This window comes from Spea bombifrons, chromosome 9 (assembly GCF_027358695.1).
Source record: "Spea bombifrons isolate aSpeBom1 chromosome 9, aSpeBom1.2.pri, whole genome shotgun sequence".
Classification (NCBI taxonomy): Eukaryota; Metazoa; Chordata; class Amphibia; order Anura; family Pelobatidae; genus Spea; species Spea bombifrons.
This window is the reverse complement of record NC_071095.1, coordinates 39,765,076-39,909,254: the sequence shown is the minus strand read 5'-3', so window position 1 is coordinate 39,909,254 and position 144,179 is coordinate 39,765,076. Positions and strand designations below refer to the sequence as shown.

Genomic DNA, 144,179 nt, shown 5'->3' with positions numbered 1-144,179 from the left:
CACCACATTACAACTGCTGCAGATAGAAGGCTCAGAGATGACCATGTAACCATTAGGGCATTGCGAGTGAACCAATTCACACCGCAGTGAATTATTGAACATGCATGAACTACAGAGCTGACCCTGAGCTCCTATTGTAAACTACACACTTTAAGCTCGTTTGAGCAGGGGCCTTATCACCTTTTGTTTATTTTAATACACATTGTTATGAGATGCGTTACATGTTACTTTGCAATTAATGTATTGTACAATGTATGTGATGTAACTTTTTTTGGATGTAGAAATGAAACATTTTGTAATGTCAACATATTTACAGCAACTACATCTGGATGATCCACATGGGTACATGCCTATGGTAGATAGAAAAGTGTTGTCTCAAGGACAGGTAAACAACTTGGAGATAACATACATTGTAAAGAACATGCTTTCCTGGCTGTAAATCTAATTTGACATCCGTGACCAAAGAGTTTTCTCAATTTTTTTTTATCTGTTTTAAGAATGGGAAGATTCCTTTGTATAACCCCTTAATTTTATTAAATTCCGTATAATATACAAAACCACATGGTTAGGATGACAACTAGAATATAAATACCATTACCTTGTGACGATCTCCTTACTAACATTGTGTAATAACAAAAGAACCAAAATAGAGATTTGGTCTCTTAAATGATTCACTGTGAATTTAATTATTAGTGTTTAAATATTCTACATAATATTCTACAACCTGACCAAATGAACAGCAGGTCCTCTATATAGCAGCCATCCCATACAATAAACTGCCTGTATGGGTTCTCATCTCCAAAAATGTGGGGCTGCTACCACCATCCCAAAAAGAGATTAACATAGTAAGGGGCAAAACATGTCCCCATCGGGGTCCCACACTTTTGAAGATAATAAACTCCTTCACAAAGAGAAAAAAATATATGTGTAAGCAAAAACATATAGATTGTACCAAAAATCAATAAGATCAATAGAGTATCCACTAAAGTGTAATTGAAAGAATTCTGTAGCAGCTACACCATTAGAATGTGGAATAGACAAATAAAGAGAAATAACATCCATGTGTGGCCCGCATGTAATGAGGCTCTCAAACTTCAGTAAACCAAGTAGATGTTTAGTAGATGTTACGTATGTAACCTTTCAAATGTTTCACAAATGGCTGTAAGTGGTAATCAAGGAATTTAGAAAGACCCTCCTCTATAGAGTCATTGCCAGCAATGATGGGCCGCCCAGGTGGCTTAGTCAAGTTTTTATGAACTTTAGGTAAATAGTGAAATACAGGCACTATATGGCTGTTTTAAAACATAAAATTACATTCTTTTACAGTAATGATAGATTTATCTAAAGCATCATCTAAAACGCCAAATAATAAAGGATTGAAAGGTATGGTAGGATTAGATAGTAATTGTTAATAACTATCAACATCCAACTGATTAAGTGGTTCTGCACAACAATCCTCTTCATTCAGAATCACAAAAATTGCCCGGGACCCCCTGACTTCACAAGCAACATGTCCCACAGTTGATCAGTGCCACCTTGGCCCCCATACAGCTTACCAGTGCTATCTCTTATACCCCAAACAGCCTGCCTTTATCTGCATTGTGAATTACAATATTTGTATCAATTTTAAAATCCTTATAGGCCTGCAGTTCCACCCAACTTAAATTGTTATGACTATTAGATTTAAACCAAAACTTCCTCTCTAGATCAAGTTCTTTCTCCACTGCATTTATATTGTACCGGATAGAAATTCGATTTGGCTTTGAAGGTATCATTAGACTTATAACATTTAAGAAAATCTAGTCTGTCCGAATCCATGGCCAAAGATTGTGATTATACATTGATCTAAACATTCTCCACGCTCAGCATTTGAAGGGTTAATAGCTGACAACCATGTGCTTGAACCTTCTTTAGTTGTCAATTCAACACGAGGATTAACCAAAGTCTCATCAATTGTGTTACACATCAAGTCTTCAATGGCATTCCAATCCACACAAACACTGAGGTTTAAATTATCATCAACATTATAATAAGAACCACAAGAGAACTGCTCTGCGTCAACCAATTCCATTTTAGACGGAGTGTCGTGCGTTATATGCCTTCTCCTGTGAAAAAAAAACTTTTTAACGGTTAACTTTCTCATAAATGTGTTTACATCCCGATCCCTCTAAGTCAAAAGGCTTAGAGGGACACAATGATAAACCTTTAGTTAACAAGGATATTTGGCTGTCAGACAGTGTAGCATTAGATAAAATAATCACACTTTTGGTAGTGTGGTCAGTATTTTAAGTTCTGTAGGATAAAGTTACGGTCCTTCTGCAAAGCTTGTAACTTCCTCCTCCCTCACCTTGATTTTCTAAATGTCTGATGTAATTCATGATTTTACTCCTAAGCATCTAGTCTCAGCTGATGGCTCTTGGGAAGAAGACGGTAGTGTGGTCGAGAAAAAGTGAAAGGTTCCGCAGTCAGAGTAGTGGAGGAAGCCGACTTTGGCAGATTTACTCATTCGGGGTACTCAGATCCATTACAAGCACAGCATCATTAAACCTACGTGCAGCTTCAGATAGAGCTAAATTTGGGGATCTCCACTACCTTGTTCTATTATATTCTGGTGGTTTGTTTAGGAGGGGATTTCCAGCCAGCCTTGCTCCTTACTCCCCCATCGATAGCAGCCTGCTCAGTCAGCCCTAGAAAGGACACCAGGAGGTATCATTTTATGGTGACAAAGATGGTTGCTTAGGGTGAAAGCAATGTGGTGAATCAGTTCATGGTGAACAAGTATTGGGAACGTCCAAGGATCCATTACATTTAGTTGTTTGCTTATTGGGGAACCCAGCAGCTCCCTGTTTATGTCTATCAGGGTAGGCAAGGTCATAGAGCCAAGCCAAACAATATATCAGCTTTCCATTAAATATTGACATTGAAATGACTGTTCCTTTAAGAGTTTCCATTTTACAATAATCATAGGGTAGGCATATGTCAGTGTTTTCCACAACCAAATGTTTTATTCAAGAAATTGGTACAACTTTAACCTCTCAGCACAAGCTTTCAAGCGGACAGCAGATCACGCGGCTTGTTGTTACCTTCAAACTATGTTTTTTAATGATGTTCTGGAAGGTGAGAAATGAAAACAGGAGTAATCCTGCTGTGAATACCAACTGTCCTTTTACAGGGATTTTCTGTATAGAACAATCTGTAACTCTTTTTACGTTGGAATAGCACTATGTTCAATAAACTGTACGGTTTAATTGATCTGATTTATTTGGTAGATACCCAAGATTAGCAAAGGCATGGGATACACAAAGATAAATTGAGTTTTCATAGACAATGGGGCTTTTCACTGTCATAGTTCAGGTGGTATTCCCCAGGGGCGGGCTTGGGGGTAGGGGGACAGTTATCCCTTGGGCCAAGCCAAAACCATCAGAAAAGGGCAGGTCCAGCTTAGACCCTCCCACTCTGGAACATGGCATGGTCATATGAGCACGTGTTAAAGGATGGTTGTTCGCACACACTGTTAGAGAGAGAAGCCTCTGGGAAGATTAGAGTTTGAGGAGAAGGGGGATTTAGAGTATGTATCCATGCATGTATGTTACACCGGTGCATAACTAGAAACCACAGGGCCCATTGTGAAAATGTCCCACAGTTGATCAGTGCCACCTTTGCCCCCATACAGCTTACCAGTGCCACCTCTTGTACCCAAAACAGCCTGACTGTGCCCCAAACAGCCTGACTGTGTCATCTTTGCCCCACAAACACATCCATGCTAACACAAAAACACCTTTATAAGTACACATCCACATTCATGCTTACATTTATTCACGCATTCATGTTAACACACATTTAGACATAAATTCTCATTCTAAAATGCATTCATTCACTATGAATGAATGAATGCATTCTAAAATGCATTCATTCATTCATAGTCCTTTCAGCACCCCCTTACCTCAGCCTCATTTTTACCACAAGGCCACGTAATATGACCCCACTGTGATCCTGCTTCCCTTCAGCTGATCCAATTGCCTGGCTATTGATCAATCAGACTGATCAATGATCATGCCTGGGAACTCTCCGGTTCTCCAGGTCAAGACCCGAATCCTCCGGGTCACGGGAGCGGGGTCCTTGACACGCCCCACTCCCCGCCCATTTTCCCGCTGGGGGTGTTTCCCGCTGCCGTAAGTGGGAACGCCCCCAACATCAGTGGGACCGCCTCCGACGATATTGACGTCAGCAGGAATCCCACTGACCTCAGTGGGCGGTCATGGCCACGTTCTGCAAGGACAGTCTCCGGGTAGCCGGACACCAGAAGTTCCCAAGTATGTCAATGATCAATGTCTTAAGGGTCAATAATCAGTGGCCACATAAAATTTTATTAGGTTAAAAATGTTAAAAAATTAAATATATATTGTAAATTTTAATACAAATGTAAACTGACAGGTTTAGGCCACTGACATTAATAGAGTGTCACTAATAAGTAATCAGGTTGCAATAGTTATGTACTGGAAAAAAATGTTTGGGGTATTTATTCATAATTTGTGTGTTTTATTTTCCTTTACCTTGGATGATCCCTCTCTTTGTGACAGCAGTCACTTATAAAAGAGAGACATCAAGTGGCTATTATAACCCACTCCTGACTGGCTTAAAATGCTGCAGAGTTTAACTGAAAGCAATTGACCTAGAAGCACATTTGACTTCCAGGTCATTGCTGCTGAAGGCTTTTTTTTTTTACTCTTTCAATGCTTTTTTTTTCTTTTACTCTTTTGCGCCATAGAACCACAGCATGGACTATGATTTTGTGCCCTGAAGACACAGTGGCACATATATAATATGTATATAAGGACTTGCAGCAGCATCCAGATTGCACCCACAGGACTTACTGCCCTGTGCCCAGATTGCACCCAAAGTGGCCTCCTCTCAGAGTCTCTACTCAGTCGGGGCTCTTCTCAGTCCAGCTCAGGCATATCCTTCATTCTATTCAGCCACATCGTTATAACCACCTGCCTAATATTGTGTAGGCCCCCTTTTGCTGCCAAAACATCCCTGACCTGTTGAGGCATGGACTCCACTGAACCTCTGAAGGTGTGCTATGGTATCTTTCACCAAGACGTTACCAGCAGATCAGGGCTGGACTGGCCCACCGGGATACCGGGAAATTTCCTGGTGGGCCGGCAGATCCGTGAAAACAGCTGCTGAGCCGCTGCGAGCGGGATAGGAAGTCTCCTCTGGTGCCAGGGGCGGGCTGGGCAGGGGGACAATTGCCCCCCAGGCCGCCCGAAATCTAATCTAAACGGCCGATGTGTGCTGATGCCGCCGGCCGGAGCTACTTTAATACTTGTATTAAAGCAGCGCCGGCCGGTGGCATCAGCACGCAGCGGGGCCGTGTGCGATGGCCGCCTAGGGATGGGAGCAGCGTGAGGGCCTTTCACCCCTCACGCTGCTCCCATCACTATGCGGCCATCAGATTGCTGGAAATCTAATCTAAACGGCCGGTGCAGCCAGCCGGAGCTACTTTAATACTTTTCTTTATTTATTTTTTTTTTACTTAATATGGCAACCCGATCCGGCATAGTAAATTTAAAAAAAAAAGTATTAAAGTAGCTCTGGCATCAGCACGCATCGGCCGTTTAGATTAGATTTCCAGCAATCTGATGGCCGCATAGCAGTGGCGACTCTAGAAACAATATATAGGGGGGGGCACGCAAGATACCACAGTCAAACTGGGGGGGGCATTAATAATTTCCACCATTAAATCATACCACTGAAAAAACACACACACACATATATATATATATATATATATATATATATATATATATATATATATATTGCCAAAAGTAATGTGCTAAATGTGCTATGGAATGATACTTTTGTTATTGGACAATACAATACTTGATCATTCAACATGGGAAGCCTGAAGCCACAATTTAGTACGACTAATCCTTGAAATCCTTTAAACAACACAATACCTCAACTTTTCCACTAAATGATTTCAGGGCCTATTAGTCCCTGCTGCCGATATATATATAAATATATATATAAATATTAGACCCTGCTGCCGATAGCAGGTATAGATTAACACATTAACACACAAACCCAGCTTTGCATGTATAGATCAATTGAAATTCACTTGTGATCTCAGCACTGAAGGTATATATCAAATAAACAGAATCAGACATACAAATCCTGTATTTGCAGGTATACAATAATAATATATGAAATGTAGCATTGCAGGTATAGATCAAATCAATACATGGAAACAGCATTGCAGGTATTAATCAACTGAACAAGACATACAAACCCTGTATTTGCAGGTATACATAAATAATGTATGGAAACATAGCATAGCAGATATGGATCTACAGAATAACACAGAAACCCAGCTTTGCAGGTATAGATCAATTGGAATTCACATAAAAACACGGCATTAAAGGTATATTTAAAACCCCCTAAATTACAGGGATAGATCACAGGTTGCACACCCCAACCACACTGCCCACATAGAACCTGGCCAGCACCCAGATAACACACATACGATTTGCCATCTTTGTCCCATATACACCCTGCCTGTGCCATCTTGGTCCCCAAGGCTCAAACATCCTGCTAGTGCCATCTTTGCCCTTCCACAATTATACATCTATGATACACACAATCACATTAACTCATGCTCTCCGTCATTCAGACAAATCATCCACATATTAACTCATGCTCTCCCTCATTCAGACAATTCATCCATTTTAAGAAACTACACCCCTTGGAGCTTCAAATGAGGGGCTACATGTATTTCTAGGACAAAAGTTGAGTGCACAAAAAATGATGGAATACGTTGCTTTGGCTTGAAAATATGTTTTTTCTAACCACAATGACATGTTCATTTGTGTCTTGCGCACTCCAGGTTTGTACTAGAAACACATGCAGCCCCTCATTTGATGCGCCAAGGGGTGTAGTTTTTGTGCCATAATTTAACTTCTAACGTGAGCAGTAATGCCATGTCAAGGCTTCAACCCTAATTACTGATCATTCACACGCCTTTCATATCTCCATTCACTCACAGAAGCACACGCCATTCTTTCCATACATTTACTCACAGTAGCACAACACCATTCTTTCCCCTTACAATCCCAAAGAAATGATGGTAAAGGGAGAAAAAAAAATCGCTTTTACAGCAAAAATAAGTTTTGCAGTAAAAATGCAAGGCGCTCCAGGGATGATATGGTTACTCACGTACCGCACAGGCTAAATGGCTGATTTTAATAATATTTGCAGTTCATCAGGATTTCAAAAATTGCCCTCCTCTACCGTTGGCTAAATTTAACCCCATGATCAAAGGGATCATAGGATTAAAAATTAGTATCGCCCATTTTTAAAAAGGGAATGTGACTTTTTAAAGCTATATGATCGCTGTGGTAACATTGGCTATCACAGTGATCATTTAGCTAGAATACTTAAACTTTTTTTTTTTTTAAAGTTAAACTACTTTATGTTTAAATAATTTATTTTGGGGGTCTCTAGGCAATTTTGATCTTTTTTTATCTGCCTTTAGAGACCCCCAAATAATTTTTTTTACATTTTTATTTTTTTTAACTTAATATTTTTTATTCTTTTTTTTACAATGTATATACCGTTGGAAAGGTGGGGCGATTACCTTTCCAATGGTATATGTTGGGGGTATGTAGCTCCTTAGATGCCTGAGATTCAGGCATCTAAGCAGCATGCCCCCATACCTCTTTAACTGACAATTGTCAGTTGTTAATAAAGTTGCGCGGTGACGTCATCGCGTCATTGCGCGAGACGTCACCGGGCAGATCGGATGGCCCCGGTGATGCCCTTCAGTGTGAGGGGCAGATCGCCGGGGTAGGTGGTGATGGAGGTCCACAGACCTCCATCAAGGTAAGATAGTGCTAGTGACGGCATGGTGCCGTCGTTAGCACCTGACTGGGACTGCTAGCGACGGCACCACGCCGTCGTTAGCAGTCAAGGACTGTCCTGGGTGGTTACAAATTCGGCGGGGGGGCAACAGGGGGGGCAAGGAATAACCTAGGGGTTATTGCACCCCTGTAGCGACGCCACTGCCGCATAGTGATGGGAGCAGCGTGAGGGGCGAAAGCTCCACCCCCTCGCACTCAGACTGCTGAAGCACCGGATGTCAGGTCAGTGACTTCCTGTTAGCATAGAAAACGGCGTCCTGCTGCTACCAGAGGACGGAGGACAAGATGAAAAATCCCCAAAGTGGAAGAAGTAGAAGGTCAGTAAACTAATTTATTTTTTTTAACAAGCTGTATAATATTTTTTTATGTAAAAGCCTTACGCCCCCCTATATGCCACTCTGCCTCCCTGATATGCCTTATACCCTAAGGCATTTCTGGAGGCAGAGTGGCATATAAGGGCTACAAGGCATTTCTGGAGGCAGAGTGGCTTTTAGGGGGTTAAAATGCAGAGTGGCATAAAGGGGGGCATAAGGCTTTTCTGGAGGTAGAGTGCCCCATTATATGCCTTTTAACCCCCTTTATGTGGGTATAAGAGCTCGACCGCAAGATAAACTATATGGGGCTGGTCTCCAAATGTTTCCAGGGCTGCTTTTCAGTCCCAGTCCGGCCCTGCAGCAGATATTTTAAATCACGTAATCCGATTGCCTTTTGGAAGGAATCCCCCACCCCGATGGCAGAATTTGAAGTAACATAAATAGGGTTTTTTGCCTTCTTTTGGATCAAGAGTAGGAAGGTTAGGTAGAAGGGTTGAACTTAGGTCTTTTTTCAACCTTATGTACTATGTAAGTTGTATGTACTACCTGTTTGGTAGGCCTCGTATTACATATTTGTATTATTTGAGCCTGTGACTAGCTTAGCGCACCAACATTTTTTTTCTCTTTTCCCTGTTTGCACATATTTGAGGTTGTTGGCTCCTCATCAGTCTGGTTGCAGCTTGCTGTCCAGGGGTTAATTGGGAGGCGGTTTAATTGCACCTCCCCCAACACATTAATAAGGTTTTGGTAGCAGTATAAACTGCTTTGTGTGCCCACTATGTAGGAGGTGAGAGTAGGTTCTCATCCTATTGAGAGTGTGCCTTGACGTGGCGGGTGAGCTTAATTATGCTTTGGCCAATTCATATAACCAAAACCTCTCATTTATATTATGTTTATATATTTGTTGCCAACTTTATTAGGGTAAGAAGCGCAGACAGTTTTTGTTTCTTGTATACATTGTGCAGCCAATACACTGTTTCTTGCAGCATGCTCACACTGTTTGGTAGGCCTCGTATTACATATTTGTATTATTTGAGCCTGTGACTAGCTTAGCGCACCGACATTTTTTTTCTCTTTTCCCTGTTTGTACTATGTAAGTTGCAAGGTGGGGCCTCCTGACTGGTCTGGTCTAAGCAGCCCCATACGCAGTAAAATGCAATGCACTGTGTGTTCTTACACCTTTCTATTAGAACCAGCCTTAACGTTTTCAGCAATTTGAGCTACAGTGGTTCATCTGTTGGATTTGACCACACAGGTCAGCCCTCGTCGCCCACATGCATCAATAAGCCTTGGCTGCCCATGACCCTTTCACTGGTTCATCACTTTTCCTTCCTTGGACCACTTTTGATAAGTACTGACCAATGCAGATCGGGAACACCCTGCAAAAGCTGCCATTTTAGAGATGCTCTTACCCAGTCATCTAGCCATCACAATGTGGTCCTTGTTGAAGTTGCTCAGATCCTTATGTTGGCCCATATTTCATGCTTCTAACACATCAACTTTGAGGACAAAATATTCACTTGCTGCTTAATATACCCCCCACACACACACCGACAGGTGCCATGATAACAAGATAATCAGTGTTATTCACTTCACCTGTTGGTGGTCACAATGTTATAGCTGATCAGTGTATACTCTACTCTTACAAATGCATGCCCATAAACCCATATGGTCAGGTATCTCCAAGGTGTTCAATGGGGCTGAGGTCAGGGCACCTTGTGCGAACCAGTCAAGTTCTTCCACACCAAGCTCATCCATGATTTTATGGACCTTGCGCTGGGGCACAGTCATGCTGGAATAGAAAAGGGCCTTCCCCAAATTGTTCCCAGAAAGTTAAAGGCATAGCATTGTCAAAAAAATCTTGGTATGTCCCTGTCTCCTCCTATTCACTTTATCTGTCCCCTTTTCTCCCGACTTCTCATTATCTCTCCCCCTTCTCATTATCTGCCGCCCTTCTCCTCCATCTCTCATTAGCTATCTCTTCCACTTTATCTCAATCTCTCTTCTTTCTCTTTATCTCTCCTATCTCATTATAGCTCTCATTTCTCCCTGTCTCTCCTCTTATTATATTTGGCATCCCCATCTTCCACTTGTCTCTCCCCCAGTAACTTACATATGAACTGGCACAATTTTTTACGCACACTCTCAAATTTGCAGACTTACACACGCATGCCAACATCCATGCACACATTCACTCACACAACATGCACTAACACATACATATCTATGCTCCTGCACCCTTACACATACGCATCTATGCTCACACATCCACAAGCTTGCACATACATATCTATGTTCACACACACATCTATACATCAATGCTCAGACACATACACACCCATGTTCCTCAAACAGACCATAGTCCTGAATGTAGACTCTGGGCTAAAAAAATTTTTAGCTTTATCCCCCTTAAGCATACTTTAGCCCCAGATTCTATGTATCTATGAAGGTGAGATTTGTGGCTTCAACTCCAGTAGCCTCCTAGTGACACCACTGAGTATATATGTGTAAGTGTATATGTATTAGCATGTGTGTTACAGTGTGTGTGTGTATGGATGTTTAGGTGTGTGTGTTTGTGTGTATGTGTCTGTTAGTGTAAATGTGTTTGTGTAAGTGTGTTAGTGTACATGTGGAAATGTATAGTCTAGGTATGTTTGTAACGTGAGTGTGTATATGTGTGTTAGTGTGAGTTATAGGGTAATTTGGCTTTGAAAATCACATATCCAAAATATTATTGCTTTTGTCAGCAAGTAAATTGGGGTTATATATGAGAACTTGCCAATTGAGGAAATATTCTTGCCAATTGGGTCATTCCACTGGTTACTGTGTTCATAAGACCACATTTTAAACATCGCATTAGAATCCATGTTGTATACATAACCAAGATACATTTACCCATTGGCCGTAAAATGAGTAAGTCTTGGTATGTAAACCAAACATTAGTAAAAGTGCAGCAACAATCTGTTGTTCATGTACTCTATTTTGTGGGCATAAGGCATCATCTCTTTCATAATGGTCTAAAATTCCATTATTTATAATTTCTCTTTCCTAACTGTTGTCAATTTAAAACATATTGCATGGAACTCTCTTTCTAACAGGGTGAGCCCTATGGTCTTTAGCACCCTAGCGCTGCATGCACTTGGTAACACAAGAAGAAACACCTCCTACCCAGCTCAGTGCCCTAGACAACTGCCTATTTTGCCAAATGGTAAGTTAAGAGCTGCCTTATAAACTATTTTAAAAAATCTCTCTTCCACCATGAGCACACAAAACATGTGTTCTATTGCCATCTTCAGGCACCCATTTGAAGTTACAACAAAACCAGCATCGTGATATTTTATTTTTGGTAGTTTTGATTGAGCCACAGAAACCAGTCCAGCTCCTGTTACTGTTGATGGTATATTTATGTTGCTTATGCCTTTTGTTCATCCCATGTATGTTTAAATCCCCTCATTGTGTTAGCCTTTACTTTCTCATGGGAAGTTGTTCCATTTATCTACCACATTGTCAGTAAAGTAAAACCTCTAACATTACATCTAAACTTATGATACACTAATTTTAGATGATGACATCTTGTTGTATTTTAAATATCATTTGAATTAAACTCCCATCCTGTGCTTTGTTAAAACTCCTTAAGTATTTAAATGTTTCAATCACATCTCCCCCCTCTCTTCTTTCCTCCAAGCTACACATAAGGAGATTCCTTAGTCTTTCCTGATCATTTTATTCTGCAAACCATTTACCATTTTAGTAGCCCTCCTCTGAACTCTGCCCAATATGTCAATATCCTTCTAAAGGTGGGGTCTCCAGAACTGTACCCAATACAGAAAACTATAAGGTGACCACCGCTCTCCTTCCATTGTCACTGTGATCAATGACACAAGTGAATTATTTTACATTTATCAAAATTAAACTGCAACTGCCACACTCTCAACTATTCTTCTAAATTAACCATTTGGCTAATTCCACCTGGAATGTCTATTCTGTTGCAGACCTTTGTATTATCTGCAGAAACATTAAGACCTTAAGTAATCCAGGTAACAAACATATTGAAAAGTATGAGTGCATTACATCTTAATGCTGCTTGGAAAACAGTCATGACATCACAGATTTTGAGTGCTTGCCTCAGTAGGATTTTCAACCCGGAGGGGCATCACACAGATCTACAGGGTCCTGTTGGCCAGTTGCTATGCTGCCTTCACAGAGAAATGGGACAAAATACTGTATAAATCATTTTCAGATCAGTGGGATCAGTAGGAGGAAAAGATCAACATTTTGACCCATAAGTGCTCTGTTGCATCTGAGAGCCAAGGGAATGCATATAAAATATTATCCCTTTGGAACAGGACGTCAAGTTACCTGAGGTAGACCTGAGTTGTAGGATGAGTTAGGGTCATTTATTTAAATTTACTGGGGTATTGCCTAATTCAACCCTGCATCGGATAATTGAGGGGGTGATGTCCCGCATGTGATGCTATATTGTCTCACTTTTATAAACATAAACTCTTACATCATCTTATAAACATTATTTAACCAAGAATTTGCTTGATGGGGCTCAGTGTTTAATTCCCATCTATTGGCCAAAAATATAAAACTCCTTCTTATTGGGAATGGGTTCATAAGGTTTGGGAGGTAAAATAAATTGATCCACAATGCTACAGATCACATGCGTACATATATTGAGATGTGATTTACTTGACAAACTGCTGTTTGGGGGCACTGACAACCTGGTGGGGGACAAAGGTGGCACTGTTGGACATGTTACTTGGTGAAGTCAGGGGACCCAAGACAATGTTCACCTGGGTTCTTGTGGTTTTTAGTTATGCCCCTGTATAGGGGCTGGAGGAACCTTCAGAGTTGTTGGTTTTCTCCTGCAACACCGCCACGAAGTTTGCACCACGCTGGGACAATGCTGCAAATAAGGTAAGATAAGCGGAATTCTATAAAAAGAAATACAGCTTCTCTGTAACATCTTTGTCCCTAAACAGTTTATCAGTGACATGTTTCCCTCAAAAAGCTTGCCAGTGCCATCTTTGCAACCAAACAGCTTGCCTGCATAATCTTAGTCACCCAAAAATATACCGTATTGGCTCGAATATAGGCCGCACTTTTTTCCCCCACTTTAAGTCTTTAAAGTGGGGGTGCGGCCTATAATCGGGGTCTGCTTCAGGCAGCAGGGTTAGGATACAGATCCCCGGGAGCGGTGCAGGGGACCTGCATCCTACTCTCCGAAACGCTCAGACAGCCTCCCCTGCTGGCACTTTCCATGGGGGGAGTGCCGGCACGGGAGGTTGTCTAAGCGCATCGCGCAGACGTTCACCGGCAGCGGCGACGTGTGTAAACAGCCCCCGCTGCCGGCACATCTGCACGATGTGCTTTAACAATCTCCCTTGCCGGGAATTCCCACGGGGGGAGTCCCGGCAAGGGAGATTGTTAAAGCACATCGTGCAGACGTGCCAGCAGCGATAGGTTGTTTACACACGTCGCCGCTGCCACAGTAAATACAAGTGTCTATAGCGACAATGTTCCAGGGTTCTCCAAAACGCTTAGCTGTATGCAATGTTAGGCCACCGGTCCACAGAAGGATATAGAATACTCTTTTGTCATTTAAGACAGATTTAATAAACATTGCAAAGTAAACCTTTGTTTTATTAGATTTTAATTTCAATTATTTTTACATTAACAAAGAAAATTACTAGGCAGAAAATACATTTTTATAGGAAGTTTGTTTCCATCAACATGTGGGTATGTAAAGTTTTAAGACATATACAGAAAAATATGCATGTTATGGTGATGTTTGACATATAACAGGCTTGGAAACTATTCTTGATGGATATAACACTATAACACAGAGGCAACTCTGGGCCTGAACATCTAAGAACAGGCCAAACATAAGGAATCTACTGCCTTTGCACTGTTTGGAGAGATAACAATATTATGTTTCTCAAATTGGACATAAGTGTAAAGATTATCAGAAAGTATTTAAAATGACAGTCACAATCAGTTCCATATGAAAATGAGCTATTCTGAATTACTGAAGTTCAGTATGAGCCACAAAGGAATATTTGTAAGGATCTTTAGGATTGTTACACACTGGAGTTTAAGGTAATTGACTTTGAAAGGTATACTGTTACTTGTTCAACATGATCTGCAAAGGCTATGTTTAAGTGTCAAAGTGCTCCAGTATTAAATACTGGTGGTCCAGTATTAAATTGCTTATTTTGGTTTCTGCTGCGGCTCTATCACCATCTTCAGGTATTTCAGTCTAATAGGTGGTAGCTGGTCATACAGTTCAAAGCCAACCTCGCTGTCACTAGATGTCTGTTTATAGTACAGGAGATGCTTCTTCAGTTCCTAGAAAATTAAAGACAGGGAGGTGTTATGGACAGTAAACTTTAACTACTACTACATCAACCCTACTTTCATTTTTTTTCATGTACTTCTGTACACCAGGTTTTAGCCATATTAGTGCATAAGCTTTTACTGCCAACCTGTTAGTGAAATATTTACATTTACATAATACAATAAAAAAATTAATTTGTAAACAGTTATATTTGCGACAAATGGCCACAGCAATACAGATGGGCCAGCTTTGGACAAAGATAAGCAGTACTCAAAATGTTAAAAATAGTTTTTCAAGTGGACTGACATACCTCATCAACAAGCAAATAAGCCTTTCTGAGCATGCTTTTACGTGCAGCGTCTACATCCTGCATAGAAAAAGAAAAACACGAAAATTGCTTAGATTTAACCTACAAACCAAGTTTTCACAAGATGCTCTGCATGCTTAAAGCTTTTCACAGTAATGCTGTGTTCTTTGTTATGGCTGCTTAAATGGAGGAATGCAGATTATGGCTCATATAAGTTTTTTTTCCCTAACTACCCCTACCCTAGCCACTAATGTTATCTTTTTTTAATAAGAAATCTATCTGCTGAGGAGAACATGTTCCATGAAGCTAATGGGTAGCATTGTCTTTTGGCTAATGGAGTTACAGGATTGTCAATCCGTGCATCTATAGTGTTCTATAAGAATTAAAAGATCATGACATTTTTCATGATTAGAGTATTATTTCTGTGAAATACCTGGGCATTCAACAGTACTAAATGAACAGGAATAATGTTCGTAACTCCACATTTAGTTATAGATGTCTTACATCCACCAGTGTTGATGGACCAGCATCTTAGGCAGTACTGTAAGGCTGCTGAATATCGGACAATAGCATGGAACAGCATGTAAGAGGAGTACTACATCGGAAGAAATCTAGAGCGCTCCAAATTTCTTCATAGCAACCCGCAGTCCTCAGTCCAGCTTAGAAGACATTTCCATACTGTTACACTTCATTTTTCTTACAAGTTTCAATACTAAGCCAGTAGCTGCCATAAGGTCGGTGCCTCACTACAGGCCCCCTATAATCTGTTATCCAAAGAGATCATGATGGGGTTGGTATGCTAGCAACATCTGGGAGTGTGTTGCCAAGCCATGTATTAATAGGACACAATGTTCTACATCCTATGCCACAATAAAAAGTGATGTTTTTCTTCTTCAGTCATAGATCACTAGCAATGATTTACTACTTCCTGATTTTTATGATTATCTCTTGTATTGGTATGCATTTTTATTTTGTTGCTTTTGCACAATTTCAAACCTGAGTCACGTGGTCTTGCGAAAAGATGAAGCTATTGACGTGAGCGATGGCAACTGCATAGAGAATGGGGCACCGGCCTTGGCACAAAGCTCCTGTCACCAAGGTCCTGAAGTAGAGTCGCAAAAGATCCAAGTTATCTTCAGGAGGAGAAGTGTACAGGGCCAGAGGAATTGGAAACTAAAGGCAAAAGACATCTGCACATTATCAAGTGACCGGTGCACAATTTTTGTATTGAGAAATCCTACTGAGAAATGCACCAGAGTTGCCCTTTTTTCATGCAAAGATAACTCAGTAAGAAAAAAAATAAATTTCACTTTAAACCATACTTTAGTAAATATAGAAAATATATCATAGCCATATAGAAAATGTATCAATTAGTAGGCATTATTAAGTAGTTCACTCTATAATAAAGGCAAACTCTAAATCGAAGTAATAATTTAACCACACATCATACAAGGGCAACTCTTCCTGCAGTAGAAGATAATTTAAGTTCTTCCTTCATAATGCATAAGTCAGGGAGCTGAAACTACAACTATTCTGCAAGTTCCCACTTTAGTGGATAAACCCACAAATTAGGTTTTAGGGGTAGGTGGAAAGGACCCTTTTCCTTCTTCTTGTTTGGCTAAATATACAAGTATAATCTGAACTCCACACCGTGTCACGTTAAGAGAAGCAATGGGCTAAAATATTCACACTCCTGAATGGTGTGATGCTCTTCCAGTACAATCAATATGGCCTTACACAGTAAGATCATTCAGAAACACTTGCTTCTGACAACGTGCACGCCAGTCTACCTGATGTCCCTATGTACATTAGGTAGACTATGGCGTGTACGTTTCACTGAACGATGAAGAAATTTGAAACCGGAGGTTACAATAATATACCACTCAGTGAGACAATTAATAGTCACAAGGACATTACCTCTTTTAAGGACACAGAGAGAGACCGCAAACTGCTTACACGCTCCCCGAAAACAGCCTGCTTCATTTTTACATCAAAGCGTCTCAGCAGAGGAAGAAGCACAAATGTTCCAAACAAGGAGTCACCAAATGAAACCCCCTCGAACTGGTCCAACAGGTCCATGTAGAAATCATAAAATGAAGCCAGACCAGGCAGAGGAACGTCAAGTACTAGCGATTCCAGACCCTTTGGTTGACAGTAATGAACCAGTAAGGCCGCGGTGTATGAATGGACAGGGGCCTCTAAGAAGAGGTCACCTCCTGTAAGGAAGACGCAGGCAAGACGGACCAACTTAGCAGCCGTAGGGATGTTCTGCAATATTCCAGGTCTCCACGTCTCTAAAAGAAGTATCCACTGCAAATTTCTGGTGACTGTATTCACCAGATCCGGTGGAAGGGTATTCACTATGTTCCCCTTTGTCTCTGCATTAGTCACTTTGTTGTAGAGGTTGATTAAAGGGAGGAATGGCCAGTCAGAAGGTAATATGGGACCCCTGGCTTCAGCTAGCATAGCAGATTGGATAAAACACGTCCTCTCTTGATAGATAAACTGAGAGTTACAGAGGGCTTGATTCATATAGGAAAAGTGAGCCAGATAGCAAGCTCTGATAGAAGGCAGGCATCTGAAAGCATCTTCAAGGAGCACACCTCGGCTGGGAGTAGCAGAAATCACAGCGGCAGACACAGGGGCTGTTGGTTTTGTTTCAGCGGTGATATGTAAGATGTCAGATAAGTCAGCTGCTTCTGGCCCTCCTTCCTTCCCTTCTCTGTGAAACATTAATGTGGCATGTTACAAGAATGAGAATAACTGACCAATGGCCTTAAGTAAAAATCTCAATTTAGGATTGTGCACTCCACACACTACGCGTTTCACCTTTCAGTTGGGTGAAATACCTGAAGAATCCCAGTTAAAGGGTTAAACGTGGAGGATCAGAGCCGATTTAGAGAGATTTTTTTTTTGTTTTATTTCTATAATTTTTTTTTGGTAAATTTTATTTTTTAGTCGTCATATAAGAATTTGCAGCCCTAACAATGGGAGCACTTCTTCGTTCAATGTGAGAACAATATTTTATATATTTTAAATAAATATACTTGTTATTTATTAACTCTTTTCCTGCCCGCCATTGAATATACATCCGTCCTGAAGAATTGGATCCGTAAAGGAAAGAGCACAGTTACCATAAGGGTTTTAAACTCACGTGGGTTTTATAAGCAGTGGCCATTAGCCACATTTAATTAAAGTTCATTCTTGTGTTAAATTTATTACACTATATTTTGTTTTATATTTTTTTATGTACATATGTGGAGTTTGCAAGGTGTCAATTTTGTATGAAGCGCACTATCCCAAATTAACTTGAATTATTCTATTTCTGGTTGAGACGACTAGAGGGAAGGTGCAGCTGTGTACACAATACCATTTCATTGTTATAAAATAAGAATCTAACATGGCCAAACCAGTCAGGCAATACATCCAGCTCCAGGGAGCTTTACATCAGTATATTGCAAATACTTACGGAATAAAGGCAGAGTTGAAAGCAAACACAGAAAGGAGTTTATGAGCCAAATTTTCGCTGCCCGGTAATAGACTGCCCAGCAGGGCCAGAGAGACGGAGTGACAGAGTGAGGCATGCTGGGAAAGACCAGGACATACTGCATTCTACAAATAAACAAATAAGGCATCACATAGTGGAAGATGCTTTTTGTTCTTCACTAGCTTATCTCTACTAGACATTATAATAAGATAAAGAAAAATTCTGAGTCTACTAAGTAGACGTTCAATCAGAGGCACTGGTGTCATCATATACCCTCGTAGCTTAGATCCTCTGCTTCTAGAATTCTTAGCCTTGGCCCCAAACATTATTCTCCCTCTTTACATGATCGTTTTAGCTCAGATACATACAAAAAATCCAAACCAATGACATCACTGCTTTTGAACCTCAATGTTAGCTGGACAAGAGCTCCAGCAGAAAGTCAAGAACAGATAATAGTAGGCATTACATAATTTGGTAACATGAGAAAGGGTATATTCCATTAAGAATGTTGTTACATGATTGTGAAAAGGTTACTTACCACTTTATACAGCAAAGATAACACAAAATATTGTAGGTGATATTCATGACGAAGAAGCCAACTGGAAGCAGGAGTCACGTGTGGAGTTGGAGCATTAGAAATAGTTTGCAGATAATCCTGCAGCCCTTTGTGATCCAGAACAAAGCAGAACTGTGTGCCAAAAACGTAAAAAGAATGAATATGTATACTATGAAATAATAACAAAAATCACTAACAATGGAGTAAACAAATACAGCATCCAAAACTTAATATCTGAGATTGGCAGAAGAAATAACCAAATAAGTGGGAAAATGCTCATTCTTAAAGGACATTATTATTATTATGTATTTATTATTTTATATAGCGCCATCAAATTAGGACATAGCTACATTTGTTTTCACTGTAAGTGAAACACAGTCCTATCTTAAGGAGTTATGTTATCCAAATTTAACTTTTGAACTTTTGAGTTCTTGTAATTGTTATTGATCCATTTTTTCTTGTTTAATTGTGTTGTCCATTAAATCACATAGTTAAAAAATTTACAAAAATAAAAGCTAGCAAGTTCACCTTGTTAACCAGCCCTTTATGGATTTTGGTGATTCTGCAGATAAGGTTCAAGACAGAGGTCAAGATGGAGAACGGGGATTTCTTCCCAGCAAGGCTTAAAGGGGGTTTATCACCTGTGCAACTCAATGTCACAATGCTGGGGACAGACTCAGGCAGAGGTGAACAGGAAAGAGGGTTACAGACCACAGAGCAAGATCTGTATTAAAAAAAAAAAAAAAAAAAAAAAAAGGAAAAAAGACTGAGAAATGCAGAAACTGGGCAAGAGAGAAATTACAGGTTTCATACAAATAAAATAAAAAATCACCTTACAGTAAAAACCCTTAACAATTATTTTATGAAGATTGTGGCAGACTTTGGATTTATTCCAAGGATTTTACAACACAGTACTTGAGCTAATATTTATCATCATGTATCTATAAAATAATCAATAAGCTGTAATTTCCCCTGGCACACAAAAAGATCTCCTCAAATACCAAGTTGTCCCGATTCATAAACGTGAGTTCATGTTGAGCTTTAGGGGATGAACTATCTGCTTAGGGTGGGATCCCAATGCACATAAAAGAGGTAAGCTCACCAGAGCCTATAAACTCAAAAGATTTCAAACCGTTGCGCCAACACCAATACAAATCCAAAACTTAGTCTATTCAAAGATTTGTAAGTTATAGACCTCAAAGAGTTTGGCCAGATCCCAGATTCTCAATTTATAAGCCACGAATGGAACTTGGTCCAGAAGCTATTTTATAGAAGGATTTGACTTGCTTTGGATAAATAACTTATACACCAACATGTTCATGTATAATAGTATATCTGCGAAAGCAGCAAACAAAATGAACTTGGGAACATAACAGCTTTCACCTGAGAAGGTCCCACATTGACTGTGTCGTTGGATGATGCAGGAATGGAAGAAAAATATCAGCAGCCAATCTTTCTATTTCTTCATTACATGTAACAGTATTCAGGGAAGGCTGTGATAGACATAAACATAGATCAGTTTTAGAGTTAATATGACTTACTGTCTGTTTTGTAATCATTTCAAGAAATATTGATAAAATTAACAGTGTAATGGTTTAGAATCATCAGACTATTATTTAAAGCTCCACTGTGTTAGCAAAAGTAGTTTTATTCTGGGGATTATGGTAAAAATGTGGCTAAGCAATCAAATACTCCTTTTGACCCACCTGCCGACTGGCAGCCTGGTAGAAGGATGCTACAAAGTTGATGGATGCCGTAGTGAGAGGTTGCAGAGCATCCCAGGAACTTGGGTTGGAAATCTCTTGTAGAACCCTCCTTAGGCTTTCTTCCACCAAAGGTAGGAGTCCGGTCACATGAGCCCATGATACAGGTGGAGGAGGGATTTGTTGGCCCGAGTCTTCTGGAGCACTAGCAAGTACAAGTAGCAGATATGTTTTCCTGTTTAACTGGATACAATTCTACTGTGGTGCCATATGTGGGTTCCTAAATCCAAGCTGTAATAGGTGCCACCCTCCAACTGATGCTGTCGGTTTTTGCTAATTATTACAATTTGTTTCATGTCAGGACTGAACAGCAGACATGATTTAGACACATTTTCATAAAAAGACAGGTAATGTTGTGTTTTAAAACAGACAGCAAGACATTATAATTCTTACCCATTAAACTTTCACTGTCCGCCCCCTCACCTGACAAGTGAGGTCTTTGTAGAATGGTTCGCAGAGGCCTATAGTTTCTCTGTTACCAGACATCTTAACCAATGATTTCTGAAATAGCTCTTTTTATTGAATTCCATGTGATTTTTAAAAGTGATTTATAACTTCAATTACTGTACAAAATGATTGTTACAGAAAGGCTGCACTGTCACATCTCCCAGAGTTTGCAGATCCTATAAAGTCCCTTTAAATGTTTTTCCCAATACCCATATTTCTGTTATCTGAGAATTTTATTGACTACACAAGGAGTACACGGGGATAAGGCCGCACGTGCGTTATTAACTGACTGTCAGCTACTGTACCTGTGAAGCTGGGCTTCCAGTTCCGCCGTACAACCTGCTGTTTGAGTCACATGGGTGAGCAAGACAACAACAGCCGCGGCCCGCTGAACTGAGAGCCGGGGTAAGGAGTCCTTTGTCCTCGAGGAGGCGATAAGGTGGGGCAGGGCCTGTAGGATCCTCACAAGGACCGGATACAGCTCCCTGACATTAAACACAGACATAGGAGAGAGATATAAGCAAAAGGAGTGCTTTATTACTTCACTCCATAAAGCAAAAAAAAATACATATATATATCATCAGCCATTATCAGCCTAACAGGAATTACTTTTTCTTTGACATTGTGCCAGGCTTGGAAATTAAAATGTAGTCGTCTCTCCCCCCCCCCCCCCACTAAACTTACAGCCCTACTTTTTTTTTAATGTTGAGAGTTGTAGCAAACCCTTAGAGATCATGGTCAGCTTTCGTATCTGGCTCTTCCTTCCGGAAATGGAAGGAATAAAATGTAAGCAAGCGGCCACTCACTGACACACCCAGAGGCACCCATCTGAATGCGCACACAGTCTGAAACCGTATTGGTGCTTTAGTATCTAACAGAGTAATCATATTGTAAGCAGTTCTATCATTACTGGATCTCAGCCCACCTGTACAGGTCACAGGCCTGACCGTAGCCTGCAGCCACAGCCCACAGCCGAAAGGTCTCCGTGTTCAGCCTCTCAGCTTCCTCTCTCGGCAGAGGAAGGTCTTGGGGTTCCTGGGCCACAAATCGGCAAAGGCGGCTCTTCAAGTCAAATGTGTTTAGCTGCAAGTCAATAATTCTGGTTAGCGGTGCACACCAGGAGGTTTTTTCCCCTCACAGACAGAGGTGAGATGCTTGGGTTTGTGACAGGGATCCAGGTGATCTAAGGGATCTTAGCAAACTGTGTTTAGAGCTGTGTCACTTTCCAAATGTTCTAAGCTGATGTATCTGTTAGCTACATATCATACACAAGATTTGAAGATATTTGTCACATGCTATTGCACTTAAAACAATCGAATATGTTTACAGAAAGCACATAAAGGTACAGGTGTGTGTCTATATTTCAAAATGCAATAACCCCAAAAATGGCTGATTTAGTTTCAGCTTCTGTATTCTTACAAGTCTTGCTGCGGCATGACGGCCAGAAGACGCCACCACCCTCAGGAACTTCATGGCAGCAGAACAAGGAACGTCATGCAGGCTAGGAGGTTGAGGGTCACCTGTTTCCATTTGCGCACTCCATTGTATAGGCAGAAACTCTTTTACTATGGTCTCTATCAGCCGTGGACAATCCAGAAGCTGTGGAAAGGAGAGAAGAAATAGTACATATTTGCATAATAATTGTACACATTAACCCATAGGATTATAGGAAGGACCAAGACTGGTGCAGGGATGTAACGCTAATAATTAAACTAGAGAGCAATAACAAAAACAATGAGTAGATTCTGGAGGAACTAACAGCAGTTCTTGATACATGCACTTTAGCATTTATACCAGGCAATTATGTTGACTAGAAAATAATAAGCAAAAGTTGTAAGCAGGCTTGATTAGATACAATACAAAACACTAAGCAGAAGTTTATATGACACAGTCATTATAACTTAGTCATTTTCATTGTTACCTGACTGCAAGCTGCGGCAGAGTGTCTGGCCACACGGGTAAGAATAGCCAAAATATCCAGAACTACAGAAGGATCTGGACGCACAACTTCCAATATGTACCTGAGGCGGTGAAGCAGCTTTGTCTTCAGAAGACCCTGAGAATCAGCAGAATAATGTTCATCAACATGTTTATATTTCTCCCCCACTGTCACTATTACGATCTTACTGTCTTAATTATGGGAAGTGAACTATTACATTTCATAGATAATGTGGCTCTGAAACGCAGCCTGAGATGGCAGCTACGGCCTTAGTTTTCAAGCAATGGAAAAGAGGTGTTGCTATTTCATTAGAATGAGATTGGAGGTCAGCTCTGTCTTACCTTTATAGCATCATAACGGGCAATGTCAGCATCCGACTTCTTTTCTTCTTTAGACTGTTTGAGGTGTTCTTTTCCAGTTCTTTTACCTTCCGCTACTTCATCTTCATCGTCATCATAGTCATCCTCTTCTTCTTGATTTGGTAGGAAAGGGAAGGTTTTAGTTCCTTGATACCATGAAAAGGTCATGTCTAGGTATTCCTGTTTGACAGAAGGATAATCAAACAAGTGTCTATAAATAAAAATATGTATGAATATAAATACATATAATAGATTGATATATGAATTTCAAAAAATGATCAGAATTGGAAAATTAGATGTAAACAAATAAAAATATAAAGGTCGAACAGCACCATCATATACCTTTAGGAAGGACTTTACTAGGGCTGCAACAACTAATCGATAAAATCGATAATAATCGATAATGAAATTCGTTGCCAATGAATTTCATTATCGATTAGTTGAATCGATTATTATCGATTATAAAATGAGGGTTTTTTCCAGAGCAAACACTCTGAAAAATACCCCTCATTATATAATCCGTTTAGTCTGACTCACAGCAGCAGTTTACCAGTCCCTCCCTGTAATCACTTTGACAACTGGCCCCGCCCCTTCCTTCTCCCAGAAGGCCAGAACCACATGGCTGTGACACTCATCTAACTGTAAGTATAAAATTAATATTTGGGCTACTGAAAGTTAGGGGAGGTGGGGGTTAATTTAGGGGCAGTTATGGTTAATGGGGTGTTTAGGGTTAATTTAGGGACAGTTATGGTTAATGGGGTGTTTAGGGGCAGCTATGGTTAATAGGGTGTTTAGGGTTAATTTAGGGGCTGTTGTGGTTAATGGTGTGTTTAGGGTTAATTTAGGGGATGCTGTGGTTAATGGGGTGTTTAGGGTTAATTTAGGGACAGTTATGGTTAATGGGGTGTTTAGGGTTAATTTAGGGACAGTTATGGTTAATGGGGTGTTTAGGGTTAATTTAGGGGATGCTGTGGTTGATGGGGTGTTTAGGGTTAATTTAATAATGAGGACTGAGGGTTAATTTGATTAATTTAATAAAGTTAACTTAAGGCGCAGTTAGAGGTAAAGGGGGGCAGACTAAGGGGAATCTAAATCCTGGGGGCCGTGAAGATATTTATTTATAAAAGTATGGTGTCAGTGTGATGCGAACGGGTCTGTGACTCTATGAGGGGACTATGAGATATCGGGGGGGGGTATAAGGCATATCTGGGGAGGACAGAGTGACATATCTGGGGGTATAAGGCATATACATTATATCAGGCATATGTGGGGAGGGCAGCGTGGCATGTCTGGGGAGGACGGAGTGGTGTATCAGGGTGTATACGGCATATCTGGGGTAGAGTGGAGTGGCATATGTGGGGAGGGCAGCGTGGCATGTCTGGGGAGGATGGAGTGGTGTATCAGGGGGTATAAGGCGTATCAGGCACAGTGGCATATGTGGGGGTGGAGTGGTATATGTGGGAGGCAGCGTGGAGTGGTATATGTTGGAGGCAGCGTGGCATATGCAGGAGGCAGCGTGGAGTGGCATGTGGGAGGCAGCGTGGCAAGCCTGGGCTCAAATGTGCATAAATTGGGGGGGCTGGTTGGGAAATAAAGACAAGAAATGCATTTTATCAAAGTTTTTTTTTATTCTGCTGTTTGTATTTAACATCATTTGTTTATTAAATTATTTTAAATAAATGAAAAATTTACATTCATTTTTTTATCCGATTAATCGATTAATCGACAAAATAATCGGCCAACTAATCGATTATGAAAATTTTATTATTATCCTTTATTTATATAGCACAGTTTACGCAGCGCTTAATACAATACATAAATTCAAGGGATATGACAAGACAAGAATTGACAGACTAAGACAAACCGATACATTTGGTGGAGAGAGCCACCAAATGTATGAAAATATGAAAATAATCGTTAGTTGCAGCCCTAGACTTTACCTTTGGATGTGTATGATTTAAGCTCGTTTGAGCTCCTCACCTGTTTCTGTACCCATTGTACAGCGCTAAGGAATATGATTACGCATATAAAACAATAAATAATAATTTATATAAAAAGTCTGTGATAAAAATGCACCTAGATTTTTTTGGTCTGGCATTTTAGTGTTCCAAATGTGTTATTAACCATTAAACAAAATATTTCTTCTACTCATGCTCCAAAGTGGATTTTTTTATGCAGCCAAAAAGTAATGTTTTCATAGTTTGTCTTAAAAAATGGCTACAGAAGAAAGTTTTAGCCACTGTGGAAGAAATACTGAACTGGTGGACTCTGGGTTTAGTGACTAGCACTAGTGGATCCATGTTTGCCCCTTTTACTAACCTTGTACATGGAGAGGACCAATAATGTATTTTGTCCTGAATTGTGTCACTTTTCACTTTATGCCAAATTGTGTAGAAAACATGTGTTATCTTATTTAGAATATATTGTATCCATCCTGAAATAGGGGCTGTCATTTCACACTTGCTGATTCTTCCTGTGCACTCAATAAAATACTCAATACCAAGAACCTCCAAGTCTCTCCTTGCTGTGTGTCCAGAGAAGGCTGGACCTCATAGTCTTCTTTGCTGTGTGTAAGGAGAAGTCTGCAATGACACCAGGGCTCGACAAATCCCAGGCGCCAGGTCGCCATGGCGACAGAGAATTTTGTCCTGGCGCCTAGATTTTGTCAGCCTCTTACATCCAGAAAAAATTGTGGATGTAAGAGGCTGAGTCACCACACGGGGGCGCTGCTGCTGTCTGCCCAGGAGTCTGGGCAGACAGCACAGCCACTCCGAGCCCGCCCCCGAGCCTGAGATCACTCCCACGGAGTGAGCCTGTAGGCTGAAAACGCGGTTGCTGCAAAACCAGCAATCGTGTTTTCAGCTGCCACAGGCAGCTTCAGGGGAGGGGGTTGTGTGTTGATTGGGCCCCCACACAAGTGTGGGGACTTGACCCAACACCCCCCAGCTGCCTGATTGCTCCATGAGAGCGACAGTGCAGCGTTAACCCCTTCAATGCCGCGATCGCGGCATTTAGGGGTTAATCCCCGTTTTGTACGGGGCTCTGCTGCTGGTGGTCTGCCTAGAAGCCCAGGCAGGCCAGCAACAGCAAAACGAGCCCCCACAAACCCTGTGATGACTCCTGTAGGCATGGAAGCCTACAGCAGTCATCAAAGACTCCCCCCTTGCAATAGCTGGTCAATAGACCAGCAATTGAGCCCCAGCTGCCAGAGGCAGCTTCAGGGACATGGGAGAGGGTTCTTCGGTCTCCACATGACGGTGGACACCAGCCCCAACCCTCCCCTGCTGCCTGATCGCTCCCAGAGAGCGACAGTGCAGCGTTAACCCCTTCAATGCCACAATTGTGTATGACACATTCGTGGCATTGCAGGGGTTAACATTTGTCCCCACAACCCCGTGGGGACTAAATATCAGTCAATGCTGTGCTCCAATGGAACATCAGCATTGAAAGGGTTAAAAAAAAAAATTAAAAAAAAAAAAACAGCACTGACCCGAAAGTCCAGGGTGCTTCCAGGTCAAATGCTGTGAGTTTAGTAAGGGGCTGATGATGATCAGATCACTCCTGACCAACTGTTAGTTTAAAAAAATCCTGGCTCCTAACTTTTTTACCTGGCGCCTAGATTCACAACAAATTTGTCAAGCCCTGAATGACACCACTAAACTACACCAGCAAGGTTGGGTAGTGAAATTGAACTCAATTATTTAATTTGGTTAATTGGTTGATTTAGTAATGAAGGGGGCAATTACCTTTTCACCATTAGGGATGAAAAACTTTTTTTCCTTCTATCCTTGAAATCACCATTTAAAAACTGCATTTTGAGTTAATGCATTTCTCACCTCATCTTCCGGGGACACCAAAAGAAAATGTAAAGTGCGAACCGAGGCGGCAATGACGTTCTCTGTAGCATCGTCGATGGAAAAACGCAGCAAGAACAGGAAGCCGGCGTCCAGCAGTAATCGCAGAACGCTCCCCTCCAGGGTGGAGGCGAAATCTCCCTGTTTAGCCTACCACAAAGTACACAAAATCAGTCAGAAACGTGGGGATTTAATAAGGCACAGGTGGTGCTAAGCTTTGAGTTTTTACAAATGTCCACCTTAGAGAAACAGCCACAGCAAATTACGTGTAGCATTTATGTGACGTGTATTCAGGTATAAAACACGATTTGTGCCAGAATGCTGAGTTTACACATAAAAAGTAATTCTGATAAAAAGCTTGAAATGAGGGTCTTTTCCCTGCAATCAAAGGAACTGACTACCAAGAATCACTTTTATACTTAACCCCTTATGTGTCAATGTTCTTAATATGGGCACCCACCTCCAAATGGCTAGATATAGACCTACACTCCCAGCTGGTCACAAGCATTCATCTATACCGCCAAGCGAATGCAGGTTATCATTCGGCTATAACGCTATAGCCGATCATATCACAATTGTACTAATAAAATATTTCTTATACACGTGCAAATTCCACTCAAATGTTTCACCTAATTGTAAACTTTCTAGACATATTGAAGTAGTTCAATAACATAATCTTAGTCTCTTCTGGGGGCTATACTACCAATTATGTATGGGTCACATCAAAGCAATCCAGACGGCTCATGTCGGCAGTATTTCACCTTATTTACCAATTAGCCAAATGAAGTCCATACATTGGTTAAAAGAAATGGGAAAAAAAAAAGTTTGATATGTTTTAGGAACCCTCTTAGGAGAGCCGATATTTTGCTTTGATATAGTTCTTTATGATATATGCTTTCTGGTCTGCAATTCTGTTCATTAGGCACAACCACATTTATTATTGCCACATAAATGACGCATATCAAGGCTGGACAAATCTCAGAAACAAGATAACATCTAACCTTTTGTGCAATCCGATACTGAACTCTTCGGGTACGTTCTTTCATGGGTCCTACAGCCATCAAGCTGCCTCCTAACATTTTGTCTAGCTCCAAAATTTTCCTTGCAATTGACCTCCACTGACGTATGTTCCAGTTACACCTGATCATTCTAACAATATCTACATTATTTGCCTCTTGATGCCTGGACAGCAATCTGTTATGTTGCTAAGCTTTGAACTTCTTTCACTTATAAAAAAATATATATAAAATAACATAGAAAACAGAACAAAAAAATAAACAAGTTCCTTTCTTACTTTGTGAACAATGCGTCCCAAGACCTGCAGAGACAGCGTCCTTTGCTGGATGAACTGACTGCGGGTGAGATGAAAGAGCTCCTGCAGGGAGTAGCCGGCTCTCTGTAAAAAGGAGAGAATCAGGAGGGGAACTCAGACATGTACAACCCAACTCATACAAATGCCACAATTAAGGATGGTGAGCCATCGCAAGTCTCCTGCTAATGCTGAGCCATAAGCCCTGTAAACTTCTCATGGCCCATTGAACCAGAATCTATGTATTTTCTCAGACTTGGTGGGACCATAAAATCTGGAAAGAGGTTACTGAGACAGAAGTGATAAATAAAACAACTATTACAATGCAAAAATACCTAACAAAACATTGACACCAATGTATTCATCTCTGAAGAGCCCCAGACCCAATATGCATCCTGGAGCTAAGAGAATATTAGTCTGGTTCTATTCTGTTTTGCAACTTAGTAAAAGGCAAGCCACTGATCACACAGATTAGAATCATTTTGATACATGAAAGCCAGTCTGAACTTCTACTGCCAACACTTTGAAACGGGACAATTTAATAGATTACTTTCTTTTCCTCCACCTGGCAGCAAAATAGGACATTGTCATATTCTAACACAATGATTTATTTCCTGTAGGCTTGTGTAACCCAGCATGCCGTGACCACGTAACATGAAAACAGAACATCGCCAATCTATCTGGGCACCAGAGGCAATCCACAACTGAACATAAACTGCATTCAAAGCAATGTTCTCGCAAACTGAATACGAGGACATGGGGTTTTTGTTTTGTTTTTTTTTTAATGCTGTTTGCTTAGTTGCGGTGTGGAAATATGGAGGGATTCAAACTGGACAAATCAAGTCTAACGTAGGAAATCAATTGAAAACAATACACACTAATCCCTTCTCTACTAAACCACATGCAAACATTGTACGCTGATAGCAGCACAATAATATCCAGTGGATGGCTGTAATGAGCCATGGGTTGGGTTTTCCGAAACAACTCAATGAACAAAACAACTCAATTTAACCTTTGCTGGGGAATTAGCTAAGGCAGCAACAAAAATATACATGATTTTCAGGTGAGACAGAAAAGAACCAATTGGCCCATCTAGTATGTCCTTTTTGAATCACTTTTTACTCATTAGTGTTATACACAGCACACTTTTTTTTACTGTTTTCCTGTAGTAGTCAGGAATTCTCTTCCAGGTATCTACTACCCTTCCTGTAAAATAGAATTTTCTCACCCATCGGTTTTTCATCCTCTAACTTTAAATCCTGCCTTCTTAGTTTCAGCACTCCTACTTTTATTGGTATGGGAGATTTGGCTAAACTAGGAGGCTGGAACTTGTTCTGGATTGACCAGTCCTGTAATAGCACCACATAAAATGTAGTATTTTTTCGGTGGCAATCAACCACCCCATTAAACCGTATACACATCATTTTGTCTCTACAAGACAGGTATTGACATTCCTTGAGCCACACATTAAGACAGTAGCAAGGATTTAGTAAAGTCTTTGAAGGTGCTATACACAAACAAATGTAAAAAAAAACAAAAAAAAAACAAGATTAGATCTCCTGTATAAATGTTTTCCATATGCCCACAGAAATGTCATGCATATGAATGAAAAGTGCTGCAAGCATATATTTAAGCATCACGCTTGAATGCTTTACCCAAATAAAAGTGGATCTGAATGGCAAAAAACTATTAAATATGTTTCATGAATATGACAGTATTCTCCACATGCTCCTCCACTTGGCATCCCATATACTGTATTGTGATAGCACGTTGGGTGTTGAGGATACAGAGATAACAATAACCAATGTTTTACCTCGGCTTCTTCTCCATGGTGGTGTAGGCCCATGTGAGTGGGAATTTCAGAGTTTGGAGGGATCAGTTCTCCCTTTAAACTGAACCTTGCTTGCATTCCCTGAAACAGAATACAAACATTAATTAGACAAGGCATTGGCCCCAACCTATCTGCTTGGTATGGGATATCGGCTTTCCATGGAACCATGTTACATGTATCAAGTCAGAAATCGAGCAGTTCTGGGGTAAAGTTATAAAGTGGAGCATTCAACATGGATACAAGTGTAATGTTCTGGTCACCTGCTCCACATGTAGCCCTGCAATTGTTAGATATTTAACCCCTTAAGGACAATGGGTGGTTCCTAAACCCATTGAAAACAATGCATTTTGAGCCATACATGTACGGGCTGTCATTAAGGGGTTAAATATGACATTTTTTAAATGTGATTATTAGTTCAAATAATCAAGGCTGAAAAAATTCAAAGAGCTGGGTAACTCATAAGTTTGGGCTATCTTCTATTGGCTTCATTTCATGGTTCCTAAAAGTAATGAATGAGCTAGCTAGACTTTAAAGTCTATGTTTTTTCAGGCCTGCAAATAACAAATCTGGTTTCAGCACTAGCTCTAAAACGAGACCCCCCCAAAAAAGTGCTGATTTCAAGATACCCTGAAAATGCAGGGGCTGCTCTTTTAAAGCACTTGTAGATCAATGAGCCATTGGAACAGTCGGTACTAAGGACAAACTATTTGGGGCCCTCAGGACTGGAGCTGGGAATCTATACAACTAATAGAAATACACCTTTTCTGTTTTCTTCTGCCTCAGTTGGGGAAGATCCTTCATCCACTCCAGCTTCTCAAACTCCACAACACCCATATTAACCCATTGCTTCTGAGGCTTGACTGGGAGATCATCCACTAAAAAATAAGCATAATAGCAAGATATTGCAAACAAAGGCTATACTGCAATGGAAATTACTTATATTATATATATTATATCAGGGCTTGACAAATTTTTTGTGAATCTAGGCGCCAGGTAAAAAAGTTAGGAGCCAGGATTTTTTTAAACTAACAGTTGGTCAGGAGTGATCTGATCATCATCAGCCCAGTTACTAAACTCACAGCATTTGACCTGGAAGCACCCTGGACTTTCGGGTCAGTGCTGTTTTTTTTTTATTTTTTTTTTTTTTTTTAACCCTTTCAATGCTGATGTTCCATTGGAGCACAGCATTGACTGATATTTAGTCCCCACGGGGTTGTGGGGACAAATGTTAACCCCTGCAATGCCACGAATGTGTCATACACAATTGTGGCATTGAAGGGGTTAACGCTGCACTGTCGCTCTCTGGGAGCGATCAGGCAGCAGGGGAGGGTTGGGGCTGGTGTCCACCCTCATGTGGAGACCGAAGAACCCTCTCCCATGTCCCTGAAGCTGCCTCTGGCAGCTGGGACTCAATTGCTGGTCTATTGACCAGCCATTGCAAGGGGGGAGTCTTTGATGACTGCTGTAGGCTTCCATGCCTACAGGAGTCATCACAGGGTTTGTGGGGGCTCGTTTTGCTGTTGCTGGCCTGCCTGGGCTTCTAGGCAGACCACCAGCAGCAGAGCCCCGTACAAAACGGGAATTAACCCCTAAATGCCACGATCGCGGCATTGAAGGGGTTAACGCTGCACTGTCGCTCTCATGGAGCGATCGGGCAGCTGGGGGGTGTTGGGTCAGGTCCCCACACTTGTGTGGGGGCCCAATCAACACACAACCCCCTTCCCTGAAGCTGCCTGTGGCAGCTGAAGACACGATTGCTGGTTTTGCAGCAACCGCGTTTTCAGCCTACAGGCTCACTCCGTGGGAGTGATCTCAGGCTCGGGGGCGGGCTCGGAGTGGCTGTGCTGTCTGCCCAGACTCCTGGGCAGACAGCAGCAGCAGCGCCCCCGTGTGGTGACTCAGCCTCTTACATCCACAATTTTTTCTGGATGTAAGAGGCTGACAAAATCTAGGCGCCAGGACAAAATTCTCTGTCGCCATGGCGACCTGGCGCCTGGGATTTGTCGAGCCCTGTATTATATCTTGTATAAAAGATTGTATTAAGAAATGTAATTATGCTGTGTAATACAGATGGAACCAGTGGAATAGCTAGAGTGGACCTTAAGCAGATAATTGATTCTCAGGATTACACAATCTGCAGTGGATTCCTTATCACTCTACTGTAGTTTGGGGTAGCCGTATTAGTCCAGTGTATACGAATGCAAAAAACAGAATGTTGCAGAATCTTGTAATACCTTTTTTATTGGCAAGGCATCATCCATAGCCAAGCCACCAGGTACCACCGCATCTGCTCCAACACTGATGACAGAGACATGCATCTAAAAACACTGTCTGAGACACTCAAACAAAAGGGATACAAACCCAGGATCATCAATAAGAAAATTAACTCTGCGCTACAAACACCACGCCAACACCTATTGCAATACAGAGACAAACAAACATCCTCACGCATACCTTTGGTAGCCACATACAATCCTGCCCTAGAAGAAATCCGAAAAATCATCAAGGATCTGCAGCCAATACTAGCAGAGGATAAGGTGTTAAAAGAAATGTTCCCTGAACCCCCCATCTTGGCCTTCAGACAACCAGCTAATCTCAATCACATCGGTGAAACCTGGCAGCAACTTAATAAAAGGATGAATCTGCACAGATACTCCATCAAACATCATGATGAAGAAAACCTTTGCATTCCAGTCGGGCACCACTTCACCCAAACCGGTCACTCCATACATGACCTTAAAATCAAAACACAGAGAGGTCATTTCCAAAACACCCAAGAAAGAAAGACATTTGAAGCCAAAATGATACATTTTTATGATTGTAAAAACAGAGGACTTAATGTGGATTTGAGCTTCTTAGCACACTATCAAAACTTCCTATAACCTGTGGTTTTTTTTTTTTGGTTTTTTTTCTTCTCTCTCTCCTACACGCTTACCCCTGCTCCCCCCCCTTGCCTTATCTGTGCAGTATATGCCACTATTTACTATTTACGACCCTCTTAGTTTTTTGTCTGCAAATTGTTTTAACCCCTTTTTTAACCCTGTATCAGAACATGTACTGGTCAGTTTTAAACTGTGTTTTTCACTTGCTTGGTCAGAAATGCTTTTGACTTGATAAAGGGAGGACTCCCGAAAGCTCGTCTATTTTTTTTAATACTGTTAGTCCAATAAAAAAGGTATTACAAGATTCTGCAACATTCTGTTTTTTGCATTCGTTATCACTCTACCAAAGTTTAATGGTATCTCTGCATCCCAAACAGAGCCTTTTTTACTGGAATATTACATCTGAAATCTTTGATTAAATAATGATGACATATGTAAGGAATGCTAATCGATGCCACCGCTGCATCACATTATCATGGCGGCAGGCTATTAAAGGAGTTCGTATGTAAATGGTTTCAGTGTAAGCTAATTCAGAAAGCTCTCAGATATGGTTATTATTGGTATATTAATATGGAAGAGTATGTTATATCTAATAATTTTCAGGTTCATAACAATTTCTGTTGTCTCTCTTCCTCTGTCTACTTTTGGGGTTAAAATGCTCTGTCTTTGTGGCTCTGTACTCCTCACTTTATCAACTCATTCTTGATGTACATATCCACAAAACTTAATATGCATTTAAACATTTTTTAGATGATTATATATGATAAAACAGATCCATATACACACACACAGAAGCCAGGGACTCAGTGCAGTGCATCGTTCAGCTGCTTTCCAAAGACCTGAACATAAAATGTCTTCTTCGAATGATGCGTCATGTCAGCAAGGTATTGATATAAGGCATTAGGCATTTGTGTGGGAATTGTGTCACTACAAATGCTTGCCCTACATTGGATAGAGTAATTCAGATTATTATTGAGAAGAGAATTATCTGTGGTGTTTGGTATTCACAGCCTCTCTCTCTGAACCAGAACTCAACCCCTAGTATTTCAGCGCTATTGATCCTCTCTGCAGAGGTCCTGTCACAGTAGCAATAGATTACCTGACACCGGGCTTTGTTTTTCTGCATCCGTTCTTGGAGCCAGGCCAGATGCAGCAGATGAAGGTTGTGGTCTCTCTGGCTGGACAGCGCGGGGCTTCACATGTACACCATGAAGGGATTTTCTGTCCTGCGTGGCTTTACCTTCCTTCTTGGACTTCAAAAAAGCAATCAACTTGGGGTCTTTATAAAACAAGCAGAAACAAAGCAGAAAAGCAGCTGAGAAATGTACAAATGCACATTTAATGGTGTATACCAAACAAATAGTATAACATATTTCTCTGGAAAAATCAGATAAAGTTACAAATACTGAGAAGCTGAGAAGTCACAGGTGAGAGTTTGTGGGTGTGCTAGATGGTTAAATGTTTAATTTCCCTGAAAACACGATGCATTATGAAGTATTAACACAGCCCTTGTTGCAAGAGAAAGTCACAATACATAACGTAAGTCGGGGAGTTAAACATCTCACCCTCTTACAAACTCCTCGGTTACAGAACGCACCCTAAAGACAACTCTTAAAATATCAAAATCAACATGTCAAATGGAAACAGAGGCGAAGATGGGGCTCGACAAACCCCGCAGGGAAGAGGTTTCTAGTCACCATGGCAACATGGTGCCCAAGCTTTTGCGGGACACGGGGGTAAAAATTGGCCAAGGCTACCTTGTGAATCAGGTACCATATGCTTTCCTCTGGCGGTGAAGTGAAGAGGGTGCTGTGAGGTGCCCAGCATGGACATATAATCTGCATTACATGACCCGTTGGGCCCTGCACGGCACCTGCTTCACCGCGCCTCCACAGGAAAGCATAGGGTGCTGGATTTAAAAAGGCAGAAGATAGGTAGCAGCAATGTGGGGTGGAGTAGTGTGTATACGAGTGTATGCTGTAGTGTAAGTCAGTGTGTATATGTATGGTGCTGGAGTCAGTCTGTGAGTGAGTGAGTGTGTATACTGTAGTATCAGTGTGTATGTGTGATATATGTATACTGCTAGAATCAGTGTGTGTGTAAATGTATAGTGCCATAGTCAGTATGTCTACTGCACTGTAGTGTCAGATTGAGTGTGAAGTGTTAAAGTGTGTGTATGTTGTTGGATAGTGTTCGCATGTGTATAAGAGTGTAGCATGAGTGTGTATGGTGTTGTGTATGTCACAGTATGGCATTAGCATGAGTGTGTATGTCAGCATGCATGTACAATGTTAGCGTGTGTGTGTTACTGTAAGGTGTTAGTGTGTGTATATGTAAAAATAATGGTTAAACATACAAGCTTAAGTCCTTGTGGAGTAAAAATACGAAGGGGTTAACTGCAGTACCATACAAAGTGGTGGATCGCTAGAGAAAGGTGTGTTTTATGTTGTATTGCCTTAATAAACATCATTTAACTCCAGACCAGGGGGTAATATATGAAAATAAAAACATGATTGGGGAACAAAAAAAAATGGCTCCTAATTGTAATTGTCTGGCTCCTAGATCCAAATCAAATGTTTCGACCCCTGGGCTAAGGCTTTATATGCGATTGTTTATAAGGAAGCATGAAAATGTATGCGCCTACCAAGCTGTGAAAGCAGCCTCCCTTGTTCCTGTATTACATCCTGCTGAGACAAGGCCTTCAGCTTTTCTAAATTTTCTTGATGTATCCTCTGGGCTTCTTCATGTCCAGAAGAACTTTGGAGACCCTCACCTGTGATGAGGCGGGGCTTGTCTATGTTCAATTCGCCTGAAACATGATAAAGAAGGGGTTAGGCACTAAACCAAGACCTTTTGATGTATTGCTATGAGTAGAAACAATTGAAGTTGTTTCACTAAATCTGTGACCACACACAGTTCTGTATAATGTATATAATAATGCAATATGCATGACCCTTCTTGTAGAAGACAAAATATGTTCATTAATGTCAAAGCCAGGATCATCAAAATTGTATAGACAATAAACCTGCCAACATGACTAAACAATGTAACAAAACACAACATACTTTGTTCATAATACAGATTCTTCAATAAGATATTTAAGAATGTTCTTAAAGAGAGCTCAATAGACGGAGGAAATATAGGAGCTACTGGAACACATACATGAGATTTCCTTTGAATAGCCACCCACCATATAGTATATTATATATATATATATATATATATATATATATATATATATATATATATATATCAATCTAGGAAGCTGTGAGAAGATATGTCTCATTCACCTTATCACTTGCCTTACCAGTGGGTTTGGATGGGCTGACTTCATCATCCAGCTGGGGATTTCTAACACTGGATAAAGGAAATCTTTGGGGATCTGTTGTGGGGACAGAAGTTGGTTTTGCTGCTTCTGCTGCCTTCTTCGCAGCCATTTTCTGTGCAAATATACTTATTTTCCCAGGACTCTGCATATCCTGAAATTAAAACATTTTTTTTTTTAAATCACACTTAATATTATTTATATTATAAAAATAAAGTAACCAAGCAAGTCAGCAACAAAAACAAAATCAAGGTAACATTGCATTAACCTGGGGCAGTGTCCTTTCCCAGAGAGGTTATGCCTTGAGGGACACCAGAAGAATGATGGAGATGTGAGGCAGTTATACACACGACAGTAATGAATCAGGGACAGGGTATGGAAAATCATAACATGAGGCTGGGCTTGTACAGAGCATCAGGGGTTGCAGATTAAATCGGGGGAAACCCAAGAAAGAAAGTCTTCTTACGTGATCATGAACACTGAGATCTGACTGCTCTTAGTATGGTCAGTAACTTGACCTCAGTTATGCTGGATTTCTGTTTTACCTTAAAATATGATTGCAGCCAAGCCTTATCCAGTATCGACTGCAACTGAGTCAGGACGTACGGGGACCTTCAAGGAGGTGAGTGCTGGAGCATAGGGGAGCTGCAGGAGCAGCCACCTCAAGGGTGCGCAGGTGTGTGGGACAACAATATGCGTATGTAGAAATAGGTGAACATATTATTTAAGGGGAGAATGGATGCTAATGTTGAGGTTGTTTTAGCTGGATGGAGAATAATATTTAGGGATTGGCTGCTATGAGATGGATAACCAGATGTTTTAAACCAACTATTTTACTATTGCTTTGCTGATAATTGGAGTCATGGATTGTTCCCACATGGGCTACCAGTAATCTTCCGTGATGGATCATGGGAATTGATGGGAATGTTGTATTAAAAATGCCTAGTTTATTCCTTCAATGGATATCACAGCTGGAAAACATGAACCTAAATCCCAGAAGTTCGAACAAATAATAAATAAAACAAATAATAAAACTGGAAGTTCATATGCTGTGATCCCTGCTATGAGGCATTTAACCCATATACACTTCACTGCTTCGTTAATTTATAATTGAGATTAATAGGTTTTAAAGACCATTCTTGCTTTGATTACCATGGAAGAAGAAACACCAAAGATACCAAAGATCTTAAAGCTATAGATACTGCATTTAACATCTTTTGTTCCAAACACCCAAACCATAATCTGTCAGATTTTTTGCTTGAAAAAAAAAATCAATATTTACCAAAGAATACACTACAAAGGCACAATGAGCAGAACAGTTGAAAACTCCAGCAGCAAAACGAAAACCATGTGGTTCTGCGCGAAAAGGGGTTCTAAGGTGTAACTTATAACTAGAGGGTTATTTTGTGCTACAATGATGTTTATAACCAATGGGTCGTTAGATGAAATTAACAATGTCTGCCGCAGCCTCTCCTCTGATTGCTTCCTTGGTAATGAGCTGTCTTTTCCAAGCAAGCAAAGAAATCCATCATGTTTTCTAGTTTCCAAGGAAACAGGAGTTCATTGTACAGCATAGTGGATTTCAAGGTTTTGCCACTGACATAAGGAAAATGGTTTTATCAAAATACACGGTGACGTAGATTTAGTGGATTTTTTTTTTAAGAACAGGTTAAAGGCAAATGTCACAAGTTAGGACAGGTCTATCTACATTGTTTATATTAATTGTTCCTGTTCAAACTACAGCAACACACATGCCAACACAGTACACTAATACACACAATCTAAGACTATATGCTGACAGACAGTCATGCTAATGCCATACTGTTGCTTAAACAACAGCATACACGCTAGCACCACACTCGTATACACCTGAACATGCAAACTGAATCGAGCCATCAAAGTAGACATGTCTACATACCGTAGACATATTGACTCTGGCACTACACATTTACACAGACACTAACTCTAGCACTTTACATTTAGCACACATACACACTTATAATATAGTATACACATACTCACAACACAATACACACACTGACTACAGCGCAATACACATACACACATGCACACTGACTCTGACACTATAGTATACACACACACCCACATACACCCTTTCCACGCCGCTGCCCTTCTGGCATTGCGCATCCAACACACTATGCTTTCCTGCTGTAGTAAGGTAAAGCAAGTGACTTGAGGCGCCAATTCGGGTCACGTAGTGTGCATTATGTAACCGGCTGGGCGCCTCCAGGCACACACTACACCAAATTCGTGATGGCAGCCCTGCAAAACCCTGTGCGCCACCAAGTGGTTTCTAGTCGCCATGGCAACTGAGGTATGTGGAGTCCTGTAATACACAGAGCTGAAGGTTCTGTGGACAAAAGGCAGTAACAAGTTCTTTGATATGGCTTCGAACCCAGCCCATTCCGTCTATGTTTCTATCTCTCCAGTAAATTGCCATTTTAGAGAATAATGCCTGTATAACTAATGCATTACATTCTATCTAATAAATAAACTTAGCCCAAAAGGGACAAACACAGGCAGCTACCAATTTGTGGTGGACAATAAATGTTCCATAGGCAATGACTTCCACAAGCTCTATGATGGCCTCACCTACCTCACTGGGGATCACAGATCGGTGAAAAACCTGAGGAAAGGCCTCTCCAGTAGGCATTGGAGCCGTGATAACGGCACTACTGGTGTCTCGTTCCTGGAACAAAAAAGACAGAACTTTAGCAGCATCTCTCAAACCTTGTAAAGTGATTTAGAAATTGGAAGTGCTCCAATGACAGCTACAAAAAAAACACATAACATGTAAACAAAAACATGATTTTGTACATGAGGGCTGGAGTTCTGCACCCCTGTTCTATACAAAGAGAGAAAAACTGCAGTCAAGGATACTTACAATGATTTTTGTGAAAACTGCCGTGATGTGATCATCATGCTGGTCCAATAAGTCCTCTGGGTCTTCATCTGCAAAATGGACTCTCTGGCCTGCAAACTTAGATTTCTTGGTTGGTCCCGGGGTCAAAATAGGAGGCAAATCAGGGAATTCTGCAACACAACAAAAAAATATTTAAAAGGAGTATTACTATGAAAAAAGGGTTTTGTTTATGCATGAAAATAGCCCAGAGGGGCTACTAGGAGCTACTTTCTGTTTTATTTTTCTTCTTTTCTGCTTGCCAGTGAACTACCAACTCAATTATGAAATGTCTTCTTATAGCTTTGGCTTTGTAGGAGTTTTACACAGAATGAAAGTCGAGGATACTCAAACATACACTTAACGTAAGGGATTCCGCTGTAAAGACATAAGCTTCCTACTTTCCAAGGTAATCTAGACATTAACCCCGTGTATGGCTTTAACTGGGGTGAAACTAGTCTGAACAACATTCAATATATATTGAGATGAAAATATTATTACATTAATTAAAGCTGTGATAAAAAGTAGGTTTGACTCCTGTAAAACCCACGCTTTGCTAAAGGAAGGGTTAGGTGGTATATACACAGTGTTTAATTCCATTATATATACGAAAATAGAAATCACAGACCCTTAAAACTTAAAAAATAATTTGTTTCCCAAGAGGGACATAGATCAGTAAGAAAACTGTGACAGCTTACCCGGTAGTGTTACAACATCTCTTCCTTGGTCTGCCTCTTGGCCTGGGGTGACCGTATGCTCTGTGGTTCCCTTCCTCTTATCAGCTTTTCTGACAACCTTGGCTGCTGCAGAAGCGCCTGCAGCTAGAAACTGGCTCTGGAAGTTCAAGAGATCCTCCTCGGACTCTCCAGGTTTAGGACGGGACAGCATCTCGATACTTCTTAGTACATCTAACAGAACACAATTATTTCACTACTAAAAGATCATTTTGTCACACGGATTGTTTCAGAACATTTCATTCAGTTGCGTGATACAGGTCACAAGTTACAAAGGGCACACGTTACCCCCAAATTCCCTGTAATATGGGATAAGCACAAAGCTCCGGAGTTATTCATGTACAATATCCAGGAGGTACATGGTACAAACCTCAAGACGATTATGACACCAGTTTAATATGATAAGACTTTATAGTGGATCAGTTACATTTTTTAATTCTTCAGTATTTCTTCATTAATTTCTGCAGTAATTCTTCCTTAAACAATTCTATGCAATACTGTTTGTGTCTCATCTACTCAGCAACAACCAAAACTTTATCAAACTATATGGTAAATTCCTTCAGACTGCATGCTGTCACGCAGACCATTTTACTTATTTCTGATTCACTTTTTTCTTAATGTGCAGCCTGTTTTATCGTTAGTTTAATTAGAAAAGCGTCCGTCCAGGTAACAGTTGGGGTAGTGATGTGTGTAAAGGAAAGACGAAATAAATCAACACAACAGGAGGACTGGCGCTCAAGGTAATCACGTGCCGAAGCATCAATGGAGGAGAAGCAGGACACATTAACTATCCTGTCATATCTAACTATACACGTTCCACTTCAGTGAGCTTATTTAATATATTCCAATAAATTCCAAGGGGGCAACAGCATCCGAAATATTATATACAATAACGTGCTACACTTCATACTGAGCTCCAGCGGAAACACCACCCGAGTCTTCTCAAACTCACCCGCATCGCTTCCTTACGAACTATAATCCACATGGGGTACACTTCCGCCATGCCCACTATGAATACGTCACTTCCGCCATTTGGAACGCAGATTCAGGTTTCATTGTGATGTAGGTGAGGGTTGCTCTAGTTTATATGATAACGTACATGTTTAGAGGTGGTGAATTTGCGCCTTATTTTGTAATTTGTCCCCCCGATAATTACATCATGATAAGTGTGAGTTATGGTTAATGTGCGAGCTGCATTTTACCGTTGCAGTTTATTATTTTAAAATGCTGCATACTGAGGGATGGAGAATGAGATAGAATATAAAATGTAATTGTAATATAGTGCAATGAAGCTATATGCAAATATATATCTGTTGGTGTACAGCTTGTACAAAGTTAGAAAAACAATTCTTATATATATATATATATATATATATATATATATATATATATATATATATATATATAAGTAGTAGAAGCATTATTAAACACTCTACAGACACCAGACAAGCCAGAAGGCTTGTTTTTCCTCAGAAATCTCATGGTGCTTCCACAACCACAGGGGATTCTGGGTAGGTGCATGCAAATAAGGTCAACAATATATGTATATACCGTATATACTACAAACAGGACACATGCATGCATAGAATGCATTGCTGCAAGACCTGGGAGTTGGATCAGTGCTTTAAGAAGGAATTTTTTTCCCAATACAGTAGTACTGTAGATACCTTTGTAGCAGAAGTTCAGTACAGTGAGGTGCACTTTTTACATACTATCACTTCCTAATTTGTAATGGATATATATATATATATATATATATATATATATATATATATATATGCCCCTGATGTCCACATCTTCAAGAAGCTTAGGATGAAAATAATGTATATGTAAACGTTATTAATGTGTTAATAAGTGAAGTGTATGTATTCATAAAATTGAAACATATAAGTCTGCTTAGCAGTTTGCGACTGGGTCCCACACGGGCCACGGGAACCCTTTTCTTTACTCAGGTTATTTTGTACGGTTTTTTATTAGCATTTCTCTTTTTTAATTTTGTGTGCACCCACACGCATTATATAATGCTTTTTTCAAGGACGTATAGAGCTTTCTTTTAGATGCATAGTGAAACATTTCAAGTAACGAAAATAGTTTTTGACTATTTTCCTATATAATTATCCCCAAACCAGTTCAGTTGACTAAAATACCTCAAATGTAAGTATTTTGAATTTGAAAATTGTTTTTTGTGAAGTTATGGGGCAGAAAATTGAACATACCTATGTCTTATTTAGGGCTGTTTAGCATCCCACCAGCTCAAAATACCCCTACAAAAGTATATTTATGGAGCGAAGACAAGTTGGGATATTTCACTAGGAGCATTTAGACACTTAGCATGCAACCATTTGGTCTCCAATCTCCCACAAAGGGAGCCGTAACATTAATTTTCTTTGATTTTTTTTCACCAAACGTTCCATGTTTTTTTAACACATATTATATACAACTGCAGAGAATCCCACAAAATGTATATTTAATCCGAGATGTTCTGCTTGAACCATGGCTTCAGTCTACGACATGAAGTACCTTGACTCACTACCTCACACACTCCTATGTGCTAGTTACCCTTATTACAGAACACAAAACTAAATAGATTATTGCATAGGAAGCAGAACAGTAGATTGTAGAGTGCTTTGAATATGATAGTTGTAAATATGATCAACAATACAGCAATCAGCCATCCTTCTAGAGGTAGTTGGACTGGTCTGTTAGACATACTATTTTATCTATTTCTATCTTGTGTAGCCCTTTGTCACCTTCCCTTACAAATTTGCTGCAACACCTTATATGAAGATCACCCATCTTATGGTCAAAGATTGTTTGACTGGGGTGGGATGCATTGTGCACTCATTTTGTTCTTACCCACCCCCATCATCCAGTCTGCATGGGAATTTTACATTCCATATGCTTTTGTCAGTAAAGGAGTAACACATTTATTAAAGCTATTTCCTATGATCCTGCAGTGAAGAATATGCTGGAATCCTGCTGTCAGCCCAGGCAGGAAGTTCTAACATTCTTCTTGTGTTCTCAATAGCAGACTGCTCTTGCGCGTGTAGCACTACAGATTGTGTAACAATGAAGTTGCTCTGTAAAGCTATTATATCAAATACATTGTTGGGCAACAATATATACAGAAAACATTAAGACATTTAATAACAGCCAAAATATTTATATGAAAAGCATGATAAATATGTTGATACATGTGTTTTGTAAATAAATCTCAGATTTGTAAATATGCACAAAAGTTACTTATGTAAATATCTTCTTTAAACAAATAACACCACTGGTCTTAACACAAGGTTAGATAATGTAACAATCCCATTGAAATGTTTTACTCCAATGGTTTAAATACTGACATCTGATTTCAATGTTAAGTTTACATCTGATTTTAAGGCAATCTATACCTACAAGGCTGGGTTTTTATATTATTATTTATTTTATTACATTATTATTGTTATTTGGTTATGACTATTGAATCTACACAACTATTCAGCTATCTTAACATCATGGGAATTGTAGTTACAGACAACTATAGCACAGGCTAGCTGTTTGCGGCAAGAATGGCACAGGCAGGCCATTTGGGGCAAAGATAGCACCGGCGGGATGTTTGGGGCAAAGATGGCACAGAGAAGCTGTTTGGGGGCAAAGATGGCAAGTATGCATCCAATCTAGGTGCTAGGCAGGTCCTGTGTGTACAATCTGGGTGCCAGGGTTGCTCTTTGGGTTGTGTGACCTGTAATGTACCTCTGCAATTTAGGGTTTCCATGCACTATTTATTTAATCTATACATTCAATGCTGACATTACATGATTGTAAGTTTATTTATACCTGCAAGGCTGGATGCGGATGAGTTGGTTGAGTTAGGATAATCTGTAGAGATTGTTGTCATTAAGATGGCTTGATTAGGACGCTGGCTGAGAGGGTTAGGGTGTACGCTTCTCGTAAAAGTGGGTTTTCATAGAGCTTTTAAAATTTGTGTATGAGGAAGAAAGTCTGATTGCGTGTGGAAGGGAATTCCAGAGAAGGGGTACAGCATGAGCGAAATGAGAAGAGGTAATAATGGTAGAAGAGAGATGCAGGTCGTTAGAGGAATAAAGAGGACTGTTAGGGGTGTATTTGGATAGGAAGGTAGAGAGATATAGGGGGTGCGGAGTTGTTAAGGACTCTGTAGGTCAGAAGTTTTAATTTGATTTTTGAGGGTATCAGGAGCCAATGGAGCAACTGGCGCAGCAGATGAGGAACTGTGACAGAGAAAGATTTATCTAGGAGCAGAGTAGAGGACATATTGGAGTAGTGAAAGGTGGGAGCAAGGGGCGGGCTGGGCAGGGGGGTAATTGCCCCAAGTGTTAATAAAACGTCTTTAATGCGGGACAAAAAACGTGATTGCAGGGGTCGCAACCCCCGTGATCACTTTCACAGAGGCCTTGCCACTTATCTGTGCATTTCTCGCTGTGCGAGCAGCGTCTCTTGTTCCCCCGAGGACAAGCAGTAAACCAGTGGAGTGACGTGACGTTATGTCACATGACTCCGTTCCTGCTTTCCCGGGCGGTACAAGAGAAGAACGCAGTTCAGGTAAGGGGGTGGGGGAGGTGGTATGAATGAATATGCGTGATTGAGCAAATGAATGAGTATCTGTCAATGAGTGAATGAATGAGTATCTGTAAATGATTAGTATCTGTAAATCAGGAAATGAATATATGAATGAGTGAATGAATATTTGGGAATAATAAATGAATGAATGTTTACATGTGTGATTGCGTGGATGTGTAAGTGGGGGGAAACCATTGCACAGGGAGGCTGTTTTAGGATACCACAGGCAGGTTGTTTGGGGAAAAGTTGGGAAGTCCTATGCTTCCATTTTGGTTGTGGGCAGATCCTATGAATGCAATCTGGGTGCTGGGGGGGGCATTAATTCATGAGAGGGTGCTGGCTGGGGGCATCACATAAATCAATACTAAATGGGGCTGGGCGGTGGGATAAATATACAATGTGGGGCTAGCTGGGGGCAATACACAAGGGTGTGGGCGCATTAGGGTGACTGCATTGGCCATGTTTTCCAGGACACATATAGCTTTTACATTCCAGCCCAGATAAAATGCTGCCCTGCAGTATGGGGGATATATAGACGCATGGAAGGAACAAACTAGTCAGATATACATACCCCATACTGCAGGGCAGCATTTTATATATGCTGGCGGCATCAATACACAAGGGTAGCAACTGGGGCTATTACACAAAAGGGGGCAAAAACACTAAAAGGGGGCTCAATGACAAAGCAGTGTGGAAAATACTTTTTATTTATTATTGTTGTAGCTTAGCCCATCTGGCGGGTGTCAGAGCCTGTCCAGGTGTGTGTGTGGATGTCAGGGTGTTGTTGTGGCAGAGCCTGTCCTGGTGTGTGTGTGTTTGGGTGTCGTTGTAGCAGAGCCTGTCCTGGTGTGTGTGTGTGTGTGTGTTTGGGTGTCGGTGTGGCAGAGCCTGTCCTGGTGTGTGGGTTTGGGTGTTGGTGTGGCAGAGCCTGTCCTGGTATGTGTGTTTGTGTGGCAGAGCCTGTCCTGGTGTGTTTGGGTGTCGGTGTGGCAGAGCCTGTCCTGGTGTTTGTGTTTGTGTGGCAGAGCCTGTCCTGGTGTGTTTGTTTGTGTGTCGGTGTGGCAGAGCCTGTCCTGGAGTGTGTATTTGGCTGTTGGTGTGGCAGAGCTTCGTTTGTGAGGAATAGCCCGTTTTTCTGGTGAAAGCGGTGGGATTTGATGAAGGACTAGATGTGAGGGATGAAAGCGAGAGCAGAGTCAAGTGTGACACAGAGGCAGTGACCTTGGTCAGTTGGTTGGATAGTGGAGTTATCAACAGTGATAGCGATGTCAGGTGTTGTGGATGGAGGGCATGGCGGGATAACCATAAGCTCAGCCTTAGGTAAGGAGACATTGGGGTGGGAGAGGGGAAAGCTGTGAAGGATATCCCAGGAAAAATCCTGCGGACACCCATGGCAGAGTGTGTATATGTTTCACTGTATAATATAGATATGTATCTGACATGATAGAATATGTTCCAGGCATATGAAGTGTGGTACTAACCTCGTTAATCTGCAGTGTAAAGTTTAATGACAAATGAATGACTTGGCACTGGTAACTAGACCACAGAGGGTTTCTTAGTTCCGTTGCTCAGCTGCACCCAATGAAATATTGGCTTGATATTACTAGTTGAAGAGTTAATGTGCCAAATGCAAATGGAGCATATTCTTCTCCTTGTAGAATAATCTAATAATAAAGCTATAAAATGTGTCAATACAGATAAAGGGAAGAAATGCTTTTAAGTAAGTACCAAGCACTGCACATGACTCAATGGACTGTAGGTGTAATCAACTTTTCAATGAAAATGTGCATGCTTGAATATCCCTTCTTGACAAAAAACCCAGTTTATTTGTAAAACCTTCCACGGTACTTATGGTGAACACTTCCAAAGTCAGTACATTCTAGAGCTTTAGTACCCTTGCCGTGAATGTTTTGAATATAGTACTGTGGCTCCTCTGATTGTAAACAGTCTTCTTTTGTTATCATCCTATGGGGTAGAGATTACCCCCATGAGTGCATTGCTGGATAACGAGGCAAATTACTCTCCTTCTTAGTAATTATATAGAAGATACGTAAAGGGAGTCCCAAGTGGGTTCAATGGTGTACATGAAATGATTCTGTGCCATCATCAATGCTGGATAGTGACAGAGGCTCTTATTTTAGTAAAAAAACAGGCAGCTTCTCAACTTTGCTAAGTCTTTCTCAAGAGACCACAGATATAGGTTTCTGACTACTAGACAAAAATCTAAATCTTTATATGCTAAAACGATGTCTCTTTTTTGTGACTGTAAGAAGGGGAATTATTTCTCAACTTCTCCCTTAAAAAGTCAGGAAGCTGAGTTTGTTTTACTGTTTGTAAGAGTTCATTTTGAAGTCTAGGCAGTCTCCAACACTGAAAATCAATCTTTAGTAATACCATAAAATTGCTGCATCAAAAGCATTAAGCTAAATTTGTTAAAGCAGCACAGATCATATTTAAGGTGCTATAATACATTTTAACAGATTACTCTGTAATCTTACACGTTTCTTTCATAGCGATAGATTCTGTTTTCTGGGAAATATTATTCATGCCTACAATAGATATTTTACTGAAATGCACTTGGGGCAGAAAAGCCAACTAGCCAAATAGCTCACGTGCAATCCTATTTAGACGAATGGAAGAATTTAAAGAATTGCCATATTAAACCTGTGAGGTACATTTTGCCAAAATATAAATTGACCAGATTTAGAAGCTGCAGCCCTGCAGCTGCCCTCCTCCTCCGTGGTCCAATAATTCTTGCCACCACAGCCAATCAGTGTCAGAAAGCATTCTGATTTGAAATTTTGAACTTTCCACACGTGTGCACGTGATCTGGACAGACCCCCTGCAGCAGTCACCAAGCCAGCATGGCATATAGTCGGGGTACGGGGGAACAAAGGCATATTGGGGAATGTTGCAGTATCCCCCTTTGCATTTCAATGCAGGCTGTGTTGACTCAGCAGGCTCTTTCATAGAGTAAATGGGCTCTCCCTTGTAACTAGTCGATTGAGCAGATTTCCCTCTCAATTCTGTGAGACCGTTGTCCTCCTGGACCTGACACAACTACATCATTTTTTTTCTGTCCTGCTTGCAATTAGACATGGACTTACCGGAGTGGGGATGTGCTAGAGTGACAGTGACAACATTTACATTCTTGGATACTTTCTGTGCTCTTTGCTTCTTACTGGGCCACTTGGCATTACTTGCCTCCTGGGCCAAATGTTGTCAGCACCCCTAGCCTGTAGTGAAGAGGTTCCAAATCAAAAGTTGACGTATTTTGCTGTATATTATAATAAAGATATTCATCTGATGTGATTAGATATGTTATGAAGTGTAGTTCTAACCTCTGTAATCTGCATGTAAAAAAACAGATGAAGGGCAAAAATCATTAGCAAGTGTAGCAGGATGGCCCGATCAAAACAAGAAACTCCGAACACCAGCAGAATAAAAACAAGATGTGGTTTATTGCAGATTTGTACAGTCCACAGCGATGCACTTCATAGTGTAAATAAACCAAAACAAAAACAAATCCTTTTGATACAGTCTGAGGGCCTCTGGCTTGCCTGCCTCTCACCCTATTCCCAGACAACTAATGGCTCTAACGGCCGCCCTTTTAACCACCTGAGTGCAGGTTAATTGGCTCCACCTTGCTGACCTCCAGCAATTAACCCTCCCCATGCTGGGAATAATGAGCGTTCCAATCTGCCACTTATGTAGACAGAGTCCATTACTTTGCCACACAAGGCAATAATAAGAATCCTTGTGTCAGATATGTGACAGGCCACCAGATCCCAACTTCAGGTTCATGCATGTGGCAGTTAAACACTTTTCATGTACTGTGCCAAAGGGATATTTACCCTTTTGCCATTTTTGACTCACTGAGACAGAAAAGGAAAATCACATTAAAACTATCTTCGCCTAAGTGCTATTACATTATTGATGTTATTTGCAGTTTAGCTTTTTTGAGAGGATATCAAAGCTCATTTGGATAAATTCTACAGACAGGTTCACTTTATATGGAACAGAACATGTTCTGAGCGTCCTAATTGCACTAGAGGATTGTGGGGTTCACACAAGAAAAAAGCAGAAGAATGTAGCTAGGAAGTTTTAGTATCTGAGGCATAAGGTTTAGTTGATACAACATTCTTTCAAGAGCTCACATACCAATGGGGATCCTCCAAAAGTTTACTGACCATTTGCAGTAAAGATGATACTGTTACAGGCGAGAAGCCCAAATTGTAGCTGCAGTAGCCTTGCTTTTGATGTGAGATCGTAATGGTAAATTTGTGTCAGGGGAAGGCCAGCCAAAGTTCCCATAATACAGTGTCCCATAAAAATTACCAAACAGTGGCGAGGGCAACGGTGCTCAATGTATATAATCTGGTCCTGTCCAGTACATATATGCCAACATTCCTGCATAGAAAGAGCACAGAATGTATACAGTAACGGTGAATTGCTGCCTAAAGCCCTGGTTACTCAGGCCATACATGCAATTGCCAGTGAAACTCGCAGGAAAGGCTTCTGGCAGCGGCCTCTGTCTCCAAATCAGGGACCATTTCCATTTGCCAGCCCTTTCTTGACTATTGTTGGTATCTACCAGAATTTGCATATTTTAAATAAATAGGATTTATATTTTAATACATTGTAGATCGCGAACAATCCTTGCAGACTTTGTTTTATAATATCTCTTTACAGATCTTTGATTTTAACTTTTGCGCAGATCTGAGTAAAAAAAAAAAATAGCAGCGTGGCTTATTTATTTTATCCTACTCATATTTGTAGCTGCTCAGAAAGAATTGTATTGCGGATTTCTTATAAAGCTAATTATTGTTTCCATTGTCTTTTGATTTATGTCCCCTAAAAATCTAGAGCCTGTATTTCCATCTACATTTATGAACAAACTGACAGTAGATATCAATATTTTTTTTTTTATCTAAAATGTAATCAAAACTGAATTTGCTTTATCCTATTTCCAGAAATTGATATCTTTATAAAAATGTTGTAGTGCAGATGCTAAACATTTCATGAATACTGCTGGGAAGTGTACAGGTGAAATTCTAAAGTATTGTTAGATGGCGTTGAGGGTTACCCCGTGTACGATGCATTCTGGATTCACCACCAGTTCAGCTGAGGTTATTAGCTCCCAGCCAACTCTCCTGCACAGTGCAAGTTTCTATGTAAGATGATAACATGCAGATCTAAAGAGACAAACTATCATTTTACCTGTACGTTTGCTGTAAATGCATTAATAAAACATCTTATTAGGCAGCGCATACTGAATATTTTTATAACAGGGGAACTGTACACAAGAACTCATTCACATTAAAGAATTGCATAATTGGTAACCTTTTTCGTCGCTTTAGTGAATATGATCTATAGAAGTCTATATGCACAGCCATTATTAACATGCTCATTGCGAAGAAAACCCAGCCAGCTTATTGCTTCACAGCAAGTACATGAGTATCATGTTCACAAAGATAAGTGCTACCACTCCCTCGAAAATCAAATTCGAAGAATAGAGCAGCCAGAAACAGGGAATGTTTTGTTTGCAAACCATCATGTATAATAAACAGAAAATGACAACAAACATTTTTTTCTTTCTCTTTTAATTTCGAGGCAGGGCATTTACATTTGCGACGTCATTTCTATTTTTTCAAGTGAAACCTTAATGGCATTTCCTTGTGATCTCCTTCTCACCTTCAAAGCAAGAGAGCAGTTTTTTGACGTCTCTGTTCTTATTTCTAATTAGGCCTCTTTGTTGGTTTTAACCCATTTTAAATATTGTCTGTCGTATACTGTCTTCTGTCACCAGAATTGGGTACATAGGCACTGCTACCGTACAGGCAGGGAGGCCCTGAGATCCATGGTCACCTTTATTTACCACCCACTAGCCCAAAGACTTTCCCTGAGAGGAGAAAGGATAATGGGGATTACATGAATTAATCTAGATAAACCTTGAAGCCTCACGGAATTGATGAGTTCCTTGCAGTGTTGCTAACCATGGTGCTGAAACAGTTAAAGGCGCACACTGCCTCACCTGCTAATATTCTCAGGAGGAATGTTCTGTGCTCCTTGCGGAGTCTCTGAAGACTGACGGTGCAGTGTATTTCTATGCAAGAGGGTGTAACTACATTAGGTCACTGTCTGTAAGGCAATGCAGCATGTTTCTTTCCAGTAGGTAAACATGGAATACCCCTTTAAGTACGCTAGTAGCTGTAGTGTGTGTGTGTGGGTTTGTGTCTGTGTGTATGCGTGTGTGTGTGGTGTGTGTATAATACCTCCAGCCCTGTGATTTATTGCTGAGGAGGAGAGAAAGGGGGGTGTTCACACAACTGAGACATCAGAGGGAAAAATAAGAAAGCCTGTCTTTGCACTGCCACATTTCCAGCCTGTGATTAGCATTTAGCTGTCTCTTGCTTGCTTCTGTGCTTCATTGAAGTTACCTTCATCCCTGCAGTAAACAGCAGGCTGCCGGGCTACTTTATACATAGTGCCCTTTCTGCTCCTGCAGATAAGGTGACCCCTTACAGCATCCCATTGAGGCTGTGTAATGGAAGGGGTTGTGCCTTTTCTCCCCTTCTCTCTGCATGTGGACTGCAGGAGGGGGAGAGTCAGGGAGTGGAGAAGATGTGGAGAACCTGCTTTATCTGTGGGACTGATGGTCTGAGCTAGTAGGTATGGGGTGCAGTCTGCAGCATTGGCTGAGAGATCCCTGTTCCAAGTAATGCTTCATCTCCTGGAGAACAAGGACTTTCAGGCACACACCAACAGCCGGGTGACCTGGACAAATAGAATGGCAAAGAATGTCTGCTGAAGTAGAAAGTGAAGCAGCTGCTGAGACCCCTGCAGAGACCCCAGGTGCAAACCCAAGTACTACAGATGTGGATGTCACGGAGCAGGTGAGAGCTGAAGGTCATCCATACCCTCTCGGCACATACAGCCTGTGCTATATGGAACCTCTCACAGCCTAAACTATAACTTTATGTTTGCTAGTTATTATAATGCATGCTGTGCACTATTTATATATGATGTCTATCTCCCATACCTTATTACATCAATGTACATATATCACTAGATTTATAGTATATGGTGTGTGCATGCGTTCCGGTTCTGCATATACATTTGTTGTTTACAACACTTGGAACAATTACGTCAAATGTTTTGTAGATTATCACAGTGGGCAATAAACATCTGCATTGACAGTCCTTTCCATACAGCGAGTCAAGTCATTTGTAGCAAAGCATCCAAATCAGAGGCAAACAATCTGCATTGCTGTGCCTTGTTGCCTCTGTGCTCACTGCCCCGCAGATATGAGATCTCAAACACCAATGTGCTGCTGCGAGATAAGGTAGACACCCAGGGAATACTACTGAGCAGCAAGATACACAGAAAGGCTCCCAGCTCGCAGGCAGGAGGATGTGTTCAATGCAGAATCTTTTATCTTATCCTGTCTATCTGCAGGCTGTCAAACCCCATGTACAGTGCAGAGAAACACAACGGCGCAATACCCCTACTTTATCAAGAGGCGGAATCCCAGTAATTTCACCTAATTATTTGTTAATGACTTGATGTACTACTACAATCACATTTAGCACCAATGGGTTTTACAAAAGTGCTGCATTTTCTGGAAAATGTGTTTCGGTGAAAAACTGTCTAAAGAATTCCAACTACAGCCAAACAGCTGGTATTTCTTCTAACCAAAATAATATTTTTGTTTTGAAATTGATTTGTGCTTTGTATAGTCGAACAAAACACAGTTAACAGTTACAAATGTTATCTGTATCGCTACAGATCTATACATTTAGACCATTCTACATGGACCCTGGTGCATTTTACTCCGTTTAAATGCATTTAGAAAAGTGAAAAGTCTCTCTTATTCCTCCCCTCCTGCTTGTATTCCTACTGAAGCAGGTAGTGTACTTAAGCTCCGCTGTCTGTGCATGTACAGCAGCACACTACAGCTCCACTTTTTATGAAAGCACAATGTGCAGCACTCCAATATTGTTGATATAAATAATTGATATTTTGTCATGTATCAGTTCAACTTTCTTTAAAGGCCAATATTCAGTGCTCCAGTTTTGATATATAAATAAGGAATATTAGGACACACAATAGTCCCACCTGCTTACTTGAAACCAATTTAAATCTACTGCACATTGATGTACTTGAACTCCAGGTGATTTCATGGACATACAATATGCAAGTACTGAAACAGAACTATCACGCCCATGCCATGCACAGTACTTAAAGGGGTATCATATACAGCCATCGTATACAGTTGTCTATGGTCGCTCAGTGGTCCCTTTAAATTTACATTTTTTCTCCTTTGGACATGCATGGGGAATTCTGCAGAACCCCCCATATGCATTTGGCCCTTTCAGGTCTTCCCTGCTTGCTGCCTTGTCAGTGAACGTTGCGGGAGATGGGGTGTCTAACGAGAGCCCCTCTGCTTATGCATGGAAAGCGCTCCCATTTCAATGCAAGTGTTTTCTGACACTGCAGCCAATCAGTGGCGAGAAATGTCAGACCAGGAGGCAGGGAACTGAAGCTTCTACCTAAGGTAAATAATTGTTTTATACATTTAAAAGTATGCATATTAAAGTACTCATAAAGTACTTTAGTGCAGATTTTTCTTTGGTGTGGTTTAAGAATGCTGCTATAATACTGCATGCATGCATGTATGTGCATGTAGTTAAAGGCACTGAGGTCTAAGCAAAAGAGATCCCAACATGCACTAAAAAATGCAAGGACATTTAAGGACTGGAATGCCTCTTTAATGTGGTATTTGTCTATGATGGTTTAGATTATCAATACAACATTATTTCCAATGAAATAGAAAGCACGAATATTCTTTATTTATTCTCAGTTTATATCGACAAGCTTTAATAACAGTTATATGCAAGGGCAATTGGCTTTAAAGTTCAGTTCATCCCAAAGGCCTTGGCAACAACAAAAAGTAAGCAATCAACATATACAAACGTGTAGCCATATGTATAAGGCAGATAAAGTGGATTTTCAGGAAACATCTAATTGGGAATGGGATCTATTGGGAATGGGAATTTTAGTCAATGTTTGAAGGGCAGTATTCTCTTCAATCGCCTACCAAATGTATGTGCTGAATAAAGGAGCTGTCCACGGTCCTTTAACCCTAATGGATGGACTCGGAATTCTAGTGATTGGCTGTGTTTCCCTAGAAGAGCAGCATATAGAGCAGTATAGACAGTTATATAATACACTGTAAAGTAACTATCGAGTCTCCTGGGACGGAACATTTTAAGCCTGATCTATTCTTTTATTTGCAAAGGCATTAGCCATGTGCCATAGCAGAAAATAAATTGTGCTGTATAAAATCAAACATACTTCTGTCTACATGTGCTTATTTATATAGTGCTAATGCAAGGTGCAACATTGTACAAAGGAAAAACACAACAGGGCAATGCCGTGGTTTAGACACACTCCTGCCAACTGTGTATAACGATGCCTCGATGGTTTAACACACATTCACAGACTCTAATCGAGTGACAGTTTCACTTTCTGTGTCACATCTGCCCAAATGCAACTAAAGGTGATAAGCTCGGTTTAAATGAAATTACATTGAAAGATAGCAACATAGAATTTATCAGCAGATAAGAACCATTATCATTAACCATTATCATTTACTTTTTTCCTGCCGCATAGACTGAGACCTTAATCAGTCCTTGGTCTTGTCTTAGATTCATGATGGCTTTACCTCTATCCCTCACTGTATTTGCCCCTACCACTTCTGCTGGGAGGCTGTATTTGCCCCTACCACCATCTGTAGAGTGCATGTGTGTTTCCTGCTTTGTACCCTTCATGTGGTTAAGGTTACAGAACCTGTGAAACTACATTGGGCTTTTTAGCTATCCGTATCCTCCTGCTTTAGTTACACTACAATTACTATCACACGTAGCCAATTTAGCCTGGGAATGGAAATAAAGCAAAAAAAGCCCATCTGTAGATTCCACTGGCAAAATACAGCCTGTCCTCACATTTTGTCAGGCACAGAACAAAGCATCTGCAAATGTCGAAGCTAAACTGATTGATGCTGGCACACAGGGAACCAGCAAAGATTGGGTTAAAGTCCAGTGTCCGTAAAGGTAACTACTTTATTTGATGACCCATTGTAAGATTTCCTGAAGATGTTTTAACGCTATCACTTAATGTTTGTGAACACTACAAGTAACCTCAGGAATGTGGTATAGATATAGTAGATATGGTATAGAATACGGTGTAGATATAGATATAGTATAGAATACAGTGTAGATATATATAGTAGATATGGTATAGAATATGGTGTAGATATAGTGTAGATAATCACGCAGCACTGAGATGAGGACAAATCAACACATTACAGCAAAGCCCATGAAGTCTTTATTGTTTTAAATCCCTACAGTGATCTGTGGCCCTCAGCTTGGTAACTGATCTTAACATCCTGTTAAATAGTGCATTGTGTTAGGCGGTCATGTCTGTTTATTCTTTGTGGCCACGATAATCAGAAATCCTTCGCATAACCAGGGATCTCCCTTGATGTCCTTAAGAAACAAGTCTGCTGACACCTGCAGAAACACAATATTTATATCCGTCAGCAAAGACTGGCTGCAGAGAAAGCGTTGCTGCAGAGGCCAATGGGTCTCCCAGAATCTCTTCTCCGGTACATAATGAGAAGCCACTTCTCGCAGGCTGACCTATTGATCCTAAACTGATCACTCATGTGCAGTACATTACCTTTCTCTGTAGGGTATATATTATATATATCCAGCATTGTATTACTAAGTGACTATCGCTGTGTAGATCATTACTCAGCAATGCATTCATCTTCATCAGTTTTGCCCTGGAGGATGCTGCTGTGAGATTTTAAATTATTTTCCTATTCTTGACCCTTATAAAATAACTCCAGCGAAACACTGCCACATATTCGCTTTAATGTGTGTATGTGGTCATCCGAAAGTTGTTTTGACTCCAACTCTCATCATCTTCTTTCCTAGTCTACAAGTCTAATGTCCAAATATTGATGTTGCTAAAAGACATAGGAAAGAAAGGTGTTTCTTTCAGTGAAGTGGGTGTTTTTTAATTGATCATGCCATATTGTATTATAATTATCCTAATACTATGGCCAGACACATAGTGACATTACACATTTAGTCTTTATAACCACGATATTAGTTAATGGCCTTTGTTTAAATGTTTGCTTAGTTCTATAGTATGTATGTGGTTTAAATGGACAGTGATAATGGTGTGCTGCAGGGTGCATGGTATCCAGTGCTCTTCTCCTGTTCCCATGTATCAGTCTGTGCCATCACTGACTGTGAGCCCTAGAGTGGTATGTCACATCAGAGCACCCTTAGCTTCTGGGGCGTTAGTTCAAGCAATCAAGACTCATTGCATCTTCTGTCTCAATTGTTTAAATACATTACCATATCATTATCTATGTAAGCCCTGTTGCAAAGGCTTTTGCAGATTCTGTTGTTGCTCTGTAAATGAACCGTAAGAAGAGATAACTATGCTTTCGGTGGTATAGATACATCTGCAGCCTGATGCAATGCATGGCCAAAAGAGTAACACAGAACGCAGCCCCCTGTAAACTGTGTTTAGGGGCCCACCATGCATGTATACTGTTTTTGTTCCATATGGCTGTGACTCAGCATATCACAGCATGTGTGTGTGAGATGTGTAATCATCTATATATTGTTATTATATGGTAAGGTGCGAGTTTCACACAAAGATCAGCCAGTGGTAGCGAATTAGTCCTCTTCTAATTGCAGAGGATTTCATTAGTGTAAGAATAAAATGGCCCACTTGCCCATCAGGAAGTTTTGCCGCGACCACGTTTAATTAACCTACATTTTAAAATCTGGAGCAATGGCGGTTGTTCTGGATGCAGCTACCTTCACAGCTTCGGCTTCTACATGCGCACTCATTGCTTACGCAGGTTGTTTGCATGGGACTCAAAGGGCTACCTTAAATTATGCTAAAGTTTATGTACATAACATAATGTTATGGCTAAGTGGTACAGCATCTTTAGCTGCGATAAATACCAAATATACCACTTTTTACTACTTTAAGAGGGAGTTTATGGTCATTGACAGCCACAATAACAAAGAACTAACGTTAAAGAAGAATGCATGTTAATGTACTCTGTAACTACATTAATATGCTTTATTTAGGTTTATTCCTAAACATGAATTGCCATTTAATTCATAACTTTGCTCTTTTCTGAAGTCAAGCTCAGGTGTGGCCAGACTCCCTCCACTCAACACAACACTTTTAACCACAAATCTACATATGGCTTTTAAAGGTTAATAGTATGAAATACTACAAGCTGATCCAAAACAATCACAATCAAGAATTGAAATTTAAATTCACGAATAAGATAATATTTTTGCAGTAACCGCTGGTGTAGTACTTTATTCGCTTTGCATGCAGTTGTGTCCAATAAATAAATACAATTCTAATTACTTGCTGTATCTCTATTAAATAGGCCAGTCAGTTATTTCTGTTCATTATTCATAATATGTCTGCATTGTTTTTATTCTTTTGTGTTGTTTGTTTTCCTTCCTTCCCAGCAACTTCCAGAAAAGCAGTCTCTGAGTGCATCTATGTGCCGGGAGTCCCACTGGAAATGCCTTCTTTTGTCCATCCTCATGTTTGTTTGTCTTGGGGCAGTGACCTGGTGTCAGGTAACCCGTGTGACCAAGCTCAGCTTTGATAGCTCTCTAAAAGGGAGATCTATGATCTACCATGGCAGTCCTTGCTCTGATGGATATGTGTACATCCCCTTGGCCTTCCTTGCTATGCTTTATGTAGTCTACTTGGTGGAATGTTGGCACTGCCATGCTAAGAGTGAACTCCAGCATAAGGCTGATGTGAGCAGCGTTTATGACCAGATACAGCGTATGCGTCAAGCTACACCTTGCATTTGGTGGAAGGCAATAAGTTATCACTTTGTTAGACGTACTAGGCAAGTCACCCGATACCGTCATGGTGATGCCTACACAACCACTCAGGTCTACCACGAGAGGGTTAACACTCATGTGGCCGAAGCAGAGTTTGAATATTCCCATTGTGGTATTAAAGACATCTCCAAAGATTTGTTGGATCTGGATCGCCATCCAGCCACCAAATTGAAGTTCACCAAGTGCTTCAGCTTTGCCAACTTGGAGTCGGAGAACTCCTACCTTACCCAGCGTGCCCGCTTCTTCACGGAAATTGAAGGACTGGATGATTATATGGAAGCAAGGGAAGGGATGCAGCTTAAAAATGTTGACTTCAAGGAATTAGTTGTTGCTTATGTGGACCTAGAACGACTGCCTTGGTATGTTTCTCACTACGCCTTTTGGGCTTCTGCACTCCTCATGCTGTCCTGGCCGCTGAGAGTTTTTATTGAATATCGAACTGCTCATGTTCACTATCATATTGAAAAGTTGCTAGGGCTGGAATATAGGGCCCCTGCAGCATCAGATGAACCCATATACAGATTCAGGATGCCGAGGGTTAGCACCTTGGACAGCACAGAGCTTGAGTGGCATATCTGTACTAACCGACAGTTGATTCCTAGTTACTCTGAAGCAGTGTTAATGGACCTCACCGATTCATCGATATGTAATGGCTACTCTTCCTGTGGTGTTTTGCGTGGTTGTGAAGGCTGCAACAGAGCCTCCAGCAGTTCTTCTATCTTTTCCCGTCACGCCATGCATAGCTGCAGTGGGGGTCCTTCTCACCTCTCCCTCAGCACCAGCCGCTTCTCCCTCTGTCAGTTACATGGATCCCACAGGACAGGACTCTGGAGAAGTCGTAGTAGTAGTTTGGCAGAGAGAGCTTGCCAAGACGACCATTGCTGTTCTTCTTCTAGCCAGTTGGCCATCAACGAAAACCCACCAACTTACCATGATGCCCGATTCTTTCCTGTGCTTATAGTACATCGTCAAGAAGGGTGTCGAGGCAGGAACTTATGCATTCATCGTTCGTCTTGCATGGAGACATCCTTGTGATACAATATTCACAATGTCTTTTTGTTGTAACCCCACTAAGTAGTTGAGCAAGTTGGCATTTAAACTGTGTGACATCATATCTACAGGAAATGTCTGTAGATGACAAAGCCAGAGGCATGTTGAGATAACTAACGAAATTACTATACCTTGTAAGCCAAGATCTCCAGGGCCTAACTAATACATTAAATATTTCCATTGTATTTAAATGAAAAGAGAATGTAATAAATCAATATAATCTAGGACAAGTGGATGTAACTGTGACATGTAATATACTGCAGTGTACATCCATATGTTAATAAATCAAATAATGACAATAGATAAATATGTAAAGCTTTTTGGATGGAATTATTATTTATATTGAGCAATGCAAAATGTAGTCAGTGTCTGGTGCAGATGAAAACTAAGGGTTCTTTATATAATCAGTGGGGCAATTTAACCCCTTAAGGACAATGGGCGGTCCCTAAACCCATTGAAAACAATACATTCTGACACGGGTTTTGTCATTATGGGGTTAAACTGGCCTTTAGTACATCATTGGTGGTAAATCTGTAGCTATTTTGATTTTGATTTCAGCTTCCAATCATATATAGTCTGATTACTCGTGTAGAAATGTTCCAAGCTAGTTGTCTGTAGATTTTAGTATTATCAGAGGCTGGATACAGATGCGGAGAGCCTCAGTTCAACAAAAAACTGATAGAGTTACTATAAAGATTATGATTTTTGTTACAGGATGGTATTTATAATTTGCAGTACTGTGCATACCTCATATATATAATTTCTTGTTATGACCTCAAGGTACTTTCCACGTCTCCCTGATTACTGCACCTACAGAAAGGCTGGCTGTTGATCTAGTAACTGCATGGTTTCCCGTTCTTCACAATAATTATCTCTACCAGGCACATATTTAATTATAAGGCTCATTAAACCTCATAGCAACTTGTTGGTGATACCTACAAATATGAAGATTTAAACGTCCCATGTAGTGTTTGTGTGTAACACTTCTGTGCTACGGCAGCATGCAACCTAATCTTGAGGGGTAAGTCTATAGGGCAACACTGTTTTTCTTTCAACATAAGGACAGTTAGATAGAAAAGTATGTTTTTATCTATAGTTTTCCTATTATTCTTCATTTGGCTCATTTGTTCAGGTCGTGTTCAGAATATTAGAACTTTATGTGCAGATTAATACAGAAAGTACACGATACTCAATAAAAACCTCTTTGATGGAAACTGCCATTAACGAAAGTAAATGGTCGGAGATCAAATACAATAATACCATAGTGATGATTATTATTAACGTTATTTCGCTTAACTTAAAGCACAGCCTTTATTGCTGTAAATAATCTTCAGATCAATATGGATATGAGATTTCATAATATTATAAATTGTTCTTTTGCAGTAATTTTCATTGCTTTCATTTTGGCTCAGCCGTAAAATGCTAGAACCTTAAAGACATACACTATGAAGAAACTGAAAATATATATTTTTTACATTTGTAGAGTGATTATTATTAGACTTGTGCATTCGTATGAATTACAAATTTACAGAATTTTGGCAAAGAAATGAATGTGGGCAACAAATTTCATTCCCAATTTAAAAATGCCACCGCCTTTCAGCTGAACCGAATGGGCAGAGAACGTAATTCGTTAGCTGAAAACAAATGGGCCCCGAAACAAAGGTCCAAATCGTTCTTGGCCCATTCGCACGATCGTATCAATGCTGTAACAGAGGTTTTCTTAAGTATATTGTTCCAATAGTTAAAGATGTAGATGCATAAACATTTATAGGAAAAATATTCTATGATATGAACATAGTGCTTCTGCAAGGTATAGGGAAGAGTCGTAATCGGGAGTAAATAATACTGAAAACACTTTTAACTGTTAGCATTTTCAAGAAGTGTACATTAAAATGGAAAATCATTTGAAATACAGCCCTGATTACTTTTATCCATGTTATGTAGGATGCTAGGCTTCAAACTGTCTTACAGCAAAGGGGCAAATAAATACCTCTTACTGCAACATCTGTCAGTATGAAAAATATCATATGAATAGGTGCTAAATCATAATGTCATTAAATGCTAATCTCATGTCTGTTCTATATAAAACAGCTACAACTTCTTTATCATTATTTTTGTAACACTGCATCAACACAGTAATCCAGGATCACATCTCCATGACTTGAGTTTCATTTGTCTTGCATTTCCTCTTCATTAGGAAATTAGAAAAGGATTAAGTTGAAGCCGGTTATGAGACTTGACAGCCACTAGTCAAAGGCTTGCCCTTTGGCAACTCCCCATATGAGTCAAGTTTTTGCTATGTCAGAAAGAAATGTCATTATACCAGACTGGTCTGAACCATAAGAGCATTCAACAACTACAAGCTCCTCTGGACAAAAGGAACTGTACATGTAACTTTTGTCATCATCGGCTAGGTGCAGCTGGTACATCTCTAAGCATAGTAAAGGGGCTCACTTCTGGATTATAATTTTACTAGTTTTGAGTCCAGACTCCCCTTATAGTTGCCATCAGTCTGATATGCCTATCATAAACTAAGAAATTAAGGTTTGCTGGTTCTCACTTGAACTTGTTTTAATCAAAAACTCTTGGGGACTCTTTCTAAAAGGTAATCCAGATGTTGAACGCTGGTTAGTTTTACCCAGTACAATAACCATATGAGGCCCCAAAGCTGATATGTAAATCTTCCATGCAAAAAAAAATCCAGTATTTATGTGTCTGCTATCAGTAGCATTTTGCTTATAGCTATAGCCATGCAAAAGGGTTTGGTTTTAGTTAGTTTTTCAAAAACAGGCTGTGTATCCTGGCTAAAAAAAATGAAAAATGCAGCTTAAAATGAGTGCATAGTAACTCATTGATTCACGCATTGATTTCACATGGAAAAACAAAATTTTACCTTGAATTATATTACTGCAGTAGGTCAGGTCCAATACATAGTACTGGTGTGAGCTGTTTACAAATGCAGTGTTTAGTGTTCTTAGAAGTTAACAACTCATCTGTGTTTCTCATGGATCTCAATAACTACACTTTACACAGAACCAGAATAAACTACATTGGATTGAATTTCGGGTCCCATCTCACTTAATTAGCACTGTGTTTTGAGATCTTGGTTGTTAATAAGTCTTTATTTTTGGGTTTATGGTGCTGTTGTATTGAGGCTTAGTTTCTAGCTATACCTTGTGGCATCTAATGGATAGAAGACATCCGTCTATGGGCCACTCTTGCTCAAAGTTAAGCAGAAATGCTGTTCAGTTAGTTTTTTTTACTGTCTCCATAGAATAATCTGGTGTGACGTGTGTGAGTATATCGCATCATTACAGCAAAAGAGACTTCCAGAGCTGCAGCAAGTTATATACGGATGCTAGAGGCTCTTACGGCTTCATACTTAAAGAATCTAGAAATCACAATGGCAATAAATATGCTTATTATATATATGAGGGATATGTGCAATAACATCATGGAAATTATTTCTGTATTGGATGGTTTATGTATGTGAAAGAAGAGACACTATGTTTTCTGAAACACGGAAATCAAGCATGTGTTTGATTGTATGTACAATGGCTCTGACTGTTGCACCATAAAATACATCCTTTTTTAAACTGGTGGTTTGATTCTTTCTTGTTTCTCAATAATATTGATGTTTATTTCCAGAGTAATAAAGTCAGTATGCACAGAGTACATTATTAAATGTTTATTTAAAAGTGATAGGAGGAAAAAGGTATAATATGTAATTGCCAGGACATGTAGTGGTATGTTTTGCCTGTTCACACAGGTAGAAGTGCTTGGGGTAATAATACAAGCAAAGCTCAAAGAACATAATCTGTGGCCACAAATGAAATCTCTTTTTTCTCTTGGTCAGTATCAGCAGGAAAAACATTTGTCAAAGTAATAATTCAGTTCAAAAAAAATCCAATTTCTCATGTCAAACACAAAGCTCATTTTGACTCACACTGCTGTAAGTTATATAGTATGCAATATATTTAATAAGCAAAATAATGTATCATATTGTATGTTGTCCTATAAGTATAGGACAACATACAGTATATTACATACTTCGCACAAACTTTATTCTTAACAAAATTTGCCTGTTTAGTAATTTGAACTGCCGTTACATGCCATTTTGGTGCCATTACAACCCATGTTGGTGCTCTTTGGTGAGGTTTATTAGGAAGGGACTGTGTAAAGGAGGGTACATATAAATGACTGATAGGTAGAAGTAGCCAAAAAATCAGATGATGGCCTCATTGATTGTTATGTCTGTGATTGACGGGTCCAACAACCTGTGGGAGTATTTCCTTACTTTTTCCACTCTGGCCAATCAGACTTCCCAAAGGAGATGGGAAAAGCATTAGATAAATAAATGTGCTGACGCCATTTTAATGTCAGTAGCATTTACAGACTGATGCATGCCCCCCAACTTTCCTGAGTTATGCGGGACAGTCCAGATTTACGGCCTCTGTCCCGCTGTCCCACCTATCCCTTCCTCTGTCCCGCTTTGCAGGGGCAGAGGAAGGGTGAGGCGAGAGCGATACTCGCATCAGGTGCAGCCTGCAGCTGATCATGATCTCCCTATAGTAGATTAGGGAGCAGTAAAGCGAGGAAGAGGTAAGAGATGGGGAGAAAGGGGTGTAAGGGCAGTGTATGTATGTGTTTGTAAGATTGTGTATGTGTATGGGCTGGTGTGTGTAAGAGCAGTATAGTTATTTGTTAGCTGGTGTGTAAGGGCAGTGTATATGTGTGTGTGTGTAAGGGCAGTGTACATGTATATATGTGTGTGTGTAAGGGCAGTGTATATGTGTGTGTAAGAGCAGTGTACATGCATATGTGTGTAAGGGCAGTGTGTATGTGTGTGTAAGGGCAGTGTACGTGTATATGTGTGTGTGTAAGGGCATAGTACGTGTATATGTGTGTGTGTGTGTGTGTAAGGGCAGTGTATGTGTATATGTGTGTGTAAAGACAGTGTATGTGTATATGTGTGTTTATGGGCAGGTGTGTGTAAGGGCAGTGTTTATGGGCAGGTGTGTGTAAGGGCAGTGTATGTGTATATGCGTGTGTGGGGAGGGAGTGTTAAATGGGGGCATAAGGCATTCCTGGAGACAGAGTGCTCTATGAAATGCCTTTTTAACCCCCTTAATGCCACTCTGCCCCCTGAAATGCCTTTTAACCCTCTATACGCCACTCTGCCTCCTGAAATGCCTTATACCTCCCTATATGCCACTCTGCCCCATAATATGCCTTTTAACCTCCTAAATGCCAGAGTGGCATATAGGGGTATAAGGCAATTCTGGAGACAGAGTGGCACATAGGGGGTCAAAAGGCATATCATGGGGCACAGTGGCATATAGAGGGTTAAAAAGGGCAGGTTGGAGAAAAAAAAGGAAATAAAAACAAAATATTTTTCTCAATCATAGCTTTTATTGAAAAAAATGTTCACATAGTTTGCATGAATTAACATTTACTGGTAAAACTTTTTTCCTATAGGGTCGTCTTATATTCAGGCTTTTTCTTTTTTTCATAAATTAATATTCAGATTTTGGGGGGTCGTCTTAAAATTGAGGAAATACGGTAGTTAGCTTCGCAGCAGAGAAGCTGTATAAATAACTGCAGCCAGAGACTTTTTTTTTCATGTATTTTAGGGCTGTTTGTTTTACTTAACAATTAACTTGTTGAAAACACAAAACAATAACTCATTAAAAATATTGGTGACATATTATTAATTTGAATGCACAGTGTGTTTTAGTTAAAATACTGTACCAGAGTTGAGTTTAATAAGACAGTTGTACATTTATGCTCCAGCAAAATCTCCAGTTTGTGGACAACACAAAATTATTATTATATTCATTAATAAAAAATTGGTGGCAAAATGAGGCATATGAGTATTTAAAATTCTTGAGTAGGTTTAGACATTTTAATTTTTTTTTTTTAAAAGGTGAGTACAACACATTGGGAAATGTCTGTGAGGAGGAGTGATTCAAGTTTTTGTGGGTTGGGGAGAGCTGGCTGCAAGGGTGTATAAAAAAAAAGTAGTAGTCAAGTGGCCCCTAGTACCAGTCTCAAGTAGCCTGAAGCCTTCTTGCTCAGAGTCAGAAGTTGAACTACCACGAGCCGCATGCAGCAGCAGCTCCGAACACCCTCGCTCTAGTGGTTATCCAGGGTGAAGATAGCTTGAAAGCTAGTGCCTGCCCAGGCCACATGCTGTACTGCTGCTCCTCAATCCCCGCCTTACTCTAATGGATCAATTCTTTCATTTTTTTAATATTGGGGAAAGTCAGTCTTGTAGCTGGATATATGTGTTTGCCTGTGCCCTGCCTCTGTTGCTGCTGTGCCGTAGTCTCATTTCTTACTCTGAGGGATCAATTCTTTAAATATTTTTCTCATTTTTAATGAAATTCAGTTTCCTGTACCATGAAGCAGAATGTGTGTATCTACCGGTGTCTACTCAGTTCCCTACTACTACTGCTGCTGCATTATCATCTTCCTTGCTTTGAGGGATCAATTAATCTAAATGGTCCAGTTGTTGGTGAAATTCAGTCCCATAGCATGCTGATGGATGTGTGCATCCATTGGTGCAGCGCTGCTGTGACTCGTGATGGTCCTGTAGTCCCAAATTTCATCCGAATTGAACGGTCGGAAAACCAAGTTGGTTGCCTGCACAAGTAGTGTAGTTGAAAATACCTGTAGGATTTGATATCCTAACAAGAGATGTTAGGAATGATGATGGAGAGGACATGAGCCCTTAAAATACTCACTTACGAAGTGTTTGTACATTGTGGTAGAAGTGGCCACTATTTTTAAGTGCAGATTGGAGTACATTTTTAATTTTACCACTTGCAAATCAGACGTCTGATTAATTTTCCTCCTCAGCACCTCATACCTGAAGGACCCTTCCCTGGATCTCCAACTTAGTTTCTTCTTTCCCCAGGCAGGGGACATGTGTTGCCCTGCACCCCCCTAAGAACTGTGTGTCCTTATGCACAGCAAGCTGTACCCCATGCATGATAATGGGACATTGGTTGGGAGATACATGCAGAAGTACGCAAGCCTTACTCTCTCAACCATGTTTCTGTAGGCATTGGACTGGAGCCTTCATTAGGGGGAATGATCTGTCATTAAGGATTCTCTTAGGTGATAGGTTTATTATTATCTGTTTCAATATTTTCTTGGTAGATTATGTTTGCTTTCTAAAAGAGGGATATCTCTGAATTTTGTAATCACCGAACATGCCTTATAATGATGATTGCCTAATGAAATTGTTCTGTAAGCCGAGAAATGAAAGGCTACGTTATCAACCAGTACTTCATATTATATTAATTATGTTATTGATTTATAAAGTCAGCATATTCCACTGAGCTGTACAATGGGCAACCAGGGTTTAACAAGATGTACGTTGCATAATTTGGTTTTACAGAACATATTGTGTATATTGTGTGTATATTTTGTTATATACGCCCTCAGCTGACCTTTCTGAAGCCACTCTCAAAATGATTTTATTATACTTTAGCCATAGATTCTTTTTAATTGGATTTATTTTAATGTTTAATTTCTCTCATATTACAATAACAGTTTCTTATTCCCTGCTGGTTCCACCGTGCCCTTCTGTGTACACTGCAACCGAATATAGAAACATATCATTGGCAGCTATTTCTGTCACATTTGCAGACGTAGTCAGTTTCCAGAGCTGCGCAAGGAACGAGGGATCTCAGTCCTGTGTGTCTGTATCTGCCAATGATATCTGATACATCTCTCCATTACGCACAATTATATTTGTGATCTGATTACAAAAAATATTTTGTCACAAATACCTTTTTTGTTCACTTTACGTATATGTTCTATGATTTGAGATTGTAAATAGACCATAGGATCACAGAACTGAATGGCTGAAGGGGCGTGGGTTGTAGTCCATGCACAAAGCATAGTAGCTTTGCAGGTAGCCTGATGAAGGCTAACTACTCGACCCTAGCTTGAGAAGTTCTATCATCAGGTTATATGTAGCAGTTACATGAATCAGTAGCAGCACAGGTGACAAGAAGTAGGTGAGGTATGCATTATGAATGGCCAGTTGTTGATTTATCTCAGCTCACCCCAATGGCAGAACTTGGACATTGTTATTGAGAAACTCATGCGCTGACATGAGGCAGGCGCACATGCAATGAAGACAGAATTCCTGCAAAGACCAAGGAAGCAGCTTTTTCCACAGAAAATACCCTACAGTAACAGGTCACTAACTTCCATATAACTCTCTCTACCCTTTTGTTCTGAAGTGGGTGGTTTGATAGGACCTGAACCCAGCCACAACAGAAACCAAATGGGAGCCATGCAAAGGGCATGTGTGGCATGTTATTCCAGAGAACTTTCTAAAAGTCAATAATCTACTTGCTATCCTAGAGGCTTAACCAAGAAGGCTAGCACTGAATCATAAAGGAACAGTTACCATTGCATAGCATATAGTTCCCAGAGCCAACAGAATCCAGAACACAAAATAATCCTCTATTCAGTAAACCTATGTAATAGCAGGGTATGCATATTCTACCTGATATTTACAGCAAAGGTTTCCCATCTACAGAGTGTGTCCCACCTCTGAGAAAACCTAGGTGGTTCCAACAAGTCCTTCTCTTACTTAATACAAAGTGGAGACATAGCTTGATGAAGGCACTAAACAGGGTCAAACTTCTGGCCACCTGTTACCATGGGCCACAGATTCCTTGATATAAAATAGCCCCTATTTACCAAACCAAACATCTCCAAAACAATTACATTGCCTGAATCAGTTGCATTAATAAAAATGATTAATACCAGTATAGAGATGTAACTACATATGTAACCACAATTCATCGTTTACCCGGTCTTAAGCATATTCTCTCGCTCAATGTTTAGTGTCAGCAAAAGCTTGCTACTTTTCTTTTGATATGTTTGTCAAAGTCATTAATAAACAAAAAATATTTTGACAACATTGTTCAAATATTTGTATCATTTAAATTAATTTGTAAGTTTATATTTAGCCATTAACTCAGCACATTTCATTTTCAGCCAACCTTTTTTAAATAAGTTGAGATACTTCATAAAAACCTCATATCCTATTAATACAACAGTCCCAGCATTCAACTTTATAAAAGGTCTTGAAAATCGTTCCAACACCTTTGTTTATGTTTGTATTTATTTTTTACAGAGAAGACAAGAAGAATATCAAGGTGGCTTCAACTGATAATATTTTTGTAATAAAAACCAACCTTTTCCATAAACTGTAACTTTATACTGAGATTATATTAGTTTTCAGGAGAAGGTGCCACGTCTAATTTCAATCGATCTAGTGGCACTTCAACAGATGAAAGATCCCTTCAACGTTCATTGTAGTCAGTTACTGACATACGTACCTTGAGCCCAATTTGAGCGATATCTGGTGCAGGTGTTTGGTTTTAACAATGTTTTTATATAATTTATTGCGTATCAGGCAGAAACATTCTGTTGGTTGACTTGAGGTCCAGAAGGCTACAAAAACTCAATATGTGTTTCATATGACAGAAGCTTAATAGTAAACAACGCCAAGCACAAACATCTATAAGAAAAAGGAAGCAAAATTAAAGTCCATAAAGTACTATAATTTAGAAAAACAACAAAAAGAAAAACTTTAAACAATCAACATTACTGGCCGATGCACATGTTAGCTAGTTAGCATGTTTGGGACGTGATATCACTCATATGCAAGCAGTCATGCAACAGAAGAAATGCCTTGCTGGACTTTTTAGAAGTGGACTACAGCAGTGTTTGTAATGGTCACTAATCTCAGTGTTGGGTGTCTGGAAAATTTAAATTGTTCTATACATCTGTGAATTTTTTACAAAAAACTGTAGTTATATAGGTGGTAGCAGTTGGATCAATGAACCCATTTATTCTGCAATATCCGCATCAGGTTCAATCACCCAAGAAGATCCCCAAAACCATCTGAGGTACATGAAGGTTTGCATACTTTGATCAGCTTCCAGGGATGATTTTCAGCAAGCTGATGGCCCAAATGCTTTTAGGGACAGGTAGGCTGCAGTAACACAAGGAGTACATAATTTCACTGTGCATAGGAAATTAGTGATTCCACTTCTTGTCCACTAGACCAATACGTACTATTGTAAAATCATCCCTATAGCTCTCTGACATCCAGAGAGGCATACTTAACAAATATACAGTAAAAATGTCACTATATTAGTTACTCGTAATGTTACATCAGATAAATGAAATTCACTCCTGTGTCCCAGGCAGCCTACCGAAGGAATCTTTAGAACCTCCCCCATGTACTTGCAAGGGGGGCGACATGGAAAAATTTCCCCTTTTAGTTATAAACGGACCCTGACAGCCAGGGCGCAATTACATGTTTCTAGACACAGCCATTAAGATCTAAGATGCATACGTGGGATGGGACCACATGTCCCGGATTGTCCGGGACAGTCCCGCAATAGGACTTTAAGTCCCGGATCCCAGGAATTCTCAATCCAGGACAATGCATTATAACAGAATGAGAATTCTGTGTGAAGGAGGTCTCAGCCAATCAGGATAATAGAGGGGTTAGTTCTCTAAATTTCCTCATGTATGGTGATAAAGAGGTTAATTATATGAAACTGCTCATCTCTGGTAATGATTGTATGTATATTATAATATAAACATATTATTAAATCTGAAATCAACAAGGTTCTCAAGGCTTCCTAATAATTAATATAAAATGCATTTTATGTGTATGTGATGATGTGTATATGTGAATCAGAGTGTATATATGTACACTCTGTATATATATATATGTACACTCATGTATATATATATATATATATATATATGAGATATATTATATGTATACAGTATATACATTAATATGAATATAAGACTACCCTATAGGAAAAATGTTTTACTAGTAAATATTAATTCACATGTAAACTATTTTAATAAAAACTATGAAAAAAATATTTTTTATTTCCTTTTATTTGACACTGTGCCCTAGTTATGCACATCTGCCCCCCAGATATCCCTTATACCCCCTTATATGCCACTCTGCCCCCAGATATGCCTTATACCCTCTATATGCCACTCTGCCCCCAGATATGCCTTGTAATCCCCTATTTGCCGCTCTGCCTCACAGATATGTCTTATACACCCACATATGCCACTCTGCCTCCCTGACATGCATTTTAAGTCCCTATATGCCACTCTGCCTCCAGAAAACCATTGAACCCTGCCCCCATGCCACTCTTAACCCCCCTGCCACTCTTAACCCCTCCTTGCCACTCTTAACCCCTCCCCCCCGACTTACCAGTACATCCCTTTACTTTACTTGTGACCCCTGTTCAGAGTCCCTGGTGTCTAGTGGGGCAGCCGGTGCGATGTAGACCTCCGCTGGTGGTGGCCAGTACTTCTGCCGGGGCTTCTATGACGGATCGCCGGCATCACATGACCTTCCGGTGCTCCACCATAGAAGTTCCAGCGGAAGTGCCAGCAGCAGCGGAGACAATATCCGCTGCTGCTGCCGGCACTTCCGCCAGGGCTTCTATGGCACCCCAGAGCATTTGCTCTGAAGAAAACCTTGTCGTATAATCGAGCAAATCCGATATATATATTTATAGATATATATATATATATATTGTGATTCTATATACCCCAGGTAGATGATTTGTTTGGCATTTGGGCACAGGTGCTATAAAAGTCATGCATATGGATCCCTGGGATTGAGCAATTGGAGAGCAGGGTGGGCCAATACTCCAATACTCCAAGTGAAGTGGCCAGTTGTGCCATGAATCAGCCCATCATACATGCCCATCTTTTCCTGAACGCATATTCATTATAAAAATACAAATATGATTCAAATGTGGTTCAACATAAGTAAATTTAATAGCAACAAAGGATGGTAAAAAAAAAAAGAGCAAAACCTAATGTCCCCCTGAAGTTAAATGCCCCCCATAATACTGGCTGAGGATTATGGGAAGTATAGTACACAGCAGCAGGAAAATTGTAAAGGCTAATATGAGTACCCTACCAGGATCATACCCTAAAGTGGGCTGATTGGGGACAGAGCTGATACTGAAGAGCTGATTGGGGACAGCAATGACACGGGGGCTGAAGGGGGACAGAGGTGACACTGGGAGGGGCTGATTGGGAACAGAGGTGACACTGGGGAGCTGAATGGGGCCAGCAATGACATGGGGGGTCGAAAGGGGACAGAGGTGACACTGGGAGGGGCTGATTGGGGACAGCAATGACATGGGGGGGCTGATTGGGGACAGAAGTAACACTGGGGACACACTTACACACACACACACACATACCTTTTTTTTTAACGAATACAAAAAAAAATATTATATAGCTTGTACAAAAACAAATTGGTTTAGTAACCTTCTACTTCCACTTTTGGGGGGTTTCGTCTAGACCTCCATCCCCTGGTAGCTGCAGACTGTTTTCTATGTATACAGGATGTCAGTGACACGACATCCGGTGCTCCAGCAGTCTGAGTGCGAGGGGGCGGAGCTTTCACCCCTCACGCTGCTCCCATCCCTATGCGGCCATCAGATTGCTGGAAAACTGATCTAAACGGCCGCTGGGTGCTGATGCCGCCGGCCGGAGCTACTTTAATACTTTTTTTAAAAAAATTACCGTATTTGCTTGATTATAAGACGAGGTTTTTTTCAGAGCAAATGCTCTGAAAAATACCCCTCGTCTTCTAATCGGGGTCATCTTCTAATCAGACCTCAAATAGAGGTCTGATTAGGAGACTAAGATCCAGATCCCCCGCACCGCTGCAGGGGACCTGGATCCTCCTCCCCCCCCCATCATACACACACTTACCGGTGCTTCCTGCTGTATTGCCGGGGCAGCGGGTTGATGTCTACGCGATCCGCGTAGACAACGTCCGCTGCAGCCGGAAGGGAGTCAGGCACATAGCTGGGTGACAGTAAGACGTGGTTGCAGTGGGGAAGGGAAGAGGAAGAGGCAAGCCAGCCCAGAGTCTCTCCCTCCCAACAAATTTGCCCTTTTAAGTGAGCATGTTGGGGAGGCAGACTCAGAGGTAGGCTTTGCGGAAAAAGCTGTTCTCCCTAACAGCCGGGAGAGCAGCTCATCCAATGTGCAGGGGATCCGAAAGGAAGGAATGCCCAGGCAGGTTGTGGTGGTAGGGGATTCAATAATCAGGAAAACAGACAGGGTAATCTGTAGCTCTGATCGCAGCAACCGAATGGTTTGCTGTCTCCCGGGTGCCCGGGTTCGGCATGTTGCGGACAGAGTGGATAGATTATTGGGAGGGGCTGGTGAGGATCCAGCTGTCTTGGTGCACATTGGCAGCAATGACATAGTAAGAGGAAGATGGAGTGTCCTAAAAGATAATTTTAGGGACTTGGGTAGTAAGATTAAGAAAAGGACCTCCAAGGTAGTATTCTCAGAGATACTACCTGTGCCATGCGCTACACCAGAAAGGCAGCGGGAGATTAGGCAGCTAAATGCATGGCTGAAGTCTTGGTGTAAGAAGGAGGGCTTTGGGTTCTTAGAGCACTGGGCTGATTTTGCTTTGGGGTACAATCTCTATAGTCGTGATGGATTGCACCTAAATGCAAGAGGGTCCAATGTGCTTGGGGAGAGAATGGTTAGACAGTTGGAGGAGATTTTAAACTAGGAATGGGGGGGGAGGGAATAAATACCGGGTTAGACAGTATAGAAAGGGAAGGCGATTTACTTAGTAACCAGGTGGGTGGATCTGGGGGCTTGGTCTATAAAGATAATAGGGAGAAGCATATGTTTTGCCCCCCAAAGCAAGGACAGAAAGTGATTGCAGCATCGGTGTTAAATGACAAGCTAAAGGTCATGTCTACAAATGCTCGCAGTTTAGGGAATAAGATCCATGAACTTGTAACAGTTGTGGCAACTGAGAATGTTAATATAGTGGCTGTTACTGAGACATGGTATAATGAGAAAAATGACTGGGACATATCAATACCGGGGTACTCTTTATATAGAAAAGATAGAAAGGGCAGGAAAGGGGGAGGGGTGGCCCTATATGTGAAAAATAACATAAAATCTAACTTAATACAAGTTGGTGAAGAGAACTTAGAGTCGGTTTGGGTTACAGTACAATTTGGCAAAAGTAAAGTAACTCGCATAGGTGTGATTTATAGACCCCCAGGACAAGTAGAAGAACTCGATAATCTACTAGTGGAGGAAATAGCTAAAATGACAGTGAAGGGGGATGTTATAATCATGGGTGACTTTAATCTCCCTGATGTGAACTGGAAAACGAAAGTAGCTGGTTGTACCAGGAGTGCGGATATTCTAAACTCCTTATTGGGATTATCTTTAAAACAGGTGGTTGAGGAACCAACTCGTAAGGAGGCCACATTGGATTTAGTGTTCACAACTGGAGATTTGTTAACAGATATTTCTGTAGGTGAAAGTTTGGGATCTAGTGATCATCAGTCTGTGTGGTTTAATATACGAACAGTGACTGAGTCACACCACACAAAAACAAAAGTTTTAGATTTTAGAAAAGCTGACTTTTCTAAAATGAGAAAATGTATAGAGGAGTCATTATCAGACTGGCACAATTTAAATGGTGTTCAGGAGAAATGGGATTTTGTAAAAGCTGTTTTATCGAAGATAACAGAAAATTGTATTAGGTTGGTCAGTAAGAGTAAAAAATTAAGGAAACCGCTGTGGTACTCTGCAGAAGTGGCCAAAATCGTGAAAGACAAGAAGTTAGCCTTTAGTAGATACAAAAATACCCAAAGTGAGGAAGATAGACAGATCTATAAAATTAGGAAGAAGAGGCAAAGAAAGTTATAAAAACTGCCAAATCACAGGCAGAAGAGTGAATTGCCCTATCAGTAAAAAATGGAGATAAAACCTTTTTTAGATATATAAATGAGAAAAGGAAAGTTAAACAAGGATTAGTTAGACTAAAAACAAAAGGCATATATGTAGAAGAGGATAAAGGTTTAGCTGACTGCCTCAATGAATATTTCTGTTCAGTTTTTACAGATGAGAATGATGGAATGGGACCTCAGTTGGGAAAAAAGACTGAATCATTTGAAATATGTGAGTTTATCGAGGCGGAGGTTCTACTTCAGTTGTCTAAGGTAAAAACAAATAAGTCGATGGGGCCTGATGGGATACACCCCAAGTTATTAAAAGAGCTTGGGGGTGTACTAGCAAAACTGTTAACTGATATATTTAACGAATCATTGGTAACGGGAGTTGTCCCTGGGGATTGGAAAGTAGCGAATGTTGTGCCTATACACAAAAAAGGCAGTAGGGAGGAGTCGGGCAACTACAGGCCAGTTAGTCTTACATCTGTAGTGGGAAAATTAATGGAAACAATGTTAAAGGAAAGGATTGTTGAACATCTGAAGTCACATGGCTTTCAAGATCAAAAACAACATGGGTTTTCCTCAGGAAGATCTTGCCAAACAAATCTTATTGATTTTTTTGATTGGGTGACTAAAGTAATTGATCAAGGTGGTGTAGTAGACATTGCGTATCTGGATTTCAGTAAGGCCTTTGACACTGTCCCACATAGAAGACTTATAAATAAACTGCAATCTCTGGGTTTAGATCCTAATGTTGTTGAATGGATTAAGGAGTGGCTGAGTGACAGAAAACAGAGGGTTGTAGTCAATGGCGTATATTCAGAACAAGGTCTTGTTACCAGTGGGATACCTCAGGGATCTGTACTTGGACCCATTCTCTTTAATATTTTCATTAGTGATATTGCAGATGGTGTTGATGGAAAGGTATGTTTATTTGCCGACGACACAAAAATTTGCAACAGGGTTGATGTTCCTGGAGGAAGAAGCCAAATGGCAAACGATCTAGGTAAGCTGGAAAAATGGTCAGAGCTGTGGCAATTGGCATTTAACGTGGATAAATGCAAAGTAATGCACCTGGGGCATAAAAACCCAAGGGCAGAGAATAGAATATTTGATACTGTCCTAACCTCAACGTGTGAGGAAAGGGATTTAGGGGTAATTATTTCTGAGGATTTAAAGGTAGGTAGACAATGCAGTAGAGCAGCAGGTAATGCTAGCAGAATGCTTGGTTGTATAGGGAGAGGTATTAGCAGTAGGAAGAGGGAAGTGCTCATGCCGCTGTACAGATCACTGGTGAGACGTCACTTGGAGTATTGTGTACAGTACTGGAGACCATATCTCCAGAAGGATATAGATATGTTGGAGAAAGTGCAGAGAAGGGCTACTAAAATGGTTTATGGATTACAAAATAAACCTTACCAGGACAGGTTAAAGGATCTTAACCTATATAGCCTGGAAAAAAGACGGGACAGGGGGGATATGATAGAAACATTTAAATACTTAAAGGGAATCAACAAAGTAAAGGAAGAAAGTTTATTTAAAAGAAGAAATAAAACCGCAACAAGAGGACACAAGCATAAACTAGAGGGGCAAAGGTTTAATGGTAACATCAGAAAATATTACTTTACGGAAAGGGTAGTGGACGCATGGAATAGCCTCCCAGTGGAAGTGGTAGATGTTAATACAGTAAAGTCATTTAAGCAAGCATGGGATAGGCATAATGCCAAGCTAGATATAGGATAAGGGCAAGTACTAAAGGAGAGTACTCAGAGGTTGGGCAGACTGGATGGGCCTTCTGGCTCTTATCTGCCGTCACTTTCTATGTTTCTATGTTTCTATGTTTGTCTGCGTCCGTCGCGTAGACCTTCCCCGATTGTCAGAGATCAGAGTGCGGCACCGGTGCGGGGAACTCTGATCTCTGACAGCCGGGGACAGCATACGCGACGGACGCATACAAACCCCCGCTGCCAACTCCACCTCCTTCCGGCTGCAGCGGAAGGCGACGTCAACCCGCTGCCCCGGCTGGAAGCACCGGTAAGAGAGGGCTGAGAGGGGAAGGGGGTGAGAGAGGGGGGGAGAGAGAGTGTGTGTGTGTGTGTTAGTTAAATGGGGGTATAGTGTGTGTGTGTGTGTGTTAAATGGGGGCATAGGGAATTTCTGGAGTGGCGTTAAGGGGGCATTTAATAGAGCACTCTGCCTCCTGAAATGCCTTATACCTCCCTATATGCCACTCTGCCCCATAATATGCCTTTTAACCCCCTAAATGCCAGAGTGGCATATAGGGGTATAAGGCATTTCTGGGGGCAGAGTGCTCTATACAATGCCTTTTAACTCCCTTAATGCCACTCTGCCTCCTGAAATGCCTTATACCTCCCTATATGCCACTCTGCCCCATAATATGCATTTTAACCCCCTAAATGCCAGAATGGGATATAGGGGTATAAGGCATCTCTGGGGGCAGAGTGGCACATAGGGGGTCAAAAGGCATATCATGGGCCACAGTGCCATATTGGTGTGGCAAGCCTGGGGGCAGATGTGCGTAACTGGGGGGCAGGTTGGAAAATACAAGGAAATAAAAACAAAAAAAATATTTTTCTCACTCATAGCTTTTATAAAAAAAAAAATAGTTTACATGAATTAACATTTAGGCTAGGTTTCCACTTGGGTTTTTGTCCTGCGTTTTTTTTCTTGATGAAAAACGCCAGGAAAAACGCCAAGAAAACTGCCACTGCATTCTCCTGCGTTTTGGCTTTTTTTCTGGAGTTTTTTCTGGAGTTTTAGCCTTTCTGTGGAAATTGCTTTTTTTGACCTTAGGCAGTTTTTCCAGCCTTTACAAGTTAGAAGTTTCACCCAGCTAAAAGGGATTATTATAAATGGCAAGTATCTGCCCTCTCCTGATGTCATTTACTTGGTAGACCCTTTTGTCTCTTTTCTGTGGTTTGTAAGCCATGCTTTATTCCGAATGCCTGCTCCTCTGGGAAGATTGGCCCCAAATGATGGTGCAAATTGTTTGCTGTTGCTTTTGGCACGCAGGATCCGGTCGCGTATGTTTGTTTGTAATGGCATGTTTGTTCCAAATGGTGTAAAATTCAATATGAACCAGTCCAGGACTTTGTTTTGTGTGAAACTGTTTGTTTTCAGCCTATTTCTCGTAGGACACACAGATACTGGGTCCATCCTCTGCATTGTAACTGTGGAAAAAACGCCATAAAAAACGCCAAGGCAATAAACCCACATGGCTTTTTCATGGCGTTTTTTCTCTCCCATAGACTTCTATTGGAGAAAAACGCCAAGATTTCCTTGCAAAAAACGCCAGAGTGTCAACATGCTGCGATTTTGAAAAACTGCCACAGAGCCCAAAAAAGCAGAAAAACGCCAAAGAGGACTGAAAAAACGCCAGACAGAAAAACGCCAAGTGGAAATGGCATTTTGCGATTTCCTATTGAAGAACAGCTAACATCTGGCTGCTGCGTTTTTCCACTAAAAAAATGCCAGGTGGCGCTATTGGCGTTTTTATGGGTGTTTTTAGCAAAAAAAAACCAAGTGGAAACCTAGCCTTAAAGTAGTTTTCCAGCAGTCTGATGGCCGCATAGTGAAGGGAGCAGCGTGAGGGGTGAAAGCTCCGCCCCCTCGCACTCACCTTTCACACCTCACGCTGCTCCCATCACTTGGCGGCCATCGCATACGGCCGCTGGGTGCTGATGCCACCGGCCAGCGCTGCTTTAATACTTTTTTTTTTCATTTAATAGCCAGATCGGCTTGCCATATTAATTTGTTTTTTTTAAACGGATTAAAGTAGCGCCGGCCGGCGGCATCAGCACCCAGCGGCCATTTAGATTAGATTTCAGGCGGCCTGGGGGCAATTGCACCCCGGCCCAGCCCGCCCTTGCTGGGAGGTCTAGTTAGTGAGTGTTTAGGCTGGTCAGTCTGGGCTAGCATAGTATAGCTAGAGAGGCTCCAATTGGGAGTTCAGTTTGATTTTTATGATTTTGCTTTGGGGTGTTTCATTTGAGTAGTTGAAAATAAAGCACTGTTTGCTAAAATTCAGTGTTCCTGAGCCTTATTGCCCTAGATGACTGTGACACTTATTGCCCATAGATAGTGTGTCCCTGAATGGCAGAAATCAAATGTGGTCGCCCCAGTCCCCCAGCACCATGTTTTGCCATCTTTAATGATAGTAGAGCCCTTGGCAAGTCTTGGTTAGTGATACCCCTTCCCTGTCATACATACCATCCACAGCTCAATTTGATGATCCTCCAGCTGCCACGCACAATGTTCATTTATGCCCTAGGTAAAAGTATGCCCTACATTGTTACTAGAACTTTTGTTGAGGTATTGAGAAACTCTACATTTATCTACTGCAAAAAGATCCAATGATTCACAGGACAACAAAACATGTTGATTTTTGCATGGAGAAAGGCAAAGCATTTCAACCTTCCAAATTGTCTTCTTGATCTTCTAAACGCCTAGATTTATCACAGTCCAATAATATAGGTTATTAAATTACACCTATATATCAATTAAATTTGTTGCCAAGTTTACGTACTATGTGCGTTTAATAATCAGTCTGCCAATGTGTGCACTACAAACTCACAACCCGCATTCATTGTGTATCTGTGCAGACAATTGATCTAAAATCATAGCGGCTCCAACAATGTGTCATATTATAAATAGAACACCAGAGGGCGCCCTTTGCAACCGACGCCTGTGGAGCAGTATGAGGATTGCACGCCTCTTCCTGCAAACCCCACTCCCAGTGCTCAGTCCTCCTTGAGTAGCGCTTTGTATTGCTCAGGAAAAGGAGGAGACATCGGGGTATTAACGGAGAAAGATCTGTATCTCTCCGTCCCAAGCCGTGAACGTGGATCTCATGCTCAAGTATTTAGGGAGCAGACCAAAGGATGCACATAATGCGGACTATAGTGCTGTTGTATTAGGGAAGGGGTTTCCCTCATTAAAGTGAATAGAGTAGGTTTTCAGACTGGGTGGTCTGCGATTCCATACAGCTGGAGGCTGGCTGGGACTATAAGGATTCTGGCTGCTGTATTCGGTAGAAGGCATCAACTGTTTTAAATTGGCGACCGGTGGGATTCAGGATGTTGGCACGCAGGTGACCAGCTGTCCACGAAGTGTCAATAAGGTCTGCGAAGTTGGGTTGTGAAGAGACAGTGTGGTCAGTTGGTCAAGATCTCCTCTGTAGCCCAGGTGGGTTTGCTGGTCTGGAAGAGGACATCTGCTGCGTTGGAAGGTCTGAAGAAGCGGCGGTCCGTAGAGTTGGCAGCTTGGTGTGTGCGCAGCCCGTGCTGGAGACAGTGAAGCCCCGGTACACGGGCATGGATAGGCGGTAAAGAAGCATGGGCTCCCCCGAGCTGGGCAGCCCCGTCAAGGGGCTCCTTCTGGCAGCGCTCGCTCTGGGATTAGCAGGTAAGATGAGGACATGGACTGGGTCGGTCTCAGGGAGGGTGACCGGAGGCATCCAGTGCTCTATTACCCCATGTCGTTAACCTTTACTCTGCTCCCTGCACGGGTTGGGCGCAGCTGGGTGCAGGTAAAGGTAAGAAACTGGATGAGGAATCGGCACAAGCTTTAAATGAGCGATCACAGACCCTGCACACAAACTCAGGCACCGGGTGTATGATATGCTTTGAAGTCACTTTATCACCATTGAGAACGTGGATTTGTCTTTTCGTAATTATGGTTCCGATCTGTGCTTTGTGCAGCAGGCAGTGACAAGTCCTGCATTCCATGGAATGATGAAGGTGTGTTTTCAGGTTCGCGTGGGAGACCTGCAAGTGGCAGAGAGGCAGGGGCTGCCCTGACATCACCCTGAAGACACAGCCCTCTGTCACTCGTGTCAGAAGTAGAGGCTCTGCTGGCAGTGGTGGGTGGTAGAGGGCTTGGGACACGCAGAGGTGCAGGAGGTGGCATACTACCCTTTCACAAGTGACACTGGGAGGGTAACAGATGAGTGGGGTAACCCTCATGTGTGGCAGAGGCTGAAGTAGTGGGGTCATCATCATGAGAGTGAAAGATAGCCACATTGTTGACACCAGTGCTTCCTCAAATATTTAGGGGCCCACGTCAAACTTAAATGAAGGCTTTATGAACAAACTGAGGAACAGAGTACTCACAATCAATATGTCTGTTTACCCCATCCTCTCCATGTCCTCAAAATAGGGACACTAAGCAAGTCCTTATTTCCTCATGTACCAGAAACGGGTGAAGAGAGGAAAGAGGGTCTCTAAAATGATGGCTAATCCAGAGGTAGCTATGATTACATGAGTGACAAACTTTGAGGTCATTACCTCATCATAAGTGATAATGTGAAAAGGTCTATAGTGACAGGTAAACTATGTTGAATGGTTGCCTTGAACAAGCTTTACTAGTATTTTTTGGCAAAATCCTAAATTCATATTGAATGTGTCTGGCTATTTTAGTTGGAGAGTTGGTGATAAATCATCTTCACCCTCTATCATATTGACATTTCATTCTGATTGACATGAGGCGCCTGGTGCAAAATATTGCACTCATCGTCTTTGTCCGTAAGGGATAAGATCTCCATGAACTGTGTTTATACCTATACGTGTTTATACGTAACAACCCTCATGTGCCCCTCAGGATGTAATGGAAATGAATAATTGGTGGAAAAGTGTCAGTCTTTCAAACTATTTTGGAAAGAGCTGGATTATGCACAAGGAAGCCTAAGCACCTGGCCAGGACTTGAGCTGCGTGGAGGGCTGGATGTACAAATATGTTATTTTAATGTTTGTAAAGCCACTGGGAAAGGGGACCCTAATTTGCACCTTGCTTAGGGATCTACTGATATTCTTATTCTGAATTAAGTTAGAGGAGTCCAGAACATACACAGGACTAGAAAACGGCCATGCACCCTAACCCCTGTTTGCATATTACATGGAAAAAAATCAGTGTAAAGTGTGAAAATGTAGCATGTGCCCACGTGTATCCAGTAGCTGGCCACACATGTCATTTTGTTGGCCATTGGCCTTAAAGTGCCAGGGTGGATTTTAATCCATAGTCTGACCCTATCTTGATATGTTGATCTGCAAATTAACCACATAATGGCTTCAGGTAAGGGCCCAAAAACTATACATCATAGCAGCCTAAGTAACAGCTGCCTTCCTCTGCTGGGGTTTTATACACAGGCTTAGACTATAAACCTTAAAACCACACATAGAAAGAGGCATCCAGATTTGTGTCTCATATGTTTGGGGGGAGGGGGTTCACGGGGTGTACAGTATTCTGATGCTCAGAGTGCCGTATTTAGCACCCTTTTCTATTAGAACGCTGAGCATTTTGGAGAGTAGTATTTTCTAGCGCCTGTGTAGATGTTAGCATTTATGCTTTCTTAGCGATGGTAACATGATATAATATTAATGCCTGCATCCCCAGATCGTGCTATGAGTCATAGTCCTGCTGGGTGCCTCTTGTGTCAATACGGTGTTTCAAAGCACTCTGCCTGTGCTGATGAGTGAGTTGGAAAGGGTGATGTGCGCTCTGATGTCTTCAGCTCGGTGATGAAGTAGGATATTTCTATCTATAAAATAGAACAGTGAAATAAAATTGATCATGAGGTGCTATAGTGTTGATCTTCAGCTTGTGTCATGTTTCAGTGAGATATATATATTTTATATAAAATATATATAATATGTGTGCATTTGGTAGAGATATCACAAACGCTACTGTGATTTCGAGTGACGTCAGTGTGAGATTCATTTTCAGTGCACGGGAAGGGTGAGTTTAATATTTCTGGGATGAGTACATTTTTTGATCAAAACTAACTATAGCTTGCGATTATTTCATTTTTTTGCTTCTTCGAAAAAGTAACTTTATATTTATTCTAAAATTGATTGGAGATTGCCGAGAGCCAGTTTTCACAATTTCCTGTCGTGTAGTTATTTCCTCTTTGCCTTGTCCCACCTTTCTGGCCAAACCAATCAGCAACTTCAAAATAGAGAAAGGATAACTTAATGCGGAGGAATAATTCTGCTCCTTCATGGTGTTCACATAACTTTCTAAAACATATATGTTGCTTTATTTCAATCTGCAACCAGTAATATATGGGTTTATAGACCTGTCAACTGTAGAATCTGTAGAAGTATAGAATTTGACAACCAATCAGAACCGTTCAGCCTGTTGAGCCTGCCTGTTTTTCCTGACTCCTTAATCAGTTCTAGGTCTTGGAAATTTACTGATATTTCCAACCCTTTGACATGCGAAATACAAAGTTATTAGTAATAAAATCAAGGGTGTTGTATAATATGAAAAGGTGTGTCTATGTCTTGCCCTAAATTGTGAATGCTTACCAACAGAAGTGTGTCCTGTATGTTTGAAGGGGGACACAATACTTGTCAACGGTTTTTTAGCATTGACCAAAAAATGCTTCTTTAGGTATAGTGTTTAAAGGTGGGCTTACAGCTTGTGCTTAATCTTCTGAAGGGTGGAGGGCAATCCTGTGGACCAAGGCAGGACATTTCAAAGACTGCAATGAACGGGCATCAGATGTTTTGAGCTGTATTGTATTGGATCTGCAAATACTAAACAGTCAGTCATCATAAAACCATTTAAACCTGTGCTGTGGGGGATACTAGAATACATCCACTGGAGGAGTGTGGGCTTCAAGGCCATGTTATACAAAAATTAGAAGCGGTTCTGACATTTCCCGGGATCTGGGATACCAGAGAGAGAGAACTAGATGATCACAAAGCCTCATTCATGGTAATTACAACTCTGTGTTTTGTAAATTGAAAAAAAAAAAGTCTAATAATTCTGTCTGGGTGGAAGTGCGCAGAAGCAATGCTTGAAAAACAGGATGAGTCATTTCTTTTTAAAGAGACAGAAATACAAATGAAAAATAGGTCATTTCTTTTTCAGTGCCAGAGAATGATGGAAATAGGGAAAATGGATATAGCAACCAGGGCTGGCCTGGTGATGATGAGACGGCCCTGGCACTTTAAGGCAGGAGGCCGCCAAATGATGTAAGTGTGGCCGATCATATCCAGCCATTACGTTTTCATACTTATCCAGCTGCTGCAGCATCTGATGTGCCCTGGGTACGTATGGAACAATGTCGGCAGGTCCAGTCCACGTTGGTCCAAAAAACTGACAGGTCTTTTGTCAAAGGTGATACTTTCTCATTGGTCTAACACAAAAAATGGTCATAAGCTTTTGGTCTGTTTTCCAGATAGAATCTACACAGTACAGATCTCTCTTGTGCTCAAAGGGTTAAATACGCTGTTTTCCTTTTGTCCTATTCCCAGCGGTGCATGCATTAATTGCAAAGGAAACGTGTCCCTAGCCCTCTGGTTTCTGATGCTACAGCAGTCATATGGTCTTTTCATAAACTTAAAGCTCTGTGTTATTTCTCATATTATTACTTTAATGTCTGATACGCGGTGGTTGGAAAATTCACCGGAACGTGATGTGTGTTTTGTTTCCGAAGGTATACTTTAGAGAGTGTAACTTTTTCTAACAAACGTTCTCAAAGAAACTGTTTTTGTGGATCCATATGGCTGCCTGCGTATTTACAGTCTCACTTTATGTGATTCCTTTCTGAGTTTGAATTATATAGATACAGTGCATCTCCTGCAACAGAATGTTCATAAATGTTGTAGAATTGCTACATTATGGTGTTTTTATTAAGCTTCATCTATTTAAGTCTGGGAAATGCTCTAGCGCTGTGAGCAGTAGCGAGATTGTTGCCAAAATCAATGTTGATTTATTTGTGTAATGTTACTGTGAAGAGCTTTTGGTCCAGATAGCAGAAAGGCTGAAGACTGTATTTAAATTGCTATTTTAAGTAATACAGATGTGTAGTTGGGTTTTGTACTGCCAGTGTCAGTGTATGGGGCCCACATGCGCACAGGGGTCTGGGCAGCATTCATCCACCCAGCACTGGAGGTCACTGGAGGTAAGTATTCACATATAGGAAAAGGTATATCACATATAAGAAAATGTGTTGGGTATGACCAACCTTGTGCATGGAAAGTAACTGGGAGGTGGGGAAAAGGCAAGTGCATATGGGGTGATTTAAAGGGGACGCACAGCTTTCATATGCATTAAAGTGCCTATGATGGCTGGAGTGTCCCATTCAAAAACCCCAGGACCCATTGGCACATGGCTTTTGAACCAGCACTCTTGCAAAACAATACACACTCACTCCCGTGTCTACTACTGTGCGGTCACATCAATGACTAGATGGCTACTGCTATGAGGCCGGATTACATCCACTAGATCACTGGAGGTCCCTGGACATGCACATTAGTGTTTCTACCGGAAACCATTCTAGTTTCTCTTTTTAAACAGTGTTGTTAAGCTCTGTTTCACTGGGTATTTTTCTTTAACACGGGTGTAACCAGCACTCCATATTTAATAGTTCAACAGATAGATACCAGAGGAGCAATTCCCATAGCCTCCCCAGAAGAGCTGTAATTACAATAATGCTCATTTCTGCAAAGAGTTTTCTTTTTTTTTTCTTTTTTGAGTTCGCTTTCCTTTTTCACTCGTTTCCAGCAAGGCTGTCAAGTCTCCCAATTCTTTATTACATTTGCAGAGAGACATTTGAAGCATAAGTAAGGTTCATTAACTTAAGGCTGGAAAATGCACAAGAGTTACAGGCATCTCTGTCAAATAGAGCTGAGCTGACCCTTCATAATGTATAATGTTATATCAGAGAGATGATTTCCAAGAACGCTCGCTGATTTACTGTGTATTAAACCGGGCCAACCCAGCTCTTCTTGCAAGAGAAGCACATTCTGGCTGAACCTTTAATATACACAGTACTGCCAGCGAGCTGAAATGTTCATCTCAAATTCCTGCTTTAGTGAATAAACTGCAAATTATTTAGCTAGCCCAATATATTGGTCACGATAAAAAAAAAAAACTAAAGGTAGTTATAAGCCAATACCATAGCAGAGGATTATATGAATCTTTCATAATACAAACTGACTCAGATATGACTGATAACGAAAAACATAGTATTGGGCTTATTTAAAATACAAGCATACGTGATTATCTATAGGATAGTGGATCGTTGGCACATTTCAGACCCTTTTGTTGGAGAAATCCTGAAACAATGAGAGCCCATGACCTTTGGGAAGCTGGAGGGGTATTTATTCCTGTATCCCGTGGTTTTTTTTGTTTTTTTTTAAGTTTTCTTCTTAAGTTGTAATATTTTAACGCAGTTAAAGGAATGTCACTGTATGTAATGCTGATGTTTTTGTCTATTATTGGCTCTCACCAGGAATTTCACGTGGGGCAGTTTGTCCGCTACATCTGCCATTGACTTGGTTTGATAGGAGTTGAGGAGTTGCAGCCTACGACATCTCTAGACGGTACACCCCCCCCCCCATACTGCAGCTGTAAGAACGCAACCAGCAGTTGTCCTACATTCCAGCTCTGCTTTCCCATTACTGCCCAGGCAGGGGATGATCAGAGTTGTAGTGATTCATGAACAACTGGCCAGCAGCTGCCTCCAGAAGCCCGCCACAGGCGTATTCCCCGGGGAACCTATTAATGAAAAAGCCTCTGCATCTCCTGTCGAGGCAGCTGAGACATGCTGGCAAAATGCTGCTGGCCATAGATACATGCTCCCATTTATTCAGTCCACCCACGGTGCAAATGCACGAGCTTCCGGCTCATTCAGATCTATTTCGTTGGGATTCTGGCCTCCTCTGTGAGACGTGTGAACTAGTGGCAGAGAGCCAGTCACCGCGTAACCGTCAGCGCTTGGCTCAGCGTTATGCTTGGTGCACCCACATATGCTTTGCATTATTAGGAAGAGCTCTGTGGTTGAGTTGAATTCGCAGTGAGGTCATTTAATCCAGAAATAGCATCGCCCCCTTTCACTAATATACCGGTTTATGCAGTACGTTATTCCTATTCTTTCGTAAATATGATACTTTTATATATTGTATATCTTTGCCCATGATATTCAGCATCATGAGGACTGCAGTCTTACAACATCTGGGGAACTTTGGCTACACCTGATCTATGTGCTCAATTAATAATCTTGCAATTGAAAGGGGAGTCCTGTCAGTTCTTTATTCCTATTGCTATGCTTTCTTACAGGCAGATTTTCAAAGCACTCAAATTTTTTTTGGTTTCAGTGGTAATTTTATGTTTGTGAGATTCGATAGCTGTATACTTGGTGTATTGATTCATGATTTACCAGGCACTAAATGTATCCGTGTGATATTTGAATCCGGTCCCTGATCTCCTATAGATTGGTGTCAGGTGGTACATGTTCATGGATTCATAGCTGGGGGCCTGAGCTCCTGGGGGAAAAGTATTGCGAGATTGAAATATCGCACGCTATACCCTGGAGTGTATTTATTGTATTGTGTCTTGCATTCTGGTAACATTCCATTCAAGCTGTGTACAGCGAGTTCAGTATGAAGAAAGCCACACAAGGAATGGCCAACAAATGAAAGTCTACAAAGAAAGGCAAACCAGCTTTTACTTAAACAGTCCATACCGAGAGCGCTTCATCAGGGTTTGCACCCAGTGGTTTGTTTACTAAATTATGATTAGTGCTGTCACATTTCTGCTTTTTCCAGTTTCTATTTTTTTTTTACAAGTAAAGAAAATAAGATCAGGATAAAAACAACAAATGTAATGTGTGTCTTATCTTGTTGTGTTTCGCTACTCTGTTTGGTTTTTTTTTTTAGCTTTAAAAATAACACACTTATTAAATTAACCCTGAATAAAAACATGGTGTTGTATGTTCGATTGTTCTCTCCTGTGCTGCAAAATTGAAGTGTCCCTTTGTAGTTGAATTGACTGGTACTCATGTAATTTACTAAACCACCAGTGGACATGCAGAGGTACTTATCTGTGTCAGTTGGTCCAGATGTGAATCCTCTTAGTTTATCTCAGTGATATTATTTTTTTTAATTGTCTGTAACACTGTCATTAGTATGGAGACCTCCTTAAGTCTTTATTCAGTGTATTGCTGATGTTTTATGTTCCTAGAATCCCAGGGTTCCTAGAATCCTAGATTCTTATAATATAAACTGGGAACTCTTCGGGAGTTCTGACCCGGCAAACCCCGATCACATCGGGTGGGTTGTTTAGCTATGTAGGCTCCCCTCCCTATTCCCTTTCACCTCAGTACAAATGTATGGTGTTTATGGCCCTGTCCCTTACATGTCTAACCCTGATGTTCCCAGGTATGGTTATTATGCAAATCCTTTGGGACGTCGGGAGCAAATCCTATGTTTCAGTCGAGAGGGTAACTGTGGAGGAGCCTCCCGGGAGATGTGGTAGAGGCTAATACAGTGTTGGACAAAGGACTGATTAACGTTTGACTCCGGAAACACAGGCAGACTAATTTCATGTTCTAGCATTTATCGTAATGGAGCAAAATGGCTATTTGATTGTTATCCAGCTGAAACTTGAGCAATTCTTTATCATAGTGCTATATCTGGAGCGATCATTGCAGAAGTAAATGGAATGTTTATGTTGATTGTTCCAGATGTAACACTTTGTTCAGGATTCACTGTGGTTTTGCCTTGATTAATATAGCCGTGTTGTTAAGAAGATGGCCCATTTACCAAAGCAGGTACTTGAGGTATAATTTGTTTTTTTCTCCTTCACTATGCATTAAAAGTGCCAACAGTGAAAAGTTTCTTCTAAACTAAGGCTGGGTTAGCTTCGTATAATGCATGGTCAGATCCGGGAGATTTCTTCCAAGTCGCCTTACTGGTTGAACTACTCATTGTGTAGTCAGTTGAAGCTTTGGGATAGACATTGGTTTTGTATTCTGTGGCCATGTCTTTTCTGTAAAGTGGATTTATTTTTTTGTTGATACCCAAATAAGGTCTTAAAACTTTCTGGGGAAGAATAATTTTCCCAAAACGACCTCCATGCAAAATTAGTGCCATGAATTTCTGCATTTATGTGACATTCAATAGTTTATATACTTTTATAACTTTTTTTTTTTTGGGGGGGGGGCTATATTCTTTGCAAACCAACCGGTCCAGTAATAACCTTCTAAACCCAAACCATCTTGGGTAACATGGCGAGTACCCAAGTTTGGCTGAAATATCTTAAACTTTTTAAATTTTTGTCTTGTTACCCTAATGTATGATTAAAGTAAAAGGAATGTTAAATATTGGAGTTTAGGGGATTATATTGGATTTTACAGTGTCAGTGTCTTGCCTATGTAAATGAAGTACTTTGAACTACTGTACATTTGATGTTGAGTTTTTTGATGCTTTGTTGCATGCATAAGTAATTTATAAAAGAATGCTTATGTTGATGACATATATTTTGTATCATACAGTGCGACGGTGGTACTGTGGGAGTATCGTGATTCTTATATGTGCGCTGGAATAGCTGCTGCTATTTTCAGCTGCTAATAATGTCCTTTTTACCTCTTCCAGACGCTAATGAACCGGCTGTACAGTTGTTATAAGTCTATGAGGTCAGGTATCACAAAAAAATCAATATTTCAAGGAGGCAGACTCTCTAGGGCTATTTTGAGATCCACATTTCCAAGGGGAATGGGTTTTTCAAGACTGGAAGTAAACACAGATATTCACAATCAATAGATTTGCTGCCTGTTCACGTTAATACATTGAATTCCATAAGAGTCTGAAAACCAAAGAAATAAGTTGGATATATTATTTCTGACCTTATGTCTCAAAATCCAACAGGTTATTCTTCTCAAGGTGTTGATCACAGTTCCTTTGCGATAATGAATTGTTTTTTTCCCCCCCTTCTGTAAGATGGAAGCGCAGATCAGGGCTCTTCTGTTGTACATTTAAAGATGTTGATCCATCTACTTTGCTGAATTAAATGCCTGTATAACCAGATATAGCCTTAGAAACAACATTCCTAGTACTGGAACGAACCCTTCCTCAAAATAATTCTTCAATCGTGTCGAATTTTGCTTCATTCATATTATTTCAGGAAGTCATTGTCAGGTGACACAAAAGCTGTTTGTTGCCACAGCAAAACCTTCTTTAAAAAAAATTCTGTTTTCAACCTTGTGAATAATGAGTGCTAGAATGATGTTTTGGTATAAGTGGAACAGCGCCTTTAATGAGCTACTCTGCAAATTTATGAAAAAATAATATTTTAGGAATTAAGTATAGATTTTATTCACTTCATTGTAAGTATGTATATGTAATATATGCTGGTTACTCCTGTTAAAGACCCCTCGCCACAGACACTGCTGCTTAAATTTTGGCATAGAATTTTTTTTTTTTTTTTTTTTTTTTGCCAAGGACTCTGAATTCCAAACAGTTAAACAGACGCTGTCGCCTATTTTCTTTATAAAAAAAAATACCTACAATTGTATGTCTTCTGTTTTGTTTTTGTTTTGTTTTTTTTCTTAAGACATATTTGATACTTTTGGGTTGTCAAACTGCATGGATTAGTTGCAAAAAACATTTTGGGGCGTTCAGTAGCAAAAGGGATAATTGTTCCTTTTCTTCCCTTTGTTAATCCACACCAGGGATTATGTTTACAATACTGTGTTTAGCCGTGTGTGTTATTTTTGGCACAGAACTGCTACTTTAACTCTCTTTTGTTTGTTAAAAAAATCCAATTAAATAATATCAATGGCCGTAGGTGTGAGACATGTCAATTAGATCAAAGGAAAGGATGCACGCTCATTATACAGTATCCTGATTTAGCCAGTGCATGTGCTAAATAATAAAATGTACATTAAACAGAGGATGCTTGGAATGTACATCTTAATGCATTTTCTGTATTTTAAAAGCTTACCCATTATAATTGTTTTAGCAAGACCAAGTGTTTGCTTGTTTCATTACCTCTGGCAATATTAACCCCCCCTCTATTTGTTTATTTTCCCTATTGTTATTTTGCCCGTGCTTATTAAATATGCACATATATATTTCTTTAAAAACACATACTTTCTCATATTTTCACATCTCACAGTTCTGTAAAAGTTATGACAGGTGATCTATAACTCTCTGGTCTTTAAGGGGCAGTATCCAGGTATATCACAGGTTGCCCATGAAGTATGTAAAATTAATGGTGATATGTGACATTAATTATTTGCACCCATGCATGACTTGTGACTTATGTCATGCTTTAGTTTGCTACGCAACTGTTTTAAAGGGCAAGGACTGTGATTATGTGAATGCCCCATGTTACGTGTCACGTGTCTACAGGAGAGGGTAGAAAGTGAAATGCAATTAGATTAACATGCATATCTGATACAGGACAACCAGACATCCAGGTAGGATTTCTGAACACCGTATTCGCTCGATTCTAAGACGACCCTGATTATAAGACGACCCCAAATCTGAATATTAATTTGGGAAAAAAGAAAAAGCCTGAATATAAGACAACCCTATAGGAAAAAAGTTTTACCAGTAAATGTTAATTCATCTAAACTTTTTTTTTTATAAAAGCTATGATTGAGAAAAATATTCTGGTTTTATTTCCTTCTATTTTCCAATCTGCACCAGTTATGCACATCTGCCCCAGAAATGCCTTATACCCCCTATATGCCACTGTGCCCCATGATATGCCTTTTAACCCTATATGCCACTGTGCCCCATGATATGCCTATTGACCCCCTCTGTGCCACTCTGCTTCCAGAAATGCCTTATACCCCTATATGTCACTCTGTCATTAGGGGGTTAAAAGGCATATTATGGGGCAGAGTGGCATATAGGGAGGTATAAGGCATTTCAGGAGGCAGAGTGGCGTATAGAGAGTTAAAAAGGCATTTCTGGAGGCAGAGTGGCATTTAGGGGGTTAAAAGGCATTTCATAGAACACTCTGCCTCCAGAAATGCCTTATGCCCCCCATTTAACACCCCCCCCAAACTTACCGGTGCTTCTGACTCCCCTGTCGTGCAGCTGGGGCAGCGTGTAGATGTCTACGCGATTCGCGCAGACAACTTACGCTGCAGCCGGAAGGAGGCGTGGCTAGCAGCGGGGGTTGTCTGCGTCCATCGTGCAGACCTTCCCCGACTGTCAGAGAGAATTCCACCGTTGTGGGGAACTCTGGACGCATTTGCTCTGAAAAAAACCTTGTCTTATAATCGAGCAAATACGGTATATGCCAACCATGTCAATATACACAGTATAAAAGGCTATTTTTTTGTAATTTATTTAAAATATTCAAAATATCCACCATTATTTTTAATTTTAAATTCACTTAAAGAATTATCCTTTTAGACTTTGTGTATATTGATATTGTATACTTAGGCATTTAATTACCACATATCCCCTGGGTGGGTGATAATTACAGTTACAAAATGCATGTTTTCCATTAATTTGGCAAGCCATTGCATCATTAAGTAAGCCTTTAAAACCCTTTTAAAGCCATAGGTCAAACAAAAAGGTAACTGGGCACTGCAACCTTGTTGTTTTTCTATCTGATTATTTCACTCGTAGCTCTATAAACAATATTTTTCATTATTTATAACATATACCTAAGTACTGCCTCCGCTAAATTCCCATCCTACTTACCCCCTTGCCACTATACAATGCTGCACTGCTACCTGTTGAGTAGCACATTGAGAGATACTCTTTAGCAATACACAGAGTGGTCTGTCTTGGTTATCAGAATGAAATAAATGCCCTTTCTCCCTAGTTATTCCTGTTGAGTTGGCTTTTAGTTGTCAATTTGTGTGATTTAAGTAACTATTATTGCTTAAGCAAACCAGGAGAGATGAGTAGTGGAAGCCAAAAACATACATTAACTTGGGTAATAATCACAATTTTAGAGTACATTTCCCCACTATTTGTTTATGTTCCCTACCTACCTGCCTTTCCCAGTAATATCAGTTTTGTAGAATATTGTGGCCAAAGCTAATTAAATGGTATAATTCCTTAGCCATTTACTGTGGTAATTCAGTACCAAAAAAATTGAAGACCTCTGTATTTTTTTTTATTGCTTCAATGAAATTTTAAGTGAATATTAAACTCTGCCCAAACTGTATTTCATGCTTGTAACACTATGTCAAGGGTAGTGTAAGCTTGCTATATTAATAAAAGATGATGATAGTTAAATGCACAAGCTGATGGTTCTGGCAGTGTGTCCCTGTTAGGTTCCCTTGTTATCTGTGCACGCAGTTTTAATGTGGGAAAAAAACAAAATGTGAAATCTTATGTCACTGTACCGGGTTGTAGAATACAACAAGTAGTACGCGACTGGACAAAAACTATTACTGATTCTAACTTCATTATTTTCCTGTTTGCCAAATTAATGCTTTTGATCCTCTTAATTTTATCTATACACTTTCCATTTTATTTATGCCCTATAAATATCAACTTAATGCCCCATTATTTTTGTCTCCCTCTTGTGGTTGTAGGAAGGACTACAGGATTGTGGTTCACGGGTCATGGGTATAACTTGACCGTGTCTCAGGGCCATGAAGCCAAGCTAAACTGCAGCTTGCAGGGCATGGAGGAGCCGGAGATCCAGTGGCTGAAGGATGGTGTTCCTGTTCAGAGTGCTGATCAAATGTACATCCCAGTTGATGAAGATCATTGGATCAGCTTCCTAAGGTATGATGTGCTCAGAGCTGGCCACACTCTTAATGTATTGAGCTAACACAGTATATAGACAACTTAATGAGAACCATTGTGAAAGCCCTGACTCAAGTAAATAGCAACAATAAACTGAAGACCCGAGCCCCACCTACATGTCATATTTCCTGCAGTTAATGGGACTTCTTTTTTTTTTTAATTATTATTATAAATGTATTGTTTCCCTTTTGTAATTTAAATATATTTTTAAAGCTGAGAAATGGAGATTTTTTTCACATCCAATACTCCACCAGCTCTTACCTTGTTTTAAAAGTGTAATGGTAACCACGCATGCAGGGAGACCTCCTAGATGCAGGACAGTAATGAGTAAACAGACCAATCTAACACTGAAAACCTGTTTATCTATGAATCTAGGGGGTCTCCCTGCATGCGTGGTTACCAATGTAAGTCCCTACCTACATAAAGCTTAGAATGTCTGTCTGGATTCTGGCGATGAGAACATCTCAGGATTCTATAGGTTAACATCCAACTGTGTCTGACCAGCATATTTTATTAATATATTTTTTTATGCTCCAACATTGTGAAATATATATTTTTACTTTTCCAAGTTTTATGGTGGGTAAAGGTGATGGAAAACCCTTCCACTAAAATTTAGGGGTATGTAGAAGTTTTATTAAACACTCATCTACAGACACCAGACAAGCCAGAAGGCTTGTTTCTCCCTCAGAAATTTTTGTATGCAAATATATCACTGCAGCTAAATGCTTTCCCCCCTATTTCTTCATATTTTGTCTTAAGCTTGAAAAATGTGGAACGTCCAGATGCTGGCAGATACTGGTGTGAGGCAGAGGACAATGGCGTGAAGGCAGTGTCCAGTGACATTTGGATCATGGTGGAAGGTACATGCAAGTTTTAATAGAATTAGGAATATGACTATTAGCAAGACTATTTGCAGGATTTAATGGAATTAGGAATAAGACTATTAGCAAGGCGCCCCCCCCCACCACCAAAACCAGACCCCTGCATCCATTATGCTATATCATGATTCATGAATTCATTCTCTCGTGCTCTCACACAGAGTTGCTCATTACAGTTATTACAGCTATTGCAGTTGCAAGGGTGGCGGGCTGTCCTGGGGGACCCAGCCTTAGAGCCTGCATGGGGAGACAAATTCTTCCTTCGTTTTGTCTAAAAACAAATAAATAAATAAGCTGGGCGACAGCTATGCCAAGCTGGAGGAGCCCTCACTTGCAGAGGCGTCCCTTGTCTCCCATGATGCCTCAACTGCATGCTAGGACTGGGTGTGATAAAAGTATGGCAGAAAGGTGGTTGTTGGTAAGGTGCGTTCTGGAAAAAAATAATTTGTAAAGAGACCCCTTTGCCATGTTTGTCCCCAAACAGCTTGTCCATGCCATCTTTATGCCCAAATAGTCTGCCTGTGCCATATTTGTCCCCAATCAGCTTATCTGTGCCGTCTTTGCCCCCAGACAGCCTGTGTATGCCATATTTGCAACCAGAGTTGGTGGAGGGGAAGACCATTTGATCTGTAAGGGGCCCCAAAATTTCTGATGGCGGCCCTGTTCTCCCGCTTTCTGCCGCTCTTGTTCACACTCTCTCAATGCCTTCCTACCTTCTCTGTTGACTGCTTCAGTGTCCATGTCTCCTAACTTGCAGGTCTGCAACTTCTCTTGTCTCTTCTTGTTCTTCTGTCTTTTTTCTTTGCCCGCTTCTCCCCGTGTTTCCTTTCTTCTACACACTCTCTCCTCCCATAAGAGAAACATGGGAGAGGCTGTCCTCCGTGGCTCCGCTCTTTTGCAAAAGTGCACTGGGTGGCCAGGATCACGGAGAAGCAGAATAAGACAGAAGAAAGAAGATGGCAGCAGGGGGCAAGAATAATGAGGAGAAAGAGGCATAGAAACGTTTATCTTCCTCCACAAATCTAACAGTGGGCCATGCCTTGACAAGAATAAACCCCCAAAGCAGTGTTAATATTTAAGACGGATAGCTTTAAGTGTCTTAGATCAAATTACTGTATATTCCTGATCCTAGTAGAATAGCTTTGAAAAAACTGAAGTCTCTTACGTTCTTCTGCAATTACTCGACTAATAAATTCTTAGACATTCTTCTGGGGAACAAGTTCTCAAATTCTGTTCAAACTGAGCATCCCTTATATATTTCTTTGCACATTTTTAATGATTATGACTCCCATGCGGAGTAGTACCTTTTGCAGCTGTAAATCTTGTAGGGATGTCACAATGCTAGACATCATAGAATAATAAAACAAGGGGGTGTTACTCTTTTACGGAAGTATGAGTACAGACCCAGAGTCCTTTAGTCCTGCTTCCAGATTAAATAACATAAACCCACACATTCGACAGATTATGGGAAGATAAATATCAAAATATTATTTCAGTAGGTGGAATGGAGTCACATTCTGCTTTAATTGCAACAGAGGACAATGGCATGAAGGCAGTGTCCAGTGACATTTGGGTCATGGTGGAAGGTACATGCAAGTTTTAATAGAATTAGGAATATGACTATTAGCAAGACTATTTGCAGGATTTACTGTCCATTAGGATTGTATCATGCATTAGAGGTCCAGAAATAAATATCTTGCTTCTGTTATTTGGACACTTTACTGAGAAATGTATCCAGGCTCTGGACAGGTTTTATGTATGTAGCTGAGTTTTTAATGCTGACCAAAATCTATATTTTCATTTAGTAAGTCCCCTACAAAAAGTGTTACCTTGTTTTCACAGGCATCCCTTATTTTACTTTGGAGCCTAGAGATCTGGCGGTATTCCCCAATGCTTCATTTAACATGTCCTGCGCGGCTGTTGGGCCACCAGAGCTACTGTCCATCATCTGGTGGATGGGTGATTCCCAAGTGTCAAGGATAATAAATGATACTACGTCTATTCTGTTTGTACCAGGTGAGACTTATAAAATTATAATAATTAAATAATACATTTGATGGAATAGCTCATGCTGTTCCGCCGTTTCAAGTTTTAGAACGTTTATTTTGTTGGCGATGCAAATGCATTGTTATGCTTTAATGCACAATTTATTTATTACATGGCATTAAATTGGTTATGAAATGCCATTAACCATATTTGAGTATGTTTGTAGTTAATGTAATCCTATGCATTGTTGGGGACATAATGTATTAGAGGCCCACAAATAAACATCGTGCTTCAATTATTTAGAGTCTTTACTGAGTAATGCATCCAGGCTCTCAACAGGTTAAATGTATGTAGCTGGTATTTTAATGCGGGCCAAAATATATAGTATAATTGGGTAGTAAGTGACCTACAAAAGTGTTTTCAATTTGTAAAAAAAAAATCACAGGTATCCCTTATTTTACTTTGGAGCCCAGAAATGCTTCTGTGCGGCTGTTGGAACCACCAGAGCCATTGTCCATCATCTGGTGGATGAGTGACTCCCAAGTGACATGGATAATAAATACCACTATGTGCAGTTTTGAAATGATGATTTCATGTATAGAAGGAGAAAAGCTACCCAACCCTACCTGACCCTACTGAAAAAGTAATTGCCCCCTTCGTTACTAAAGCTTCCAATTAACCAAATTTAAATAATTGGGTTCACTTTCACTAGACACACCCAGGCATAATTACTACCAGCCCTGTTGAATCTAAACATCAACTAAATAACCTGTCTTGCAAAGTGAGGTAGGCTAAAATGTCTCAAAAAGCAGCACATGATGCTAAAGAAACTCCAGAACAGACAAGAAACAATGTCATTGACATCTATCAGTCTGGAAAGGGTTACAAAGCCATTTCTAAGGCTCTGGGACTCCAGCGAACCAGGCCGTTATCTGCAAACGGGGAAAACTTGGACCTTTCCCTGCAAACCTCCAAGAAAGGGGGCCCCCTGGACCTATAGGAAAGGGGGATCATGACTGCTGGCCCATGCAGATGGCTGCAGTAAGCCCCTTCTCCATTGGTGTGGAGCTGCAACAATGTTGCAGCTAAAAGGGTTTAAAGGTAGGTGAAGAGGTGACTCTTTTACCTCTTTTCCTGTGCCTGCAGCAAGCTTCCAGACGTTACGCTCCCGCCCGCCCTGGGTCTGGTCGAATTCATATTCGTGTATCATTGTTTTGTATTCATTTGTTCTTTTTATTTCTATGTTCCTTCTTCAATTGTCACAGCTGCGGTCTGGGTCCCCTGGCCAGCGTGGTTTTTCAGGCAACTTTGATCAATTTGCCCTTAGCGGGCTTGGGGAGGCAGGGCTGGGACTCTTGGCTAATCAGTGGTTGTTTAACTGCCTGTTGGGCCTAGCGCTCAGCAGCTGGCAGGTTGTTTCTCATGATAATGGTTTGGTTGTTCCGCTGGCCTGGGGAATGGTTATATCCCACAAAATGGTGTCCAGTGTCTTTATTTATGGGGTTTGGTGGGTGGGGTATTTTGGGTTGTTCTCTCCTTGGCCGTTTGCTATGGGTCTAAGCAGTCATGCATTGAAGACCTATCCAGCCATAACAATGACACTAGCGTGTAAAGAATTGCAGGCCTTGCTTGTTAAAGTCAGTGTACAAAAAAATCTTGATGACCCCCAGGACTTGAGATAACATTCTGTTGACTGATGAGTCAAATGTGGAACTTTATAGAAGACATGGGACCTGTTGCATCTGGCATAAAACACAGCATTCCACAATAAGAACATTAAAACCAACAGTCAAACACAGTGGTGGTAGTGTGATGATCTGTGGCTGCTTTACTAATTCAGGACCTGGGTGACTTGCCATAATTGATGGAACTATAAATCCAGTTCCCTACCAGAAAATCCTTAAGGAGAATGTCTGGCCATTAGTTTGTGACGTATAGCTCCAGCTCAGTTGGGTTATGCAGCAGGACAATTATCTGAAGCACACAAGCAAGTCCACCTCCAAATGGATCATAAGAAACAAAATTTGGAGCGGCTTAATCAAAGTCCTGACTTGAATCCGATTAAGATGCTGTGGCATGACCATAAAAAGGCAGTTTGTGCTTGAAAAACCCTCCTGTGGCTGAATTTTAAAAATTGCCAAGAAAAGTAGGACGAAATTCCTCCACAGAGATGTAATGTTTCCAGTTGTGCCACAACCAGTTATAGGTTTGCGGGGGGCCAGTTACTTTTTCATATGGGTAATATAGATTTTGATAAACTCTACCTTCAGTGAATAAAATGATCATTTAAAAGCGGCATTTTATGTTTACCCACATTGTTTTTGGCTTGGTTGGATGATCTTAAACATTTAAATGTGACAAATACACAAAAATAGAAGAAATCAGGAAGGGGCAACTGCTTTTCACAATAAATGTTTAATTTGTAAAAAAAAAAAAAAAAAAAAAAAAAATCTAGATCAATGTGAAATGTGTCTAATGAAAAGACAAAATGTTCCTTTCCCTTCCAAAGGTACAGATCTTCATTGTTTGTAGACTTGGTGGAGGGCATAACTAGACCCTAGAGCAAAATTACCCTCATACACTCATAAACAAAAGCATTAACCTAATAGTCACCTTTTGGTTAAATGTTTAGGGGACTATTGTCCCTCTGGGCAAGAATAAATTATATTACAAGGGTGCATTTGCATGTTATTATTTGCAAATTATATTATAAGGGTATAAACAATATAATCATACGTTTTATAAATCCATAGCTTGGAATGCGTATAGAAACCCATCCACAGAGACACAAAACCAAAGCATACATGCGGATCAAGGAGACCTCAGGGAAAAAAAAATTAACGTGATTGTAATGAACATTTGTGGTGGGTGCAAGGTAAAATCACAAACTGATCTCTGCTGTTGTTAATATACTTGTGTTGTCGTGAGCAGGGATCTTTTCTGGAAACATTACATTTATGTGTTTAGCACCAGCAGATTCTGTAGTGCTGTTACAATCATTAAAAATAATTTAAAATCACACACCATAACAAATCGGTACCAAAGAAAAAGGGAGCCCCCTGCTCACTCGAGTTTACAATCTAGTCGGGCTCCATGGCTTCCTTGGTTCAAATGGGTTCCATGGATACTGCTACACCTTTAGATTGTCCCAGACAAATTTTCTTTTGGATGGTGCACAAGGAGACATCAAAAAATGAGAAAAACACTAAGAAATATGAAGGGTTTATGGAATCTTCTGGCCAGACAATGCAAGCTTTTTTGCAAATGTCAGGTCATCCTATGTAAGGTGAAACCTAAACTCGCACATTAGGCGCCATGTGAAGATATGCTTTAACTAATAGTGTTACTGGCCAATAAATTGGTGCTTTTACCCCATAATCTTGTCGCCCCTCTGACTGGGGGCTCGCTAAAGGGTGCTGGAGATGGATCTGCTTAGATGCCCCCTGCATCCTTGTAGCCCTCTAGAAGTGCTGGTTGTAGCTATCTATCTGACCCGCAACTTAGCTAGGAAGGCCAAACTGTGCCTAGAAGTCTTATATCTCCTAATTCATTCTGCTAGACTCCATGACAGCCTCCTCAAACCCACCAAGCGTGCCTACCCCCCCAACAGGACTGCGGATGAGGAATGAGAATGTGTTAGTGTGGTGCCCTGTATAGATGAGTTTTGTACTCTTTTCTGCCATCCACTAGGGGACTGACAACTGATTAATTATGGCTTTAATTTCTCTAATGGTATCCCTAATTAGTTAAAACTGTGGCTGACCAGGTCTGCTGTCGTGTTGTCACATGCTCCACATTCAATCTTATGACCTAATTATACATCTAGTGATTTCAAGAGATTACCCAATGAACCTTGTGAGTCAGTCACATAACTTTGATGGGTAATTAGGAAGAGTGATCTCTCCATGTTTGAGATTTGGTCCTGCTGCCATGTGGTACGGTAACATTTGAGAATGGAAAGAGCTCTGTTAGAATATTCTTTGTCTTGAATATCTAAACTTCTCCAGTGACCAAACGGCAATCAACACCACAGCTTCTATGTCTTATTAAGCAGGTTTATTCGATAACAAAGTATCAATACATACAGTACTGGTGGATGGACTGTAGGTTCAGTATCCGTAGTAAGATGAAGGTGAATGAGCGTAGAGAGACCTTGTCCTTGTAATAATGCCTATTTATACCCCTTTGATATTTGGTTATGGTATATGTTAAGGAATCCTATTGGAGCAGTCACAGGATACACCGGCATTCCACAGAAGACCCTCTAAGCTACGTCACATAATTGATAACATATGTTCTTAGCACTCAAGTTGCATTCAGGCCTAAAATGTGCAGAACAAAATAAAAGTATAAAAATTATTTCTTACAAGCTCCTACACCATAGTGTAGCTGCCATAGCTCTAAATCAACCTAGGGGCATTTTTTTCCCTTTAATAGAGATTTTTGTTTAAAGAAGATAACCGGCAAGCATTTTGTTCCTTCTATAATATTGCCATCCTTTTTGCTTCCTGTTATTTACTTTCAGCTTGAGATTAGCAATTACTTTAGCGCATTAATATCAGCATCTTAAAGATTCTCCTGAATTCCAACAGGGTCTGATAGCTTTTAATTTGTAATGGAACATGGTTTAACCCCTTCATGACAAAGCCCGTACATGTACGGGCTCAAAATGCATTGTTTTCAATGGGTTTAGGAACCGCCCATTGTCCTTAAGGGGTTAACTATACTTAAGATATAAGTATTCTGTCTGCCCTACATTCATGAGCAGCTGGAACAGTTAATTGTGCGCTGATGTCAGAACCTGAGCGACCAGTTACGGTATGTCGTTTGGTGAAAATATGTATTAATAGCCGATCATATCTAATTAGGCATCATAGCCTCTTTAGACTGACGCATACACGAGAGCCATATGTAGTGTGTCTTCTTCATTAATGCTTAGTTGAATTATGTGTTAACGAGTTCATTGCCTGAAACTGTCAGAGGTAATTTATCCTTTACTGTGTATAGACTGATGATTTTCTTGTCCTTCCTATATACTCTGCAGTCATCAGCTGCGCAGGTTGTAGGTGTGTTGTCTAAACCTGTTTTTCCTGAGCTTAGACAATAAGTCAAGTTAAGTAACCCTAAAAAGTTCACTTTAACCCTTTGATAGCTCTATCTGGTGTGGAGTTGAACAAGATTGTAGAAAATATCGCTTTCATTCTTCAGTTTGTTTTCTCAATAACCAGGTGCATTGCGGTGTAAAATGTTTTACTGCTGAAAGAGGCAGAGAGAAACCGGAAAGAAAGACTGAAATCTTTAATTTAATTTACAGGTATTCAGCAAAATACAGCATTCTCGTGTGAAGCGCACAATGAAAAGGGAGTTTCCTCATCAAGGACCGCCATGGTTAGAATAAAAGGTCAGTGACATGAATGGTTGTATGCTGTCATAGGACGTTTCCTTTCCAAGCTGTTATTCCCAAGTGTTCTAATATTTTTATAATTAATTTAGACAAGTAAAGGCAGTCCAAATAAGTAGATCATCACGTTCTGTTGACATTAAAAGGACGCTCCAGCCACCATATGCACTTTAATTGATATGATAGCTAAGTTACTCTCAAAGTGTCATTTTTGCCCTCCTGCAAGTACATGGAGGGATTCATCATGCATCTGCACCATTTTTCCACCCCAGCCCTTGAATTGCAGGAGATGTGTTTGCTCAGTGACTAATGTCATACATTTTGCAGGGTTTAACTGATATTTGTTTTTGTTTTATGATGAGCTAGGTTTATATTGAAAACTTTCACTGGTTTGGAATACATTGGTTAGGATTGACACTGCTACCGACTTCTGCCATGTCTTTTTACATGAATCCCCACCGGTTGCAGTAGGCGGAAGTGATCTTTATATAGTGCCCCCTGCTGTCTGGCAGGCTGTATTGCCGCATCACATCCATGGTCAAGCTCTCTGTGATTCTCTGTGAATTATGTGCTACAGAGGAAAAGTTTATCATCTTTAAGGTGTGTTTTCATGCTGTGAAGTGTCCGTGGTTACGGATGAAACCCAATAGGTTCCATTTTTTTATGCCACCCTTAGGTGACACATAGGTGTCATGCATGCAAAAGTTCTGTTCTTATTGTGCAAACCAGTATTGGCCTCTCAAACCCAGTAGATTTTACACTTTTGAATCTTGGACGGAGGCCAGAGTTTGGCATAAGTGTGAAGATTCCTTGTTAGATTTCCTTGTTAGAGTTCATAGTGTTATCTGAACTCAGGTGACGTAAACTGTTTTCCAACTTGTGTCTATGACATAAAATGGATTACTTATCTTTTTGAAAAGTTACATGTATAGATAAATGTCAACCTGTGAGCCAGTATTGAGTTGACAGAGTAGACATTATTAAGGAAGTATTTTAAATGGTAGCATGCTAGCGGCGTTGACATACAAAAGGGCCGTAAGAATAATTATAAACAGGATAATAACTAGATGCCCTGAATTAATTTAAATTGGAGAAAGACAGGCACCTTTTCCAGCAATAAGTGCAAAAAAACTTCTCAAGATAGCTATTCAAATGTCTGGATTCATTCTTATAGAAAGTGAATAAAACTATTCACCTTCTCAATTTGATTGAAAACCAATCCAATGAATTGGCTAAAATTGTACCCACAATGGTTACCATTGTGTTTAAAGTGTCATTCAAGTGAAAGCTCATTCCTTCACATTCGGTGGAGTTGTAGAGGAGCGAGACCGCTCTCGGAGATGGTATTCAATCTATTAGAAGATATAACAAAGGTTAAGCTGAATAAGAAAACAAAACTGGCGTGATTACATTTGAATTGGCATAAGAAGCCACCAAAACAGCTGTATCTCACCATTCATTGTATGGTAGCCGCAAAAATCTTGATTGCAAATAGTTGGAAACAAACTCAAAAATTTTTTATGACCTTCAATTGAAGAAACAGTTGTTTTACTAACTTAATATGGAAAGAGGCATTGGTTGGTCTGTAAAATTGTGTAAATTCAAGCAAAATTTGTATCTCATACGATGAGTGGATTAAAGAGGTAGAGATGGTTAGACCTCTAAATGCGCATTAAAAATTGTGTACGAGTATAGTGGGATATTTGTTTCAATAGTACCATAAACTTCCCTGACAATATCTATTTTTTTCATCTATGCTCTTTGTAGTAAAGGTCAATATGTTTCTATGTTCTATTGTAATTCTAAGAAACATACGGTAATTTAGACATAATATATGATAACTATGTATGTATTTTTGCCCATGTCTGTTTGTTTTGTTTTTGTTCTTCTTGCAGAATGTTTCAATTAATAAATAATAAACTCAAAGAGTTATCATTTTTTATGACTTAAAGATGGATAGGCCAAATAACAGAAGGCAGGACATTCAATCAAGAGGCATCAGTAGCACAAAGAAAGACGTGTTCATTCCATATTATAGATCACTGGCCAGACCTCAGCCTAACTCGCGTACACTACTGAAGACAACCGAAGGTTATATATTCTGTGGCAAACTCACAAAGAACTGCTCTAGGATAGTGCATGGATTACATAGTAATCATGATTTAGATCTTTTCCATAGTTGGTGCAGAAAAAAAATCAAAAGATACAATACTAGAAGAGCAGCCTCAGCTGCTTATCATGCGGGTCCATGCTTTGGCTGTTTTAGTTATGAGACAAGACAAAGAAAATGTAGGTCATGGCAAAAGGAAGTGAAAGAGCCAGTGATCTGTGTAACCAACAATAAATGAACATGTCCCTTAGGCAGTGGCCTGTTGATAATACCACTGTTATATAGTAACTGTGTATCTGCCACTGTCAAGGAGTCTTAATAAACTGGAGAGGCTTGATTGTGGAAATTGACTGCATTGCATAGTAATACTGAGCACACAGCCATAGGGGTAAAGGGATTGCTGCTGTTGGACGGCATCAGCTGTCTGCCTGGTCCTTACATTATACCTAAACTTCTGACACTTTCATTTGTCTTTAGGTTTCTTCAGTAGGACCCATAATTAGGAGACACAACAGGAGCATGTTTCAAATTGAATATTTTTTTTTGTCTTTTAGGCTTGCCCCTGTCACCATATAACCTGACCGCTCACGGGATTACCAGCAGTACAGCGGCAGTGACATGGATCCCAGGTTTTGATAACTTCTCCCCAATCCATTCTTGTACAATGCAGGTACATCCCATTTAATAGTATGTGTCTCACTGTTGTATGGTATGAACAAAAAACTCAAATTTTAGACATTTACTTGTTTTAGAGTTGAGAGTCAAATTTCTCATATCATGGAAACCTAATAAATTGTAATCTCCTGGCATATTCAGCAGTTTCAGAAGTGTAATAGTATGTATTAGCTATGCGTGTTATGATGGGTCAGGGGACTTTCCAAGCACACTGTATGTACCTCTGGGCCCTTCCTGCACATTTTATTTTCCTACTTCATCTGGCCTTTTGTGTAACACAAATGCACTAAAAATGCTATAGTGCCATCTTTTTCATGTACCCTAAATGTTCTTTACACAAAAAATGGCAATAAAAATCTATATTGCCAAAAAATGCCACAGTGGAGTCCTTGAAAACTTTTCGATGTGTATGGGTGGGATGGCCTTGTGGGTGCAATCTCCCTTGAGGGCTTCTCTGCTTTTGAGGAGTGCGTCCCCAGAAGAAGAAAGTTTTGGACTTGGTGGTCCATTGTAGCTCCTCCTCAAAGAATGTGTGTCCAAGGATCAATTTCTCACCTTTTCAATAGAAACATTGTGTCTTAGAACAAAAAATATCACAGTCCACACCTGTGTGGATGTCATTGGTCACCATTGCCTGTTGTTACCCCTGTTAAGAAAAAGGATATGATCGTGTTGGCCAAAGAGAAAGGAGAGTCTTAGTTGAAAAGCATGGCTATTATTTTGCTAACATAGAAAAATGTGTAGATTCACCTAATGTTTCAGGACCTTAGAGCTCTCTTTTTCAGATGGAATCTATCACCCCACAAACTCGAGGCTAGTATAAACTCTCTTAGAGTATTGCCCCAGGGGTAAAAACATCCCTGGTCGATTCCAGCCTGAGAGGGCTATGCAGCTTACTACTTCCAATACATTGGAATAATTGCATGTTATGTGATCCTAAAATCCAATTTATATTATTTGGGAAAGTTTTTTTCTGGGAAGCAGAGGTCTCTGAAGACACGAGTAGCTAAAGGATTAATTCCCTTGTGAATCCTGTCCAGGCTCCTGTGTAGTCTAAAGGTTTCTATAGTAACTCAGACTTCTGGAGAGACGAAACCAATGCCTTTTTTACACTATTTTTACATAATAGGCAGAAACACCTATGTGTCCAAGACTGTGCCTGGTGAAGGGGCTGTATTAAGATCCTTATTTTGTTTAGTGGTAGTAATGGTCTGTGGTTTTCACCTCTCACCGAAAGCTTTAATAGTCCTGTTTCCCTGCAATATCTGTGGTTTTGCTGACTCAGCCTTTATTTTTTACGAGGGCTGAATCATTCAACGATCTTGAGACCCAAAATGCGTCTGTAAATTTGAAACGGCAACAGCAAAATACGTCATGAGATGGCATATCTTGGAGAGGCAAAGCTAACAACACGGCTGGGAACCATCTGATAGACATTTAGCCTTCGTATCATTCCTCCAGCTGTTGTTTTTCTATTACTATTATGTTATTCCATTATTACTAATATTAGTTTTATTGGATAAATCATGTGCAAGAACATACATTATTTCAGTTGATATGATGTTCCAGGGGGGGTACGACTGACTACATTTTGATGACATCATAGCAGCTCCAGGAAGCTGCGATGTTGGAATTTGTACGCAAACAGACGGAAACTGAATAGAAAGTTGTTTATCTTTATCCCTCTTTCTATATGACAGTTAAGTAGTGAGAACCTGCCTTTTTAGGGGAAAACATAAATAAAGTGAACGATACGAATCACTAAAATGTGGCATTGGGAAGAAATGTTGTAGATGTTAACTCCAATGCTTTCCTATGCATTATAAAGGACCTAGCTTTGTGAGCTTTTGATGGCTTTCAAAAAATAATTTGATAGCCCTCCAACAGACACTCAAACATTGACAGGTAGTGTATAGATAAGTGAAATAGAATTCCCCTGTAGGTATTACCCCCGGAAGAAAAATATTGTTTCTGATTGTGTTTTTCTGCTCTGCTACCTTAAATCCACATTGATTTCTTTCACAACAATCACACAGATGTTTTTTTATGAAACTTTGTAAGTAAACCTAGTGTTTGCCTTTGTATCCATTAAAGCTAAATGTTTGAAAGGGGCAGGATAACTCCATAAATTCAGTTGGCTCAATGACCACTTTGAACAGCAACACAGAGTTGAAAAAGTACAAGAAAAATTGTCTCGGTATCGGATGCTTTGAAATAAGTTGGCACAAATGCTAAATGTGAAACACGTTTAACCCGCACTTTCTTACATTTCATTGCTTAGTGTCCCAGTTTAAACCGTAGTCATGGGATTTGCATAATTATTCCATCCACTTGAGGTTATTCTTCGCCTTTGGTGAGAGCTGACTTGTTGTTGTGCCAGCCTTAGACAGGGAGTGAGGGGAAAGGGAGGTGAACTTAGGCCGAAGAGGGGACTAGTTATGCAGACGCAGGCTCACTTGTTTTCAAATCACTGAAGTATTGATGCTTCTCTTTACTCTAAAATGTGCATTAGAGACAAACCCTACTTGCCAGCTTGTCACCCAAGACTTATAACAAATTATCTGAATAATAAAGTTTATTATTGTATTACATGACTGTATGTGTTGTAAGGCATATCAATAAATAAACCCATAGGGGGTCACATGATTTGTGTAATGTTCATACCCTCTGGGGGTATATATTACCAGCAGCTCTTCACCAAAATGGGGCACATATTCAAAGGGAAAAAAATATAACCTATAGCATATTACCAGCAGCACTAGTTTATCTTCCCATCTCAGAAATATTTTATCCTATACCTCAGTGTCTCTTGAAAATTGTATCCCCTGCTGTTTTTATGTACTGTGTGATGTATCCGTAATACCCTGATAAAGTGCAGAGGATATCTCAGCAGGGCCTGGGGAATTTTGTCAGTATATCACCCCCTTTAGCTGTTGACATCCACAGTTAACCTTCAGCTGTCACTCAGTAGTGTAACCATATGAAGAACAGTCTCTATAGTTGAGGAATCTACCCATCGTCTGTTTTCTTCCAGCTGCCCAGTGTTACAGAACTGGTGGGATCATTGGGTCATCTCACAAGAAACTCTCTAATCTGAATCTTCAAGACAAGCTGCAGGCGTTTGGGCAGACTTCATACAGATACTTTTTTGTGTCTTTAAATTAGTGTTTTATATGGGGGAATCTGCTCCGAATTATGTTCCCCAGAGAATGGTATGCTGCACCTGCCTCATAAAATGTTGAAGAACATGACCTTGTCCAATGTTCCCTATCTTTATGCCTGTTTTTACTATTTATCTATTCCCAACAGATTGCAGTCATGATTGCAATTGGTCATGGCTGTCAGACCATGCAATGTACGAGGGAGGGTTGTGTTATTTTATAAATAAGTGTATAAAGCAACTTTCTGTAGAGTAAAAATCACAATAACCTAAAACAAGGGACTAAAACCTCCCTGAGTTTAGGGAACACTAAGTTGACAAAAACATTTTTTTTGTGTTTAGACTTTGTAATGCTCTTTAATATTGGCATTTGTCAGTATTAAAGGGTCGTAGGGAAAGTGTTGGCTCTTCTTTTCTTGTATAACTTATATGACTAATTTTGAGGAAGAGGTATTGCTTTTTTAGTAGTATAATTTACTATCAATGCTGTGCTTATTACTTATAACAGATTAATGAGCTGCCTAGATTTTGGGCTAACTTTTATCAACCCCAAATCTAAATACAGAAAAAATATATAGACATAGTCTATGTATATAATTTATATACTCAAAACATGTAATTCACCAAAGGTATATCACATGAAAATCAAATTAAGAGCCCAATGTAAATAAATTCAATCTAATCATTCCATGTTGTCCCCTTATCTAAAAGCAAAAATGATCAGCTTTATACCAAAACCCAAAAGGAGAGATAAACATGTGCATCCTCCTGTGTCTTCAGCCTCACGGATTTCAATCACTTATGGTATGTGGAGCACATTCCATGAATGACCGGACTTCCCCCTTCAGTTTTGTACTTCCACCCTTGGTGAGCCATTTCACTGCATAATGCAAGGTCACGTAGGTCAAACATATAGCATCACCTCTGATATGATTTTTGGTTTTATTTTTACCTCTGATTTGATTTGAGGTTCCGTTTAAAACTCTCAATTTTGATATTTGTAGTGTCCGACTTTATGGATTTTGTAGAATCCATGCTTGCAGGGCGGATATAGGTCCAATAAGGCTTAACACGTTTCGCGCCCATACTAGAACTTTTTTTCAGAGCCGATCTGACGCTATAAGGCCAGAGGCCAATAAGCGATGTATGCGCAGCTGCACGTTACGCTTTTATGTTCATGCGGCTACCGCACATTGCAGAACCCAGTCTGCTGCGGTGTCGGTAGCAAGAGTAAGTATGTAGCGTTATCAGCAAGTGTTCCGGATAGTTGATGAAAAATGTATGTGCCCCTAGACAACCAATAGAAAGCCAGACAGGCAGGTGGTCCTTTTTTTTTTTTAGGCTTTTGTTGTCTTGATATTTTGGTTAAGTATTCTTCTAACAAATAAGCAAATTCTCCAGTCAGTGTTTTGACTGGATGGGCAAACTCTTAATTAGCCTTTATAAAGTTCTTGATGTCGCAGATGTTCTTTTTTCATTTTCAATTAAAATGCCTTTTTGATTTTGTAAACAGGAATGATTTGTACTGGCAGATTAAAAATAGAGTGTTTGGGACTTGGGTCTTAAAATAGAATAGTTAAGCTCCATGGGAACCACCTGGGACTAGAATCAGTAAAATTCAACCTATAAAGATTTTGGTTTACTTGGGGGGGGGGTTTGGTGACAGTTTTACGGTGTGGATTTTATAGTAAATGGCATACACTAACCCCCTCCAGTTATAATATATATACACATGGTTGTGCATTGTATGCATGCAGTATTCCATTCCAGACATTCTTTAATGTCTAGAAAGACTGCTAATTTCCCATTGACTCTTGGCCCAGATACAAAACATTTTGGTTCTGATCTCCAGTGTGACTTGTACATTAAGGACGTGTACGTCACTATGCAGAAGTGTAGAAACAAAATCACAAATCAGGCATAAAGCGTCTGTTATCCCAAAATACCATCTGTGTATGAAGTTGATAATGCTGCTAAAAATGACCAACTTTAATCATATACATATTGTTTAAAATACGTTGAAAGCAAAAAAAGACATGCAAGCCTGAAATCAAATGTAGATTAAATTTCAGCCTGTAATGTTTTTAGCAATTGAACTTTGAGTTTAGTATACCAGAGGCATGTCCATGAGAAACTATCTGTAGAATCGGATTTATTGGAGTAAATGTTGTTCCTGCAGACGGCATGGGAATATATTTTCTCACAAATATCTCTTTCATATAGGTATCATATGACACCACAACATTTTCACTGCTCATCTCCGTGCCGCCTTTTGCCACCATCTTGGAAAATCTTCAGCCACTGACCAATCACAGCATCCGTGTGCAGTGTAACAATGAAGTGGGAGCTTCAGGCTTCACCGAATGGCTGCAATTTCAGACCTTGGAGTCAGGTATATGATGTCATCATGTAATTATATCCCGTTTTTTATATAATTTTCCCTTAAAGAAAACATGTCAGTTTCCCTAAACCTGCATTTATCAGTTCTGTACACTAAATAAACATATGCAATATTCTTTACAGATTAAAATAAGTCTTGGAAACTGGGGGGACTAGGGGGAAACGTATAGTAACTTCCTGTTCTGCGTGATTATTCCTCTCCATTAAGTTATCTCTACCCTGATGTTAAGTTGCTGATTATTGTTGATTCCGACAGCTTTAACGAGGGCAGGAAATATGTTAAATGAAGCAGGCCCTGCCACAGGCTGCCACTGATTATAGCGTCTATGAGTTGAAGATTTAAACTAAGTATCTCAAAAACTATTACACTAAAAAAACTATTATAAAAAGCACAAGCTATTAATGCATACCTCGTAGATGTCCTAAAAGCTGTGGCAACATCAATTCCCCTTAACAATAACTTACCCATAAGCAATAATATATAGATTAACCACTTCCGTATAAAGTGAAAATGCAGTACCGTAAAGACGTTTGACTGAACTAACTTTTCCATGACGCATCTTCTAGAAATGGCATTATCTACATTTAATTCCTGAGTACACGGATGGACGAGGGGCATCTTTTGTTCTGTGTTTTTGCAGTTGTCTGTACTTGAAATTGATAACTTTTTGTTGAGCCAACATAGAAAACATTGTAAAATGGCATAGGCTTTTGGGACCTCAGAGATTTCTTCTTTAAAGCGGAGGTAAAAATCCAGTACATGCACCACAAATTCAGAAACATTCTGAATTAGCTGTATTTACAGACACATCCAAGGGCACAGGAAGGCTGTGTATTGTATAAATATAAAGATGTGTTTAGCGGTGAGTTTATATACACTGCATGACTCAATTAAAGCATTTACGTTAACCTAATAGATGGTTGGAAGGCCCAACACATATAGAGAACAGGGCAATCTTTCCATTCTGCGCTGGCTGTGCTCCAAGGGACTGGTATCTGTAACATGTCCATGCCTAGAGTCTAGCGACCTGCCATCTAAAAATAAGCACAGTTTAACAAGATAAAAGGCAAAGTATCCAGGCAAAGGTCAGATAACCTATAGGCTTCTAAAAAAATAATACATCTTGCAACATTATTTTTCCTTAAATAAAGTAATATTCCTCAACGTATGTAAACGAAATAATATAACGCTTTCGTCAACATAGACATGCCCTTTTCTGAACTAAAGGAAGTACAATGTTTCCAATGCCTTTCTGTATTCTGTGCTAATAAAGACCAAAGGTATGTTACTTTTTGACATCTCTGACCCAAACTTTTAAACCTGAGAATAGCAACAAGCCACGTATTACGTGTATATGTGTATCATATATGTCTATTATTTTTATGTGGCATAACTAATGTTTGAGCTAAAATTCATAGTATATTCTATGTAGCTGTATGAGAAGATACATTGTAAACAAAATAAGGAGTGCATAACACTGGGCTCTGATCACTATTGATTGGCACAATTCATGTGTATAAGACACACTGGGTGCAGTGGGCTTAAACTATTGCAGGAAAATAAAGCACAAATGCTAAATTGTAATGAAGTGGTCAGAGAGATACATAGTCAAGTAGCATGCACTAATCACTCAAGCACATATACAAGTTTAGCACATGTAACTTTGTATTTCCTCCCAGCGCCCCTTATATTGAATTAAAAATCGCCACTTATCAAGTCGGATCAAAAGCAAGCCTCCTGCGAGCCAATTTAGATCAAAGTAATTGAGCAATAAGCTCCAATTAAACTAAGCCATAAGATGTGTCCAATTCCACTTGATATTAACTAACACTTATAAAGGACATACATCATTAATAGACCTATTTAAAACACTATACCTTATCGTATATAATAATTTTAATAGTTGCTAATAATAACCAAGGTAGTTATCAATGCATTAATAACTCCAGGAAATAACCTAAATATCATAATCCACAATTTAGAAACATTGCCAGCACTGCAGAGGTTACTTTTTAAAACCCTTTATTGCTAGGTTCTTTCAACTTGAAAGACTTTGAAACAGTCAGTATGGGTACAGCAACTGAACAGGATTTTGAGAAATGCAGCAACACTGCTCAGCTATGGTTGTATATAATTCCATTCTATATGTTGAGTGATGACCTTTATCTGCGTGTTCCCCTCATGGAATAACCAATTTCTATAAAATCTCTTTATTCTAGTCTTAAATATACTTGTGCAAGACACGTAGAGCCTCGTTACACTGGTTGTCCATCAATGTTTCATTCGTTATAACCTCACCCCTTCCCAGCTTTTTTGTAATTCTGAAAAGTCTTTGAACTGGTGCCCAGAACTATACCCCTTATTAAAAGTTTTAGAACAGATGGAGACAGCAATTTGATAAGAAGAATTATCCACAGGAGAGGGTATGAGCTTTTGCCAAACATTGGCTGGTTGTTCTAATAAACTTGTTTGGATTCATATTCTACTCAGTGTGTGGTCTCCTTTTAATTGTGGTTTGCAGTAGAGTATGTTCCTAATACATTTTAACTATATAATATCACAAATGTGATTCTTGTAAAAAACTAAAATGGTTCTTGCAAAAGAATGGATTTTTACCAGGGAGAAACCAGCCTGTATTTGCTGTGGAATTTGACAGTTTTCTATGGCATGTATTGGGATCAATGATGTATTTGGGAGGATGAGGAATGAGACTCCAGGTCAGGTGAGCTGACAACTGAATGAGGCCAGGACATCTGCCACATCATGCAGCTAGGTCTAAAACATTGTTCTCTTCATAATAAATGTATATTCAAACTACGTATAGCATGTACTTTTTTTCTATCACTATAGTTCAAGCAAACAAAACTGGCATAAACTACAGACCGCGGAAGCAGTGTTCTGGTGCAGCTTCAGAACTGTAGCTTTTTCAGTGGGAAAGTCTTTTAACAATTTTGTCACCGATAAATAATGTATATTTAAAGGACATACAAAGTATTTTGAAAGTGTCTTGTCTAGGGCCGTGGATAGATTATGTATAGATCGGTTACACACTAGATATAATTTATTTGGATTAAGCACTTAATGGTCTAAAAAATATAAAAATATAAATATATAACTTTGAGTCCAGCACATAAGAGGCATATTGGTCTTTCAAGATCGCACCCAATCTCTGACAGAGTGTGTGAGACAAATTTTTGATACTAAGTTGTGTACAATATACAAGCCAAGCTAGAGGCTTTATTTAATTTAGGTTTTAATAGTGGATGTTTAACTCTGTAAAAACGGTAACTAAAAAAAAAAATCATAGTAAGCATCCTTCAGGACACAAATCTCACAGAGCTGCTTGGCTTCTTCCTAAGAGCCAGACAGATGTCTACAAGTCCCATTGGGGAGTTACAGAAGCAAAATCAAGGCTGTTGGACTTTTAGCTACAATCTCTCTAGGTATGGAATTCACTGCCAATGGAGGTGGTGTTATCCAATGCATTAGATAACTTTCCAAAGGGGCCTCGATATTTTCTTAGAAAGGCACAATATACAGGGCTATAAATAGAATAACATTAATATTTTAGAGCTTCTTGGTCCAAGGAGAAATTCGATCGCCTCTTGGAGTCAAGAAGGAATTTGTTCCCCTGATGGCAGAATTCTAAGTAGCTTAATTAGGGTTTTTTTTGCATTCTTTTGGATCAAGAATAGGAAGGTTAGGTAGAAGGGTTGAACTTGATGGACTTAGGTCTTTTTTCAACCTTATGAATACATTGATTCCGTCTCCAATTCTGATGCATAATGTGATTCATGCCATTCTGGCAAATGTTCTGATGTCATTTTACTCTGACAATAAAATAGAAACTGGAAAAAAATTATAGAAAATGATATCGAAAGTTCATAAAGTGATTTATCCACCACTGGGCAGACCCATAGTGGCTTGTATTGGTTCCATCATGGAACCTGTATGTTCATATTTTGATACATTCCTGACACCATGTTGTGAAACTTTAGCGTAACTCAGAGGTAACTGTTTCTCAAAATATTGATGTAAATTCTGTTACTTTATTATGTACCATGGACATTGTGGACCAATAAGCATTTTTTCATCAACATGTTAATCAGAGCTTCAGGGGGTTTGCGGTTTACACTTAAATATAATCCCACAGAGATTGTGTGTTTAGACATAGTATTCTATGTAAAGCCACTAATTGTTTTAGCCAGACATTTATATAGAAAGTCTATGGCGGTCAATTCATTACTCCATTTATATTCTTGTCATCCTCCTATCATATATGCCAAAATCCCTGGTCCACAATGACCAGAACCTTGCCCCCAAATGAAACTTGGCTCCCAAAACCTCCTAAAGGCAATTATAAGTGTAATACTTGTCAAATAAAATGGGTTAAACAATCCTTTAACAGGTAAAATAAGATCTACTTACACCAATCGTTCCACTGCCTTGTTGTAGATATCCTGTTATAGTCGTGTGAAAAAGAAAGTACAACCTCTTTGAATTCTATGGTTTTATATATCGGGACATAACAATCATCTGTTCCTTAGCAGGTCTAAAAATTAGGTAAACACAACCTCAGATGAACAACAACACATAACAGATTACACTGTATCATGATTTATTTAACAAAAATAAAGCCAAAATGGAGAAGCCATGTGTTTTATTACTTACACGTTACACGCTCGAGGTAGCTTCCCCAGGGAAGTTCCAAGGTGTGTCGATGCAGTCACTTCATCGTATTCTGTGTTGTCATGTGGTTGTTAACGTTCACTTTTTATGCTTAATGTGGGAATGACCGAACACAGATGTGGTTGCAGATGTTTAGTCACCACACCTAACCTCCCTGTTCTGGGATGTTTGTTGGTACAACATGTTTATCAAAGAAATTGTGTTTTCAGCCTTTGTCAAATGCTGGCGGTGGTAACTATGTATTTGTCTGGGAATTCTGCCACTTCTAACTGTTTGTAAATATTTTTTCAACCTTAAAAATATGAAAGCCAGAAACTATTTATGAAATAAAATATTTTGTTTTGTGAAAAAATAATGTTGTAACATTGACCCGCCTAGTATATCCATTTTTTTTTTCTACCTGCTGTATCACCTTGGATGTTATGTGGCCAATGGCTTTATTGTATGTTCAGGGTGCTGTTGCCTATACATTGGATGGCTGGGACCTAATGGCTCAGGGGACAAGTACAGCCATGTGCTCCAAACCTATTAGCTTAGCTTTTCTTCAACCTCTATATCAGCTTAAAGGGACCCTCCAGCCATCATAGGTATGTAGTCCCTAATCTTTTCCCCACCTCTCAGTTAAATGTTCTGCTCTTTTCCCTGCTCTGTTTAGACACCAGTGCTCATGCGTAAAGTATTCTTTGATTTCAATGGGAGCACATCCATGCCACTGATTGACCAATCGCTGGCGAGTAATATACTTACAGAGTATTTTAATATGGACTCTTCTATAGTAGAGTGTCAGGGATATTAGACTGCCTCTTTAAAACACACACCTGCTTACCTGTTAGGTGCCTGTCTCCACTCCCGCCTCAAAGTGGGCCAGTGTTAAATGTACAAAGAATTCTGACAATTGTCCCCATACCCCCTGGTTCAGCCAACTCTAGTGTCCGTCTGGTACATACTTATATTCTCTCCTTTCTCTGCTACAACTGCTGTAACAAAAATGCCTTTAGAATATACTTCCTTCATTAACATATGTATAATTGCATAACTATATAGTTTGTGCATTTGTGTTTTACTTCTTGGTATATTTGGCTTCCTGTATCTGCTGTAGCAATATTTTTTTTATTTTTTTCTTGTGCAATCATTTAAACAAATCTATCTCTTGAGAGTATGTTTTTCCATTTCCCCATGCAATATTTGCTCGCATTCAGAAAGCTTATTGTAGAAAAGCACGTCAAGCAAAGCACCAGTGAATCTATATATGTACAAAAAAAATTCCAGAATCTGTAAACTTTCCAAGGCAGTTTCAAGATTCTAAATGTAGAGATGCCAATCAAGCATTAATGCATGTCACCGATGTTCCCTACCTAATTTTCCCGTCTTTGCGCATTCTTACTACTCTTCGTGACACAACTATGAAATATTACGGTACTTAGGACCAGCATTTATAGAACTCCAACTTGCCCTGCCTTTAATAAGTCGGCATTGTTTGGTACATAACAGAAACCCCCTTATTATGGTCCATTCATTATTCAAACCATCTTACAATGTACTACTGTGACGGTTTGGGTTATGTCATCAAAAGAGATTCTTACAATCTATCAAAGCGGATAAATCTGAAACAAACTGAACTCTTTTGCTCCCAAACATCGTTGGTTAAAAGGGACACAAGAAAACGTACTTTGTTGAAATATTATCCATGTATGTCAGTTTTTGGCCAAAACCAGCCTTGTTTTCATATGATAATTTTTTTGGCCAAACGTATTTTTTAAGTAATCATTCTTTTTGATTTACATATTGAAGTCAGAGGAATGATCCGTTAATTGTTAACGTCAATTAGATATTTAAAGCCACATAGGAAGGCATCTGGCAATCCCATCACAAAGCGAGTATAGTATTATGGTAAAACAACACATAAAGATACATTCTCACATTAAAAGGATGTTCTAATAAAATTAATATAAGGATTCTGGCATATTTGATGTTACAAAACTTCTTGATTGACTCATTCCAACTAAGCATAGGGGCAGGATCTCATGGTCTAATATATCCGTGATAGTAGCTGAAGATTTCCACATAGTAGCTGAAGATTTCCACATGTTCAGAGATTGTCATAGAAAGCCTGGTGACTTCTTATGATGAAATGTTAGTGGTAGTTTTGGTGTCATTAATAAATAGAAGAATTTTGATTTTGTGTGCATGACAGTTTAACTCCAATATCAGTCAAGTGGAATGTGGCACCAAAAATGTGTTTTTTTTTTGTTCTCAAGCCCATGTTCTGTATGAATTGTACGTGCTTGTATAATTATCTTGAATACAGATGCCCATTTTGTCTCAGGCATACTCTGCACACAGTCATCTAGCCATACCGTTATCATGCTAGCCTACTAAACAGGCTAACGTACCATTAACCTGAAAGGAACAGAGTCAAGCAGCTCTGTAGATTTCACCAAGAAAAGCCTTGCAGAGCATGACGAGATATAACATATCTTCATTAAAGGAAAAGCTTTGTTAAATAAAAGTGACTACTTTTGACTACTCATTTGCCAAATTCTTTGGTGGCAACCAGTTTATTCTGGCTGAATTTATTATGGCGTAGGTGGAGACCACGAGTGCAGGAATTTGATATGCTAAGTCTTCACCTTTAGTCATGTATATACTTTAAAGAAAATTGTGCTAGAATATGGTTAAGGGTATAAAATACAATTGCAGTTAAAGATGAATCGTATTTTAGAAGACATGAATGTTTTGTTGGTACTACGTGCCTTTATGGTTATCTTGGTTCCGATCTCTTGATATATAATTAACATAAATTAAATGAGGCTGTATCCCTCTTTAGACTGCCACTGTGGTAGCTAAAATCTTTCAAATAATAAACAATATAACAAAAGCTGCTTCTTTAGGTGCCTTATATGGAAACAATATAATGCTTGTGTTCTTTTGTTGGCAAGGGTGTTCACAAACCATAAAAATGACAGGATTTTTCTCCATTTTCAGTAAAGTTTTGGCAGGACGCTAACATATTTCTTTTTTTTCTTTGTAGTTCCACATGTATCTCCGCAGAATGTTCACATGATTAGGACTGATTCCGGACTGGTGTTAGAATGGGAAGAAGTTTCCCCAGGTCTGGAAAACTACAGCCTGCTGGGTTATAAAGTTCAATGGGAGCAAGAAAATATAACTCAAGTAAGTGAAGCAAACATCTGGAGTTCAATGAGCAAGCTCATTATACCTGCCGGGGAAGAATAATGAAGTTGATGTTAGAGTTTCCTTGTTGTTGGGGCCTGACAATGGCCTCTAGAAGTATATTAGCTGGAGCACTAGTTGTCACTCTCCTATCCCAGTGAAATGAGCTGATCTGGCTCTACTTAATGTATACAGGGTTAGAGGACCCCTTAATACAGGAGAGGCTTAATGAAATTGGTCTACCACTCGGCTCGCTCTTGAATAAAAGTGAATAAAACCCTTTTGTGTCTTTGTTGCCCTGAGATCCAACCTGCCCCTGATCAATATAATAATATTGGGTCACTCTTAGCAGTACAATTCTCCTTATTTTCAACTTGCAATTCCACATATACTCTTGTCGCATATCAAGAATAAGGTGGAATAATCAGTGTTGAAGCAACGTTAGAAAGCTGCTTGTACCCTCCTTATTCAATCTTTGTGGCCTTTGTGTCTAACTTTGTCCAAGGCTGTTTATTCATTTACTTGGCCTGAACTACATGGACTTGTGAGGTAGTCTTAAAAACTGTTGATTATTTTCAGGGAGAAGTGTTTGTACAAGGAAATCAAGCTAATGTTACCACATGGGACCCCAGAAAAGATCTGACAGTCAGAGTTTGCATAGCAAATTCTGCTGGTTGTGGACCATGGAGTGACTTTCTCCTTGAAGCTTCCGCAGAAGAAGCAGGTGAGTTAATGAGATGTTTGAGGCTATTCGCAAAATAAGATCTGTTCCTTGTTTTGGATAGAGATTTAACATTTACTAATGATGAATATGTTTGCACCATGCTACTACATGAGATGATTTTTTCTTTAAAGATAGAAACCTAGAATTTGAAAGAAGAACCATTAGGCCTATCTAGTCCATTTATCCTGCTGTAAAGACTTAGTCCTTAGTCTCATCTTAGATTTCGGATAGTTTTATGCATATCCCATGCATGCTTCAATGTCCCTACTTTATTCACCTCCATTATTCTGCTAGGAGGCTGCTGCACTTATATTCCACCCTCTTAGTTAAAGTAAAACCTCTTTATGTTACATCTAAGCCCCCTGACCCTCTAGTTTTTAGATTATGATCTCTTGTTCTAACATTTCTCCTCGTGTACTTTGTTAAATCCTTTTAGATGTTCCCATTACATACCATCATTCTCTTTGCTCCCCCAAGCTATATATATTGAAATCTTATTGTTTCCTGATTTTTATTCTGCAAACCAATCACCATTTTTGTAGCTCTCCTCTGAGCCCTGTCCAGAATGTTAATATCCTTCTCAAAACTGTCTCTCTAGAACTGTACCAAATACTCGTATGTGAGATCTGACCAGATATCTGTAAAGTGGCACCTCTCTTTTTCTGCAACTGATGCTTCTAGCGATACAACCCAATAACCTGCATGCTTTTTTGGTGCTTTGTCTCTTTGCATGTTACCTTTTAAAGCCACAGAAATAATTACTCCTAAGCCTCTCTCTTCTGTTACTAACAGCGTCCTCAATGCTATATTTTACTTTGGATTTTAATGTCACAAGTGCATTGTTTTATACTTAACATTAAATTGCTGCTGCCACACTCTTGACTATTCTGCTAACGTGGCTTATTCCACCATGATTGTCTACCTTGTTGCACACTTTTGTCTCATGTGCAAAAAACATACCATTGCATAGCATATAAATAGTAACCCTTCGGTGTAAATAGCTCATAAATAAGCAAAAATAAACGTATGTATAAAATGCTGGGGATTGTGCCCATTTTTAATTCTAATATATAATATGATATTATAATATTATATTATGATGCAGGTGCATCAGTTAATCCTGATGTTAGCTGCACACAGTAAAATGTGACACAATTTTAGAAAGGCTGGATGACAGTCACTGCACCTATAGACAGTCATTCACATCTGAAGGGTTAACAATGCAGGACCTTTATAAACCTGTAAAATAAAAAATATACTAATGGAAAGCTACACCGAGCCTGTAGCTAATGGTTTAATTATTTAAGCTCTAGAGAAATGAGTTGTGATTGTTCACCGTTGATTATTTCTTACCCCTTAGTTCCATTCCCCGTAGCTGGCATTGGTTTAAATTAGGAAATTGTATAAGTGGTCCCTGATGGGATTTCCGTAAATAACTATTTAGCAGTCTGCACGCTGCTCGCTTCCTAAATGCCCAAATTGGAGGAAGAACGCTAAATGCTCATCTCATGTAAGGCTCCTGGAATCAAAGATTGATTTTGTAAAATTGTGAGAGGGTGATAGCCAAGCATCCAGAATTCTATAACCAAATGCTATGAAATATGTTGTTGCAGTCCTTTTTAACTTCTTGTGTCCCCAAATCGTATGTATGTATGTATGTATTGTATATATGTATTGCTCAGCCCTCTGTCACTTGAAGGGTTAAGTTGGTGCCATTCCCCAAACCTGCTGACGGAGAATAAACCATTTCACCTCCTCCTCCCGTCTCTGTTGCCTGACTCATTTGGAGCAGATGAAAAATAAAAAAAGCCCACATAGGAATGTACAGCAAAATAGTGTTTACTTAAATCATCTTGACTGTCCTGGCATTCTTAAAAGGGTGCCATTAGTGCTGCTACTAGTAGAACAAATTAAGTACTCTTGAAGTATACACTGTATTCTGTTTGCCAGTGCAATTCATTTTAGTCCAATGCTCAAAAATGTGACCTTGTTCCAATAAAAAATAATCTTTTGCATGTTAATAAGATAACTACCTCTTTGCTCCACATTCACAAAAATGCCCACGTGTATTAGGATTCCACAGGTTTCAACCACCTCTGTACAACTCCAAAGAACATATTAGCACATAAATAAATTGGATGATAAAAACGTTCTGAGTAAGCAATACATTGAGTCTGCCCAGACCCGACTATTTTTTTTTTCTGAGTTTAGCGTTGTTTTGTTTTACATTTCAGGCAAGCAGAGGCATCCTCGTGCAAGAATGTCATGGGTCCCAATGGTATTGGGTATCCTCACTGCATTAGTCACAGTTGTAGCCGTGACACTCATCTTTCTCCGAAAAAGAAGGAAAGAAACACGCTTCGGGTAAATTGACTAAGTACATCTTTAGCTATTTGTAGAACAAAAATAAATAAAGTTCATGTTCTAATATTATAAACCTAAGGAAGGTCAAGAGAAAATTGAGTTTTCAGTTGAAGATGCTAACTTTTATCGAACCACTTTTATCGAATTTTTGAGGTCTCCTCCTCAGGTAGAACACAGTCTGAAGAAGAGATCTCGAAAGTCCCAAAAGCCTATGTAACTCTACGTGTTTTTTATGGTGGCTCAATAAAAGGTAGCAACTTCAACTCTTTTGATCCTCCTTAGTGAAGACTCCTAGAAGAACTGCAAATCTTGATGCGCTGAGATCACCCCTGGCGTTCATGGTGGTATACAGCAAAAGACAAGCCTGATATGAGTCGTTATTATATGGTATTTACTGCGGCTTCGTGTCTCTCTTAGGAACATGTTTGGCTCTGTTTTGGGCAGGGGAGGTCCAGTAATCCAGTTTACAGCTGCTCGGTCATTTAACAGGAGGGGTACTGAGTTGATGGAGGCAACACGTAAGTAACAACATTGTATTTAAAACACAGGTTTTGAACAGTAACGAGTAATGGCCAATGTCCAGCTACTTTGCTGAAGGTTCATTTATAAAACCTGCTCCTCACTCAATGTCAGCGAGTGAATTCAGATACATCACCAATAAATTTGATGCTGTTACATGTCTTTCAAGAAAAATTTCCATACACATAAAATATGCTTTCTATAATGATCTGTTATCCAGTTTATGGAAATGGATAGATTTATATTACTGTGGCTCATTCTAACCAAAAAATTTCCAACATTTTTCTGTTTATGTAGAACTTGGTAGGTAGTAAGATGCCCGTTCATTGGTACAAACGTATCACCAAATACACACTTTATTAAATGTAAAATTGGCTTATTTACTTACAATTATACAGAGCAGTGCAGTGAGTCTTACAATTGAGTGGAAAAAAGTAATAGCACCAGATTAAAACAATCCGCGTTCCGGTGATTTTTGTTTCGCCCTTTTTCAATTTGTGTTGAAAGGGTTTTTAGTCCTTTTGCATCCACTCTTCATCTTTGCTGGTAATTTAATTTTGATTTTCTCGCTCTGTAAGTCGTCGGCTCTGTCCTGGCTGGATAAGCCAGTCTTTGTAACAGCCCTGCCAGAGCAGCCGGTATTCTCTCTGTATTAATGAAGATGCAGCAAGCTGCTGCATTATGATTGCTAATAAGCTTGGTTCTTCTGCTAAACGTCATGCGCGGGTGCATATTGGGATACTAAAAGCATTGCGATAAACCAAAAAGACAGTTCTTTAGCACTTGATCCAGTTTACTCCACATTACATGTTTTCTGTATTCACAGTGGACAGTATTGGGATTAGTGAGGAGCTGAAATCCAAGCTTAAAGACGTACTCATTCAGCAGCAGCAGTTCACCCTTGGACGGACACTGGGAAAAGGTAAATGCTAAAAATCTAATGAGACATCTAAGCATTTCCTAAGTCGTGTGTGGCCAAGAGACTGCTCTCCAGCTGTTGACTGACAGCTCTGATGGCTAACAGCAGATTTTGGAAACTGTAGATCATGTACTGCTAGAAAGATGGCTGGCCATGGGAACTACAGGCAAGCCACAGACTCCTTATTTCTGCCTTAGACCCCCGGGGCGGTTTGTAATGCCATGGTTTCAGCACATGGGTAGTGTTAGGTATTCAAGAAACATAATTGGTTTAAAAGGCAGGGGGATCTTGGCAGGTTTATTCTGACAAATAGCTTTTCTCCCACTTCACGGCATTATCTGCAATCTGTTTACACATCAGGAGAGTTTGGCTCTGTCCGGGAGGCTCAGCTGAAGATGGAGGATGGCTCCCTTCAGAAAGTTGCTGTCAAGATGCTGAAGAGTAAGTGGACCTTCATGCCCAATCCTGTATATCCTGTCTGGATACCCAGAGCTTCACCAAGTAATATCTTGTAATTAAAGGTAGCTTGTTAAAATACATATAGAACATTTGATGCATCCTATGGATTTAAATAAGCCGTAAAGATTTTAACATGTCAGGAAAGCCGTTTCTACTTGTTTAGCCACGTGGGAATTTATCCAGGGTTTCAAATATCAGCATGCAGTGTCTCCTCTACCTAATTCACTCGGCTTTTAAGTTTTTGATTGTTTTTAGGTTTTGCTATTACATTTACACTATATATAAATATACACATATAATAGCCAGATATGCGGAATGGTGTTTTCTTTGTGTTCTGTTTCTACCGTGTACGTATGGGTTTAGTACAGCGGAGCTAAATTATCTATTTTTAAGCAAAGCCTTTTAGCTGTTCCAGGCACTTCCTTCAGAAGAGCCTCGTTAGCCTAGGTTTTGTTCCTAGCTCTATAATGATGCATCAGAATTCTAATTTCAGAGAATTTTCCTCTGCGTTTCTCACCCCTTTGTGTATATTTTGTTTTTTTTTCTTTGTCCTGCCAGCGGAAATTTTCTGCTCCAGCGATATTGAAGAATTCTTGAGAGAAGCTGCTTTCATGAAAGAATTTGACCATCCAAATGTCTGCAAGTTAATAGGTAAAATATGCAGATAGGACTTTCAGTGTATGTTGCCTACTCTATAAATGAATGAGTTATGTCTCAAAAATACATTAAGCTGAATTATCCTTACAAAAAGTTGTATCCTCTCCAACAAGTATTTTAATATGCACAATTATTTCTCATATTAATACCAGAAATGCTACCGAAATAACACGAAACGAACCTTTGGGTTTGAGGTATTGTTTCTTAAGGTGTCACTGAACCCTTCAATCAGGGTTGAATGCATAGTTAATGCAGTGAAATAATACGAAGGAAATTGGTTGAATGTACTAGTTTTGACATATCTCAGCTTCCCTGAGATTAAAAATGAAAAATAAAAATCTTTAAAACAATTACGTCACTTGACAAACTATAATGGACACACCATGGGAAGTTCAAATAATTGAATGTATTTGGGTATTAAATGTATGGACAGCAGTTTGCCTTTAATATTCATTCAGTTAACACCATGAGGGAACCTAGCCCCTCAGAGAAAACATTAATTGGGGCCTGTAGCATGTTAAATAAACATTAGCAGGTCCACCATTTTATTGTTACGTTTAATCACACCGTAACCGCACAGAAAAGCTTCAGAAACACTTTCGTATCAGCGTCTTCCTTTGTGTAAGTATTCCTTGAAACATTTAGAATAGGGCAGCACTTAACACAATTAACACCGTTTCCCCGACAGAATTTAGTTCTGAAAGTTCAGCCGATTAGGTGGATCAACAAAATGGATGCCAGGCCAGACAGACTTGCTCGATCCTTACAAAAAAAATACTGCAGTTTTTCTGAAGTAATAATGCAGTTTTTTGGACATGAAAAAACTGCAATACTGCACTTTTACTGCAGTATTACTGCACATTTACTGCAGTTTTACTGCGTTTGTACTTCACTGTACTGCAGTTGTACTGTAGTTATTTTTGTACGGAAGTACAAATGCAATAAAGCTACAGTACTTTGAAGTACAACTTTAGGTTTGCAATATAAAAAAAAAGTGCAGTAAATGTGCAGTAATACTGCAGTAAAAGTGCAGTATTGCAGTTTTTTCATATCCAAAAAAACTGCAGTATTACTTCAGAAAAAACTGCAGTAATTTTTCGTAAGGGGAGAAGTGCCCTCGTTAACTTTCATGTTGTGAAATGTTTAATTGTTAATAAGCCGTATCCAGTCTGTAATTACTCATGCCAAAGTCGTTTTTAACTGTACGATGTTTGTTTTTAAAACCCATGTACCTGTATTTAATGGTGACCTTTTGAGATATGTGACCTCCTTTAACCCCTTAATGACAAATATCAAAATGCATTGTTTTCAATGGGTTTAGGGACTGCCCATTGTCCTTAAGAGGTTAAATTTACAGATTCATTCCACATTAAGAGGAAAACTGCATTTGCAAAGCAAATTGACTTGACACATCTTCTAGTAATGGGTTTGTTTACAAAATGTGCTAATGGCTTTCCACCAAGGAATTAAAGAGTCACAGATATTGGTATTTAAAGAGGCTGTGTCACTTTCCGAAATCCCACATTTTTATAATTAAGTAGCTACAATTTATTAAAGCATATTTGATTTTTGGAACCCGTTAAGCGAGCAGTCAACTTAATTTCCTGTTGTCAGAATCTACATGATTATTCCTTCCCATTCTCGCCTCCACTGAATTGCACCGTGGACCATGGACTTTTCAGTTTTGTATGCATTAGCCCCAGCTTTTTCAGCTAGGTGTGCAGTGCATACAGGAATATTTTTATCACACCAGCCCAACTGGCCAGGGCTTCCATGGGGACTCTTTTTTGTATATAGTTTCTACACGATTTGCACAATTGTTTTGCACAATGCATGTGCGTCTTTCTGATTTTTGAGTGACTTTTTTTTTATTTGTACTGGGATACATCCAGTATTCTGTAGCGTTATTTATGCCCTACAAATAACGCTACAGAATAGAGGATGATGACATACATCAAAAATGCAATGGCTTTTCTGCTGAGGAGGGGTTAGGTAGCCATGAAGATCCAGTCCTCCTGCAGGCATTTTGTCCTGGGAGGGAAGAAAAGGGCCACATATCCTTTCGGGGAATGTGACCCCAGAAGAAAGGAAGAAGGGGACCTATCGTCCTGATATTATGATATTATGTTTCAATACTCTGCCTTTTGGCTAAGATCAAGTGAGTAAATGTGAGAGAGTGAAAGCTTGGTTCTCTGGCCTTAAAGCCGGCTTGTTTGGAGCCCCGAGGTCACTAGGTTGGCCAAGGTCTGGGCGCAGTGCACTGGGAGTTTTTGTTGTGAGGGTTACGCACATTACTTCAGTTTTTGCACTTGCAGGTAAGCACGTTTGCTTGTAGGGGTCCAAGTTACCAATCATTTTTTACGTGCCACTACCTCCAGCCTTTTAGGCTCCCCTAAATAACAATAACTCATACCAGCCTAAAGGTATGGGGTTTCAATGTGGAGCACTTATGTACATGGTTTCAGTTCTGCACAGTGCATGCCTTTTTTTATTTTTATTTTTGAGTGATGAGTTTTTATTCTTTTTGCACGCTGAAAAAGCCATGGTTGAACCAGTTGAACTACTGTGGGCTTCCCGTTTTTGGCACTAGGACCCCCCCACACCCCCTCATTGTGGAGCCACTGACCTCGGGGCATCAATAAAAAAAATGTTCATTACTAGGTTTCCTTGTTGATACAGGAAGAATAAAGAAGCTTAAAGCAGCCAATGAGTGGCAGGAACGCACTCCTTTCCTAAAGTGGCCCTCTCCGCAACATTTGCTAAGTCAACACTCAAGCTGAGTGGGGATAAGTATATCACTTGTGAGAAGGAGTGTTTGGCTGAATACATCGTCAACACGACACATAGTTGGGAAGTATGGAAAGGGGCATATACATATGGGGTGATTTTGTGGAACCCCCATGCAGGAGGGATACCGCAAAGATGTAAAGGGGCCTCTCAGCTATCATATGCATTATAGTGCATATAGTGGCCGGAGCGTCCCATTTAAAGCCTTATTAGGTCTTGAAACAAATTATGATTTCTTTCAGTGCATTAAGGCGACAGGCCAGCCATAATATACACTTTAATGTGTATGATAGCTGTGTGCAAATGATTGTGGTGTCCCCAACACCCCAGCTATTTTCAGGCAAACACTGTGCACGTGGATATACTTGCCTCCAGTCAGCTCTGCAGGCAGGGGTCTATCCAGACCCCCATGGGCATGCACGGAAATCTCAAGAACTGACAATGGAGAAGAAGGGTGGCTGTTATTATGTTTCACATTTGAGAAAAGCCTCTAACGACAAAGCAGGGTGAACACTAGTTGCACAATCCCCCATTTGGACTTGTAAACCAGTTAAACAAGTTCCTGGTAATTGTTTTTTTCCATTTCTAAAGAAGGTTCTCACGCAGTATCTGCACAGGGATCTGTTCTGACAGAATGTTTCAACCCAGCCTTGAACCCTTTTTCACATGCACAGAACCCATCTGGGCATGTATGGGTTGGAATGTCATAAAGCTGGTCGCCCGGACTGGCCATCGGGCACACCGGGCATTTTCCCGGTGGGCCGGGCCGCGGCAGGGCTGGGTTGACTTAGGGGCTGATGGAGCTGCAGCTCCAGGCCCCTACCTTAAAATAGGACCGGGCTGACTGGGCCTATGCGGCCTCTACGGCCGCATTAACGCAGGGCATAAGGGGCACCTGCCCCTTAAGCCCGCCGCAACTGCGACCTGGTCCGCCACTCTAAGGGGCTGGGAAATTAACATGGAGGATGTTAAATAAAGTTAAAAAAAACCCCAATTTTTTTATTTAAGCCCTGTGCGGCCGCAGACCCCTAAGGCCGGCCCTGGTGGGGGCTTCCCGGCCCCTTAGAGTGGCGGACCAGGTCGCAGTTGCGGCGGGCTTTAGGGGCTCTACATTAATGCAGCCGTAGAGGCCGCATAGGCCCAGTCAGTCAGGCCCGGTTGCAGTTGCTGCTTGCTCCGGCAACAAGGTAAGTAGTGTGAGGGGTTAGATAGGGAGAAATGGGGAGAGGGGATAGATGGTGAGAGGGGGTACATATTGAGAAGTGGGGAAGGGGGGTACATAGTGAAAAAGGGGAACATAGTGAGAAGGGGCAGATAAGATGGGGAGAGGGGGTAGTGTGAATGCGTATGACAATTAATGAATTCATGTGTGGATGAATTGCTTGAATGATTTGCGAGACTGCATTAATGAATGTGTTAATGATTTGTGTGAATGAGTGAGTAAATGCAAAGATGGTACATAAAGGGTGGGCTTTAACAATAAATAAACAAATAAATAAAAATGGGCTGCTCAGGCTTAAATGCCCGGGCCTATTTTTTCTCCCAGTCCGGGCCTGGTCCTGACAATTATATATGACTGTTGGCAGCTTTGTTAAGTGTAGTGTTGGTATTAGAACCGCAAGATTTTTGGGTTATGCTCTTCAACAAGAGTGTCATCCTTTTGGTCTTGCCAAACCAGAGTCCCCCTCGACTTTTAGGATTTCATTTTTGCGTGGATATAACCAGTTAACCCTGATTATTACTTATTGAAACTTCTACATTACCAAAACCCCAGCGATTTCAGTGTTATTTACAGCCGACAACAATTCAGAGAACTTTCGGTGTATTGGCAGGTGTCAACTAATAATTCTTGTCTTCTATGTCTTCTAATAATGTCTTCTAATAATTCCGTACTATTACACATAGACCAACGGGGCCATGTCAGCGTGTGTGTTTATTTGGGAAATTTTAGTCATAGTATTTTGAGCGTTCTTAGAGCCAAATTACTGTAAAATGTCACGGAAGTTGAGATTTTTGTATATATTGCTTTGTTGCCAGTCTAGTTACAACAGGTATTTTATTTAAATCAATGCATTTTGTGAGCAGTGACCATGATCTGAAATCTGGCTCTTTACTGATTGCCTGAAGCTCCAGTAAGTCATTCAACTTTAATTTTAAAGAGACACATCAGTGTCCAATGCAGCCCAGCCAACATTCTTCAACCTGTACAGAATGTACAGCTTTAGAGGTGCAGAGCAATGCCCCCTCAGTGGGCCTGTTTGGCTGCACTTATTGCCCACCTACCTGGCAACTGCCACCTGGGGTCCGGCAACACAACTAGGCCACATGTTCCCAATCCATTCTTCATTGGCAGCTGGGCGCAGGCTTCAACATAGAGAGTGAGATATACTAGCTTTGCAGACTGATTAATTTAATCAATGTAAGAAAATACATGAATATTTTTATCATAGTGCATAGGCTTTAACAGATACCACATCCAACGATGTGATGGATATTTTTTTTTTTTTTAAGGTGTGAGTTTAAGAAGTCGAACCAAGGGCAGGCTGCCGGTTCCCATGGTTATTCTCCCTTTTATGAAGCATGGAGACCTCCACACTTACCTGCTGATGTCCCGTATTGGAGAAGAGCCTGTTGTAAGTAAGAGGGGTGCCTGGGATCTATAGAGCTGTTAAATATTACTTGGTGCTAAGTGGCTTTCCTTATAAAAATCCGTCTATTCCTTTGCGCAGTATTTTCTGTGCGGTTGTATTTGATTTATTGATTTTCTGCCGCACCATAACCATTTACAGAGGAGGTTGGTTTAATATAGTTACTGATTTGCACTTTGCCCTCTGTAAAGAGTTACCGGAGATAGATGGGTATCGGTCTCGGCACCTTTGTGCCATAAAGGCTTGCCTTACTGTGTCAGGAGTTAACCTTCAAGGGATTGACTCATTCACACCTACACAGGATAAGAAATGTACTGCACCTTCGCAGCTTGCCTCATGAAAGGATATACCGAGGCCAAGCTGTGTGATTGTTACACGATAAGAACAAGGCTGCTGTCACTGAAAATAAAACCAGAGCTATACAAAGTGTACTCCCGCTCCTTACAAGCCTGCTTACACATCAAGATATTAGCCTTATCTACCCCGCTTGTGGATGTCTTGTTTACCTCAGGCTTTACGATGCTGTGTTTCAAATAGTCCTGCTTTACTGCTGCAGAAAAATTATGGGAGATCGACAGTGTGAATCTATTTGGTAGAATCCAAAGAGTAACATTATATATTTGTTACCTGAAGGCTCGTATTTTCCAGCCATCATATGGACTTTGATGGGGGGGGGGGGCTGGCACCTTCTGGCCCAGGGGACATGTAAAGCAAGGTGGCCACATGGGTCCCTTGACTTAGATTCACACCGGCACACATTTACACACACATTCTTACAGTAACAAACACACTTATGCTAACACACATTTATACACTAAAAGTCGCTTACACACTCATGCTAACACATACGCACGCACACACACACACACACACACCCCCACACACTGTAACAAACATGGTAAAACAAACTTACACATACACACCCATACTAACACACACACACTCCTCCTTACACACTCTTACAAATACAAACGCATTCATACATACATACTCACTCCCTCTCTTACCCCAACTTTCTTACTCTTACTCCCTTACCCCCTTACTTGTTTTAACCACAGGGTCACCTACATCACGTTAGGTAAATCCTTAGTGTTCCTTCTTCCAGGAGGACTAAACTTTGGTGTGGCGTCTTTCACCTCTAGGATTTTTTCAGCTTTAATTCTCTGGATACGCGTGTCCCCTTCCAGTCCCCTGTGTTGAAGTTATTTATTAAGAATGAAAGTAGATTTGTCTTTTTTTCACAGCTGATAAGCAGTAGTAGTTAGCAGGACAAATCAATCCATCTGAGGCTGATTACTGGAATTTCAACTGCATTTTACATTACAATTCCAGAGACACAGACTAAACTTTAGTGCTTTCCATATCCCCTAGATCAAGAATGGCAGACACGCAGACAATGATGATTTACCCTGTAGCTCCCTAGGCTGTTAGGTCATTCCACCTATGTCTGTCGTCATACTCTATACCCAGCAGGGGCACAAATACCTTTGTCTTAATTTAAGATTTTCTAAACAATTGTAGCATTGGTGCGGTGACCGGGTAAGCAACACTGCCAGTATAGATTGTCTTAAAGGGACCAGCACACTTTAAAACTGTAACTTTATGTTACAGATTATTTTTAACCTGCCCAAATACCCCCAAGAAAAAATAATGGTAAAATGAAATAAAATTCTATAGTTTTTTTTTTTCTTATAGAACAAACTGACTGCTGAGAGCCTGTGTGACAGAAAACATAAATAAGGCTGCTGCCTAAACGAATAATTACGCTCCAAAGAGGTTTTTAACAAAGTTTTAACTTGTTAAACTTTGTTGCTGCGGATTTACAAGAAAGTTTCAACTTTCTTGTAAATCCGCAGCAACTTTTTTATTTTAGCACTGGTAAGCAGGGCCCTTCTCAACCTTTTGTCAGTATTCTTTTAAATGGGTTATTAAATGTGGTGTAATGTAATGGTGTTTATCTTTAAACTCTACCTTACGTGTATGGCATGGGAGCGGCCATCTTTCCTTATAATCTGCGTTATTCCTCCTTTTAATTTATCCCTGTCCTAATGTTAAGTTTCTGTTTTTTGCTGATTCGGGAAGCCTTTGTAAGGGTCGGATGAAGGGAGATAAAATCAAGCCAGTAAACGGACACTTGGCTTCTTATAAAAACACATATTATAGATAGTATAATAAATCCAGTTGTACTAAAAGCAAAGCTCTCCTGTCCTCATGCTACCTACAGTATCTTCTATAACATATAGTAGCCTTTGTGAGCTGTGTTTCCCTTTCTCCCTTACTATATAGGATAATATGAGTTTTCAGTTAAGAAAACATATACTTTGGAATAAGGGAACACAAGAGTCGAAGAACATCTGATTTATTCAGATGAAAAAAAAAAAGAAAAAACTACAAAATGCACTTTTCCATAATAAAGAGAACTTTTAGATTTTACATTGCTGGCACCACACTAAAAAGGTTAAATTTCTCATACTGAGAATTTCGTACCTTCCAAGTTCTCCCCCAGTGAATCAGAATGACAGGAGGGTAGTGTGTCACTCAAACTCGCGCAGGGTGCATTCTCCGATGTCTCAGACACTGGAGAATGGAATTGGGACAGTAGGATTGCCTAAACAGGGACAGTTTAGGGACAGGAGTCCCTAAACAGGGACAGTTGGGAGGCATGCAATTTCTGGGTAACTAATTATGTCTTTCTTTACAAGGTAATTTTAGTGGAAATGGAAGTTTTTTGTCTGTCTGTGTTAAACTACTTGAGAATATTTGGGTTGGTTTAGAAAAGGTGATTAAAAGAACATTTAACTTTTATTTTAGAACTGTTTCGAACAGGAGTCCACTGGGCCCTGTACAGCTTCCAACTGGAAGCTGCACATAAAAGGACTGGATCTGCCACGTGAGCAGCATTGTGAGGCACCAGCCCACAGGGCATTTGACTAGTTTGCCCAATGGCCAGTCCAGCCCTGTTTTCAAACACAGTAAAGTTGGGGCCATACCTCCCAGCGTCTATCCAGCTACAGCGCCAATGGCATAAAAGGGACGTGAAGCTTCTGATTGGGCTCAAACCTGGACCCTGCCACCAACGGAGAAAACAATAGGTGTGTGGCTCTAATCCTTAGTAGTAGCTGTAATAGTGGATCTCGCAGTTAGGTCAACAAACAATTGACTATAAAACCCTAGTTTCACCAAAAATGGGCTTAGCGTTGAATGGCTATTTAAGCCATAAACCTTGTAGACGAGTAAAGGTTTAATGATACTCTGCTATGGTACAGAATAGTAAAATCATCAAAACTAAAGCCCTATGTATCAAACCTGATTTTATATTTCCAAATGTGATGCAAACATTTATTCTCCTGCGTGTAATTTATTAATGCGCTGCCCTTTCTTCCACAGACTCTACCTATTCAAACTCTTGTCAAATTCATGATTGACATCTGCAGTGGAATGGAATACCTTAGTGCAAAAAACTTCATCCACAGGGACCTCGCCACTCGCAACTGCATGTGAGTAGAGCGCTTTTGTGCTTTGTCTCTGCATAACCGACTAGGAAGCATTTAACGGCACCGGATGCGGGGAGATTCACGAAAGGCTGTGATAATGTCATCCTTTTTGCTCAGTAAGGATCCTACTCAATTCTTTGATGTGTTGTCAAATGTGATCGCATCCCACTGAGCACCAAATCCTGTGGAAAGTGCTAATTTATTCCAAAGCTGTGTGATCAGCATGTGGAGGCACAATTAATCAGTACTCTGAGATAAAAATATAACATTCAGTGCCTCAAGCACAGGAGGCTGTATGACCATATTTACTTAAATGTGAGATGCCATAAGGTACCATATGGCCAGTAGTTTACATGGACGTAGTTTGCTTCGCTCAATGGATCTGCCCCAAATTCCGTTTGCCGACTGGTAACCATTTGCCTGTAAGGGGTGCATAAAACCTCTACCCCATCCTCTGTCTGTTAAGTCCGAAAGGGGAGATAAATTCAACACGGCACATCTCTGCCCCTGTGTTTTACATAAATCTTGGATAATGTGTATGAGAAACAGAGAATGTTGATGGGAAATGAGGCACAAATGGCATTTGGGAAGACATGAATCCTTTGTCTGAGACATGTTGGCACAGCAAAACATGCCATCCTGATGACAGAACAGCAAATGTTCAGTACGGAGAGAGGAAATTCTGTCGAGATGCCAGCTAAGTGATTAACCCTGATTATGCTCTATAGCCCGTAGCTTTGCCGCATGTACAGTGCACCTGATCACCGCACACCATTCACTGTATATAGACTGGAAAATCTGCAACAACTCAGCCCGTCTAATGAATGTTGTAGCATGAACACGGCTACAAACACAAGGAGGGTAATCTATATATAAGAAACCCCCAGTCTTGTACACTGTACCGACCAAAACTAATATATATGGGGCAAAATGCTATAAAACCTGACATTTAAATGGAGGCATTAAAGCACCAGGCAATGAGGCTTGATTTCAGCTGACACCAGTAGTTACACTATTAAATTACATGCATTCAATTCCATCGGCCCCCTAAAAGCACATGCATTAGTATAGGCTTCCTGCATATACAACAGCCCCATACGCACGCACGCTGGGAGTATCGCGTTTGGCCACAGAACCAAGCGGTGGCTTTCTGGCTAATAAGGCAGGTCCCGTCACCAGCGATGTTACATCCAAAGCTTGCTTCTGGTGGTTTACTTGGTTGGCGGAGGAGATATTTGGTTACGTTAATGCCAGGTTCTTCGACAATCTCTACAACATTATTATCAATCATATAATAGACTTGAATCATTAAAAAAATCATTATACATATACATACATATATGTATTTTATATGCATAAAGACTGTATTGTGGACGGCTTCACTTGATATTATGTTGTTAAAGCATACTATTGCCGGCCTACCTAAGTGATATCTGGGCTAGTGATTCTGGTTTGTGTAATTAAGTTATGTGATGAAGATGACTGATTTAATGAACCTCACACGAGATCACCCTTCCACCAGATTGCGTGCAAAATTCCACTACTTAATTGAAATTACTGTTACTAAGCTGTAAGATACGGAGTCCAATTAAGCAGATGGCTCAATTTTTTTTTATCTTTTAATCAAGTGTAAGAAGGGTAGTGTGAACATCGGATATCTTGTCGGAGTCATTGACTTCTATCTTCTGCAACAGTTTGTGACTTTTTCATACTTCTCATGAAACCATTGATTCCTAACAAAAGTAGTGTAGATTCATCAAATATCCAGTCACTGATGTAATAACGCAACATTTAATGCGTGACACAGATATGACATCACTGATTGCAGAAACTCTGGGTGTTTCCATGGGTCAGAAACTTCTAGCTCCAGAGCTGTGGCAGAACGCTTCCTTGGTGATCCTATGATTCATGCCATTGATTGGCTAATTGAAACAGCCAATTAACGTCAGGGAAACTCTCCCTCTGAAATCATGTACATGGGTGTCGTTGGATATATACATCTCGAAAATAATTTTTCCTGTTGTAGAAAGTTTGCTGCTGTTGTGTGACTGCTAATTACTAGAGATTCCTTTTTTATTATTATTATAAATGTATTTTTAGAAAATAAAAACCAGAAAAGGTTTCAGCTTTTATCAATTCAATGCAAAGCGTGTTTAAAGAAATGACCAATCCATACGGCACTTGTATAGTTGATATGAAGGTTGTGTTCTTGTCGTTTCACTCCTCATCTATAATTCAGTGGAGAGAGAAAAGAAGATGGGTGTCCTCAGTTTTCCCAGCCTTAGATTGAATTTATTCTAGCATTTTCTAAGAAGGTTTATAGTAGGAGAGAGAAGTGTCTCTGCAGTTTTGTACAGCCTTCAAAAGTTACTCTTGGTGATTAATTTGGCACCACCAGCTTTAAACTGAAGCTTGGTCAGAATCCATCATGGCTGCCAATGCAGGTCTTGTAGCTGTAATGCTTTGTCATAGTTGTTGTTTTTTCTCTCTCATTTATTATTAAACATGTTTCATGATTAAAATCCAAGTTGCCGCACTGCCACACACAGAGGTCTCAAGTCTCCCTGAAATTCCCTCTCTCTCACCAACTGTTTCTTTATCCCCTTCTCCCCGGCATCGGCTCTGTTGACCGGGTCTCCTGGAGAACTTACGCAAAAGGGGGACCCGCGGTGCACGCCATGTGGACAGCATCTCCCCCGTTCCTCCAATCAGGGGAGAGGGTGTGCATGCAGGCTCCGCCCTTTTGTCATGCTAAATGCTTTTTAGTTATGTTATACGTGCTGTGATTGTTTACTGTGACTTTGCTCTTTATCACAGGTTGCACGAGGACATGACGGTGTGTGTGGCAGATTTTGGTCTTTCTAAGAAAATCTACAGCGGGGACTATTACCGCCAGGGATGTGCTTCCAAACTTCCCGTAAAGTGGCTGGCACTGGAGAGCCTCGCAGACAATGTTTACACCGTATACAGCGACGTGGTAAGTCTACATAATTTGCACACACATCGGGCCAAAATAGTGTAGTAGCTTTCACGGAGATTAGTGTTTAAAGGGGCCGTTCCACCTATGCTGCCAAAATGTATTTTCTGATTTAAACCACCCAGTGTCCCAGGGAGAACCCTGAACAATGAATGCATGCGAAAGTAATTTATAGGTAATTTCATGGGCCTTCATTTAACCTACAAACAAAAAGAAAACCAATGTATGCCTCAGGTAGAAGCAGCAGAGTTGCAGCTTCCTGCCCCTTCTTGAAGCAGCCAGTCAGGGGCAGGAAAGCCCTCCAATTGCACAAATATGAATTCCCCCTTATCCCGCCACCCAACTATTTACAGTGCAGGAGATACACATCTTCCTGCACGTGATATATTCAGACCCCCATCCACATGCATGGCAAGTGTTCCCATTGATTTCAAAGGGGGCACTTTATTGCCATTCATTGGCTGCTTCAATAGCGTTGTGGAGGAGGGCAGCTGCTGCAGGGGGATTGCAGCTTCTGGGTCAGGTAAGTGTCAGGTTTTTTCTTTCTATCCCTTTGAAAGAATGTATGTTAATTCTTCTGTCATTCTTCTTTAGAGGTGTTGTCAGGGTGAAAGTGTCCCTTTAAGACATACTAGCACAGAATTAGTAGAGGACTTAGTAGTTGACATATGTAGATTTATGTGTGTGTATATCTAGGTAGACACTTGCACTCTAATAATGTAATAGTTCAATTATGCTATAAATTGTTTTATAAAAATAAAAAATGAGCTCTACTTTTTTATGCTTTATTTATCCAATTTTATAATTCTTCCTCAGTGGGCATTTGGAGTCGCTCTCTGGGAGATTGTCACTTTGGGACAGACCCCCTACGCTGGCATAGAGAACTCCGAAATCTACAGCTACCTCATTGCTGGGAACAGGCTGAAGCAGCCCCCCGACTGCATGGATGAGCTGTAAGTAACACATCGACCTGTTCTACGGCCGGCAGGGGGCTAGGCGATGGCCGGACTATGCAAGCATCTTGTGTGCCTGTGAGATATAACTGAAAGAGTCCAGAGTCTGATCAAAATACCACGTAATTAGAGCATCTGCTGCTCATTAAAAAGTAAATGTATTTAGCACTTGTATGTGGGCCAGGAAACTAGGTTGACAGGAATACATGCTGGTTGCCATTTGGGAAACAACTGGTGTATTTGGCTGACCACTGTAGAGAGTTTTTATGGGTGTTTACAGTCACATAAAATAAAGAATGATTTGCTATCGATAATAAAACAATTAAAGAAATGCAATTTTCCTGACCAAGTCCATGCTTAACGTGGTCAGTACTTACATTGGCAGACATAACTGTATCATCACTGCAGACGAGGTCTTGCTATATACATAATACAGGGCTAAAGTTTGTTCGAAGGTATCCTATATTCACCTATGGTGCGAGTGTCCACTTATCCGCCCCTTTCTGGGACACTTGTGGCCGTTATACACGAGGTGGATTACCCAAACTTCCAGGCTCCCCTGAATCTCTTCTTCTCCACCATAAAGAAATATTTCCTGGCATATACAAATGTTCCCTAACTATCTATCTTCTCAATGCGGCCAAACCAATAATCCCCAAATATTGTAAATCATCACATCCTCCGCCTATTTTAGCCTGGATCAAAAAAGTCATATTTATCTGCTACATGGACGATTTAGTGATGACTGCAAAGGGTCTGTCATATAAACATGTCTTAAAATGGTTACTGTTCCTTTCTTCCCCATCCTTCCAAACCATTGATTGGGCACCAAACTCTCTCTCTACCCAACAGGCTGGTGGCTTTAATATTTCCACCCCCTCCAAGGCCTAGACCTCCTGCTCTATATCCTCGTCCCCAGTGGCTGTGTCTCCCTATTTTTCTATTGACCTCCTAAGAACTAGTGGTTCCATCCATCATTCCTAAAGGCACCACGCAACTCACCTAGTTATCACTGTACTATTATGTTCTATCTTCTGTTACACTGATTACACTTTGTATCATCATGTTTACTACGTTTTAACTCGCAATCATAACCCAGAACTGATGTTTGGAATTGACTGGATGACTTTATTTGGATTCTGTATCACCTCTTACAACTGCACCTCTTAAACAACACTCTACATTTACCGATATACACAATGTATTACATACGCCGTTTTTTTTTTTAATAAACAGAGAATTGATTACGTTTGTGTAAGGAAAACAAAACTGGCTAATAGTGTTTTGCTCCTGTTGCTGACTACTTATCTTCTTAGGTATATTGGATACATAAAAGTAACATGTGCCAATCATATTGGAGGTAACATTGAGTGATCCTGGCAGGGCCATCTTTAATGCAGGACAAAAGGAGCAGACCTAGGTCCAGGATCTAGGATTACCTAGGGGCCCTCAACATCTGTCCTTTAGGCCCTCACAACAACCTCTAGGTCCTGGAGGTGGAAATCTGCAAGGCTAAAATAGAAGCCACCTGTACAGAATTCTGTACCAGCGATTCCTCCTCGGGGACTGTTGCTGAGTGCCAGGATACATCGGCATATCACGTAGGATGCAGACCGCGGTGTAGATACCAATGCCAGCAGTTTTAGACGCATCCGCTGCCACCAGGGGCTCAGCTCATAGAACAGTTATGGCTAGTTGTTTAGCTGAGGGAAGTTTGCCCCAGGCCCCACAATGATTAAACATGACAATGGGTCCCTGGAAGAAAAAATGTCAGTGTGGCAAATTTAGTTGTTAGGATGAACTTAGGGATCATTTTCCTAATGCTCCATTTGGTTGTTAAAGTGTTAAACAATTCTGAAGAGTAGGTCGTACAGCAACTTTAACAAATGACCAGACCTAGCAAGTGTTTTTTCACAATAAGGGCTGATCCTGAATAGGTTAAATAACCTCTACTCTTAGCTTCAAATAAATCACTTTGCCTCTTTTTGATCTCTTGATGTATACCATTACAGCATGCCATTGAATGGACTACTAGTTCATGAACAAAATCATCACAGTCTGTCTAGTTATGGTTAGCATTGGTCTAGTTTATTTTTGCCTTTAATTCCTGTAATTATTTTGTGTAATATTAAAAACTCTCAAAAAATGGACAACAGGAGAAACGGATAAAAAAAAAAACCCAGTGAATGATTGTGAGTGGTAATGATTATGTAAATGTTCTAAAACACTAAATCACTTACACGTTGTATTATCCGAATACAAAAAAAAGGATGCTGGAGGCGCTACTATATGTGTGCATTTCAGGTGGGCGGCAGTCTCTTGCCATTTTAATGTTATGGATATAGACGTGTCCCCGTCTTTATCAATACAGTAGAACAGGATATTCTCATTTAGGGCAATGGTGAGTTAGGCAGGTTCAAGGAACTGGATTTAATATTCTGTATGGCCCCAAAAATTGCCACCCTGAAAATCGAAAAAGAAGAAGAAACAGAAAATGATTAAATAGCAAATACTGTAAAATGGTGCACTGCAGTGGCATCTAGTGGTGATACTTGAGAATTATTCTTCAGGACCGAGGTACGGATGAGTTTCCATTTGCGAAACAGAGTGTTCCAGTAATATAATTTCCCAAACAATATTTGTCAGACAATATGCTCCGTGGGCTCCAGGCCTGTATATTCGACTAATGGGGGGCCGAATAGAAAGCACATACTGGGACCACAGAAAGGATCCAGTCAGTGGGTCCATGCTGCCTTTAATCCTTATAACTGTAGACACGATGATGGAATTATGTGCAATTGCAGTTAACACCCATTAAAATGATTTAGCCAGTGGTTTAAAATCAGAATAGCCCATGGGGCATTTGCCCCCTTGCATGCCCTCCCCTGTTTGCAGTAAATGCTGTGGTATGTGGCAGATTCCCTGTAGAGTAATCTAGTTTGCTTTGTGCCGGTACCCTTATGGCGGTAGATTTTAAGACAAATGTGAAAATGAGCATCTTCATAAATGCCATGACTTTGAATAGAAATGTTCTAATAGCTTAACACCAAACAGTACTGTAGTGTGTTTTAGTCAGATACATATAACTTGGCACCAAACATTAATTCAGTGTGTTGAAAACCTGTTAAAACCTGGCATCAAACACAAAGTAAAGCGTGTTTGGATCAGATCCTGTATACTATGGCTATAGGTGGCTTTGGTATCATTTTTAAGTGTTCTGTGCGCATACAAGAGGTAAGAGATGTGAAATTAGATGATCTGTCATGTAGAGGAGAATTCACATTCAAGGTCTTCCAGTAAAAGCCAAAACCTTCTCTTTTTTAGGTATGAAATAATGTGTCAGTGCTGGACCACTGAGCCTAAGCGGAGGCCCTGCTTCACAAACCTGAGAGAACGGCTAGAAGCAATTTGGGGTCGCCTGTCTTTACTCTCAGCCAGCCGGGATCCCCTGTATGTAAACCTTGAAGAGACTTGTGGAGCCTCTGCTGGAGTCTCTGTACTGCAATCTGGTTTTGGTAACGAGAAGGATTGTTGCCCAGACCTTTCACAGACCTCTAGTGCAGCGGCACTTGCTAGCGACTATCGTTACATTGTGAGCCCTGGGTGCCTTAGAGAGGTGGATGAGTGGCCACCACCTGCACACACCGGGGAAGCACAAGGACTTCTGAATGCAGAGGAGGATGAGGAAGAGGATATGCAGGACGACCATGTGGTCATCAACCTTTAGTTCACAGAAATGAGATTGTATGCCTGTGATACATTTTGAGACAAATATTCCAATTATTTATTATTTCGGAATTCAAGGATCATGGCCTGTTTAGTCACAGACGACATATGACCTAATCATATCCAATGATTAACTCGACCCTCTACCTCCTTTAGCATCTAAGGCCTGTTTCTACGACACAAAAGAATAATAAAAGATTTATATTTCCCCATGTTAAATATATTGGCCAATAGCAATCCCTAGGACCAACATTACTACTTTATCGACCATTACCAATAATAACTGAGAAAAAAGCTATATGATCTGCTATGAAGCCCCTGAAACACTATATGTGTTTTCTGCTGCCTCAAACTTATATGTATATAGACTGCGTCAAAGTGAAAGATTTTGCAAGATTTTTATGCCTGTATATAGTCCATTGGCAGAGGTTGAAGAACATTGTATTTTTATGCTAGATCGGATCACAGCCTACAATTTCTCAGTGACTTCAACGGAAGAATTTCCAAGAAGACGGCATCCTTCGTTATTAGTATGTGTCCCAAATCTCTATATCTCAATGCAATATCTGAAAAAATGAGAAAATCATAAAATATTTTCAGGTAAACTGACATTGATTTTTAATACTAAAATGAGTGAAGCTGATGAGTCCAAGTCATTATGATGGTTGTGTAATTCTATAGATGCAGTTACTTTAAACCAACAGTGAAGGCCATCATTAATCCTATTTACGTTTTATCATTTTCCTTTTCTTTTCTCTCAGCCAAATGAACAAATGGTTTATAATTTCTTATCGTACTGTTTTGTGGTGATTTCAACCTCTTGTTCCATTAGAGCACTGTAAAAATTTCCAGATACCAGGGGTGCAAAATCATTCTTATTTATACTTTTTTTTTTTTTTTTCTTGGAAAATTACTTCCTTTTGTTTTCATTCAGATGCAATGAATTTCAGATTGTGTTAAAACATTCACAGGAGGCTGCATTATTTCATGACTATTAAAAGGTGGAGATTTAAGACTATGCCTTCTTAACCAGGACAATCCAGTTGACCATTTTGCTGATTGGTACAACTTTGGTTACGCAGGAATAGTCTTATTTCACGGTTTGGGACATATATCATTACTCTTACAATGACCAACGTTCATTCTTCCGCACTTTGCTTTGTTATCACCAACTGGCAAGGTTTTCAAGTACATGGATTAATGGCTGAGGGTTTACAGTTCCTGATATCATATCATTTAATCACAGATCTGAAAGTTACCACCACTCATAAAATATTAAATGTAAGATAATTGGGTTTTTTGGGGGGGGTGTTTAAATAGACCTATATATCATGGATTGCATTTCATGTTATGCCATTCAGAAGGACTTCAGATTTATTTGCTCTAAAAGAACCCCCCCAACATCATTAAACTCACCGCGACTTTGCAACCCCTGTTTATTTATATCTATATTTTTGGGTGGGTAACAAAAAGCCCCTGAAACACTATATGTTTGCATTTACATTTAGCCTCCCTTACAAAGCCTTGAGTATACAATGGATGCATGCAATGAATACTCACCAGCTTGTCTATAATCTGGCCACTATTATTTAGAAATTATTATACAACTCAAAGTTTCACTGTTGTGAGACCTACCCCATGATGAGCACCCCTGAGCTTTTTAAGAAATTCACTTTTACTGTTTACTGAGGTAGAGCAATTTTTTTTTTGGTTTGGTTGGAAAAGGTAAAAACAAATACAGGAAGATATTTTTATACATATTTCTTATTTAAATTTTCTGTAATCACAGTGGGTATCGTTTGTCATTGAGGTTTGCAGTCTAAGTGGATAGAAAATTGGTTAATGTTTTGGATTAGGTGTCATTATGCCTCAAATCAGTAGCTCATGATTTGGGATATGTGCCTTGCTTTCCTTAATGGAAGATAAGCACCAATGTCGGTGTGAGACACTGAATTCTAGAGATTTGAATCATTATATCATCCGCCAACGTAGACATGTTCTTCAGTCATAGTACTGTTCAAATATATTCACGCACAGCCTACAGGAAAAAGATGACTGGTTAAAGGTGCTGTTCCACTTCGGTAAAACATTACACGCTAACATCATAAGGAAAGAAAATGTAGATGTGCAATTGTAGTTTTTTTGGAAGGTTTCCAGTCTCTACTGCAACGACTAGCAAGAAATATAAATGAAGCAAAACTTTACATGATTTAAGAGGATTCTGAGAAGGGTTTGGGAGTTCAACAGTACTAGGAATGATGCTTCTAATGTCACATTTAGTACTGCAAAAGTATTATGTTTTAGTAGAGTAGGTGGAACAGCTCCTTTAATAAAAAGCATTTTGGTATAATGAGATTATAGAGAAAGTTGTTCAAAATTATTCTGTATGATGCTCTGTAGCAGGTGGGGGAAAAGAACAAAAAAATAATAAACGGAGCCCTTGTTAGAGAGGAAATAATAAAATGGCTAAATCTGTGCTAAAAAGGGAGTTAATGTATTGTCACAACCTTTATATGGTTAAATTATTGACGCATACATGTAATATAACACATTGCCATGTAGCCATTACAAATATATTCAATGACTCTATTGAATTTGGACTAAGTCCAATTTTTAGAAACTGTTTAACTAAATAACGATAGCACAGAAATCACCTCAGATTTTTCATGGTAAATCAAAACACAAAAGAATCTCTGTTTTTTCAATGAATGTAGATCCTAGCTTTCCTGTTTTAATTGCCTGGGAGCTAAGTCTACTAGCCCGGTATCCTGCTATGTGCTCATAGAAGCTTTTTAGGGCTGGTAAAAACAGGTATGAGTTGAGTTTAGCACCAATTACGGGTGTTTCTGCCTTAATACAAACTGGGTGTGACAGAGGCGGATTATCACTGAAACACACATAAGTACATCACGAAATGCATACGACACTTAATTGTGCTGCAATTCTTTATAATCCTTGATTGCCCCTTTATTAGAATGGTTTTAAAAACCAACGTTTGTGCTGAGGGTGGAACAATATAGATAGGAATATACTGTATTGTACAATAAATAGCCTTTTTACATACATTTTAAACCAATTTTAGTCCTAGTTTTAACCCATGACTCGGTGTATTGCTATAAGTCAGTGTCAGTGTTGGCACGATTGGCTGCTTCTCGTTATGAACATGATGTATTATACTTTTGCAGAATGGTGTCAGGCAACTTAGGCAAAAATAGTAACATAGCACATTATATGCAGAGGACATTTTTCTTGCAAGCTAATACACTTTAATTTCCCTTTCTACAGCAGCTTCAATATCAAGTTTTTCTGCTCGTTTTTATTACAATTATTTGGAAAGTTAAAGTAAATTGGAGGATCTGTGGACAATTATTCATGCACAAATTTACTGAACGTTAATCTCTAGAATAAACTCATAAATACAAACAGCTGATTATTCTCCATAGTACATAAGTGGTATGAAACATTACGACATCTTTTTCCTTTTGCTCGTCACTGGTTCATGATGCAGCTTCCTTTCAAATCTAGATCAAGAGCACCAGGTTTCTCTGAGTGCGAAACACCATAGGGTAATGTTTAAAACATTTTAGCATCTTGTTTAGCTCACAGTAAGCTGGTTGACGCCATTACACGATGCTGTTACAATCCCGCGGTAGCGAGCATTTTTATGTTCAGCCATTACTCACCAAGCCTCAGGCTCCTACGTATTAAAAGTAAAATACTGATTTGGGATTTTACGCTGGTTAACCCTCCGATAATAAATTTTTGGTATTAATCACAGCTTATTATTTGCATAGATACAGGTATACATATTTCTCTATGCGCCCTTACCAAAAATTCAGCTTATAATACTCCAGTTATTAAAATTCCCCTCGCGCTCGGTAATTTACGTTATGAATTATTATTGAGATGGGATCCAGGACAACTTCTCAATGCACATATGTTTAACAGTGTGATACGGTGAGTTTTTACAGAGGATATAATGCAAAAAGTCAATACGGGATGTGTTAAAGGAACAGACTATATTCATTTTACTTACATCCAGTATTATAAATTGTTTTTTTTTTTCTCTGAAATGTGCTTACTTTTTTGTTTCATGTTGGCTTAAAAGTCTCCATTATTGTGGCAACTTTTTTTGTAACGCTTAAAATATGAGAAGCACAGTAATATGATCACCACAATCCATATTTAATCTCCTGGCTATAACTGATGCAATAATGTAAGGATCACAAGTATTAGTGTTATTGGTATGTCCAAAATAGTGGCCAAAATAGGTATTGCAGCGTATGATTCAAACGCCCTTCCACTCATAATATGTTTAATATTTGGCAGGCACAACGTGTTTTATTGTTTTCTCCATCAGAGGTGCACTGACTCGTTGTGCAACACAATTGCCCTTTGTTTTATATTGTATTATAATAAATATTGAATGACTTCATTTTAAGTTGGTATCAAATCACTAACACTAGCCATGTGCTTAAATCACTGCATGCTCTCCTTGTTCTCATTAGACACTGCTTTGCTTACTGCTTTTCTATACCAACTCTGGAACCAGTTGCAGATGTTCAAAGCATGCCCAGGGATTTCTAAACCACACCTTTCTATATTGTTAAGGACAGAAAGAAAATATACTTTATTTTTTAATTCTCTGTCTCTGTGACCAAGTCACATTTGCTTCCTACATATCAGTGAAAAATCTAAATGCACTAGTGTGTTATGGTGTTTAAACCAATGTTTACCTGTCTTAACCATTCTTTGCTGTATTAAAGAAACTTGAGTTTTAAAATACTTTTTATGTATATACAATAAATAAAGCTATATTTTCTATCTTAGACATAACCTGTGGTTAAGTGAGTCATTTGTGTTTGTTGATGGGAACCCATGAGAAGAAGCCCATGTTGGGTATTAAGCTGAATGTTTGTCACAAAGTCTGTTGTTGCCTGGATATGACTGATGTGTCACGCCTGCTAAGGTCAGGCTCTGTGGACACGTTAAGACTGCAATGGCACTTTGCAATTCTTTCCCTGCGAGGAAATGGAAATCAGCCATGACATTTACTGTGAAAACCAAGCTGTGAGAATAAATAGTTTCTGTGTTTCTTGAGGACAGGCCCAGACTGGCCATCGGCCACATTGGGCAAATGTCTGATAACGCTTCCCTGTTACCTTTATCGCCTCTCATGTGGCAGATCTGCTGCTTTAGTGTGCGGCTGATAGCTGAACACAAACTGCCTCA

The 144,179-nt window shown here is 40.1% G+C and overlaps 3 protein-coding genes across 4 annotated transcripts; 2 read left to right on the top strand and 1 right to left on the bottom strand.

Annotated features, from left to right (window-relative positions):
* Nucleotides 1–13,864: 13,864 nt before the first annotated feature.
* On the bottom strand, nt 13,865–41,302 carry RPAP1 (RNA polymerase II associated protein 1). The gene is made up of 25 exons (XM_053475696.1): nt 41,245–41,302; nt 40,257–40,466; nt 39,544–39,692; nt 39,256–39,348; nt 36,621–36,792; nt 35,958–36,122; nt 34,413–34,592; nt 31,191–31,306; nt 30,414–30,512; nt 28,586–28,687; nt 27,274–27,441; nt 23,420–23,617; nt 23,061–23,195; nt 22,559–22,738; nt 22,065–22,222; nt 21,445–21,624; nt 20,636–20,837; nt 20,313–20,422; nt 19,458–19,653; nt 18,912–19,061; nt 18,356–18,498; nt 16,804–17,608; nt 15,883–16,059; nt 14,890–14,946; nt 13,865–14,590 (listed from the first exon to the last, which is right to left on the bottom strand). The coding sequence occupies exons 2-25, from the start codon at nt 40,444–40,446 to the stop codon at nt 14,453–14,455; spliced, it is 4,263 nt and encodes a 1,420-aa protein (XP_053331671.1). The 5' UTR covers nt 40,447–40,466; nt 41,245–41,302; the 3' UTR covers nt 13,865–14,452.
* Nucleotides 41,303–51,261: 9,959 nt separating this feature from the next.
* Nucleotides 51,262–59,204, top strand: LOC128505347 (transmembrane protein 151B). The gene is made up of 2 exons (XM_053475700.1): nt 51,262–51,772; nt 57,458–59,204. Exons 1-2 carry the CDS (start codon nt 51,677–51,679, stop codon nt 58,880–58,882), a joined length of 1,521 nt encoding a protein of 506 aa, XP_053331675.1. The 5' UTR covers nt 51,262–51,676; the 3' UTR covers nt 58,883–59,204.
* A 19,168-nt stretch (nt 59,205–78,372) lies between these two features.
* On the top strand, nt 78,373–139,166 carry TYRO3 (TYRO3 protein tyrosine kinase). 2 transcript variants are annotated; one of them, XM_053475698.1, is made up of 19 exons: nt 78,373–79,137; nt 92,030–92,225; nt 93,006–93,106; nt 94,967–95,140; nt 100,425–100,511; nt 103,176–103,291; nt 108,680–108,848; nt 116,578–116,720; nt 117,300–117,444; nt 119,679–119,808; nt 120,226–120,326; nt 121,154–121,249; nt 121,607–121,687; nt 122,264–122,356; nt 127,661–127,782; nt 131,185–131,294; nt 134,109–134,268; nt 135,085–135,221; nt 138,546–139,166. In XM_053475698.1, the coding sequence occupies exons 1-19, from the start codon at nt 79,068–79,070 to the stop codon at nt 138,946–138,948; spliced, it is 2,634 nt and encodes an 877-aa protein (XP_053331673.1). In that variant the 5' UTR covers nt 78,373–79,067; the 3' UTR covers nt 138,949–139,166. The 2 variants fall into 2 exon arrangements, with proteins under 2 accessions (XP_053331673.1, XP_053331672.1); XM_053475697.1 differs by lacking the exon at nt 78,373–79,137 and having other exon boundaries at nt 91,904–92,225.
* The last annotated feature ends 5,013 nt before the right edge of the window (nt 139,167–144,179 follow it).

Coding starts and splice junctions, on each gene's coding strand:
- RPAP1 (XM_053475696.1), bottom strand. CDS start 40,446: ATGCTGTCCCGTCCTAAACCTGGAGAGTCCGAGGAGGATCTCTTGAAC. Junction 23,618..27,273: donor TGGTGTCCCCGGAAGATGAG/GTGAGAAATGCA, acceptor TCTGTCAAACAG/GAATACCTAGACATGACCTT. Junction 17,609..18,355: donor TTCAACTCTGCCTTTATTCC/GTAAGTATTTGC, acceptor AATGTTTCACAG/AGAAGGGAAGGAAGGAGGGC.
- LOC128505347 (XM_053475700.1), top strand. CDS start 51,677: ATGTCTGCTGAAGTAGAAAGTGAAGCAGCTGCTGAGACCCCTGCAGAG. Junction 51,773..57,457: donor ATGTGGATGTCACGGAGCAG/GTGAGAGCTGAA, acceptor CTTCCTTCCCAG/CAACTTCCAGAAAAGCAGTC.
- TYRO3 (XM_053475697.1), top strand. CDS start 91,924: ATGCTTTTGATCCTCTTAATTTTATCTATACACTTTCCATTTTATTTA. Junction 92,226..93,005: donor CATTGGATCAGCTTCCTAAG/GTATGATGTGCT, acceptor TTTTGTCTTAAG/CTTGAAAAATGTGGAACGTC. Junction 103,292..108,679: donor TCCATTCTTGTACAATGCAG/GTACATCCCATT, acceptor TCTTTCATATAG/GTATCATATGACACCACAAC.